The sequence below is a fragment of the Peromyscus maniculatus genome, chromosome 20, assembly GCF_049852395.1.
Source record: "Peromyscus maniculatus bairdii isolate BWxNUB_F1_BW_parent chromosome 20, HU_Pman_BW_mat_3.1, whole genome shotgun sequence".
NCBI classification, from domain to species: Eukaryota; Metazoa; Chordata; class Mammalia; order Rodentia; family Cricetidae; genus Peromyscus; species Peromyscus maniculatus.
In genome coordinates, this window is record NC_134871.1 from 19,370,694 (window position 1) to 19,514,872 (window position 144,179).

The following is a 144,179-nucleotide window of genomic DNA, read 5'->3' on the forward strand; positions in this document are numbered from 1 at the left end:
GTGAAATAGCTGACTGGTCCTTAGACATTTGGAACTAGCTTGTGAGGAAATAATTTTGAAGAGCTTGGCACTGAAGTCTAGAAACTTCTTACAATGTACAGAGAATTTGATGAGTACTTCTTAGGGGAGTTTGGAAGAGCAGACGGTTAATTTAATACAGGCCTCCAAGGCTTGCTTTGAGAGGTTTCAAAGCAGAACAAGGACGTCTATCAAGAACTGTGCTGGAGGATATTAATGTTACATTCTCACAAGGACTTGCTTCATTCCGGCCATGTCCTGGAGCACTTTAGTTGGATTGCATTTAAAAGTAATGGCATTCATTCTTTGGAGGAAATTCAAGATATCACAGCATTCAAGCAACAGCATGATTCTAGTTCTCTGACTTTCTCCAGGTCTAATAGTGAAAGAGAACAGCAAATGGAGAGGAGAGAAATGGAAATTGCGAAGTCTGGAGAAGACAGGAGTGTGAACAAGCTTAAAGCTGCAGACAAGGCATTCTTGGAGATGGCAGCTGTAATTGTTAAAAAGATCGGTATCATTCAAGAAAACCTATTCTTTACTGGTATGATAGGAAAAGCAACTTGAGAATAAGAGTCTACCTATCAAAGGCTCCAACTTGTAAAAGTACAAATTCATTTGAAAGGAATCTATACTAGAAAAAAAATGCCACTGAGGGTTTTTTCTGGTTTTTAAAAATTCCAATTGCTTAGAAAATTAAAAAAGAAAAAAAGAAAACAAACAAAGATTCAGCCATTTAAGTGCCCAGAGAGCACTACAATTTGGTTGAAAGGGGCCAGACTACATGTTGAGCTTGCTGAAGAACTTGGCAGCATGCTCTACACAGTACTCATATTACAGGCATACAAAATAGAAGAGTACAAGAGCGATGGAGATCTGAACCAAGGTTCCAGAAAGCTGCTGAGACCAGGCAATGTGAGACAAGGCCAGATTAATTCAAAGTAACCCAAGAGGCCATCGCCTTAAGCCAAGGAAGCCTGCAGTGGAGATCCCAGCATGTTGGAGATGGTAGGACAGTGAGGTGTGTGCTGGGGAAACTTCAAGCGTGAAGTGGAGCTGACTTTAGAAGTAGGTTAAGCATGCTCCAGACAGCAAAACTCCAGAGTCAGGGCTCCCCAAGCCTATGCTAGATGAGAGGCTACCATCAGAAGTCTCAGATGACCAACACAGAGCTGTAGAGTTTGGTGTTTGCCTTATTAGGGTTTTGTTCTTGCCTTGGTCCAGCCTCAAGTTGGAATGCTCCCATTCCTTCATTTAGGGTTGGCAATATTTATCCTGTGTCATACGTAGAAATTACATACCATTTTTATTTTCTGTTTTTTTTTTTTTCCCCTGGAGCTGAGGACTGAACCCAGGGCCTTGAGCTTGCTAGGCAAGAGCTCTACCACTGAGCTAAATCCCCAACCCCACCATTTTTATTTTCTAGGGGCTCACTGTTAAGAGTTTATCTGAGTCACGAACAAGATTCTGAACTTAAATTATGAATATTTTGAAACTAAAGAGATTTTGGAAGCTTTTAAAGATGGATAAAATGTATTTATTTTATTTTTGCATAATGAGATGAACATGGTACTTTCGGGAACAGAAGTGAAATGTTAGTGATATATTTGGGCTTTAGCTTGACTAAGGGATGGATTTAAGATTGCTAATCTTTACTATTGATTTGATTAGATATATCAGCCAGGAGAAAAATCTCTGCACATGGTATAAGGGTGCTTTCAGAAACATCTGACTGAGGTGGGAAGACCTCCCCTGTAACTTAAATGGCAAGAATGAAAATGCTCTAGCGAGCCAGCTGTGCTTCTCCAAGTATCAAACTATTAAAATAATGGACCCCAAGAAATTGGAATTTACAGAGGAAACTCATGCAGAAGGATGGCTTGTCTCTTAGAAGGAAATTTCATAGTTCTGACATCTTGTCAGAGCATTTTTGCCAGAGTCTGCAGCCCAGACCATGAATGTGGGTGGGACTGCACCTTGACCAGCACTGCTTAGTTATGCTCATGCCTTCTAGATATGACAGAACTGCTGTACCCCTGAACTCACAGAAGCTGTGTTTGCCTGCACAAGACCTGTGCAAGACCAAGTCAGCCAACATTCCAGCATGGGGGGTTGTTTCCCACCTTCCATTCCTAACTAAGGAGCTATGAACAGCTGGTGGCTTCCAGGGGAGGGAGAGTTAGCTCTCTTTAAGAGTAAGGGCCCAGGTAAGTTGGCCATGCTCCAAGATGGTGTCACACCCATGAGTACATGGGTGACACCAAAAAAATCCCATGGGTTGTATTAAAAAACAAAAACAAAACAAGACATGAAGTTAGGGGATAAGGAAGTGAGGAAGATCTAGGAGAACTTAGGGGGATTTAAGTAAGGCTGGAGGGCTTCTCTCCAGGTTCCCCAAGCCCCGCAGTCCCACAATCCACTTATAAAATAAGATGCTTATATTACTTATAAACTGTATGGCCGTGGCAGGCTTCTTGCTAACTGTTCTTATAGCTTAAATTAACCCATTTTTATAAATCTATACCTTGCCATGTGGCTGGTGGCTTACCGGCATCTTTACATGCTGCTTGGCCATACATGCTGCTTGTCCTGGCGGTGGCTGCAGTGTCTCTCTGCCTTAGCCTTCTGCTTCCCAGAATTCTCCTCTCTCCTTGTCCCACCTACTTCCTGCCTGGCCACTGGCCAATCGGTGTTTTATTTATTGACCAATCAGAGCAATTTGACATACAGACCATCCCACAGCATAAGGCAAATATGATAAACATAAATTCTATGAGTTTTTCAGAGAATTAATAAGAATAATATATTTTAAACAGAGCACATGAAGTTGGGAAAGAACAGTGATGGGAGATGGGGAAAACTGAAAGTGTCCCGGGAAAGTATATAATGTCTGGGGAGGGAAGCATTGTGCCTCCGTTATAGAATAACTCCATTTAAATTCATTTTATACATGCATATGAATATACATTAGGAAACTCCTGAGGTACTGTGCTTTCATGTGGCATTTCAACGGTTTGTAGTGTTAGTTCATCACATATTCCTACCTCCCCTCCATGTCCCACCCTATTTAACCCCTCCTGCTTATATTTTTAGTTTCTAGGAACTCTGAATTACTTTCAGTTTACATGATCTTCTCCTCTCTTGAGGCTATGAATACTTGTCAATCCTTATTCCCACTCCATAGCCTCTGCTTCATCAATACTTTGCACTGTTTTCCTTTTCTTTATCTCTTTTCCTCTATACTCATAGAGAAGGTCTTTTCTCTCTCACAAGTTCAGTAAGCTTGAATATCTGCTCATATTAAAAGGCAGAAATCATGCCATTAGTCCCAGGACTCAAGAGGCAGAGCCAGGCAGATCTCTGTGAGTTCGAGGCCAGCCTGGTCTACAGAGTGAGATCTAGGACAGGCACCAAAAACTACACAGAGAAACCCTGTCTCATGAAAACAAAACAAAACAACAACAACAAAAGGCAAATACCAACACTTGACAAGAAGATTTGAACATGAGGTATAATTAATTGTCTTCACAATAGAATAACATCACGATATTTTATTGCTGTGCTTCCGATTCCAGGATTTTACACACATTTTTGAAGACAACCATTTTCCAGAACTGCTTCTAGAGCCCTACTGTATTTTCCTTGTGAAACAATAAACCTCAGAGTTTTACTTATAGTGGACTGCTGCAGTCTTCCAGCTGCATAGAGAAGGGGCAGAGCCTCCCATTGCTTTTCATATAACCTTTTACCAATAATCTTCACGTTCAAGCTACTACTTCCAAACAGTTTGGGATTCTGTGAAGCAAATCAGGCTACTATATACTTTATTATTTCTGCTGCTGGCTTGAGATTTAGCATTTTCAGCTTTGCTAAATCACTACCACTTAATGAGCTACTTAACAGCTTCAAGAATCTTGTGCTAATTTTCTTCCTTCTCTGTTTTCTCTTATATGGGGTCTATCATTTAATACAAATTTATTTTCTAGGCTGGGTGGTGGTGGCGCATGCCTTTAATCCCAGCACTCAGGAGGCAGAGCCAGGAGGATCTTTGTGAGGTTGAGGCCAGCCTGGTCGACAGAGCGAGATTCAGGAAAGACACAAAGCTACACAGAGAAAACCTGTCTCGAAAAACCAAAAAACAAAAAATAAAAATAATTAAAGTGTATTTTCTAATCCTTTTCAGTGGATCTGGGGACAATATACAAGTGGATATGTGTATTCATTCATCTTCTTTTTAGCTGAAAGTAGTAACGTCATTCTTTGAGTTTGTCAGTCTGTCTGGATCCAATACAGATGGAGTTCCCTAAGCCCCTAGTTCTCAGAGTTGCTTCATTTAAAAAAAATGGAAATTTTAATAGATGTTTTTTAATCCCCCATATAATTTCTGTTTATTCAAATCATCTTATTCCCTAAACAATTTCATTCTTTGATCTTAGAAGATTAACCTTGGCACTTAAACCTTGTGTACCTAAGACACGAGGCACCTTTGTGAGTGGAAAGACAGAGCAGGTTACTCACCAGTAACTTACCTCCCTACTCCACATGGACCATTTGTTTTTTGGTGTTTTCTTTTGTAGTTGTTGATTTTACATAAACAAAGCAAAGGCTAAAGAGTCAGGGAAGAAAAATCAATTAAAAGCAGAGAAATGAACAGATTCCTGGTAGCAGTTCAATGTTTCCTTTATCCATGAATTACCTTTATATCCTCCTCTGCTACATATATCAATAATAAATTACCATTTTCCCCAAATCAGTTAAAGTGAATTTCTGTCTCAGTACTGAAAGCACTCTGATTAATTTCATAAACTACTAGCAGTGTTCTGGGACTTAGAGTAAGAGGATGATTGTCATCAGCTATTTAGAATGAATATTTTAATTGCCTAAGATATAAGGACATTTATATCTACCTTGGTGTTTCTCTTTGGTGAAAGCAGACTATTATGGTTTGGATACGAAGCACTCACTCCAAAGGCTCATGTGTTAATGTCTTGGTCCCCAAGTGATGAGTCCCGTCATGGAGAGGTGACTGGAAACTGAAAGTTCTGATCTAATAAGTGGCCTGGTGGCTTCCTAGGTTCAGGATATCATAGCATGATGAGGATCAGGGAAAAACTAGAAGTTGGATCCTTGTTGAAAGAAGTAGAGGTAAGTAAGATATGTCCTTAGGGAGTGTGTCTTATCCTCATCTCCTATCTACCCATGTCTGTGGTTGATATATTGTGCACCCTAACAAAGCTTTCCTGGGGATCAGAGAACAGAACAGCCACTAGATTAGACATAAAGGCCAGACAGTGGTGGCACACATGGCTTTAATCCAATCACTCAGGAGGCAGAGATCCATCTGGATCTCTGTGAGTTCAATGCCACACTGGGAACAGAGCCAGGTGTGGTGGCACACACCTTTAATTCCAGCACTTGAGATCTCATGTCTTTGCTTGGGAAAGGACACATGCCTTTAATCCCAGGAAGTGATGGCAGGAAGCAAAAAGGTATATATGGTGCGAGGACCAGGAACCTAGACACTTTTAAGCAATTCAGCTGAGATCCCTTCCAGTGAGGACTCAGAGGAAAACAGGATCAGCTGAGGAGTTGTAGAGGTGAGGCTGGCTGTGGCTTGTTCTGTCTCTCTGATCTTTCAGCTTTAACCCCAATCTGACTTTAGGATTTTTATTAATAAGACCGTTTAGCAATTTGTCTTACACATGTCTCTCTCTGAGTCATGGCTAATATGAATTAAAAGACTCTAACCACACACTTCTACCAAGTAATCTGCCTCAGATTGAAACTTCTGAAAATACGAGCCAAAGAAATCAAGAAACCTTCCTTTTGAAGATTATTTTGTCAGAGCCACAAAAACAAAAAACACTGTTTAATATAGTCCATAAATAAACCAAATAATTACTGGGCACATCTGTGGGATATATTTGCATTTAAAGACTGATTCTATTTCAATTTTCTTATATTCAAATTTCCATGAACTAAATGTAAAGAAAACAGTCTATTGAGATTAAAATTTTCAAGAACTCATTTTTAAGATAACAATGTCTGTTTTCTTATCTTTCTAGCAGATATCAAAATAATTTGTCAGGAAATTATTAAATTCAGAATTACATCTCAACAAGCAGTCTTAATCATCATAGTAAGTTGGAAATCTAGGTCTCTGTGGTGTGAGTGTGTGTGTGTGTGTGTGTGTGTGTGTGTGTGTGTGTGTGTGTGTGTGGTGTTGCCTTCCAAATATATCATTTTATTGGAAATTTTATGCAATTTTGAGATTTATAAATTTTCATACCTTTAACACAATGTCAATTTGATAATTAAAATGAACCTGGTCACATAATGACAATGTGTATCTACTTAGGGATCAATGGGCAGAGCACCAGAAGTTATTAAAAATAATTCTTGCAATCTCTATGTTTTCAGATTTCTAGAACCAACTAAGATCTCAACTACTAATATCTGAGTGTCTGCAGTATCTGTAACATATGTAATGCCCTATGTGGTGCTGTCTCAGCACTCACATCTTCACCTCTAGCTTCTCAGCACTCAAAATATAGACTATAACTTGGTACTTTTTTATGTAGTTCTCCTTCCTCTTCCTAGGTTCCTGGTCCTTAGGAAAATCTTTCTCTTTATAATTGGATGCAAGATTACTTAAGCACCAATTTTGACCACTCACTGCAAATTTTGACATTTTTAACATTTCCTTATATAGAAGAGAAATCTTAAGGAGGAAGACCAAATTTTCAGTGAAAACAAAATGAAATAGAAGGTATAAATAAATTACCAACTCAATTCATCCCTAATGGTGGGAAAATATAGTATTGCTCTAAGTGTAGATGAGAGCCTCCTGTGTTCACCTGGAAAAGTCGTAGAATTGGCTAACTATAAAACTTATTTTTTAAGCAGTCACCACCTTGGCTTCATTTAACCTCTAATATATCACATTTTTCATCTCATCTCGGTTTGTTCATGCTCTAGGCCCAAGTGTTCAATAGGTCAGAAAAGAGCCGTGATCCACATAAGCACAGCACAATGACTACTTGTATGGCACATACATAAATGTTTTCATTTAAAGTCAGGTACCCTGAGGTACTCTCATTCCCACCCCCTGTTATATTAAGTTATTCATCCTTTAAATAGATGATTTCTGTGTATTGCTCCTGTCCACTCCTGTGGCTGCCCCACGACATGTCTGCTAGCAAACTAAATTGGTCCGTTTTTAGATGGCATGAAGCTCAGTCTTCAGTTTCACAAGTTGATCTTCAAGATTATTTGGAAATCTATTCATGCATTCAACTTCAAGATCCCAAGAGTTATCACCAAATGGTAGTTAATAGATATATTTTGTCACTGACACATTAGTTTTCAGCAATGGAATAGAGCTGAATACACAGCAGTCTGTCCAGTAATGTTTCTATTGTATAAATACCATTTAACACAGGTTTAAAAAAAAACAGTTGTTGCTTTAGAAGGTCTTTGTTGTTGTTTTAACTTTACACTGGTTACATGGTTTTCGTTGTTGTTTTAACTTTACACTGGTTAAAAAAACTGACCTTTCTATCTCTGAAAGTATATAAATTAATAAAAACATACCCAGTGCTATCATTTGCCATTAAAGCAATTTGAAGAATGTGCATATGCAGAAAAATTTGTCCTTTCCACATGGTTTAAGTTACTGACAAAATAAAGCTAAACAACTGTTTTAAAACATGATGTGAGTGAGTGCCTTTAGGTTGGTTATTTATAGCTGTCCACAGCTATCAGTTTTTATTTTAAAATTATTGAAGTAATTATGAGCAGAAGGTGAATGCTCAACTTGAAAACATGACTCCCAAATGATTTATATAGTGAAAACTCTACACAAAAGTGGCTGCCTTGGATAAAAAGCATTCAGCATTTTGTTTTATTCTTAATATGATATGGTCCCTAGAAAACTTCCCCATTCACTTCCTTACATTTTGATGTTTTTCCTGTTTTTGAAAAAACATAATCAATAAAGAAAATGAAATAAAAAATAAAGTACTGTAAAACATGGAGGCAGTATTTTCAAATGGAATAGTTACCTATCTAGTAGACTCCAAAGAGGCAAATCAACAATGACAACTCAACTATTAGCTAAAAGATAAATAATAATAATAAATAGATCCCCTGTACATATTTAAATGTAGTGTAAATTTATACAAAGAAAAATGTAATTCTCAATAGAAGCTAAGAATTAGAGCCATACTTTTTTTAAAAAGCAAAAATATTAAACTCTGCTGAAAATACTCATATTTAGAAAAGCATGTTCTCCTTTCTAAAAAGATTAAATGTTATTTCATTTACCTCTAATCTATGAATTTCACTGTGATTCCAATTAAGAAATATAAAGAAATCAAATTTTTAATTGGTGTATCATTATATCTATTGTATTATCAAGAAAAGTGCAAATTAAAAATAAAAAGTATATAGCATTGCTTAATATGAAATACACTACAAAGTTACAGTAGTTAAAATAGCACATACTGAAACAAAAATAAGATCACTAGCACATGTCAGAAAGTATTGAGTAAGTTTGAGAATTCAGTATAAGCTGTTGAGGAAACACTGATTAGTCAATAAATTGTGTTTTGACGACTGGCTAGCCATTTGGAAACTAATTAAGCTAGATGCCTACCTAACTCATTATCCTAAAATAGATTCCATATGGATAAAATATTAAACTTAAACCATAAAAGTAGTCCAAAAGGAACTTGGATAACTGTCTTTAATAAACTTACAATAGAAAAGCTTTGAAAGGTGACACATAGCTAGAATTCCAAAGAGGAAAGCTTGATCATTCTAGCCACATAGAAATGAAAGTTTATTCTTTAAAGCTAATAAAGGTACAAAGTTAAAACGGACAAGACTAATATAGTATACAGAAGCCTAATTTTTTTAATGAAAAGTATAAAAACTCTTAAAGATACATTTTCTTTTAATTCCTGGAAACTCAGCACCATATGGACAAAGTACTCAAAGTTCCTGGCCTCAGGAGAAAATACTCATTATATAAACCTGTGAGAAGACAGCCATAGTTTTACAACTACAAAATTAAAGAGAACAATAACATTGTCTGTAAACATATAAGCAAAGATTAATATTTTGTACAATAAATTGCACACAGGAGATGAAAAGAACACATGATTTTTCTAGGAGAATAAAGTAGTGTGCTTTTTCGGAATGCAATTTACATATAATGATACAATGTAAATTACATTCAAATGTCATTTAAGTATAACAATATAAATATTTAAGTATAATAATATAAATTTTCACTGAAGTAGCAATTGCACTACAGCAATTTAAGCAACAGATAAATTCAGAAGTGCCCAAAGATTCATATACAAGCAGACATTAATTATACCCAGTTGGCAGAGCTGTAGCAAGTGAGCAATTAACACACTTCTATGCCCACTGAAACAGTTGCATGGGATGTGGCATAGTGGCCAGAGTACTTGCCTAGCATGAACGAAGCCCTGTGTTTGATTCCCAGCACCACATAAACTGGATATAGTTGTGGGTGGCAGTAATCCTGCCACTCTATAGATAGAGGCAAGACAGATGAGATTTCACAGTTCTTATCAGCGATGTAGCTCAAGGCTCTCCTAAGCTACATAAAACCCCATCTTCCAAAAAATATGTAATTAAAAAAAACAAGGTAAATCTGTGTGCAACCACATGGAGAAGTGTTTACAATGAATTGATAAAAGTTAAGTTGTAGAATTTTATGTGTGTTGTGTTTGTGTTTACCTGTGTCTATATATTTAAAATAGATTTATATGATAAAATTTTAAATATATCTAGAAAATCTCATAACAAAAGAACTGAGCTGTGAGGGATCTGTCCAAATAAATAATAGAAGACATTTGGTTTTTACTCAGATACATCTATATTATATTATTTTTTCTTTCCTATTAAAATGATCATGTGCTGCTTATAAAAAAAATCTACAAACATAAAAGTATTCCTTACAACAATAATATTTTAAGTCCCCTTAACTACTAACCTTAAACTTTTATGACTTTTTTTCAGATAGAAACAACTGAATTGCTGCTTCAAAATGCATTTTTGTATGTGTGAGAGAAAATACACAGTAGCACAAAGGAAGCCAATAATAATACAGATATAAAAATATTAACATGCAAATCCATGACGTGGTAATAGAGTTGTTTCTTGACACATTTCACAAAAATATGAAAAACAGATGTAGAAACTAATACAATGCCAGGGAAGTAGTAAGTGTAAATGGTAATGAGCAGTGTCTACCCAATTGTAGTTAGTTATGAAAATATGCATAACTTTAACCCATGACATGCTCCAAGTTTACTAGTGCAAATGTGCTTTGTTGTTCATAGCCATTTTGTGGGGAATCCTATGTTTGACTGGATGATAAGAAAAGTAAGGAAGTATAGGATCTTTCTCATCAGAGTGTACAGCTCTTCTAAATTCAATCCATTAGGAAGTATGGACTTGTACATGCAGAGAGACACACACAGTAAAGTGCTCACATGTTTTCCAGATTACTGCCTTTTAAAACAGGGCTTTACTTTGATAGTTCATATAAAGTTACCTCAACTTTTCAAAGTACAAGGCATCTACAATATTACATTTTTTTCAATCTCTCTACTTTCTTGTTCCTGTCATTCTCTATGTGGACACCACTTTTCCTTTTTACCTTTTGTTTTTTCTTTTTATACACTAGCATTTCTGTTCCTGCTGCCTTGCTCTCCAGTCTCTCCACATTGTTTCATTGTTCTTACTTTGGCTTCATGACTGTCTTGATCCTGACTTGGTGGTTGTGATTAACTGCCTTAATATCAAGATGTCAGCCCTTATCCAATACAAGACATTCCAGTAATGGAGATGGGTTTGCATTGATCCACTCACACTACAACAGGGTCCCTATTGTGAGTAATGACTCAAAGGATCAAGGTGACTGGAACTAGTGGAAGCACCAGTGGTTATACAATAGATCAAACTTAACGATTCTATATAAGAACTTTGGATTGACCTTGTACTTAATGTTTTCTAGCTTGAGACTTAAATGCTGTTGAAACTTGCTCTCTGTTCTGAAATACGCTTACATTAGCTTTTCTCTGCTAATATTGGGACTGTGTTTGGATGGAGACGTGAGTATGTATGCATTCATGTCTGTGATTTCAAAGTTAGCTATGGTCCAAATGTGTGTGTGTGTGTGTGTGTGTGTGTGTGTGTGTGTGTGTGTGTGTGTGTGTGGTGTGAATACATACATACATATATATATATATATATATATATATATATGAGATTACAAAGTAAGAATAATAGTCAGATGCAGTACATCTCAGTCATATTAGTGCTGAAATACTATACTAGGTCTGAATAATGGTAAAGTTTTATAATTATAATACAAAACTTCATGTTGCCAAGATCCTCAATGGTCTTATGTATTCAACCTTCATTGTGTAGATTTTCCTTGGCTGCTAGATGATATGTCAGTATCTTTTAGTAGGGCTAATTTCTATTTCAACACCAGGAATATATTTGGGATAAAATGAGTGCTGAGAAGATTCCTAGTTACAAGTTTCTTTTATGATGACTTTGTTTTCAAAAATTGATAAATTTGTTCAGACTTTTTGGATAGTCATATGTATATATTTATATATGTAGATATATGAATATGTATATCCCAAACATAAATATTAGGTACATAAAGAGATATGTTGAAATGCCTTCAAAAGGTAGGAATGAAGTCATCTTCTTGGACTGAAAAATGCAAGAATCAAAGGTAATCATAAAATTGTAAAAGTAATTTACTCTAGGAATATGGTTTGTAAACATGTGACTAAAGAAATTTTGGGAACACTCCAATAAAGAAAAATGACAATTCGCCAATTTAATCTAGCTAATAAGATGAGTGACAGCATGGAAGGTGACAGTTTAGCATGGAATGAATAACACATCAAAGTGAGATATTACTGTATTTTCTACCGCAGTCATGGATGGGATGTAGATGCCTCAGTCGGCAGAACTGGGTCACCTCAATAATCTCTCTCTCCACTGATTCATATTTGCAAGGAAGCAGCCTAGTGATTAACTGTATTTCCTATGGAGATTTTTTTGCTGAGGACAGTGTATGATGACGAGATGATAGCAGACACTTGACCATTATTCTTTCTTTCTTTCTTTCTTTCTTTCTTTCTTTCTTTCTTTCTTTCTTTCTTTCTTTCTTTCTTTCTTTCTTTCTTTCTTTTTTTCTCTCTCCCTTTCTCTCCCTCCCTCCCTCTCTCTCCCTCCTTCCCTTCTTCCCTCCCTCCCTCCCTTCCTTTTTTTTTTGAAAATAACATTTTATACAATATATTCTGATCATGGTTTCCCCTTCCCCAATGCCTCTCAGATCCTTCTCACCTCCTCCAGTACCCACCACCTCCCCTTTTTTTCTCTCTTCAGAAACCAGGCAAAAAGCAAAACAAACCAAAACCAAAACCAGAGCTTTTAAAAAGAAATAACAACACACACACACACACACACACACACACACACACACACACACACACACAAATCATAAAAACAAAGTGAGTTTCTTGTTTGTGAGTGAATCTTTTATGTGCATAGTTGGCAAGAGATTTGATGATTATTTTCAAATTTTACTTGCTATTTGCTAGGAATTACTCTGTAATATTTTCTTGGAAAGAACACATTACATTTTGTTTATATTTTACAAAGGCTTCTCTGTTATATGCATGCTTGCCTGAAAGCTCAGTTGGGTACAGAAGTTTCCACTGAATGTAATTCTCCTTTAGTGTTTGGGGAGCATGTTTGTGTGTTTTCCCTAAGAAAGCTAATGCCATTGTGATTCCTGACCCATTGGGTAACACCTGCTTTGTTTAATACTTTTCTGACTGGAAGCTTTTGGATCTTTTCTAGATACTGTGTGACCATTCTGTTATTCTTCATGGATATTTTATTTTTTATTTCATTTTTATTGATTAGGAAATGAAGAGAGAAATTAAACAGACTGCAGTGTAAGATGAATCTTAAAAGGTCTTATTAATAAAAACCCAGAGCCAGATATTGGGGTGAAAGCTGAGAGATCAGGGAACAGGACAAGCCACAGCCAACCTCACCTCACCAACTCCTCACCTTCCAAAGATACCTACTTCCTGTATACCCAAGCCTATATGCCATCTCATTTCCTGTCTCTGCCCAGCTATATCACTTCCTCTTTTTTCCCTCTTCCCATCACTTCCTGTCTGTCTGTACAGACCTCCAGACCTTTATGGTGAACTAGTGTTGGAATTTAAGGTGTGTACCACCACACCTCGCTCAGTTCCCAGTGTGGCCTTGAGCTCACAGAGATTCAGATGGATCTCTGCATCCCGAATGCTAGGATTAAAGGTGTGTGCTTCCATTGTCTGACTTCTATGTTTACTATAGTGGCTGGCTTTTTCCTCTGATCCTCAGATAAGCTTTATTAGTGTGCACAATATATTGGGGGACACAATATATCACTACACTGCAGTCAGACAGTTAACTACTGGAAGCAAAATTCAAACAAAATCTAATTCAAGATTGTGTGTGCTTTATATTATATCATATGACAGTTAATGTTTTAGGGGACTTTTATTGAACATTTAATCTGATTACTGTGATTATGCCAGTGATTCATTTTGGATTTTATCCCTCCACCAACTCCTAGGGCAGTTTCTTCTCTGAAGAATTACACCTGTGCATAAGAAAGGCATCAAATTTTCATTCTTATAGAAAATACTTCCACCTGATAACAGTTACTTGTTAATTCTTTACAAGCCAATGACAATGTGAACTAAGATAAATAAAACATTCTTAAAATACTCTACTATTTCAAATATCAATCATTCTATGTATTCTAACAGAATTCTCTTTTAAACAAAATGTCTGAATCACCATAGATGATTACTTTATGTTTGTATGTTCCATGTTCAATAATGTCTTAAAATTGGTTCCTAAAGCATTGCTAAATATAACTTATTTCTTATAAGGAGTGCTAAACCTCTCTTCTATTTCTTCCAGCTATTTATGTTAGACATGATATTAAATCACTAGAGATATTCCAAACAAAATCAGTAGTTCAGAATGGCTGCTACCTGAACATGTAAAGAGGATTTTATTTTAACAAGATGTAACACCATCCTTTTACAAATAGCAAAATAGTAAAATTAAACTTGATTATAATTGTGCTTAAATAATACTCTGACTGCTTTCACTAAAGACCAAAGTTATCAAGTAATTATATACCCTAATTTTTTATGTACATGATGTGTATTCCCATGAAAACAAATATGAAATGAAATAGTTTCCTGTATGGTTTTTTGCTGTGGAATAATGCTTTTGTATACTGGTTTAATAAAATGCTGATTGGCCAGTAGCCAGGCAGGAAGTATAGTTGGGATAAACAGACAAGGAGAATTCTGGGAAGAGAAGGCTGAGTGAGGAGATGCCAGTCTGCCATCCAGGGAGCAGCATGTAATGGCACACAGGTAAAGCCACAGAACACATGGTGACATATAGATTAACAAAAATGGCCTGAATTTAAGTGCAAGAGCTAGTCAATGGTAGGCCTGAGGTAATGGCTGAGCAGTTTTAATTAATATAAGCCCCTGTGTGTTTACTTGGGTCTGAGTGCTGTGGACTGAGTGGGACACAGAAAAACTTTCAGCTACAGTTTTTGGATTAAAAGATTCAGAAGTACAGACGTACTTAAGGGGAAGAGTTAAAGTACATATCTAAACCCAGAAAGTCATTAATCATGTTTCTTTTATTACTATGTTCTAGAATATTCACTTAATCTTATATTTGGTTCATTATGGTCAACAGATAGACTTATAAATCCATTATTAAAGAACTGGGGTTTTTATGCTATCCATTGTAGATTACTGTGTGCCTTTCCAACCTTCCTCCTCAAGAATATGGCATACAGTACCCATGCACACATGCTCACAGGCATGTGCACACACATACATACAAACACACTCAACCACACACAGACACACACAACCATAAAGTTAACCATTAACTCAGCTCTGATCTCCCAGTATTTCTAAAAATGTATTACTGAAAAAAATTTTAAGTCCGTGTCTCAAAGTGTGTTTCATGGGATGATTATTAATGTCAGAGGAAAATAAGTAAGGGAAGGACATAGCCCATTAACGTCTGGGTGGTTTTAATTGCAAAGTTTTAATGACTTTAATATGTTATAATATGTCATTACATTCTTTAGAATAAAAGTAAGCTACCACATAAAATATCCCAAGACTAATTATAATGGGAGCTTGTTTTAACAGAAGCCTATTTTTTTCTAGATACGAGTTAGAAATTAGGAGACATTGTTTTATAGTCTTATAGCACATCATTCTAGCTGTAACAAACATAAACAAACATGGGAATTTGAATAGGTGATTTCCATAAAAGCCTAGGTTTATATAGAAGGAGTTTATGTAGGAAAAGGTATAAAATTAAACTAGATTTTCTATACAGAAACCAGAAGAAAAATCTAAGATATGTTTTGTAATAAATTACTCCATCTCTTTAGTTTTCTCTGTGAACCATTTCTTAAAAATATATTTTTTTCTTTTCCTCAAATGAAGTATTGCTGTCTTCTCACTGTATGCCTATCCCAGTAGGAAGTAGAGGTTTCTTCTTGAGATGATTTAAAACCAGTGTAGTAAACTAACATTGCTTTTCAGTTAATCCATAAGCTTGGTGTCAATTAAGATATGGCTATGACAATTATCCTAATCTAATCATCGCACACATATTAAAATGTGACACTGTACTCCTAAATAGGTACAATTATTATGTATCAACCAAAGTTTTTAAAAATGTTTTTTAAAACTTGTAATTTAACATCAGTTGCTCATTTATTATTAGTGTTTAAAACAAACAAGCAAACAAGCAAACAAAAACATGTTCAATGATATATAACCTTTCCCAGTAAGATAGCACCCATAGTGCCATACCATGATTTAGCAGGAAGGCCTATCTATACCAGATGCAGGCTACTTCTCAGACTCCAGAAATAGGGTTAAACCAACCTTTATTATTTAAACACTCCCCCTTTACTGGATATTCTACTCCAGCATCACAAAACACACTAAGTTTATGGGAAGTGAAATGAAAGACATCAATGCCACCAAAGATGAGTGTCACTGATTGGGAATATTTTGTTATAAAGTATTTGTACATAAAAAATAGTATAGTGCTAAATCAAAGTAGTAGACGTAAAATAGCTAAACATGTATTTCATAAAGTCCCTGGTGACCATTACAAAAACTTTGAATTATAATTGAAATTGTAAGATAAAAAAAAATATGAACTCCTATAAAATTATATATAAAACCGGAGGTGGCAATTATAAAATTAAAGTCAAAGGAAACAATAACAACAAAAGGCCCCAAGGAAAACAAATACAAAATAATTACAAGAATGGCAAATTGTCAACTATATCCAAAGTCATTTCAGTTTGAATGATATAAATTCAGCAATTAAAAAAACATTCTGTTCAACTCAAAAATTAAAATATTCTACTAGGTCCAGAAGAAAGCCATTTTAAGTATAAAAACACAACTAGAATAAAAGTGAAGAGCTGGAGAAAGGCATAATATAAAAATCAGATTATTATTGTAACTGTACTGATTTCAGACAGCACATCTCCAAGTACAGATAACTATCATGTGTGATAAGAAACATTATTTAACAATTAAGGAATGAGTGCATGCTGGAAAGATGGCTGGCTCAGTAGTGTAGATGGATTTTTGGGGGAGTCTGTCAGCTCACTTATTATTAGTTGTAAAAGCTTGGCCTATAGCTTAGGCTTGTCCCATTAACCCTTATAACATAACTTAAATTACCCCATTTATATTAGTTTATGTTTTGCCACATGGCTTTTTACCTCTCTTCCATCTTTTATCTCCTGTTTATTCTCCATGTCCTCTGGAATCTCTCTCATGCTTAGATTCATCTCTTCTCCTTCTCTCTTTGCCCAGACATCCCGCCTCACCTCTTCTTGCCTACCTATTGGCCATTCAGCTCTTTATTAAGCCAATCAGAAGATGCCTTGGCAAAGACATATCTTCACAGTGTACAAAATGATTATTCCAAAACACAGTGGGTAAGAGTACCCCTAGCTCTTGAAGGGGCCCTAGGTTCAGTCCTCAGCACTCACATGATGGCTCACAAACATCTGTAACTTCAGTTCTATAACTTATGGTGCCTCTTCTGGCCTTCATAGACACTGCATACATGTTGTGCACAGATATGCATGCAGGTAAAAATCCATCTGTATAACCAAATAAATAAATAAATATTTTTTCTCTTTGGAAAAAACAGAGATGAATTCAACAAGAAGACATAACAATCCTTAATATGCATGTGCCTAATGATAGCAATAGTATATGAGGCAAATTTAGAGAACTGCATGAGGTAGATGGATCCACTACTGTAGTTAGAAGCAAACATAAAAACTCCCAGTAATTGTCAGGTCTAACATGTAGAAATCTAGTGATATTGGGGTTGAATGAATTGAATAAATTGAAGGTAATTGTCTTTTACAAATGTCTTTACTGAATAATGCTGTGGGATGTCTTTCTGTATGCTGTGAATATGTGTTGCTCTGATTGATTGATAAATAAAATGCTGATTGGCCAGTAGCCAGGCAGGAAGTATAGGCAGGGTGAGCAGACTTGGAGAATGCTGGGAAGAGGAAGGGTAGAGCTAGGAAACACCAGCATCACCAGGAAAAGCAAGATGTGAAAATGCCAGCAAGCTACGGCCATGTGGAAACTTATAGATTAATAAAAATAGGTTAAGTTATAAGATCTAGCTAGCAAGAATCATGAGCCATTAGGCCATACATTTTAAAAGTAATATAAGCCTCTGTGTGTTTACTTGTCCGAGTGACTGCAGGATGGTGGGGACACAGGAAAACTTCTGACTACAGAATAATCATCACAGAATATGCATTCTTCTCAGATTCATATTTGAAACAGATCTTTGCAGACATTCATCAAGATAGACATCCTTCTGGGCCACAAAAAAAATTAACACGTTTTTTAAAGTATAAATTACAGCAACTATGCTCTTATATTACAATGAAACTAACCTAAAAACCAATAGTAAAAATGTAGAGAATACCATGATATTCAGAAAGTAAGCAACATGCTTCTAAATGACACCTGGATCCGTAAACAAACAATAAAACTTTTAAAATATTTTGAACTAAGTGATAATGAAAACACAACTTAATAATATTTATGGAATTCAGAAAAAATACTTTCTAAGAAACTTATAGTCATATATGTATGTATTAAAGAAAGAAAATATAAAATCAATAATCTGAATTCCATATGACGAAAATAGGAAAAGCAAAGCAAATTAACCTTATACTAACAAGAAGGAAGGCAGAAATACTAATTAAAGTCCAATCAGGGATGGTACTACACATCTATAATACCAACTCTCAGGAAGTTGATGCAAGAGAATTATGAGTCTGATTCTATCTCTAAAAAGCATATATGAAAATGAAATAAATTTCAAATCACTGGCATTGCAAACAGGAAATGACAGAGAAAATTAACAATAACAAAAGCTAATACTTCGAAAAGAAAAATAAAAATCGCAAGCCTCTGTCTGGACAACTAAGAAAAATAGAGAGAAAATTCAAAATGCAAGACAGAGCATCATTATTGATTCAAACAATATTAAAAGTCTAATAGAGCAATAATGTTATTAAAAAATCGATACTCACTAATTTGGCAACCCACATTTTTAATTACCAAAATTAAACAAGGACAAATAATATGAATAAAGCTTCTCTTATCAATTAAAGAAATTGAATTAATAATCAATAACCTTCTAAATAGAAAACACCAAGCCCAGACAAATTCAATGATAAATTCCCCTAAGCAATAAAAAAGAAACTATAACAACTGTCTAAACACTCTTTTAACACTTAGAAGCAGTGGGAATATTTCATATATTTCTTCTTCCATATATAATCATAAAACCCTAACTATAAAGCCAGGCAAAGGCATTTTGAGAAAGAAAACTACAGACTAATCTCTTTCATCGAAACATGAAAAAATCATCAAAAATATCAGCAAAATAACCAATTGTGTGTCAAACAAATTATATACCATGAAAAAGTAATGGTTGCTCCAAGGCCAAAAAGGAGACAAAATATGATCCCAATAGGTAGAATAAAAACACTTGACAAAATCCATTATGCCTTTATGATAAAGCTCAACAAACTAAGGTTGTAGGGGCCCCTCAATTTAGTAAGAAGCATTTTCAGAGTTATTCTGCAGCTTACATGACACTTGGTGGCAAGACCTGATGTTTTTCCCTCTTAGATCAAAGACAAAGGACTCCTGTCTTCCCATTTCTACTCCACACTGTTCTTGAAATGATGGGTAATGAAATAAAGGACTTAAGGAAAGGCCTTACTATTGAGGAAGGAATACAGCTGTCTTGTCACAAATGGAATGACAACTCATGAGAATATCCCAAGAACTGACAAAAAAATATATCTTTCAAATGAGTTAGCAGGATGCCAGGGTAAAATATAAAAGTCAACATCTTCTTTTTAAATCTTTATTTTCCCATGTTTTGTTTGTTTGTTTGTTTACATCCCAACTGCAGTTTTTCCTCCCTCCTCTCCTCCCAGTCCTTCCCCTGCTAACTCCCCTCTGTACCCCCAACCACTCCTCCTCCATTTCTGTTCAGAAAAAGACAGGCCTCCCATGGATATAGACAAAACATGGCATATCAAGTTGCAGTAAGACTAAGCACCTTGTTGTATATTATTATATATACAAACACCCTTGTATTAAGGCTAAGACAGGCAACCCAGTATAAGGAATAGGGTCCCAAAGGCCAAGAAAAGAGTCAGAGACAGCCCCTGCTCCCACTGTTAGGAGTCCCATGAGAAGACCAAGATACACAACTGTCACGTATAAGCAGAGGGCCTAGGTCAGTCCCATGTAGGCTCCCTGGTTGTCATTTCAGTCTCTGTGAGCTCCTATGAGCCCAGGTTAGTTGATTCTATGGGTTTTCATGCAGTGTTCCTAATGCCTCTAGCTCCCATGATCCTTTCTCCTTCTCTTCAGCAGGATTCCCCAAGCTTGGGCTAATGTTTGACTGGGAGTCTCTGCCATCTGTTTTAAGCAGTCACGGGATGAAGCTGCTCTGATGACTATTGGGCTAGACAATTCTGCTATGAACATAGCAAAATATCATTAGGCATTATTACATTGAATTTTTTTCTCCAGTCATGTTTGGTTCTATCCTAAGTCTCTGGGCCATCTAACCTCTGAGTCCTAGGGTTCAGCAGTGTCAGGGGTAGGTTCAGCCTCATGGCATGAGTCTCAAGGTGGACCAGTAATTGGTTGGACATTCCCACAATCTCTTCACTACCCTTACCCTGGTACATCCCAGCAAGACAGACTAGGTCAAACATTATGTGGCTGGGTTGCTGTTCAAATCCTTCCACTGGTAGGCTTGCCTGGTCACAGAAGATGGCCAGTTCAGGCTACATATCCCCTATTGTTAGGAATCTTAGCTGGGGTCATCTTAGATTACTGGGAGCTTCCCTTGTACCAGGTTTCTACCTGACCCTGAAATGATTGTAACACAAATATTAAAAGGTCTTATAATAAAAAACCCAGAGCCAGATATTGGGGTGAAAGCTGAAAGATCAGAGAAATAGAACAAGCCAGCTACATTCTTTTCTCTACAAAATCCTCAGCCTCAAGAGAGTGAGTTCCTGTTTCTTCACGCCTTATATACCTTTTTCTGGCCTACCATCTTACTTCCTGGGATTAAAGGCATGTGTGCTTCCCAAGCAAATGCATGAGATCTCAAGTGTTGGGATTAAATATGTGTGCCACCATTCCTGGCTATGTTCCCAGTGTGGCTTTGAACTCACAAAGATCCAGGACACTGTCTCCTGAGAGATAGGTTTAAGGGTGTGTGCCATCACTGTCTGGCCTCTATTTCTAATCTAGTGGTGCTGGAGCTGAGAGTCCTTACACCTTGACAGTCAGCAACAGGAAGTTGACTGACTGACTGTCACACTGCATGATACTTGAGAAAAAGACCTCAAAGCCCACCCCCACAGTAGCACACTTCCAACAGAAGGTGTGGCCCAGATTGAAGGTGTGCCCCCCCCCCCCCCCCCCCGAGCCGTGAGATCTGGATTAAAAGCATGTGTCATCCAGCTTCCTGACAAGACTGCACTTCCTCTGATAAGGCCACACCTCCTAATAATGCCACTCCCTATGAGTTTATGGGGGCCAAATAAATCGAAACTACCACAATAGGTAAAGTGATATTCCACAACAGAGTGGGGAAAAAAAATCTGTTCGTTTTTATCATAAGCTCATTTCCATAGTATTCATAAGGACTCTGACAAGCTGCAATTGCAACTTGGAAAACTTGGATATTATACTTCCAGAACAAGAGCTTTGGGGGACACTCAGCAGTGCTGCAGTAGAATATCTGGGTGGCTTTGGATTTTAATTCTCATGTACAACATCAATGGCTTAAATTGGGACTTTCTTTAAAATGTTGCTATTGGAAGTGATGCTATTAGGAGATGAAAAGAAAAGCTATGGGCTGGAGTAAAATCTTTATTATTATTATTATTATTATTATTATTATTATTAACATAGTTTTTTGATTCTTTGGTAATTCGACATCATGCACCCAATCCCCATCATTTTCCAGTCCCTCCATATCCATCACTCACACTCCTAGTGAAAAATTTAAAAATATTAATTAAAAACAAACAAACAAAAAAGGCCACTTTACTCTTGTATCCTTCCCAAGTCTCCAACACCTCTTCATTCATCTTAGTAGTATTGGGATCTATGGTATGTCACACAGTATACCCTTTTAGCCACTCAGCTTTACTTACAAATGTTCTTTGCAAAGTGCTGTTGATCTGGTTCAAGACCTCTGGCTTCTGGTATACCATCAATACTGGACCCTCACGGAAACTCCTCTCTGATATCCTGCTCTTGGCCAAGTCATAGAGATCCTGCAGCTATGGTACATCAGGACCAGTCCCTTCACACACTCTAACATGCCATAGATGGGGTAGATGTTAGGGTGGGCCAACTCAAAGTCCTGGATATGGGTCTGGGTAGTAGCTGATTTGGTCAGTCTGGGCCACTGGGCCTGCCGCCCTCAGATGAAGGGCAGAGCCAGCTCTTCTACGCCCATGGTGAAGGGTGGAGCCAGCTCTTCTATGCCCATGGTGAAGGGTGGAGCCATCTCTCCTGAGTGTGGGGCCTTCTCACTCATGAGGGGCGGGGACAGCTCTTGTGCTCCAGTGGCCAGTGAGGGACGGGGCCAGCTCTCCCAGAACCAGTGAAGGGTGGTGCCCCCTCAGCATGGCCCTCAGATGTCAATACTCATGGTTTCTATGTCCCCCTGCAGTAACATAGACCACAAGGATCAACACAGACTCCAGCTACAGCAGGACGATGGATCCAGATACGGCTTTCAGCAGCAGTTTGGGCCCAGATGTCACCTTGGCCCCAGTGGCAGTGCAGGCTACCCAGAGCAGTATGGCCCCAGCAACAGCATGGCCCTAGGACACTAACATCATCTCAGGTGGCTGACGAGACCCCAGATATTCACATGGACCTTGATGGTAACAGGAGTCATGAACATCAACTCAGACCCTCTCTGCTGTAGGGACACAGACCCAGACATGGCCCTTGGCAGCAACCCGGGGTCCAGATGCCACCATCATCCCTGGTGGCAGCACAGGCCACTGGAGTGAAATCTTTGTAAACATATCTGATAAAACAATGGCTTGTAAACCATACAAAGAATCTTGAAGAAACTTAATAAGAAATAAAATAACATAATTAAAATTTTGGCAAAAGAAATGAATAGACCACTCACCAAAGAAGACATTCAGAAGGCAAATATGCTCAGCAACTTATGCCACTAAAATTGTAAATTAAAAAAAAAAAGATCATATTGTTTCATCATATTACTATATGAAAGACTAAAATCCAAATCCCAGATAATGTCAACTGCTGCCACTGGCATGGAGTGAGAGAAATTCTCTTTCATTGCTGGTGAGCATACAAAATGGTATAGCAACTTTGGAAGACAGTTTGGCAGTGATGTAAATAGACAGACTTCATACAACCCAGCAGTAACTCCCTGGTATACCAAAATGAGTTGGAAGCATGTCCACACAAAACTCTACACATAAATGCTTGTAAAACCTTACTTTGTGATTATCAAAGCTTTGATGCTACCAAGATGCTATTTAGTGAGAAAATAAACTGTACATCTGCTCAATGGGACATTATTCATCAATAAATAAAATTCAGCCATTAGGCCACAAGAAGGACGTGGTGGAAACTTAAGTGCGTAGTACTGATTAATTGGAAGGAAACCAGAGAAGATTATTCAAGGTACAATTACAATTATAAAATGCTCTCAAAAAATACAAAACTTAAGTAAAAAAAAAAATGAAATTCTCTGCCAGGCATGCCTTTAATCCCAGTACTCAGGAGGCAGGGGCAGAAAGATCTCTAAGTTTGAGGCCAACCTGGTCTACAGAGCAAATTCCAGGATAGCCAGGGCTACACAGAGAAACCCTGTCTCAAAAAAAAAAAAAAGAAAGAAAGAAAGAAAGAAAGAAAGAAAGAAAGAAAGAAAGAAAGAAAGAAAGAAAGAAAGAAAGAAAGAAGAAAGAAAGAAAGAAAGAAAGAAAGAAAGAAAGAAAGAAAGAAAGAAAGAAAGAAAGAAAGAAAGAAAGAAAGAAAGAAAGGAATTCTCAAAGAACTAAGAGAAAGTCAGAAAAAAATAACACCATGATTATCAGGTGACCAGAGTAAGACAGGAAAAATGGCAGGAAATGAGGGGGCAATGAAGGTATTGTGAATGACTGGTAGTGATAGATCTTCTAGAACTATACAGCATAAGGAATGAACCCCAATTTTTTCTTTGCAACTAGCTCCCAAATAAAGACATGGAGACTTATTATTAATTAGGAGTGCTCAGCCTTAGCTTAGGCTTGTCCCACTGGCTCTTTTAACTTAATTTAACCTGTTTCTCATCATCTACATTTTGCCTCAGGGCTTTTTACATTTCATTCTATATGTTCTACTTTCCTGCTTCCTCCATGTCTGGATATGTAGCCCCTGGGATCTCTTTGCCATCCCTTTTTCTCTCTCCTCTGAGCCTAAATTCCCCTTCTTGCTTAGTCTTCCTGTCTGGAGGTCCCACCTATACCTCCTCCCTCGATATTGGCTGTTTAGCTTTTTATCAGACCAATCGGGTGCCTTAGGCAGACAAGGTAAAACAGCAACACGTCTTTATATAATTAAGCAAATGCAACACATCTTTGCATAGTTAAACAAATATTCCACAATATCACAGAGGTAGAGGTGCAGCTATATCAGTATTGACTCATTAATTATAACTAAGATAATATTATGGGAAAGTGTTACAACCAGAAAAGGCTGTGTGTAGCATAGGGTTGGATGGATGGAATGTGGGCAGTCTATATACTTCATGCTCATGTTTTCAGGACATTACAAGCTACTCTGAAAAATAAATTTGGAAGACAAATTAACATTTAGAATTATATTTTGACCAGGAGCAGTATGTTTAGCTTTTTTTTTTTTTTTGCCAAAAGTAATGCTCTCATCCTGAATTAAGGTATAAGGTTCTGCAAGAAATAATAATAGCTCATGTCAGAAGATTGTCATAGTATAATATTTATATTCATTTACTATATGGATTTTTCATCCTGAGTGGATCCAGAATGCAACTGTGATATGGAATCATTGACTAAGTGCAGACTTTTAAAATACCTTTTCTTCCCACAGTTTCTTTTAAATCACTTCCAATCTAAATACAATTGGAAAGTATTTCAAGCTTTTATTTAAATTAATGAGTCCTGTGTCCCTCTTTCCATGGTCTTCAACTGTTGATTTAATTTATGGGAATGTACCCACTAGTTCTGGGATGTCTGCCTGGGAGATTAGGTAGTGGTTGACTTTTTACTATACATACTCTATCAATTAATGATTGGCCAGAAAATTTGACATTATTTTGCTCTGCACAAAAGCCAAATGGAAGAAAAAAATCCCCAAATAGCCCCAAATTGCTATCTCAAGTTTCCAAGAATAATTTCAAGAAACAGTCAAATTTGTCTAGTTTGGAGTAACCCTGTGGTTCCAGCTGACTCTAAACCTGTCTTTAATCTAGTAAATCTCAACACATAGGGAAGGGGTAGGCATTTGCTGTTAGGTAACTTCTTAGCAATCTAAAATGCTACTCAACTTCATAACTCTCCGCAGTACTTTTAGCAACACCAACTTCCTCTTTCCAAACATTGTCAACCTAAGTTATAATATATCTATTATTCAGGGGATCTACCATGAGAATGGAATTTTAAAATGAAAACACTTTCAAAATAACACAGAATTTATTTGAAAATGTGTATATATAGATTAAAAAACAGAAACACAGTTAACTAGATGCATAAGAACTCAGATCTTAAAAGATAATTGTTTTAGGGGTAGGCAGATCACTCAGCTAATAAGGTGCCTGCCATGTACTTGATTATTTCAGCTCAGATGATGAAGCCACGTATAGTGGACAATGCTTGTCACCCCAGCCATGGAGGGCAGACACAGAGACAGTCAACTCATCACTGAAGGTAGGACAACCAGCCTAGTTCAGTCAGTGAGACCCAGGTTCAATGAAAGACTTTCAAAAAATAAAGAATGATTTAGAAAGACATTGGATGCCAACCTTAGTCCCCCACATGCATGTTCACCTGAACACACACACATGCACACACATACAACATGCACACACACAACAAAAAAGTAGTTCTTCTGATGTTAAAATAGTATTGACAATGTTTTTTAGTGACACAGACTTCACTTCTGATTTTCTTTGTGCTGAATTTTAAGTGAACTGTTAAGAAATGGCAACTTATTGGGCTGGGGGGAAGGGGAGGGGGGCAGGAAGGGAGAGAACAAGGGAATCTGTGGCTATTATGTAGAACTGAATAGTATGGTAAAATAAAATATAAAAAATGGCAACTTATAATATCAGTCTTTTAAACAAGAACCAAGTATTAATAAATGCTAATATTCAGAAAGTACAATTCTTACCCTCATCTGAAGATGGCAAAGGATTCCCTATCAAGTAGCACTTATGAAAGAGCTACGGAGAAAACAAAAAGGAGGGAGTGGAAGAATAGGAAAGGAGGATGGATCCCTTCCCATCCGCACAAGACTGAGTTGTAAAATAAGGATTTCAAATGTCTCTTTTTAAATACCTGCATGAAACAATTCCTCACATACCACCCAGTTCAATTATTTGGGATCTGTTTTTTGAATATTCAATTTTAGGCACATTCAAAGCATTGGTTAGCCATGAACGTATGCTAACCTTGGAACATGTTCATGTTTCCTAAAAGAACCCCCTTGGGTTTTAAGAGTCAATCGTCTTTATCTATTTTCTTCTCTCCCATTATAAACAGTCACTAGTTAACTTTCTGTTTGTGTTTGCCTATTTTGAATATGTACATGTTTTTGTGGACAACATTTGTTATAATTTATCCTGGCTATATGCTCAGAATGGAGTCGCATTGTGCAGTTACCTGCTAACATCTGGATCTAGAATGTGTCTTGATGTCTCACGTGTTAGAAGCTTTTCCCCTAGAGTGGCATTATTAGAAATGGTGGAACCTTTAAGACATAGAGCCTAATAGGAAATGCTAGGTCACTGAGGTCATGTCTTTGAAGAGAAGAGTGATAACACCCCTTTCCCTTTAATTTTTTTAAAGAAAACGTGTGTGTGTGTGTGTGTGTGTGTGTGTGTGTGTGTGTGTGTGTGTGTGTGTGTGTGTACGTGCTCAAGTGCGTGTGCACACATGTGCACCCCAACACATACATGCAAAACAACTTAAGGGAGTGAGTTCTCCCCTTCCACCATCTTGGTCCCTGTATCAAATTCATGTCATCAGGCTTGGATTGCAAGGACCATTACCTACTGAGCCATGTTGCTGCTCCCCATCTCCCTTTTGAAATCTGCCCATGAGGCAGATGATTTTACCACCTGCTGTCACCACAATGTACTGCTATACCACAGGCCCACACCAATGGGGCCAATTGATCATTAACTGAATCCGTGAGAGCTTCAAAACAAGCCTTTCCTCTTTTCAAGTTTATTATCTCGGTTATTTTATTACAATGTCAAAAAGTTAACATATAATTCTGTGATTATTTTTATAAGGAACTGCCAAACTATTTCTTAAGGACCTGCACCAGGTTGTATCTTCAGCAGCAAAGTATGAAGATTCCAGTTTTCCCTCATTAAATCTTTTTTTTTACAAATTTACATCCTAAAAATAAAATAAATCCACATTCTAAAAAAAGCAGATGATAGGGGAGAGAGGTGAGAAGGAAGGAAGAAAGAAACAGAGGGAAGGATAGAGGAAGAGAGGGAGGTAGGGGGAAGGAGGGAGGGAAGGAGGGAGGGAGTCAACTTGCTTACAAGGTCATTCTACTGATGGATTAGACCATTTGTAGTGAAACATAAATATTAGATAAGTGATGTTGGACATTCTTCCTACAATTTTAACATTGCTCTCCATGGAATAATGATCCTAAATATTGTTATGATATATGAAGTGGAAAAATTGTAAGAAACAAAACAGTTTTATGCACACACATATTTTCACAAGCAAATGATCTGCAAGAAAATGCACCTAGGTAGTGACTCTTTATTTCTAACAATCATGATCACATGTCAGTTTTTGTTGTGCTAAATTTTGCTTATTTATAACTATATTCTTAAAATCAATGACTGTGTGTACTTTTTTTTCGAATTTTAAAGAGTATTATGCTCTTGCCCCTCAGCACTGCAACACCGATCCTCAATCTAACCAAACACAAGCCCCAAAGATGTTTTTAAAGCTACCAGTGCTTGAGCTCTACCTTCCTGAGAATGTCCTATTTAATTGCTTTGGGGTGATTCTAATGTGAATCTAGAGCACAGAACTCATGCTGCTATAACTTCCTTTTTGCAATCACTTACTGAGTTTTGTGAAGGGGGAAAAAGTCTTCCTACAGAATGACAGTCTCCTGACGTGAGCTTAGTAGAGGTCATTTTATTTATGGTTTTCAAGGTATTATCTTTACTGGGCTACATCTGGAGACGTTTCCTTAGTATCAAGAGGCTACTTCAAGAAACATGTGACGAGGTGTCCCAAACTTTCTCCTGGCAAGTGTCATGGGAAGATCAGCAACTTAATGTGGAAACGAAACCATCTGGCACTTAAGAAGCTCTGTACCCAGAGTAAGGTGTAGTTTAAGCCTCTCTTTAAAATAAAGCTGTCTTAGGCTTAATGGATAAAATATTTAGACAATGATTTGTCATGTAGCTCTCAACTGCATGGTAATGTGGAATTCACAGGACAGAACAATATAGGGCTGGAGGGGGAAGGAAGTAAACACAGAAGTCCTTACTAAAATGAGAGTCAGCACACCTTATCCAATGCCATTGCCTTCAGTGTGTGGAGAAAAATAAGACCCACTGAAGCATATGATTCTGGATATTACAGCAAAGAAACAAATGTCTTCAACAAGACCAAAGCAAACAACTTCTTCATAGTCCAGTCATGAAGCAATGCACCTTCTTTCAATGATACTTTCAAATTTAAGATATTGGACCCCAGGCAGGAAGGTCTATTCCTAAAGGATCTGAAGATTTTTTACCTTAAAACTGTGGAAGCATGTGTTCCTTCATAAATCTTAGAATTTCTTTTACTCTCCATTTATTGGGGAGAGAAATGAGATAGGGAGAATGATTCACTTTCTCTGTGACCAGGGGAAAACTATTAACGAATTTACATAGATCATCAACCAAATGCCAGCTATTTTTACAAAGATTTTCATTTGTTCGTCTACAAACCAACTTTAATGAACTGCAGTTGTATATGATGCAACATGGTAAGTACAAGGAAAAGCCAAAGGTGAATGATATTATTCAAGCTTTTGAATCTTATTTTCCAAGAAAATAAACATGCAAGTCTTCAAATGATTGCTAAGCAATGTGAAATAGGAAAATTATATGAAAGTATTGTGCATTTTTTAATTTGTAAAAGAAACTAGAAAAATTATGGTCTGTCTACCACAAAATAATAATACACTTGACTTGCATAAAAGATGCAAGGATATGATTCCACACTTTTCAGGGAAAATAATTTTCTACTTAATGTATAAGATATGCTTATACAAGACCACGAGGAACAGCAAAAACATTTTTCAAAGTAGAAATTTAATATTTTCCACCATTATCTTAAAGTTGAGTTTTCCCCATCATTTCAAAAGTGCTGTGCTTTGGGGCTGGAGGGTAGTTCACTCAGCAAAGTGTTTGCCGTGCAAGTAGGAGGGCCTGGGTTCAGATCCTCAGCATTCATCTGTAACCTCAGGATGAGGGAGGCAGAGACAGGCTGATTCCTAGGGCTCACTGGCCAACCAGCATAACGGAATCAGTAAGGTCCAGTTATAGTGAGAGCCTTTGCCTCACAAAATAAAGTTAAGGACAATAGTCATCAATGTCTGACCTCTACACACATGTAAGCACGTATTCACACCACCCTCATGAGCATGTCCATATATGTACACCAAACACACACACACACACACACACACACACACACACACACACACACACACACACACACTGTCTTGTTTAAAAAAGAAAAGATCTAAATATCTTTTATCTATCCCATCATATAGTTACATTTTATTCATTTTTTTTTAGAATTACACATATTACTTAGCATTTAAACCTACGTGTGTCTGTATGTGTTTCATTTGTTCACCATCGGTTCCCCACATGTTTCCTTCTATTTAAAATCCCCTCCTTGCTGAAGTATACATTATCCCAATATTTCTATACAAATTTGTAAATACAAACTGTCTTACTTAGTACTTCTGAATTTTTATTTTAATTTAGCCTTTGTTCTTGATTGTTTATTTAATAGAGCATATTAAAATGGGGACTTATTTTCCCTCAAAAGTATGGGATTGTATTCTGTCATCTTTTGTGCATGTTAAGGCTACTATCATTCCTTTGTAGGTAGACTATAATTTCTTTTATGAATATTAAAAATATATTTTTGCTCTTCTAAATTTTACTTCAACCTGTGTGGTATGTATTTTTTTTAATTAATCTATTAAGAACTGTCTATTTCTTGAAAACAGAGATTCTTGGTTTCCTTCTGTGATAGTTTGAATAAGAATAGCCCCCATAGGCTCCTATATTTGAACTATCAGTTATCAGGGAGTGATGGCAGGAATTAGGAGGTGTGGCCTTGTTGAAAGAAGGTGGAGGTCTTTGAGGTTTCAAAAGAACAAGCCAGACCCCATGACTCTCTTTCTTCCTGCTGCTTGTGGATCTGGATGTAGAACTCTCAGATACTACTCCAGCACCATGTCTGCCTAAGTGCCACCATGATGATAAAGGACTAAACTTCTGAAATTGTAAGCAAACCACAATTAAATGTTTTCTTTTATACCTTGGTCATGGTGTCTCCTCACAGCAATAGAGCACTGACTAAGACACCTTCCTTTTCCAGAGTTTTGCTTCTCTCCACCTATCATTCCAGAGAGAATGTTAATGCTAATAGACATCTCTTGGATTCTCATTCCATCCTCCACATCTTTCTACAGTACTGTTTGTGGGTTCATAGTGAACTAATAATTAACTAATTGGGAAATCACATGCATAAGTATATTAGATAATGTGTTATCAGCCTTTGCTAAATTACTAATTTTCTGTGTTACCCAGGATGTTTCTTAGTTTTTTTTTCAATTGCTTATCATTTCAAATAATGTTTCATTCTTCTTCAAAGATTACTCTTCTCTTTTAGATGTTGTCCTCATGATTTTTTAAAATTTACTTACACCTCTGAATGTTTAAAATGAACTTGTTTTCACATTACTGAAGCTAAAGTTTTCCTGCCTGGCCCACAGTCAGGACAAATCTCTCTCACCCACCAGTGAGACCACAGCCACTCAGACCCAAGCAAGTAAACACAGAGACTTATATTGCTTACAAACTGTATGGTACAAACTGTATGGCTGTGGCAAGCTTCTTGCTAACTGTTCTTATATCTTAAATTAACCCATTTCTATAAATCTATACCTTGCCACGTGGCTTGTGGATTACCAGCATCTTCACATGCTGCTTGTCCTGGCAGCGGCTGGCAGTGACTCCTCCTGCCTTCCTGTTCTTTCTTTTCTCCTCTCTGTTAGTCCTGCCTATACTTCCTGCCTAGGCACTGGCCAATCAGTGTTTTATTTATTGACCAATCAGAGCAACATATTTGCCATACAGAACATCCTACAGCACTCCCCCTCCCCCTTTTTTCCGAAACAGAAGGTTTTAACCTTAACAAAGTAAAATTACATATAATTTGGGAATTTGGGCATAGCTTCTCTTACTACTTCCTGCTGGAGGGGGGCGCTGTATCTTATGGGGACACAAAGTAAATTTTAGGATTATGGAATAGTCCATGAGGCTGTATGAGTTCTGAGCCAGTTGCCTTCAAACCATTCTGGATGTTGGATCATCTGGGCCATGGTGTCATTGGAGACCTTTCAGGGGGTCTTGGCTGGTCAAACCTGATGTATCTTAATCTGGAACAAATCCATAGCCTCTGGCTTTCTGTGGGAACAAAAGCAGAGTCTCCTTTCCAAAGCAACACATCCTTACATCCAAATTTTGAAGTCAAGGTATCTTTAAAATATACATATTGGTTTAACTCAACATCTTTTACGATCAAATGTTTTTCTACAGTTAAAAATCCCAAAGACAACACAATCCAGATTCTCTGTGTAATATTCATCTTTACGTGGCTTATTTTTTATATTAATTTTATTGTCTCTTTAAAGACTTTATTTTTTAAAACTATGTTTTTGTTTATATAACTGTATATATCACCTTTTTTGTTTCTTTCAAGCCTACATATATTTTACACACATTGTAAACTATTACATCTGAATCTGTCTTATTGTGAATCTATTGCTTTAAATTGCAGCATTTGTAAGACTAAAATGGTGCTATGGCTGCTGGCTCCGCCCACCTCAGCTTCCCAACATGGTGGTGGTACGTTTAACACCAGCTCTGGGAGCTATCATGGGTCTGTGCTTTTATCCAAGCAGCATGAAGCCCAGAAACCTCTTTTTTGTTTTGTACTAGCAAAGGCTAAATCTACCATGCAGCTTAATGTGCCACTTGCAGAGGCCTCATTCTCGCCATACTGCAGGTCAAGTACACAGGTTAGGAACCCACAAGTAGCTCAAACCAGCAAGCTGCTGTTCATTTGAGAGAGACAATTAGGAAACTGTTTTTAGCTCCATTTTAGAATCTTTTCTCAGGTTTTAGGTGGAAACTCTTGCCCCATGTTGAGTGCCATTTGTAGCTAGAGTTTTCCTGCCTGGCCCACAGTCAGGACAAATCTCTCTCAACTGCCAGTCCCACAGCCTCTCAGACCCAACCAAGTAAACACAGAGACTTATATTGCTTACAAACTGTATGACCATGGCAGGCTTCTTGCTAACTGTTCTTATAGCTTAAATTAATCCATTTCCATAACTCTATACCTTGCCACGTGGCTCGTGGCTTACCGGCATCTTCACACATTACCATCTTTTTTTATTGATTTAGTACTGAATTTCCTGTTTGTTGAGAGTCCATGCTCAAATTAAGGTCTGTTTGCTTTCAGTCTTAGGTGTAGACTAACTTTGGAAGAATCATTTCTGAAGGATGTGCCTGAGTTCCAGGTTATGACATTGTTATCATAGGTGAATTAATGTTTCTCTCCAACTTCTATGAGTCTTTCAACCCTATTTTTCAGTAGTTCCTTGACTCTAGTTTCTTCACCAAGTAACACATATGAATTCCATCCCATATTCCACATATTATTGACCTATAACAAGTAGCCCCCCTGCCTTTTGAATCACCAATGCAGTGTGAGAACTTTTCTCTGCAGGCTCTTGAATTTTTTGTTGTTGTTGTTGCTGTTGTGGTTTGGGGTTTTGCTTTGTTGTTGTTGTTGTAGTGGTGGTGGTGGTTTCTTTTGTTTGTTTATTTGTTTTAGCTGTGGCTAGCCAGAACTTACTATGTTGACCAAGCTGGTCTCAGATTCAAGAGATCCACCTGTCTGCCTTCGGAGTGATGGGATTAAAGTTGTGCACCACCACAGGCAGCCCCAGGCTCTCATCTTTAAGCTGATATTGTACCATTGCCTTTCTCCATAACCAAACCTATGACTCAACCTCTGCCTTATTAGCTTGAACCCCCACCACAGCACCCAGATAATATCCAGACCAGGCCATTAGACAGTAGTTTCCATTCTAGCTTCATTGACTCTTTTTCATTCCCAGTAATATATGGCTTCTGTTTTCTCAAACTTAGATAGGGGTATGCACATTTTGTGGTTATTGTATCTATTCAGAAATAACCAACGTTTGGAGTAATGAATAGGGGAGGCTAATCTACCATATTTTAATTAGAAACCTTGGTTTCACTGTGGAATTACATGGCTCTGTTGACTTCACCTGTTTTCTCAATTCGTTCCTTTTTATTTTTCAGTTAAATAGATCACCTTGGTTGTTTTTGAAAAATATACTCTTGGGTCTTATTGGTCTGTTTACACTTGCTCATTGTCTGCAGATACCAAATTCCTAAAGGAATATCACACTGTACACATATAGACACACACTAGCAACACTGGAAAGTGAAAATGCATGAGGCAGCATTTTTGGAGTCTCTGAATATCCCACTTATCTGGAAAATCATCTGTTTCTAAGTTGGCAGCTTTCTTTTTGGAAACATAATTTCATAGATTCAAACTTGATGCAGCTTTCTTGTTGACTTGGCAGTGGTGGTCCTTGGTGCCTTTATATTATAAAAGGACACTTTTGGAATAAATAAGAAATTATCCTACCTACCAAACTTGTTTTCTATGACCAACTCTCTAGAAATGGACATTCTTTCAGTACCAGACATTACCTGGTCAAATGTTACTTACAAGCTCAAATGTGATCAGAAACTTTTCTTTCCTCATTTTCCTCTTTTCTTTCCTTTCTGTCTGTCTGTCTTTCCTTATTTCCTTCTTTCCTTTCCATTCATGTGTGTGTGGGTATGTGTGTGTGAAGGGTAGAATTATGAACTATAAAACTGAGGTGACAGGAAGGTGCTAGGAGAAATGTTCAAAACATTGATGTGATTTATGAACATGTGGCAAACAGATGTGGTGGAGTAATGGGGACCCTCATCTCCTTTTATAAATTCGAGTCACATTTGTGTCTTTCTTACAACACCACCACCCTCAGGTTCATAATATGCTTTATTAAAATTCTCTGCAGGGCATATGGATGATTAATAATTGTTGATGACAGAAATTTGGTTTGGGTAAGCTGTGTAGTGAAAGATAAATACAACAGGGCTATTTTAACCTCTGTATATTATGCTTATTAGAGTGAGGCTTCTCTGTAAGATGGCCTGTGTTGAGATTGTGTGTGATTAATGGAAATGTCACCAATGACCCTGGTTCTGGAAAACCTCTTAAAATCTCTTTTGTTGTAATCATCACTTGAGTTTCATTTGTCACTAGGGAAAATCATTTTTAGTAAAAAAAAAAAAATACAATCAAGAGTAGTTAAAACAAAATTCATATTGACTAGCTATCTAGGAATAAAATACAAAGACATATATAGCTACTAGATATAAAAAGTTGATTGCAAACAATGCTAAATGTGCTATATATTTTTTTTAAAAAACCACAGACAGGAAAACATTGGAATATTTGGTTTTGATTCTCTTTAGATCAGCCATTCTTTTTTCCTTTTTCAGGAGAAAAAGTATTCTACAATTAGTAGAATAGAGTATAGCTTGGAAAAATTAATAAAACCACTTAAAAATGTTGCTTCTAACAGTACAAATGTGTATATAGTAAAGAACTGGTTTTTCTCTCATGTTTTCCAAGACCTCAGTATCACTAGTCTAGATGCAACTACTGTTATAAATGAATGTTCAAAGAGTTCATTGTTGTTCAAATGGGAATATTTAAGTTTACTGTAAATTACACTTAGCATTCTGTATTTCTCACAGTGAATTAGTAGTCATTTGTAACACTAATAGTTACAATATAATCATAAAATTCTCACTTCACTCAAGTAATCCATTTTAGACATTTTTAAAAATAAAAAATTAAAAGGAAAAAAACCAATCAAAATATTGCTGGCAGCATCACGTTTACTGATGTGGTATATCGTGCTGTGGCTGAGATTTTGTCAGGCAGACCTGAAGGAACATGTTTGAGACTCTTCAGTATCTAATCACCTCTATTTCTCCCAAGTAACAGTTTAGCTAGCAGTTGTCTGCAAGACACAAAGAATGATTGCTGGCTGGGGGCCTCCTACAAAGTGCGACAGAGATCAGCATGGGGCCATTCCATGCTTAATGTGTCAGGTTAAATGAGAAAAAGAGCCAGGGACAAGCTATACTTCATGGCCTCATGTTTCAACCAAACAGGGGAATTATAAAAACAGTAACAAAACTAGCTTTTAAAAAACTCACAGTGACAGCATCATAATGCTTTTGAAAAACAACACAGAAGTAGGATTAAGCACCTTTAGAATTTGGAGGTGACTATTTGGGGGTTCTTATATCTCAGACAACTTTCCTTCCCCTCTGTTCAGGTCATCAGCTTACCCCTCTAGCAGTAATGACTAGGAACTCAACATTATAATGTATTCTTAAAAAATGTTAAGAATGTTTCCCTTCAAGAAAAAAAGAAAAGGAAACACCCAGCCTCTCTTCTTTTCTTTCTTTCTTTGGAGTAGTTTTCCTCAGTCTGAAGCTGGGTTAAGGCATTTTGACTTGAGTAACTGGAAATTATCTTGATTTCTTTTTTTTTTTTTCCCCTAAATGGAAGTGCCTTGGTGGTTGAACAATTGAAGAAAGATTTACAGTTCCTGGAGTACTTTGTGGGTTTCATTTTAAAAGCCAGTCCTTAATATTCATGATGCTTGGAATTTGGAGCTTAAATAATAGGTAGTGATTTATAAAACATGGAATTTGTCCAGTTATAAGTAAATGCCCAGCCTGACATAGTTCCAGAAATGTAAATTGCCATATTCAATTGCCCTTACAACCAATGTAGAGGCAGGATTTTATTTTTCAAATTAGAAAGTAATTTGGTACTCTAAAGTAAAACACTAAGGAAAGCAGGCTTTCCTGCCCTGTGTAACGGTTCTCAGGTGCCCCTTATTGTCCAGCAGCTCCCTGCTGGTATTCTGCCAGGTCTTACCTACTAGGAGCCAGAGAGCCAGATCATCTTGTATATTTCTCTAGAACAAAAGATTGTGCTACCTTAATTTAGAATTTCAAAAATAATATCTTGCAACTCATCATCAATATGGCACTCTTGGTTTACCTGTTTATCTGATGCCGACTCTTAGCTAACACAAACAAAATGATGCCTGAAGCTTTTTATCTCTTTTACAACCAGTGAGTGTGAAAGATATAAGTAAGCTAAAATAGCGGGGTTTTTTTGTTTTTTTTTTTTTTGTTTTTTTTTTTTGTTTGTTTTTCAAGACAGGGTTTCTCTGTGTAGTTTTGGGCCTTTCCTGGAACTCATAGAGATCCGCTTGCCTCTGCCTTTCAAGTGCTGGAATTAAAGGCATGCACCACCACCACCGCTCAGCTAAAGTGGTATATGTAATGAAGGGAATGGAGCAACTAGATAGCTAAATATTGAAAGTAGGTCTCTATCTCATCTGATGCTACAGTCTTGTCATCTATTATATTACTAAAAATGTCACTTTTTTTCAGTTAGTGTATGAATAAGTTCTTGGTACTACCAGGTACAAAAAGAAGTAAATATTTATCTTAGTTAGGGTGTCTATTGCTGTGAAAAGGCACCACGACCAAGGCAACTCTTATAAAGGAAAATATTGAATTGGGAGTGGCTTGCGCTCAGAGGTTTAGTTCATTATCAAGGCAGGACATGGCACTATACAGCATGGTGTTTGAGAAAGAGCTGGGGGCTCTACATCTTGATCTGCAGGCAGCAGAAGGAGTCTGGGCCACTGGGTGTGACTTGAACATATATCAGACCTCAAAGCCCACCTCCACAGTGACCCACCTCCTCCAATAAGACCACACCTACTCCCACAAGATCACACCTCCTAATAGCACCACTCCCTACACCCAAGCATTCAAATACATAACTCCATGGGGGCCATACCCATTCAAACCACCACATTCTACCCCCTGGCCCCCATAGGCTTGTAGCCATAGCATAATGCAAAATGCATTCAGTCCAACTTTAAAAGTTCCCATAGTCTATCGCAGTCTCAACAACGTGTACAAATCCAAAGTTCTGCTGGGTGGTGGTGGTGTACGCCTTTAATTTCAGCACTAGGGAGGCAGAGCTAGGCAGATCTCTGTGAGTTTGAGGCCAGCCTGGTCTACAGAGCAAGATCCAGGACAGGCACCAAAACTACACAGAGAAACCCTGTCTCGAAAAAACAACAACAACAAAAATACAAAGTTCGAAATCTCTTCTGAGATTCATGCAATCTCTTAACTATAATCCCCTATAAAACCAAAATCAAAAAATATGTACTTCTAACATATAACGGCACAGGATATACATTACTGTTCCAAAATGGAGGAAAAGAAGGATAGTGAGGAAATACTAAACCAAAGCAAGACCGAAAAATCAGCTGAGAAAACTTCAAACTCTGCATCTCCATGCCTGATGTCAAGGCATTCTCAGCTCTCCAACTCCTTTCAGCTTTGTTCACTGCAGCACACTTCTTTCTCTTAGGCTGGTTCCACTTCCTGTTAGTGAGAAAGCCAGGTAACTATCATAACAGGCCCCTAATAACTCAGTTAAGAACTAGGCCTCAGTTCACAAAGGGCAATTCATCACCAATTAATGGACAAGGCATATACTCCTGGGCCAATTCCTCTCCCCAACAACAGGTAATAACCAATAAGGGCAAAGCCTAGGACTTGTAAAGACTTCCAGACTTGCCTAAGAATGGAAAAGCTGTAGCCCTAATCAACCCCTAACTAGCCCTGGTCAATTAGAATGTACTAATATAATTGCTTAAGCCAATCATATCAAATGTCCTATCTTCCCTAGGAACTCCTCTTAGCTGTATTAAAAAGAGCCCACACATCCCTCTCAAGGTCCTCAACATTTTGTACAGATTAGCAACTCCACATGCATGTGGTATATATAATAAATGCTCTTGCTAATTGCATCATGATTGGTGGTCTTTGGGGACTTCTTGTAGACCCTAACATAAACAGCTCTTCTCAACAGGTATTCCATAGCTCTGACATCTATAGAATTTTGGGGTCTCCAAGGCAATCCAGGGTTCACCTTTACAGCTTCACACAATGGCCTCTCTAGACCTTCATTCAAGGACACCCTTGACACATACCTGGCCCTAGCAGCTTACCTTAGTCGTGGACGAAGATTCCATAACCCCTTTCTTTAATCCCTGACTCTAAAGCCAAATGTGGCCAAAGCTGCCAAGTCCTGCTGCTTGCTGGGGCTGGAACATGGCCCCCTTGCTCAATTACATCTTCACCAGCTTTCTGTTTTCATTGGTTTCCTTCACTGCCTAAGCTTGGCTGTCCTGTAACTTGCTCTGTAGACCAGGCATCAAACTCAGAAGTCTGCCAGCCTCAGCTGTTGGAGTGCTAAGATTAAAGGTGTGCACCACCATTGCTGACCCTAAGCTTTTCTTTAATTCCTTTTCACAAGTTGGAAGCTTACCTAGGTGAAGTCTTGTCCTGAGGTCACCACTCCCTTTATCCCAACTCTTAATGTGTTAATCTCCTTAAACACAGGTTTAGCACAGAATCCACCAGCTCTGATTGGACCAAGAAGTGAGTGACTGTTCTCCCACCCAGAGAGTCCTGCCTCTAGGACCTAGGACCTGAGGCACAACCCATGCTCCCCCAAAACTACCCATTACTGCCCCAGTTGCAAGCCAGCAGAGAAGAGTCCTGCAGGCCAGCCTCCCACCAATAACCCCCATCTGACCCTGTAATCTACAACACCTACTCCCTCCCCCAAACTCATCTATTACACACACACACACACACACACACACACACACACACACACACACACACCGCCCAACCTCAGCAGCTCCCTGAGACAAAGAATCCACCAATTCTGATTGGGCCAAGAGTTCAGATTGGACCAAGAGTGGCCCACTGAGATACAGAGAGAACAAGCACAGATTGGACCAAGAGCAGCTCCCTCAGGCATAGACACCTCTTGTACCTATTAGAGGAAGAGATGGGTAGACTCTTAAATCCTAAAGCTTAAATTGCACATCAAACCCCACACACTAATAGTGGGAGACCTCAACATCCCACTCTCACCAATGGATAAATATGCCAGGCAGAAACTTAGCAGAGAAATGAGGTATTTAACAGATGTTATGACTCAAATGGACTTAATAGACATCTACAGAACATTCCACCCTAACACAAAAGGATATACCTCCTTCTCAGCACCTCATGGAACCTTCTCTAAAACTGACCACGTGCTCGGTCACAAAGCAAATCTCAACAGATACAAAAAAATGGAATAACCTCCTGTATTTTATTGGACCTCCATGGCTTAAAGTTAGATTTTAACAACAACAAAAATTATAGAAAGCCTACAATCTCATGATAACTTAATAATGCTCAACTGAATCACCAATGGGTCAAGTAAGAAATAAAGAAGGAAATTATACTTCCTAGAATTTAATGAAAATGAATATACAACATATCCAAACTTATGGGACACAATGAAATTGGTGCTAAGAGGAAAATTCATAGCACTAAATGCTATGTTAGAGAAATTAGAAGTAAGAGAAATCTCATGCTAGCAACTTAACAGCACACTTAAAAGCTCTAGAACAAAAGAAGCACGAGGAATAGATGCCATGAAATAATCAAATTGAGGGCTGAAATCAATAAAATAGAAACAAAGAGAACAATACAAAGAATCAATGAAACAATGAGTTCGTTCTTTGAGAAAATTAACAAGATAGACAAATCCTTATCTAAACTAACCAAAAGGCAGAGAGAAAACATCCAAATTAACAAAATCAAAAGTGAAAAGAGAGATATAACAACAGACAACAAGGAAATCCAGAGATTCATCAGATCATACTTCAAAAACCTGTACTCCACAAAATTGCAAAATCTAAAAGAAATGGACAATTTTCTGGATAGGTACCACATATCAAAATTAAATCAAGACCAGATAAACAATTTAAATAGACCTATAACCCCTAACAAAATAGAAACAACCATTAAAATCACCCAACCAAAAAAAAAAAAAAATCTCAGGACCAGATGGTTACAGTGCAGAATTCAATACCAGATTTTCAAATAAGAGCTAATACCAATACTCTTCAAATTGTTCCACACAGTAGAAACAAAAGGAACATTGCCAAACTTTTTTATGAGGCTACAGTTACCGTGACACCCAAACCACAAGATACAACAAAGAAAGAGAATTACAGATCAATCTCCCTCGTGAACATTGATGCAAAAATACTCAATAAAATACTGGCAAACTGAATCCACGAACATATAAAAAAATTATTCACCATGATCAAGAAGGCTTTGTCCCAGGAATGCAAGGATAGTTCAACATATGAAAATCTGTCAATGTAATACACCATATAAACAAACTGAAAGAAAAAAAAAAACATGATCATCTCATTAGATGCTGAAAAGCCTTTGACAAAATCCAACACCCCTTCATGATAAAGGTCTTAGAGAGATCAGTGATACAAGGGACATATCTAAACATAATAAAGGCAATTTATGGTAAGCCAACAGCCAACAGCCGACATCAAATTACATGGAGAGAAACTCAAAGCAATTTCACTAGAATCAGAAACAAAACAAGGCTGTCCACTCTCCTCATATCTATTCAATATAGTAATCAAATTCTAGCTAGAGCAGTAAGACAGCAAAGAGAGATCAAGGGGGTACAAATTGGGAAGAAAAAAGTCAAACTTTTGCTATTTGCAGATGATATGATAGTCTACATAAGGGACCTCAAAAATTCTACCAGGGAACTCCTACAGCTGATAAACACCTTTAGTGAAGTGTCAAGATAGAAGATTAACTAAAAAAATCAGTTGTCCTCTTATATACAAACGATAAATGGGTTGAGAAAGAAATCAGGAAAACAACACTCTTCACAGTAGCCACAAATAATATAGCACATCTTGGTGTAACTCTAAGCAAGCAAGTGAAAGACCTGTATGATAAGAACTTTGAGTCTTTGAAGAAAGAAATTGGAGAAGATATCAGAAGGTGGAAAGATCTCCCATGCTCATGGTCAATGGGATTAGCATAGTAAAAATGGCCATCTTATCAAAAGCAATCTACAGATTCAACACCATTCCCACACATCAAAATCCTAACACAATTATCCATGGATCTGGAAAGAACAATACTCAACTTCATATGGAAAAACAAAAAACCCAGGATAGCTAAAACAATCCTGTACAATAAGGCAACTTCTGTAGACATCGCCATCTCTGACTTCAAACTCTACTATAGAGCTATAGTAATAAAAACAGCTTGGTATTGGCATAAAAACAAACATGTCGACCAATGAAACTGAATTGAAGACCCTGACATTAATCCCCACATATATGAACACCTAATTTTTGACAAAGGAGCCAAAACTGTACAATGGAAAAAAGAAAGCATCTTCAACAAATAGTGCTGCCATAACTGAATGTTAACATGTAGATCCATATCTATCACCATGCACAAAACTCAAGCTCAAGTGAATCAAAGACCTAAACATAAATCAACATAAATCCAGTTACACTGAACCTGATAGAAGAGAAAGTAGGAAGTAGCCTTGAACGCATTGGCACAGGTGACCACTTCCTAAATATAATACCAGGAGCACAGACACTGAGAGCAACAATTAACAAATAGGACCTCCTATAACCCAGAAGCTTCTGTAAAGCAAAGGACACAGTAAATAAGACAAAATGACAGCCTACAGAATGGGAAAAAGTCTTCACCAACCCCACATCTGACAGAGGGCTGATCTCCAAAACATATAAAGACCTCAAGAAACTAGACATCAAATTACTAAGCAGGAGGGAGAACAAGGAAAAAGAGACCATGATAAATGAAGACCTCATGGAAATAGAGAGGTCTCAGAAATCCACAAAGATACCTCCACAATAGACTACTGGCAATGGTCCAGAGAAAGCCTGAACTGACCTACTCTGGTAATAGGATGGCCAAAAACATCCAACTGTCGTGCTAGAAAGCTCATCCAATGACTGAGGGAACTGGATGCAGAGATCCATGGCCAGGCCCCAGGTGGAGCTCCAGGAGTCCAATTGGTGAGAAAAAGGAGGGATTGTATGAGCGAGAATTGTTGAGACCAAGATTGGAAAAAGCACAAGGACAAATAGCCAAACTAGTAGAAACACATGAACTATGAACCAATAGCTGAGGAGCCCCCAACAGGATCAGGCCCTCTGGATAAGTGAGACAATTGATTAGCTTGAACTGTTTGGGAGGCACCCAGGCAGTGGGACTGAGGCCTGTCCTTAGTGCATGAGCTGGCTGTTTGGAACCAGGGACACTTTGCTCAGCCTGGGAGCAAATCCGCCTGGACTGAATCTACCAGGTTGAGCTGAATCCTCAAGGGAGTCCTAGCCCTGGAGGAGATGGGGATGGGGGGTTGGCTGGGGGGAGGGGGAAGCGGTGGGAGGAGGGAGGACAGAGGAATCTGAGGCTGATATGTAAAATTAAATTAAATTATAAAATTTAAAAAAAAGAATTTCAAAAGCAGTTTAGCTGAATCGGCTCAGGGTCTTAAAAAGCGGGAGACCAAAATAAATAAATAAATAAATAAATAAATAAATAAATAAATAAATAAATAAATAAATAAGTGAATAAATAAATAAATAAATAAATAAATAAATAAATAAATAAATAAATAAGTAAAAAAAAATGGGCTACAGAACTAAACAGAGAATTCTCAACAGAAGAATCTCAAATGGCCGAAAGACATTTAAGGAATTGCTCAACATCCTTACTTATCAGGAAAATGGATTTAAAAATGTGTGATACATATATACAATGAAGTACTACTCAGCAGTAAAAAACAATGACATTATGAAATTTGCAGACAAATAGCTAGAACTAGAAAATATCCTGGGTGAGGTAACCCAGACTAAGAAGGACAAACACAGTGTGTACTCATTCACAAGTAGATACTAGATGTAAAGCAAAGTATAACCATACTGCAACTCACAGCTCCAGAGAAGCTAGCTAACAAGGAGGACCCTAAGAGGGACTCATGGATTGCCCTGGGAAGGGGAAATAGATGAGATCTCCTGAGTAGACTGTGGGTTGGTAGGGGGTAATAGAGAGTAGGAGATGGAGGGTGAGAACATAAGGGAGTAGGATGGTCGAGCTGGAACAGGGACAGAGTGGAGAGCAATGAAAGAGATATCTTGATAGAGGGAGACATGTTGGGATTGGGAGAAACCTGATGCTATGGAAGTTACCAGGAATCCACAAGGATGACCCCATCTTAGACTACTAGCAATAGTGGAGAGGATGCCTGAGTTGACTTACCCCAGTAATCAGATTGGTGAATATCCTGTCATCATAGAGCCTTTCTCCAATAACTGATGGAAGCAGATTCATAGATCCACAGCCAAGCACCAGGCTGAGCTCTAGGAGTCCAGTCGAAAAGAGGGAAGAGGGATTCTATGAGCAAGGGGCATCAAGATCACGATGGGGAAACATACAGAGACAACTAAACCAAGCGAGTAGGAATTCATGAACTTTAGACCAATAGCTATGAAGCCTCCATGGGACTGGACTAGGCCCTCTGCATAATCGAGACAGTTGTGTAGCTTGGTCTGCTTAAGGGGCTCCCCGACAGTGGATCAGGATCCATCCCTAGTGCATGAGCTGGCTTTTTGGAGCCCATTACATATGGTGGGACACCTTGCACAGCCTTGGTGCAGGGGGAGGGGCTTGGACCTGCCTCAACTGAATGTACCAGGCTTTGATGACTCCCCAATTGAGGCCTTATCTTTTTGGAGGAGGGAAGGAGGGATGGGTTGCAAGGGGGAGGCTGGAGGTGAGCAGGAGGAGAAAAGAGAAGGGGAATCTGTGGTTGGCGTGTAAAGTGAATAAAAAATTTCCTAATAAAGAAAAATAAACAAATAAATAAATAAACCAAGAAAAACAAACAAAAAACCACAGGTTTAGTCAGATTTTTTTTGGGGGGGGGGGCACCAGCTCACGAATAATGATATGGAAATTTCTTATTAATTACAAAAGCTCGTCCTATAGCTTAGGCTTGTTCCTAACTGGCTCTTATAACTAATTAACCCACTTATATTAATCTATGTTTTGTCATGTGGTGTTACCTCTCTTTCATCTCGCACTTCGAGTTTCCTCTCTATGTCTCCTGGTATCTCCTGTGTGCCTCGATTCCTCCTTCTCTTCCTTTCTCTCCCAGAAAATCCCACCTGTACCTCCTGCCTACCTATCGACTGTTCATCTTTTTAATTAAACCAATCACAGTGTACAAATATCTCACACATAGGACTTAGCTCCGTTCCATTTCCTGGTGCCCCTTTTCTCCTCAATTTGTATAGTTTGTATTTTTACTTGCCCAGCTTGCTCCATTTCGTTATAACTCTCCATTAGAGTTACCACCAAAAACCACAAGACAAAGTTTATACCACACTGTTTTCAGATTTCCTCTGCCAAGGGAATTAATCCAAAACTCACTTCAGACTCATGCAGATTTTTTTAAATAAGGGCAAAAAGCAGCCACATTCTTAGCCAACTTATCACAAGAACAATTTCTAGGCAGCATACTAAATTTCTTCCCTGAAACCTCTTCATCCAGGCCCCCACAGTTCAAATCAGCCTCAGCACCACTGTCTTCCATGTTCCTATTAGGATAGCCCACTAAGCCCCACTTATAGCATTAACTACTTTTCTAATTCAAACTCCCAAAGTTTACATTCCTCCAAACAAAAGCATAGTCAGGCCTAACACAATAATGCCTCAATCCCTGGTACCAACGTTGGTCTTAGTAAGGGTTTCTATTGCTGTGAAATACACCAGGATCATGGCAACTCTTACAAAGGAAAACTTTTAATTAGGGGTGGTTTACAGTTTCAGAGGTTTAGTCCATTGTCATCAAGGCAGGACATGGCAGTGTGCAGGCAGATATAGAAGAAGCTGAGAGTTCAACATCTTGATCCTCAGACAGCAGAAGGAGTCTGTGCCACTGGGTGTGGCTTGAGCATATATCAGACCTCAAAGCCTGCCTCCACAGTAACACACTTCTTCCAATAAGATCTCATCTACTTCAACAAGGCCACACCTCCTGTTCTAATAGTGCCACTCACTATGGCCAAGCATTTAAACACATAAGTCTATGGGGGCCATATCTATTCAAACCACCACAATATTTATAAGAAAATAAATAACAATGTGAAGGAGCTACAATATCTCTGGATTTTAGTTGCTTATATTAAGAGGAAGAAGAATAGCTATGTAACAAAATAATATTCAATATGACTACAGCAGAGAGGGAAGAAGAGCTTGCCACCTCTAGAGGAACTAGAAGTCACATGAAGTGTGCTAGTGTGCTAGTGTGAACTGGCATTCACAAGTGTGAAAAGGGAGGAGTTTGAGAAAGAGCACAAAGCTGTGAATGCAAGTATTTGGAATGAGAAAGTATAGCCTGGCCTACACTGAAAAGTCTCTCTACATCATATTGAGAATCCTTGTTTTCACTTCAGCCAATGAAAAATTTTCTAGGATGTGCAAACAGAAAAATCAACATGATTAGATTTTTGTTGACACAAGACTCCAGCGAGGACAAGCAAACAGAGGCCACAAAGGAGATAAAACAGCATGTCAGTGGACATGCAGAGGAGAGGAGAGGAAATCAAGTCCCTCCATCCCTAGGCACTTCTGTGCCAGGCCCCATGCTCATTGCTCCCCCACAACAAGCTCCCTCTGAAACTGCTTGCACATTTTGCAAAGTTCCCATTTATCTCCTTTCAAAATTATAATGCGTTTAAAGACATGTAAAGACTCTAAAATTTGACATAATAAGCATCCCTGAGTCTGCTCTTTGTTCAAGAAATGAGACATTGGCACTGCTATGCCGCGGGATGTCTTTCTTTATGCTGTGAATATGTGTTGCTCTGATTGGCTGATAAATAAAGCTGCATTGGCCTATGACAGGGCAGGATAGAACCAGGTAGGAAAATTGAAGGACAAAAAAAGAGGAAAGACACCAGCCACTGCCAATAGAAGCAAGATGTGAAAGTACTGGTAAGCCATGACCATGTAGCAACATATAGAATAGAAATGGGTTAAGCTATAAGAACTAGCTAGCAAGAAACCCGCTGGGGGCCATACAATTAGTAACTAATATTAAGCCTCTGAATGATTATTTTACAAGCGACGGAGGGACTGGAGAAACCTTTCCGCTACACTAATGGAGCTACATTCAGCATGTGTGTGGAGGTCAGAGCACAGCTTTCAGGAGTCCATTCTCCTCTTCCGCCCTCCGGGCTCTGGAGATGTTAGCTCAGGTCATCAGGCTTGACAGCATGTGCTCTTACACACTGAGCCACCTCACCCACCCAGTTTCACTACTTAAACATACCAAGACTTATTTATCCATTTCATAAATAGATATATTAATTCTTGTAATTGATGTTTTGACTAAAAAATTGTCTATGTCATTATCTACTAATGAAGTTTTTAAGTACAGATATAAGAACAAAATTCCTGATACTACATTTTTTTTCAAGTTCATAGATAACTGAGATTGTTCTCCAAAGGGATAATAATAGCAAACTAAATTTTAAAGTAAATTGAAAAATAAAAATGAACAAGATAAAAGCTCTTAAACCTTATCAATACTCAATATTTTCAGATTTTAATGTTGCAGATGCCTTTTAAGCCATCTTTAGTTTTTTCTTTGGAGACAGGTCTATTCCTGGAAGATTTCAAATAGAAGGGTGAAATTTTATGGCATGGCAAGATCACTCCAGCCACTATGTTAAAAATAATGTGTGTGAGAACATGTGTGTCACTGTGTGTTTCTTGTGCTTTTCCTTTGGCTTTCTTTCTTCTGTTTGTTATATCCTTGTTTTATCTTATTTTACTTTATTTTTTATATGCCCTAGACACCTGTTTGTTGACTAAGGAAAGACAGAAAGAGTGTGGATCCAGACAGGAGCGGAAAGGGAGAGGAAATCAGAGAAACTGGGGAAGGAGAAACTATAATTAGGATGTATTGTATTGAAAAAAATCTATTTTCAATAAAGGAAAAATGGAAAGAGACTAGATGCTAAGAACACAAGAGACAGAAGCAATGTTGATACTTAAGTGGTTTCTGCAAAATCTACTCAGCTCCCAGGAAAATTCAGCTTCTCGGTTGCACAACAGGAGAAAAATCTTACAAGTCTAACCAGAGATAATCCTTGTCATTACTTTGTGACTATTGAAAATAATATTTCTGATGTGAGTCCCCCTTTCTCTTTGGCTGCCAGGTAGCTTAGAACCACATGAAAGCCTCTAGCTTTTGTTTGTTGTTTGTTTGTTTCTGTTTGGTTTGGCTTTGAGCATCTGGGATTGGCTAGTTCATGGCTGCTCCTTCCATTATCTAAAGCAGCAACCTACATGCTAGCTATATACAAAAGGGGGTCATGGATGACTAGTTGATGCAGGCCCATGCATCTGACTCTAAAAGAAAAAGCAAAGTTAAAATATATGAATACAAACACACACACACACACACACACACACACACACACACACACACACACAGCCATCTCCACTGCAGCAAATGTACAGAACTTTTCAAATGTGTTATGGGTAATGACCTCACATCTTGCTTAATTTCATTTATTCCACCACCCCAGTCTCCTAAACCTAATTGGATCTCCAATTTCATCATAATTTCATTTTGGCACAATACACTGGATATATTTTTAAATAAAGAAGTAATTATGTTATTTTCAAATAGTTTCCAGAGACCTGCAAATGTTCTATCATACTAATATGGAAGAGAAGGCCTACTCTGAAATGTTTTGTTTTGTAAACAGGTTTCATTAATGTTTTAGAAAAGCTTCTTCCTTCTTAGATAACCCTAAGTGACATTCCCATTTCAAGCCCATTTCTCCCAGAGATAATTCAGTAACCATTCTTTCAAACCATCTTTGCCCCTTGGAATCACCTCCAAATAATATATATTAGCATACAGCATCTCTCTTCCCACAGTCACCAGCATATATTTTCAGAGTTATTGAATGTAGGAAAAAAAAAAAAACAGACTTCTATATGAATAAAGACTTTGGGGACATCGAGGTTTCTGCCTTTTTCTTTGCTTCTTTGCCTCCCAGTGAGAAAAATAAAGCTTAGGCAGAAGGAAATGTGAGTGAGAAAGATCAAAAATAACCATTCATCTACCTCATACCTCATTCACAAATGATGCAGTGCATGTGTGTGTGCCTGTTTATATCCACATGGATGCTAGAACTGTTAGTGTCTTTCTCTTTAGCTCGGCAGCTTATGTTTTATGCATATCTCTCACAGAATCTGGAGCTCGGTAGACTGACTGGCCAGCAGCTCCATGGGTCTGCCTGTTTATGTCCCACCAGAGCTGGCATTACGGACACACGGAGCCATGTCAGCCTCTTTACATGGTTGTTGAGGATCAGAATTCAGGTCCTCATATTTTCATGGAGTCATTTTACATACTGAATCATCTCATCAGCCCCTTGTGCTTTGTTTTTCATATTGATTTCTTTACTCAACAGAATTCAGAATGACATAGGAGGATGACTGGACTCTAAAAATCTCTATCGTCCTCCTTCTAAGGTTTGGTACAGCAGAGACAACACAGTTGAACATGCTTCGAGTAACACATCAAAATAATTTAAAGAACCTATCCTCCCTCAATTACAAGGAAATAAAACTTCACCATACTTCAAACCACAGTTGACACATCATGTTGGTCAGTGCCTAGAGCTAGAAATTACTCAAGTTGCTTCCACCCCTCTTTTTATTATAAACAAAACAAAACAAAACAAAAAAACGGTCATTTGAAGAGTACAATAAAAGCAATAATTTTGCTTAGGGATTATTTGCCTCTCTTGTCATGCTGAAGTGACCCATTGAATCTGATTTAATAACAATGACTCCAACTCCTTAAGACTGTTGGGTCTGCCAATTGTTTTCTAAGGCGTGTAGGATGAACAGAATAGGGCTCGAACCTCAGGAAGCACCAGAAATCCCCAGAGAAGCACAGACCATGACAGAACAAGGAGCCTGGAGCCACGTTTTGATGCTAACCTTGTGAGGACATTGTTTTCCCTTGACCACCAGAATGCCAGTCTAGGAAAATTTTAAGTGTCAGTTTGAAAGTTATACAATGGAAATAATTAAGTGTGGTGTCAACATTTCATATTTTAAATGGCATTTTCACAAGAGGGACTTAATGACCACCGAATAGAAGCTGTCAAGATTTTGCCCTGCTTAGGTTCCCCACACTTTCTCCCACCAGTTTACTGAGTCAGTTGGCACTTTGAGAGTCCCAAAACCACTCCCTTTGCAAGTCCTGGTTTTTCTCAGAGTACCATTCATGTGACACTGAAGACAGACACTCATTAGACGTACTGAACTGTGAGAGAGAGTCACAGTTGTAAAACAAAAGGCACAGAACACAGAACAGTCTTGAGAAAAGAGGAAAAAAGGAGGTTGAAAAATATAGATGGTTTGCCTGCCTTAATCCTGCTCTTTCAATAAAACGCGTGTTGCAAACAGGAAGAGTAGGAAGAAGGAAGGGGAAAAGGAGTCTGAAAAGAATCAGAAAGGATAGTCTAATTATATTTCTCCGCACATAGAAGGTAACTGTACTGCCATCTTTAGGAGTTCCAAGCGACTATTGGAAAGGAGCAGGTTAGTGTTTGCCCTTGGCCTACCCCGTACACTTCTTCCTTCTCCTACTCATTGAGCCAAAGCTAGTAGCATTAGGAGAATTGATTTTTTAGTAACAAGAGACACTCTTTAACTGGCCCAGAAATATGTAAATTTTGTCTTCCTAGTTTTGTCCAGAAAGTTCATTTTCTTCCATGTTATAAAACATATAATGGTTATTACCCTCTGATATGATGATTGGCACCCTAGAGATATTGAAGTGATATAAATTTGATAAAACTTGCATGTTATGAGGCTGCGGAACATCCAATGCCTGAGGAGAATGCTTTCAACAAGTCAAAACTTTAATAAAATTTACCATTTCATCAAAGTCTCTCTCTCAGAAGCAAGTAATTGCCAAATGTTTGCCACACTTCACAATTTAAAAAATAAAATTAATTTTAGGGAGGAAAGTTTTAAAGGAATTGTGTTTGTCTTACAAATTGTCCAGGCATGGTGACACACATCTTTGATCCCATCATTGCAGAGGCATAGGTAGCCAGATCTCTGTGAGTTCCAGACAAACCTGGTATACATAGTGAGTTTCAATACAGCAGTGGTTATATAGTGAGAGTCTCTCAGTTTCTCTCTCTCTCTCTCTCTCTCCAAATATATATATATATGAAAAAAACACAAATAGAGCACTTACAGTGCTAGGTGATGATCTAAGAATTTAACATACATTAATTCAGTCCTGAGTCCAGTTCCTTAGCCTCTTGGCCATTCTGTCATCCCTTAATTCAATCATTTTAATAATTCCATTAAAAAGATAGTATTACTATCCTTATTTTAGCTATGAGGAAACTATGCCATTCCCAAGACCCCACAATCTGCAAATGGATTAAATATGACTTATATGTAAGGAGTCTGGTTCTAGAATCTGGACTTTTCTATTTGCAATAATACTCCAGTAAATTTATATTGGATGGATGGATGGATGAATGGACAGTTGTGAGTGAAATGAAGTATTAAAATGGTCAAATCTTGTATGTTTATTGGATAATGTTTCTTGTTATATTTTATATTGCTTGTGTATGTGTGGGTTTTTAATAATACTTAGATATTTAAAAATATAACCCACAAACCATCCCCCATACATATAGAGAGACTGTGTGTTGTTTTCTTTTTTTCTTTCATTTTTCTTTAATAAGAAATTTTCTACTCACTCTACATACCACCCACAGATTCCCCCCTCCTCCCTCCTCCCACCCCCAACCCTCCCTCCCAAGCCACCCCACATCCCCATAGCCCCCAAATCATGTCTCCCATGTGGAGTCAGGAGAGCCCAGCACACTGAGCCTAAGCAGGTCCAAGCCCCCTCCCCACTGCACTAAGGCTGAGCAAGGCATCACACCACAGGCACTGATTCCCAGAAGCCTACCCATTCACCAGGGACAGATCTCAATTCCCCTGTCTGGGTGCCCCCCAAACAGTTCAAGTCAAACAACCATCTTCCATATACAGAGGGCCTAGTTCAGTCCCATGAGGGTTCCATAGCCTCTAGTCTACAGTTCATGGACTTCTACTAGTGTGGCCAGTCATCTCTGCATGTCTTTCCATCATGATCTCGATGTTCCCTGGCTGCAAAATCCCTCCTCTGTCTCATTGATTGGATTCCCAGAGCTTATCCTGGTGCCTGGCCGTGGATCTCTGCATCTGCCTCCATCAGTCACTGGACAAAGGCTCTATTATGATGGTTAGGGTATTCACTAAACCTGTCACCACAGTAGATCAGTCCAGGCACCCTCTAGACCACTGCCAGCACTCCAAGGTGGGGTCATCCTTGTGGATTCCTGAGAGCCTCCCCAGCACCCTGCCTCTTCCTATTCCCATGATGTCCTCATCTATCATGGTATCTCCTTCCCTGCCCTCCCACTCTGTCCCTGTTCCAGCTCTACCCTCACATTGCCCTATGTTCTCATGCCCCACTCCTTGCCCTCCACCACCACCACCCATATTGTTTTCTAATACTGGAAACTTATACACTGCACGTTTTGGAAGTTATGGTGGTATTTTATTTGTACTGAAATGTGATTTTAATTGTATGTTAATAAATAAAGTTGCCCAGGGGTCAGAGCTATTAGAGCCATAGAAAGAGTGTGGCGGTGGTGGTGCATGCCTTTAATCCCATAGATCTCTGTGTATTCAAGGATACAGCCAGCATTGGAGACATATGCCTTTAAAACCTAGAGGACTGTACTTACAGGCAGTGACGAGGCAGTCATGTGTTTGGGTTTACAACCAATGAGAAGGCAAAACAGAAAGATTATTTAAAGACGTACACATAGGAAATAGGTCTCTTTCGGAGAGCTAGGACCACTGCAGGAGGAAGGGTGATATTTTAGCTCTGAGCTCTGACCTCTTGGCTTTCTCCTTTACATTGGTTCTGTGTTTCTTATTTAATAAAACGGTTGGTTACATCTACAGGACGTAGTTTGAGTTTGATACCATTAACATCTTTCAGGCATTCTTTTCATGAACTAGAAATAAAATATCAGTCATATTATAGTTTAGAGGAAAATACGTGCTGATAATTTAAATGATAAAGGAAATTCCAGAAAGCACACAGAGACTATGGATTAGAAATAAACTTTCTTTTACTTCAGTAAATGATTGACAATTTCAGGAAATGAAATTAGTAGATTTTCCCTGTTTGTCTTCTTATACCTAGCCTAAGAGACAGAGAGAGGATGATATGTAAATTGTTTAAAGTTTGGAGAGAAGGAATGCATCTGGTTCTGGAGAATCTGCACCTTGACACAAGGTTTCATTTTTGTTCATGGCTGTTCTGTCGAGACTTGTAGATCCATTTATACCAGGAAAAATAGTACATGGTACCACACTTAGTTTTTTGGCCTCTACTAGACAGCATCACTGTTATAATGGCTATGTGTGTGATCAATAAAAGTAATACACCTGATACTTTGAAAAATAAAAAAGCCAATTAGCCTTGTTCTTATTTTGTCCTTTAATTATTTTTTTATGATTTCTCTCTTTTTTTCTTTTTTATTAAGAGATATTCTATTCATTTTACATATCAACCATGGATTCCCCTGTCCTCCTTCCTCCCACCTCCCGGCCTCCCCCCACCAACCTACCCCCCCATTCCTACCTCCTCTAAGGCAAGGTCTCCCCTGAGGAGTCAGCAGAGCCTGGTACATTCATTTGAGGTAGGTCCAATCCCCTCCTCCCTGCACCAAGGCTGAGCAAAGTGTCTCAGCACAGGCACTAGGTTCCAAAAAGCCGGCTCATGCACTAAGGACAGGTCCCAGTCTCACTGCCTGGGGGCCCCCTAAACAGTTCAAGCTAAACAACTGTCTCACTTATCCAGAGGGCCTAGTCCAGTTCCATGGGGCCTCCTCAGCTATTTGATCACAGTTCATGTGTTTCCACTAGTTTGGCTAGTTGTCTCTGCACTTTTTCTCACCGTGGTCTCGATTTCTCTTGCTCATATAATCCCTCCTCTCTCGTACCGATTGGGCTCCTGGAGCTCCACCTGGGGTTTGGCCCTGGATCTCTGCATCTGTTTCCATCAGTTTTGTTCTTTAATTATTTAATTTAATTGTTTTTTAAAATTCCATGCATGTATACAATGTATCTTGGTCATTCCATCCTTTAATCCCTCCCTCCAGCTTCCTCTAGCTGTTCCCCACCATACCTCCCATCCCCCCCCAACTTCATGTCTTTTTATAAAATAACACAATAAGTGCAAACAATGATGCCCGCATACGCATGTATGTGGGGTCACTGGGATATAGGTAAACTACCAAAGGCTGCCCCTGAAGAAAAGTGACCCTCAGCAGTTGTCAAGTGCCATTAGCTCTTCAGCTAGGGAGGGTATCTCTCATCCATGCTGGAATTTTTACCACTCTTGATCTTGTGGAGGTCTTGTATGGACAACCACAGTTACTGTGAGTTTATATTCCTCAGCCATGTCATGCCCAGCAGTCAGCTTTTTACAGTATTCTTTGCTATCCTCCAGATCATCTGTTCTTTCTGCCTACCTTCTTCTGTAACATGTCCTGAGCCATACAGTTGCCAGTTATGAGTCTTTGCATTAACCAATACTCATGGCAATAAGAAACCTGTCTGACCAATGCTGAGAGTAGCACATATTACTGAATAGAATCATAAATATTTAGAAGGGAGTTTGACAACATGACCATTTAGCAAAACATCATCAGGTTCTCTCCTAGGGCCATGGCTTCCCTAACCATGGCTTTTAACCATGTTTACTGTACCAATCATGACTCCTGTCCTGTGGAGAGGGCCTCAAATCTAGTCAAGAGCATGGTTGACTACAACCATAAGCGGTCTTGCCATCATTATACCACTTGGCACATTATACCTGGTAGGTCATGATTGCAGCATTCAGGTCCAACACTGCATAAGATCACCAGTGACTTTTCTCCCTACATTGTTCTTTCCAGCATCGTGAAAAGTGGCCAGCCAGGAAAATGTTTCCTAGTCAGTTCAAGACTAATTTCTCTATGTCCTACAATAAAAGTGCATTGTCTTCAGCAACGTGATCTTATCATCTAGTTATGATACGCAATCAAGAGCAATGATGATAGTCTTGTTTTGTGTGCCTCTGAGGTCTTCCTATGCAGTAACTAGTATAGAGATACTTTGTGCCTGACACTGAGATTTTCATTTAATAAATCCATGTCTTCTGGGAGTAGCATTGTTTGTCCATGTAGAATATTTCTGTTCAAACTTTTAAAAAAAATTTATTATGTGTTGAGCCACTGGAGTTTTATAAGTCTTCTTCCTACACCCTTAGTTTTAGCTGCATATCTCCCTTCCCCATGCCCATGTAAACCTTTAGCTCCCAGTAGTCTCCCCCACCATTCTCCATATTGCATATGTTCTTTTGTCCTCTTTTTAAACACACACACACACACACACACACACACACACACACACACACACACGTATATATAAACAATGGGTTCAAAGTAAGCACATAAATCATTTAAAAATGCCCATTCCCACAAAGACAAATGCTGCATGTTCTTGCTCATATGTGGTTTCTAGCTTCAAATACTGTATTGTGTGTTTAGCCTCAAGTACATTTGCAATTCAGGAAACTCTAGTAATGGGCCAGTGGGTTGGCGGATGCTTTAGGGAGGGTAGTAGCAGATTCTAGGTGAGAAGAAGGTAGAGGTGAAATAATAGAGGAAGAAGGTTCAAACAGAGAGTAGAGTGACAGGGTTGGAGAAGCAAGAGGGCGAGGGAAAGCTTAAACTGTGTGTGTGTGTGTATGTGTGTGTGTGTGTGTGTGTGTGTGTGTGTGTGTGTGTATTTACTTTCAACCAAGTAAAAAATATGAAAAAAGAGGACAATAGAACAAATGTGTAGTTCGCATTAACAACTTGTTTTATGTTATTTGTATGGATGTTTGACCTGCATGTATGTCTGTGAACCACTTCCATGCCTTATGCCCGTGGCAGCCAGAAGAGGTAGGCCACTGGATTCCTTGAGACTGTATTTCAGAATGTTGTGAACAATTATATGGGTGCTGGGAATTAAGCTGTATCCTCTGGAAGAGCAGCAAGTGCTCTTAAGAGATGGCTCTACTAAGCTATCGATCCAGCCCCCATCCCTCCCTCCTTTTTTCCCCTGTGCAGCTGTTCTTTTTGCAGCTTCTTAGCTGAACCCTCTTCAATTAGTTGGTAGATATCCAGTAAGGCCTTTCCCTGATTTCTGTGAGCTAACCCAGCAAATTATCTAACGAGAAGTAGAGGAAGCTCATGGAAACATGATTTATAACCTATCACAGGGAAATAGAGGCCCAGACTTCACAATGACATCTAAAGTAAACAGGCTTATGGGACTGGGCTCTTAACGTGTGAGACCTGATACCAACATCAGACAATGTAAAAGCTGCACTAAATTACAAGGTATCTATTGTGCCCACTGGAGGACTGTTTGCTTTGTGTATCGAACCATGCATTCTCATGGCTTAGTTCAAGTTCTCCACTCCTAATACACTCCATTGCTTTCTTAGTTCATCCAAGAAAATTGCCTATTCTTTCTCAAGGAATGTTTTCCATGGAATTAAGTTTTTGTAAAACCATTTTTAAATTCATAACAGCATATGCATAATGCCTAACTCAACAGCTCCCTATCCACTTCTAACCCAGTGTGTTTGTGTATCTTACATTCTTCACTATAAAGTAGGTGACTTTTTTAAAAACTATATCTGGCTAAAGGAATCTTGTTTGTTTTAAATTTCAAATAGGAACCAGAATACAGCAATCACATAAACATTAAAACCAGAGAGCAAGGATATAGCTCCATAGTAGAGTGTTTATCTGACATATAAAGTCCTAGGTTTGATCTCCAAATTATAACAAATAAAATATTTATACATGATAAATTAATGACCTCACTTCAGTCTCACAAATTTGCATTACAAAGGATGTGTGCTATAAGTTATTTTATTAAAAATCTAATGCTATAATAAACCAACATTTGGAATCAATTGAAATGCATGAGTGCCATTTAGAGTGACTTTTGAACTCCTCTGATTTGTGGCACAGATAAGAATAAACGATGGGCTAATTAATTTGTGAACAGTTTTTAAAGTCTCCACATCTTGACAAGTTAACGAATATGGTAACTAGATGGCCATTTCAGCCTACCTTAAGTGCATCTAGCACTTTAAACTCTGTTCAAACTTGAGGACCTGTCATTGACACTTCAGGAGTGTTTTCATCTTCTTAGACTTCCTTGTGAGTGGATTTTGATTGTTCCACATCCTACAAACATTAACCCTTGCTTATGTCTCCTAATCTTGACTGTTTGCCACAATGTGGCCTTGTCTTCCTTTCTGATCAAGAGATCGAATCATGATTGCTAGAACAACTTGTAGGCACATGTAATTTTGTTTGTATTTCTTTTCTTTTCCATAAACTGTAGATAATTAAAATATATCACATGCTTTGTGTATGTGCTTCATGTTAGGTACATTATTTTCTTGAAATTTTATATTTGTGAACAAAAACTTGTTTTTATAACTTGTCTGATTAAAGCACATAATGAATTATGCAAGAGAAAATCAATAGGACAGAGGGTCTATGTAACTCACACAGAGTTATGCATAAAGACATGGAGCCAAATTTATACACAAACCTGCAAACTCTTTTCCCACCGTGTTTCTCAGTCTTCTTGCAGCAGAATCTCCTTGGACCATTGTTTTAAAATATACGTTTGCGGTTCCCTCTGTAGTCTCAAGGAGACTGTGAGGTACTGGTTCCAGAAGCACTGCTTTGGTACATCTGTAAAGCTCATAGAAATGATGGACTTTTCAAACATATTTGAGAAACTCGGCCATAAAGCAGTTGAACTGCAACATTCTTTTCTACTTGAATTCTAGGTAAGGAAAGTGTCCAGCACCTGAAAACAAGCATTTATAGTCACAAATGTTTTCTCTGGGATAATTATGGTTTTATGATAAGTTAGTACTAATAAATCTTCTCTACAAAGCCCAAGCTTTAGTTGAGGCTGGCAGTAAATCATCAACCTAGGCATCAAAACTTCAAACGGGAATCAAGTGAGGACAGTGTTACAAATGCCATTTCTCTGGCACCAGATTTCTAAGTTGTGCATTGGCACAACGTTTTTTTTTTTATCTTGAGTTGTTTTCAAATTAAGAATAGAAACGTATAGTTATTCTAACAATTGAAATTGGAAATGAGAAAATAAACAAGAGACTGATGTTCCCAAAATAAACCCATGTCCACATTTAATGGGTCTCTCTCTCTCTCTCTCTCTCTCTCTCTCTCTCTCTCTCTCTCTCTCTCTCTCTCTCTCTTCTTCCCTCCCTCTCCATAACCTAAAAATGTACCACATTAACTCTCAAGGAGAAATAAAACAACATTAGTTTGCAAAGAGGACTTCATTAACCTGCTAGTTAGCACTATTATTTATTTCTAAATTAGTTTTTTTCAAAAAGAGAAAATTGAACTTTCCTTTTATTTTACTATTTCAACTCAAATGTAGGAAAAGCTTAAGAAAATGATTCGGTACAGAGATGGTGCAGTAAGTAAAGTACTTGCAATGCAAGTGTAAGAAGAATCAGAGCTCAGACCCTCTGAATCCACATTAAGTAATCTGTGTCTGTAACTGCAATTCTCCTAATGTGGACTGGAAGGCAGAGACGGGAAAATGTTCAAAAGCTCACAGGCCAGGTAATGCAGCACATTCAGAAGCAAATAACAAAAGAAAGACCTTGAATGTAAAGGCTACCATCCAAAGCTGACCTATGTCCTCTATATGTGCACTGTGGCATGAGCGGTACATGCATGAATACATACACAGAGAGGGGGAGGGAGAGGGAGAGGGAGAGAGAGAAGAGGTGAGGAATGGACAGAAGGTGGGAGGGAGGAAGAAAGGAAAGAAAGAAAGAAAGAAAGAAAGAAAGAAAGAAAGAAAGAAAGAAAGAAAGAAAGAAAGAAAGAAAGAAAGAAAGGAAGGAAGGAAGGAAGGAAGGAAGGGAATGAAAGGAAGGAAGGAAGGAAGGAAGGAAGGAAGGAAGGAAGGAAGGAAGGAAGGAAGGAAGGGAATGAAAGAAAGGAAGGAAGGAAGGAAGGAAGGAAGGAAGGAAGGAAGGAAGGAAGGAAGGAAGGAAGGAAGGAAGGGAATGAAAGAAAGGAAGGAAGGAAGGAAGGAAGGAAGGAAGGAAGGAAGGAAGGAAGGAAGGAAGGAAGGAAGGAAGGAAGGAAGGAATCATACTGTCCTCAAAATCCCAATGTACTGTCAGTTCATCATTAAAAAAAATACTTTTCCAGATGCATTCAATTTGAAAGAAAAGGGAGATGAGAGAATGTAAGTGTATGTGTGTGTGTGTGTGTGTGTGTGTGTGTGTGTGTGTGTGTGTGTGTGTGTGAAGATCAATGATGCATAGTAGTGACTAGAACAGTTAATATCAACCATAAACAGTAGGGAGGAAATAACCCCTTGATCATAGAAAAGAAAAAAACATGGTTGTCTCGGGTCCTATTAATTTGAGGTAAAAGAGAGAGTTTGGTTTCAAGACTGATTTCACATGTCGAACAAAAGCATAATCATAGAATTTTGTGTGAGTCAGACACATGAGCATTTGACTGTTAATTAAAGCTTAAAAAGGAATAATCTCATTTACAGACTTTCCCAATCCCCTACTTACTAACGAAGAAGAATAAGGTTACAATATAATCGCTTCTTTCACTTTTCAAAAAAAAAATGATCTTTGAGGATGTGTAATGGGCTAATTTTACTAGAGCACACCCTGACAGGCTGGGAACTATTTGAGAAGGGAGCAGGTGTTCTATTTTGCCTCATCTGACTGGACATAGCCAGTTCAGACTGGAAAGGGCAGGAGACAATCTGGAAGAATAGAATATAAAGATTTATTTATGAAGAGGGGACAGCAAGGATGAACTCTCGAAGAATCTGCCTGGTTATAACAATTCCATTTCCAACAGGCACAGCAGAGTATGTGCATAAGCCAAAGACAGAGACACAAATGCAGCCTGTCTTCACAGCTGTGCTCACTATTGTGGGTGCCTAAAATATTGGTACCATGGTACCTGTATATTCACTCTTTGGGATAGCGTCTTGCATTACTTTTGGTGATGTAATACCTGTCACAGACATGGAACAAATATTTTTTCAAAGAAAATCCTATAATTTGCACTCAATATGAAGACTTTTCATAACAAAGGTTCTATTTAGAGGGTTAGCTTGCAGCTACATTATCACCAGGGCAGGACAGTAAAACTCCCCAAATAACAACTAACCTGCCTTTTTCACCTCTGACGTTTCAAAGGTGTTCCAGTGATGATCCTTTTAATATAACTTTATCTGCATAAAACACTATAATAAAGGGATATCGTGGAATGAGATACAGAGGTGGTGGTCTCTGGCCTTTATGGGAGGGATTGAAATGCAGAACAGAGAGGTACAACATCAAAGAACTAGTCACTGACATTTTTATGCCACAAGATTCTATTGGTTTAAATATTAAGGCAACTCTGCGTAGTTAAAAGGGAGGTTTATTTTGTGGGGTAACTTACAAATAAAGGGATAGGTTACAGGGTCTGGGAAAGGTGTAGTGCAGTCCAGCGGTGTTCTCTGGAGAACTCTGCTCGGTCTACCTCCAGCGTCCAGGATCCAGGAACCAAGAGAGCTGGCACATCTGGATCTCAGGTCTTAAGGGTTCCTGTCTTGGCCCTGCCTCATAGGCATAACAGTTACTGAAAGCCTCAATGGGGGTAGTACTTCCAGGACGAAGCTGGAACAGCTACCCACTACAAGACTCCTCACAGGTCTGGTTTGCTTAGAAGAAATGGAGATATGGTCATTTCTGTTAAAAAAAAATCCAGTGATTATTCTTTTCTGTAAGGTAAATTGGTAATTAATTAATTAATTAATTAATTAATCTCCTTTCCTTTATTTAAGCTGTTGTTGTTTATCCCTAAGAATTAAGGTACCTACAAAGATATTTTAATATTTAGACAAAGTACCTATAAGCAATCAGACTCACCCTGTTGGAATTTCCACATTTTCAGCTTGAGGAAAACATACTACTCCTGCTAGGGAGATGCTCAGAGCTTGAGAGCACTTGCTATACATGCATGAGGCCCTGAGCTCAAATCCCCAGCACCTACATAAAAGCAGGAATGGCTATGTGCACAGCTGTAATCCCACTGATGTCTGCGGTCAGGGAGGTGGGGGTGGGGTCGGGGCAGGGGATGCTAGCAGCAAGCCCAGCTCAAGATTGGGTGAGAATCCCTGCCTCAAGGGAATAAGTGATAGAATAGGAAACTGGCATCCTCCTCTGGTCTTCCCATGCAAGTGCCCAGGTACACCCATCTGCACACACATGTCTGCATATTGCCACCCACATACCACACACATGTGCCCACACACTCAAAATACTACTCACATACTTGATTTTCAGTAAGAAGTTGTCTAAAATACATAATTGAAGTATTTTTCAGCTTATTCAGCAATATTTTTTAGCATTTTTATTTTATTTTTAGATTTTATTTTATGTGGATGAGTGTTTTGCTTGCATGCATGTGTGCATAATGTGTACATCCCTGGTGCCTGCAGCGATCCTACGATGGCATCGGATCCCCTAGATCTGGAGTCATAGATGGTTGTCAGCCAACGTGGGTGCTGGGAACTGAACCAGGGTCCTCTGAAAAAGCAACAAATACTCAGCTTTTAGACCCATATCATTAGCTCCATGGCATTTATTTTAATGATAAACATTCTGATGACAATTTAGTATGGCTCCCTTATATCAAATAACTTGTTGAACTGTAACCAGTCATATTAAATATGTTCAATGTTGTTTTATGATTGATATTTGATTATTTTTGCTTTTGTTTTACACGAAACTTAACAAAATAGGCTCGTAAGTTTCATGGTAGATAAAAATTAGAAACGCTTGTGAATATGTGTATGGAAATGAATACCTAAACCCAGCACACTGGAGGCTGAGGAAAGAGAACAGGGAGAATGCAAAGCCAGCATGCTCAAAACAGTGTTTAGCACCCCCCTGGACTAATGCTATACTATTCTAAATAAAGTATAGAAATGCATAAAGGATATTTTAATGATTTTAATATGGTCTTTGGAGTATATTTGATCTTACTAGCTTTATTAAGCACTGTGAGTTCATAGGCCTTTAAATTTTTTTTATTTTATTTTGTACATATGTACAAATGCCTGCATATACATATGTGTACTATGTATGTGGTACCCACAGTGGACAGAAGTGAACATTTGATCCCTTTGAACTGGAGTTGCAGGTGGTTTTGAGCTGTCATGTGGGTGTTAGGAACTGAACCTGGGTCCTCTGCAAAACCAAGTGCTCTTAACCAATGAGCCATCTCTGCAGCCCCTCCCAGATCTTTTTTAAGCTTCCCTTTTCCTTGTCTGGAAAGCAAGGCAAATAAAACTACCTACCATCTCACGGTGCTTTCTACACATTATCTAAGAACTTACATAGTGCTTAATATATGGTGATAATACAACTAGGAGTTACTATATTTATATTTATGTGATACATTTTCGTTTTCCAAAGTAACAGTTTCAAATCTTCTGATATAATTTCCAAACTCAAGAAAGCCAGGTTTTTAATCAAACACAAGATCTCCTCATTAGGGAAGGTTAGACTTGAAAAATACTGTTGTTTGGAATCCAAAAGTTGTATTAGAATTACTTTAGGAGGAAATAACTTAGACTCATTTTTGTTTGTCTTCTGTTTAAGATGCAGGCTGGTCTTGTAGTCCAGGCTAGCCTTGAACTGACTATGTAGGACAGGCAGACCTCAAACTCAAGGTCTTCCTGCCCCTGGCTCTGGAATGGTGAGATTATGGATGTATATCTTCACACCCAACATTAAACTGTTTATTATGTAAGCACAGACTACAACTATGTTCCACATTGCATTCAAATTCTCCATGCATTTACCCCAGCATGCTAGGCTTCTTTATTTAATTTGGTGGTAGATGTTCAAGCTAATGACACCAGAATGATCCTTGAGTCCTTTTTATCCTTTACACTTATCCCATTCTTCCACAAATCTCCATGGCTCACCCTTCAAAACTACTTATCTCCTCCCCCTCCATTATACCATGTTAGACTGCTTTGAAATAAATAAAAATCAAATCTCATATGGATTTTTATCTTTATTAACATGAATAAATATTAAAATACCTATTACTTATTTTCCTAGTTTCAATTTTTACATGTTGAGCATAATCTTTGAAAACTACTATATAGGTGTTTTAAAAAACCTAAAAATAAAGAATGCTAATTATTTAGGAACAATGTAGCTAAAGCATGTAGCAGAACCATTACTCACATATTCAGTACAAAAATGTGAGGATGTAGAGACTTAAAAGCTGTCACTTAGTGATCAGTTCTTCTTACCCAGGCAGTCTGTGTTTCATTAAACTACCATTCCTCTGTGGTTAGGCATAGATAGGACGACTCCCTGCTTTGTTAGCATCGTTTCTATTTCTTTATGTTTCACTGCTTTCTGTCCTTCTTTTTGGGGATCTTGAGCCATGAACATGAAGCCTCTCAGAGAACGAAGACATGTGTTACTTGGCCTTTCAAACTGAACCTCACTAACCCATGTTTTCATGAGTACCAGATTCATTAGGTTTTCAAAGAGGAACAGCAAGTGTTTCATGATGCAGGAAGTTTGGATTTAATTTTCACTTTGAGACACATGGATGCCGTTGCCCAAGAAAACTCTGTTGTTCTGAAGATGTCCAATTTTTCTGTCTCCAAAAGCCACCAACAGTAACAATAGTGAGGTGCAGCACTGGTCCATCAGGAGCCATCAAGCAAAGTGTTAGCAGAGACCAGCAGCCCTTCTGAGATCAGCCAGTGGGGCTGCGGTCTCTCCTCACCTACTTCTGGGAGCAGAAACTTTAATGCAGAGTTTGCTTCTGCAGGGGAAAAATTATCCAAATGTTATGGCAAAATAACAGCAGCCCTAAGAAAAATAATTGGCTATGCCATTTACTGAACACTTTCCAGAGGCTTGGAACTATTTTGACCATAAATTATTAACTATTTACTTTCATCTCAACATTATAAATGTAGAAAATTGTGGCCTTCCCCACACAAATGCAAGAATGGTTATAAACAATACCCTAAATCTTTCAAAAATCCCTTTTCAGACAAACAGAGCAAAAGGCAGAAGTAACTCGAGTGCCTTTACAGCAGAGGGGTTTGTGTGTGTGTGTGTGTGTGTGTGTGTGTGTGTGTGTGTGTGTGTGTGTGTGTTATTAATATCTTGTTTCTTTTTAAAGGAAAAAAAAAGGTGAGAAGCCTTAGAATTGCAGTGAGTTTTAAAAAGCAAAGTCTTCCATGATAGTTCATATCAAGCCATTAAAACACTCTCAAAGAGGCTGGGGAGATGGCTCAGTGGTTAAGGTTCCTTGCTGCTCTTCCAGAGGACCTGAGTTCGGTGCCCAGCACCCACACCAATGCCTGCAACTCTAGCTCCATGGGATACAACCTTTTCTGACCTCCACAGGCACAAGCATGTACATGCATATACATACACACAGACTGGCACACATACTCATAAATAAATAATAGAATAAATCCTAATAACAAAACACTCTCTAGATATGACCCCAGAAGTAACAATAATCTTTAATTTAGCATTGTTAAATTATTAATATTTCTTAAACTTTATTAAGTATTTATCATGCCTTGGAGACTTAGATGTACCTTTTTTTAGAGTTCTTATATTTTGTTAACATCTGGTATTTCCTATTTCTAACATGCATATTTTGTTTTTTTAACCAGAAAATATTATGAACTTTTTTTACTCTAATACTATTAACAATGTTTTATTATCCCCACACACACACACCCGCCATCACTAGAATTGGAACAATATACACACAGGTAGCTCCAATTCAGGATGTCTGATATTCTTTCCAAGGAAATTAAAGGTTTAAGCTTGAGTAGCATCCTCTCTCCATGTCAGGTGATGGAAACAAAACACATCTGCCACTCAACATCCCTTCATCTTTCCTTATCACTCTGAAAATGTATTCTTTCCCATCTTTGGAGCCCTGTCCACAAGTAAGAAATTCAGCATGAGTAGAAAGTTCATCTTGTGAATGAGCCTTGCATTGCCCTCCTTTCCAGGACCAAACCAAACTACACTGTAAGCTTGAAATTAAAAATAAATGAATAAGTAAATAAATAAATAGATAGATTGATTAATTAATTAATTAATTAATTATATGAGGGCATGCTATTCTGTGTTGAATATTTGCTGGTTTTCTTTCCTTTCATCGCTTTCTTTTTCTTTTTTGTTTCTCTTTTCTTGTTGTCATTGTTGTTGTTGTTGTTGTTGTTGTTGCTGTTGTCTCCGATGGTCTTTGGACAGCCACCCAACTCATTACCGCTCCAGCTTCTGTGTTTCCAGGAACTCTAACCTCACTTCCATTCTGTAAGCGGCACACATGTGGCATAGGTTAGACTAGTGAAGCCTGAATTGTAACCAGTTCAGAAGTAGTTCAGGGGTAGTGGCATGACCTAATTTACTGAAAGGAGAATAAATCCTAAGACATTAAATCAAAGGTGAAGTGAATAGAAGTGCCATCATGCTGATGAGGAATGATGAAGGTAGCCTTGACGACTGCTGGCTGCAGCTTGGAAGCCAAGCAGAAGATTTTGAAGTTGGACCTAAATGTTTTTAGAGCTTGTTTGTTATCCAGGACAGTTGCAATGAAAACCTAGTTACTCCACCACGAAGGTAACAGGTACAACTCCAGATATTTACGATCTGTCTTCCTGACTTATTCTCATATTGTGTTATTTTCCGTGAAAAGTAACACCCACGCAGAATTGTGCGTTCATCATGCGAGAAGAAACAATTTTCCTTTTTGCTCAGGTTGCTAAGCCTGAAAGTCTCAAGCGTTATGCCCGTGGCTATCCTCCTGCCACAGTGGGCAGCTTGTCTGCAGAATGACACTGAGCAGAGACAAACTGTAATGAGAAACAGGTAGAGTTGGAGGGGGCAGGAGAACAAGCAGGGAAAACTGGGGGCATCCGTAGCGGAGGCAGCAGGAGGGAGTGAGCAAGTGAAGGGGGAAAGAAACATTGGGAGAATTATTAGCATACAGATAAAAAGGCAAGTTTTGCCAAGACGTATTTTAAGTTACACTGACCTTTTGGTGATCATTTTTCAAATACAAACTATAGACACAGAAGTTATATGCTTATTTATTCAGCATTTAATCAGTGCCAGACACTGCTAGATGCTCTCATTAAAAGTCTATACATTAGCATAGACTCTGGGAAATTATTAGTTTTTTTTAAGTAATATGTAAAAATGTAATGTAGTGTGTAGGAACTGTTATATGTGAAAAGATAAGTGCTATGAGAGTGCACGACAACGTGAAATTCATGTTTCCAAAGAATAAGAGCATTGAAGGGATTGGAAAAGAGTTCCCCTTAATGGCAGTTAGAAGGGTCAGGGTCTAGTTACTGCCCACCAGTTCCCAGCATGATCAAGAGAAAAATTTAAAGACACAGCTAGAAAATAAAGGATAAGTAAAGGTTGTTGCTAAAAGCTGTGAACGAGAGCCTGTGAAATCTTACAGTAACATCAGAGGCCAAATTCATATAAAATGAATTAATATATTAGCCTTTATCATTAACATCCTGTATGCCTTCTCGGGAAAATAAAAACATGTATTAAAATGCCAACCCTTAATGTAACTCGGTGATCTCTCTCGAGTCTTCATTCTTAATTAAACGTTAAAATTATACCAGATGCACTTTGGGTTGTGGTGCAGACTATATTTACTTAGTGGGATCTGTTTGCAGTCTTGCCCCCATTGTATCACTAGCTTTAAGAGCTTGCGAAAATTTGCCTTTGCATTGTCTGCATTTCCTCCTCTGTAAAAGGAAAGAAGCATACTTAATGTTATGTCAACTTGACACAAGCTGGAGTCATCAGAGAGGAGGAAAAAAATATTTCCATAAGATCCAACTAAAAGGCATTTTCTTAATTAATGGTCAATGTGGAAAAGCCCAGTCCATAGTAGGTGGTACCACCCCAGGCTGGAGGTCCTGGGTTCTATAAGAAAGCAGATAAGGAAGCCAGTAAGCAGCACCCCTCTGCACCAGCTCCTGCCTTCAGGTTCCTGACTGAGTTCCTGCCATCACTGTTCTTGATGATGAACTGTTATATGGAACTGTGAGTGAAATAAACCCTTTCCTCTCCAACTTGCTTTTAGTCATGGTGCTTCTTCACAGCAATAGAAATCCTAACGAAGAAACTTACCTTCTTTGGTTATGTGATATATACACATCAATTAACACAATACTCAATTCCTGGTCAAACAATCAAGTAGCTATTAGCTATTAATATCTATCAAGTAGCTACTAATAAGAAGGTAGCCACTTCTCTTCCTATGGCCAGTCCTGTGGTCACTTTACCAGAGGGGATAGCATTGCAATAGTACTTGAGGGAAGTCAACAGTGAATACTTTAAAATTCCTCGCCCTGGCAGGCCTGCTTTGAAAGGCACTTTTTAGCAGATCTTGTTCTGAGAGCAATTTATAGCTGATATTTAAAAGATTCATCGTTTTTTAAAATGCATTCTCAACAGTACAAATGTAGCCAGAAGTGTGGTTACTGTTTCATGCTTGTCATTACATGTTAACACTCCCAGCTGTCCATTTCACAGGGACAAAGGGGCCTGTCCATACCGTAAATGTGCTGCCAGGCAATATGATGGGCTAAGAGACAGAGTAGAGACGTTCTTCAGACTCCTTCACTCTGCTCACGTCAAACTCAAATCCAGGGCTCTAACAATCGATAGAGGAAAATTCCATTGTCATTCCTGCTCTCTCTCTAGTGTCTGCTTAATAAAGTTAATTGATGAAAATAACTGATCTGCTATGTAAGCTAAAAACAAATGAACAAGAACTTGAGTCAATTTCTCTCTCTAGTCCCAGTTTCCTCACCTTCGACAGGAAAATAACAACGCCAAGAGCATTTCATTCCACCTTTATTTTCTTTTTCTGTTTTTGAGACAGAGTTTCTCTATGTTGACTAAACTGGTCTCAAACTTGTGTGGAGACTCCTGTCTCTGCCTCTGAGTCAAGCCATAGCCCTGGTTTTGCTTCTGTTTTGAATACTGAAGATTTCTCCCACAAAGTATGATGACTGAAAGTGCCAGGCAAAAGGCAATTAGTCAAACTACATCTACCTCTGTATAAAAGTGTGAACACCCTACCAATATATATATTGTGGAATATTATTTTAAGATGTGTTACATTTGTTTATGCCATAGGGCATTTGTTTAATGATGCAAAGATGTGTTGTATTCTTTTTTTTCCTTTTATTTTATTTTACAATACCACTCAGTTCTATATATCAGCCACCGATTCCCTTATTCTCCCCCATCCCATCCACCCTCCCCTTCCCCCCCCCAGCCCACCCCCCATTCCCACCTACTCCAGGGCAATGCCTCCCTGGAGGACTGAGATCAACCTGGTAGACTCAGTCCAGGCAGGTCCAGTGCCCACCTCCCAGACTGAGCTAAGCGTCCCTGCATAAGCCCCAGGTTTCAAACAGCCAACTCATGCAATGAGCACAGGACCAGGTACCACTGCCTAGATGCCTCCCAAACAGATCAAGCCAATCAACTGTCTCACCTATTCACAGGGCCTAATCCAGTTGGGGGCTCCTTAGCCTTTGGTTCATAGTTCATGTGTTTCCATTCGTTTGGCTATTTGTCCCTGTGCTTTATCCAACCTTGGTTTCAACAATTCTCGTTCATATAAACCCTCCTCTTTCTCTCTAATTGGACTCCCGGCGCTCCATCCGGTGCCTAGCCATGGATCTCTGCATCCAGATCCCTCAGTCGTTGGATGGGGTTTCTGGCACGACTATTAGGGTGTTTGTCCATCCCATCACCAGAGTAGGTCAGTTCCGGCTGTCTCTCGACCATTGCCAGCAGTCTATTGTGGGGGTATCTTTGTGGATTTCTGTGGGCCTCTCTAGCACTTTGTTTCTTCCTTTTCTCAGGTGGTCTTCATTTACCATGGTCTCCTGACATTAATCCGCACACCTATGAACATATAATTTTTGACAAAGAAGCCAAAGTGTACAGTGTTGTATTCTTTTATATAGCATTTGTCTAGCTCTGTAAAGCTGTGTTACTTTGCCTGTCTGAAACACCTGATTGGTCTAATAAAGAGCTGAACAGCCAATAGAGAGGCAGGATAAAGGATAGGCAGGGCTGGCAGGCAGAGAGAATAAATAGGAGGAGAAATCTGGGAAGAGATATTGCAGAGCAAAAGGAGAAGGAGAGGATGCGGCGCGCTCCTCGGTCAGCGAGGAAGGACGACCACCATGTGAGGATTCTTCTCAGATCACACTTTATTGGAGCGCCTCTTGATTAAGGGAGAGCAGGAGGTGAGGGGCCCCAAGGACTAAACCGCTGCTTATAAAGGGAATCAGGCAAACGTGCCGTACTGTAATTGGGTCCCACCAGAATGCAAGCACGGGGAGCCACGGGATAGGCTGAGGACATAAGGCCAATTACCATACTCGTGCATCATAGCCAAATATGGAGTTGTTTACAGCTAGGCTACCAGGAAGCCAGCGCCATCTTTGAATAGCGGCTCCCTACAAGAGGAGAGGACTCCAGGGGCCAGCCATCTAGTTACACAGCAAGCCACAGAGTAAGAAGTAAAGAAAAGTATACAGAAATGTAAAAGCCTAGAGGCAAAAGATAGACAGGATAACTTAAGAAAAGCTGTCAAGAAACAAGCCAAGGTAAGGCTGGGCATTAATAAGTAAGAATACGTCTCCGTGTATTTATTTGAGAACTAGGTGGCAGGCCCCCAAAAGAGAAAAGAGTAAAACCACCAACTGCATCTGGGCTTTTCTACCTCCCATTCTCTGCTTTGTTTTTTCATTCCCTTTTCAGTGGACAGCAGTCTACTGCCATGACTCTGTTTATAGGACTTGTGACCTCTGGGTTTTAAGCCCAGCATTTATCTTCTGAATATGAGCTAGTCGAACCTAATTTTGTATATTTGGCAGGGCTGAACTCTGAGCTGCAAACACCCGGAAACATTTTGTTTTCCTGTGCTCCCTTGTGCTCACAGCAAGCTGCTGGAAAGAATCCCCCCTACCCAGCTCTGCTGTTCATCAGGGACTCAAGTCAGTCACTACTTGCTCCAGGCTGGTCCTAATGACTAAATTCTGAGCTGAGTATCCTTAAGCAAACTTGACCTTGTATTGCAATTCTCACTCTCAATTCCCCATCAGAGTGAATTTTCACATATCAGTTGGAGATACTACTTTGCTTACATCATTAGACGGAAGGGATGTTAATTGTGTTTTAATAACTATTTGCCAAAGGGAATTATTTTCTTTGTAGTTTTATTCATAGCTCCTCTTTTTCAATCCTGTCTGATGGTTACTATATGCTCCCTTTACCTGTTAAGTTTGGGTATGGCCATGTGGCTTTGATTGGCCAGTAGGATGTGAGGAGATATAACCTCCACCAGGTCAAGGCAGGAGCTTTAGATAGTCTTTCTCTTCTTCCTGCCTTCTGTCATCAGAAAGGCACTTTCCAAATAATGCCATATTCTCAGATTTGGTTCATACAGTGAAGACAAGATAAAAGCCAAAAGATCCCAGCAGAAACATGAGCAACAAACAGCTCTTCCATGTCCCTAAGATTTGATGATTGCTTGTCACCACAATAAAAATTAGCTAATGAGATTAGTAGCAAGAAAGGAGACTCTACCATTACTACTACAACTATTAAAATATATGGTAATTACACAATGTCTGTTTCATGAGCTCAATGTTACAAGAGGCTGAGAAAATGACACACATAGATAGATAGATAGATAGATAGATAGATAGATAGATAGATAGATAGACAGACAGACAGATGGAGGATGAAAATTTTTGGTAAGGAAAACTTGACACCAAAAATAACATGGGAGGCTGAAAATATACCTAATAATTTTGAGACTTTGGCAAAGAATTTTCAAGACAATGTTGGTAAACTCAAAATCGTTACAAAAAAAATCAATGTGTTAAAAAAATAATTGGTCTGTTTTCAAGAAAGAATGGAAAGGGGAAAAAGAATTCAGAGACAAGACAATGTTAGAAGAATGAGACTGAAGCTTCAATCCAGTGAGAGATGCTTTCAATGTGAGATGATCCTTCCGTGCCAATACCGAGACAAGGGCATAGTTAGTGGTCTACCATTTTCTGACATGGATTAACTATTTACTTTTCTGAATTCAAAACACAGATAAAGTTTAAAAACTTGAGCAAATTCTGAATATGAAAGTACTACAGTAATATGAGCAATTTTAAAAGCAACTTCAGAGGTTTGGGCATTTAAAAATCTAACCAAGTTATAAGGATACTAAAACCATTGGTTTCCCATTGAGTCAGGACTCCATACATCAGAGCAGCATACATACACAAGTACCTACAGACACAGAGGGGCATCCAGACCAAATCACAGAGCTGCTCTGACAGAAAAGACCAAGTCTGGCCAGGACTAAAATTATGTTTGTTATGTAACATTTTTCTAAATGAAACTCAGCTTTCTTCCAAGGAAGAGCCACAGTTCCTGAAATGTTTTACCCACAGCAGAACAACTGTTGAGAAGAAATGAGTAAATTTGACTTATTGTCAACAGAAAGGGACTAACAAAGGGCCTAGTTGTTAGACTCCACTAAGGAAGACTTTAAACTAATCATGACAAACATTTTAGAGCTATAGAGGAAAATGGTTATAAAATGCAAAGTAGGTAAACAGAGAAAAAGGATTGGAAACCATAGAAATGACACTGCCTTTTATTCAAAGACATGATTTCACACAAATTAAAAAAAAAAATAACCCTTCTTAGCTACAACAAGTGAACACAGCAAGTTCTATGGAACACACAACTGAAAATAACATTGAAAAGGAAATTTATTGATAGGCATAGTGGCCCATGCCTATACTCCTAGCTCTTGGGGCTGAGACAGGTAGACAGTGAGTTTGAAGCTCCTTATATATAAAGTTCTAAGCTTGTCTACAAAGTGAGCTACTACATTTGGCTGCCACCTTCAGATGGACCCTGGCCCCTTTATTCACATTAGCCTCAGTTTTCTTACTTGGTGCTAACTTTAGAGGTATGAATGATGCAAAAGTAAAGGGGTCATAGATTCTCCCTAAGAGGTTTCAGACAGTTTTTAAGGCCAGACAGGATGTGGAAGTAGAGTCCTTGTGTGAAAGTCCTGAGAGGCTTTCTGTGAAAATTGATGCCTCCAAAAAATAAATAAATTAATTAATTAATTAATTAAGCCGGGTGGTGGTGGTGCACACCTTTAATCCCAGCACTTGGGAGGCAAAGCCAAGTGGGTCTCTGTGAGTTCGAGGCCAGCCTGGGCTACAGAGTGAATTCCAGGAAAGGCACAAAGCTACACAGAGAAACCCTGTCTTGAAAAACCGAAAAAAGAAAAGAAAAAGAAAAGAAAGAAAGAGAGAGAGAGAGAGAGAGAGAGAGAGAGAGAGAGAGAGAGAGAGAGAAAGAAAGAAAGAAGGAAAATTGAAGCCTCAGTTGAACTAGAGGACCCCTGGAAATGCCAGACCTGTAGGATGTCTCACAAGAAGAACTGTATCTCAGAGCTGGAGCCAGCCAGGGTGGGGGTGTGGGTGTCGGGGGGTGGTGTTTATTGCAGTAGCAAAATTGAAAGGGTAGAGTCATCTAAATCTTTGAAATTAAAGTCCCAGACACCAGACACAGAGCTGCAGGATTTGCTGTTTGTCATGCTTTGATCCAATATTTCTCCACTAGGTTCTCATTCTCCCATTTGGAATTGTCATGTGTATTCTGTGCCAATAAATGTTGGGAGTATTTCATTTGAATTTTGATTTTATGGGGATTACAATTAAGTAATTGTCTTGAGGCTCAGAAGAGACTTTAGATTTGTAAACAGCATTGAGACTGTGAATGACATGAAGACTTTTGAAGACGAACTAAATGCATTTTGCATTACAATATGACCATGGGCCTATACTGGACAATTAGTGGAATGTGGTAGTTGTGTTGGTTGCTTTCTAGGAGTAAAAAATGCTTTATACTCCCTTTTACAGGTCAGAGCTTTAGCTGAGTGGGATCCTTCCCTGAGGGCACCTTCACTTTATTCCAGTGCAGAGAAGCCTGCTCTTAATTGTGCAAACCTCCTTAGCAATTACAGCCTCTCCTTTATCAGGCCTTGGCTGTAACATGAAACTTCCTAGTATTCTTCTCTCCTTCAATTTGTGTATTTCCTATTTTTTCAGCCCAATTTGTGCTTCTTCAATGTAGACCTGCATAAGCATTATCCAAAATAACCATTTTACAAACTCATTACAGTCTCAAAATTCCCTCTGCTACATAAACTAGTTCATTACTTTAAATTTAACCTTAAACAAGTTCTTAGAACAAGGACAGAAAGCAGAGAGATTGATTATTTGCCAAAATATCACATAGATGGCCTCTAGCCCAGTGGCTAATATTGTTCCCTTTTGAAATCTCTTAATGTGGGCCTCCACAGTCTACTTGGTCTAAGCATTGTTGTCACCCAGGCTTCTACAATGATGGATTGTGAAGCTCTGGTTACCTCATTTTCCTTTTCTTGTCCATAATTCTAAAGTCTTCCAACATTCTTCCAAAAGACATGGTCAGTTTTTTCACAGCAACAGCCTACTCTCTGGTACCAACTTCTGTATTAATTACATTTCTGTTGCTATAACAAAACACTATATCCAAGGCAACGTGTAGAAGAGTTTATTTTGCCTTATGGTTCTTGAGGGTCAAGAGTCTGTCTTGGCAAGAGAGCAAGGTAGCAAGTGGTAGCCATGGTGACAGGAGTAAGAAGCTGAAGGATGATGTCTTCAAACGTAAGCATGAAGCAGAGAGAAGGAACAGGAATTGAGCCAAGACTATAAACACCCAAAGCCCATCACAAGTGGCATTCTCTATCCAGCAAGGCACAGCCCCAAAAGTGCCACCAACTGGGAAGTGTTCAAATGTTCAAGACTGTGGGAGATATACCTCGTTCAAACCACCACAAACTCTATTGAGGAAGACACCAGATGTCAACCTCTGCCCTCTATATGTACATAAACATATAAGCAGATACATAAGTAACATACATGTGAACATACATACACATATGCACACACAACACATGAACATATACACAGAAAAAATTTTATCTTCTCATCGAGATACATCATTAAGAAAATGAAAAGATAAACCACACAGTTGTTACATTTCAAACTCGGGACAAATGGCTGAGGCACCTATTTAACAAATCAAAGTGGACATGGTCTCCAGGTTCTCCCAGCATCCCTCAGTCCCTACCTGTTACAGGGTATGTCTGGCATATCCTGCCCTCTATACTGAACTCTCCAGCCCAGGGACTGGGTTGAACTTCCCTGGAGGCTCTTCCCTACATACTCTAGATATTTTGGTTACCCACCCCTTTGTACCTTTGGCCTCCTAGCTGCTGCACCTGGTTCCCATCTCTCTCCTCTCCCTTCCCCTCCTTCTCTCCCCACATCAGTCTGGTCATGTCCACTCTGGCCTCTTCCAGATGTCCCTGCTGGTAACTGTGCTCTCCCACGTGTCTATAACAAACTTTCTCTTCCACCATATCTAGGAGCTCCCCTCTCCTCCGCTCCTCTCCTTTCCCCTCCCCTCCCCTCTCTTCTTCTTCCCTCTCCTCCCCCCTCCTTTCTCCTCTCCTCTCCTCTCTTCTCTTTTCCTTTCCTTTTATTTTTTTCATTCAATAGTCACTTCTAAAATCTAGGACAATTATATTACACAGATGTGCTCTATTTAAGATAATGGCTTCATATGGCCTCTTGATTTTGAACCCTGAAAGAACAAGAACAAACTAAAAGTAAACACCAACATTGTAAAAATAGGGAAATTGCTATTTTAAAACTGGCAGAAGAAATGGTGGTTAGAATACTTGTTACCATCATCTAACATGAAAAATGAAGACTTATCAGTTGATAATTTCAGATATTTAAAATTAGAAAGCTACCAATAGAAATGAAAGAATAATATGATAATTGAAACTGACAGAAAGAAAGAAAAAAGTAACACAAGGGTCTCTGGGTTTCTATGGCTGTGAAGAGACACTATGAGCTTGGCAACTCTTATAAACTCATTTAATTGGGGCTGGCTTACAGTTTCAGGGATTTACTGTATCATCATCATGACAGGAAGCATGGAGTCATGTAGGCAGACATCGTACTGAGAGTTCTTACAATTCATAGAAAACAGAAAGTGATCTGAGACACAGGGTGTGGAATAAGCATATACGAGACCTCAGAGCTCACCTCCACAGTGACACTCTTCCTCCAACAAAGCCACACCTCCTAAAAATGCCGCTCCCTTTGGGAGCCATTTTCTTTCAAATCACCATAAGTAAACTAAATTCTTCTTCCTTTGAGCTAGAAATCAACAGAAAATATCCAAAATTGACAAATTATAAAAATAGTGGTAAAAGCATGGATCATTAATTAAATAAGTAAAACACAGCATTTGATCTCAGGGAAGCTAGTTTAGGATTATTTTAAAATTAGAGAACTTTGCTTTTTCTTATGTCCACTTGTTAACATTTTGTTTTTTATGTGTGCATGTGCATTTTCATGTTATGTACATAGATGGGCAAATACTTGGGTAATAGGAAGAGAGAGAGGCCAGAGGGAGGCAGGTCTACACGAAGAGAGGTTATCATTGCATAGTACAATATCAGAAAATCTCTTTCTTTATTTCACCTCTCTGCATGACACAGATATATTCAATGAGTAGGCAACAATATTTATGATGCAAATTAAGGTGTTTTTTGTTTTTTGGTTTTTTTTTTTTGTTTTTTTTTTTGTTTTTTTTTTTGTTGTTTTTCAAGACAGGGTTTCTCTGTGTAGCTTTGCCCCTTTCCAGGAACTCTCTCTGTAGACCAGGCTGGCCTCGAACTCACAGAGATCTGTCTGTCTCTGCCTCCCAAGTGCTGGGATTAAAGGCTTGCATCACCACCACATGGCTGGTATTTCATCTTTGACCAAAATAAAATGTATTTTTTAAAAGTGGGGCCAGTTGTGGTGTGGCACACCTTTAATAGCAGCACTAGGGAAGCAGAAGTGGGTGGACCTCTGGGTAAGAACACCCAGGAGTTCAAGGGTGACCAGATAAACATGGTGAGTTTGAGACAAGCCAGGGCAACATAGTGAGACTCTGTCTCAAAACAAAAACAAACAAACAAACAAAAATGTGGCTAGGGATGTAACTCAGCTGGGACTCTTTACCTGGAACCCTGGGTTTCATCTCCAGCATGACATAAAACCATGAACTGTAATCCTGGAACTTGTCAGCAAGAAGATCAGGAGTTCAAGGTCATTCTCAGGTACATAGCAAGTTCAAATTAGCCTGGGCTGGTTGAGACCTTTCCCACCTCCCCAGCCAACCCACCGAACATTAGCTCTGCTGAATATTTTATTGCCTTATTGGAAAATAATGTTTAGTGACATTGGGAAAACACTATTGAAAATATCAAAGTATTACTAACTTCTTGATTTGCATCACTATGTTACACTGAAACAAACCACTGTTACTTCAGAGGATGAAGTCTGGAGACTCCTGAGCCAAAAATGGTCAGATAGGGCTAAAGAAAAGTTGCCTACAAGTCAAGTCCAAAGTTTTCACAATCTTTCAAGTGACTTTGGGGTTTTACAATTACAGTGGGGGGTAAAGAAATCCTAAAAATACTCCTATGGCAGCAGTGTCTTCATCATTTATGCTCACAGAAGCTCTTCGGGAATTCTTTTCTAAGATTAGGTCTACACCCATAATTATGTCATCATGTCCACAAAAGTGTCATTCTTTTGCTCGGTTCTTGTAAACTTGTTTATAAGCCTGGAAGGCCAATAGCCAGTGATGTCCAAAGCCATCTGCCACTTAGATACCACTAAGTGTTCCCACTAGTGCAGAGATATTGGTTAAACTATGCTTTAAATTAGGTGCATAAAGAGTAAGTTATGTGATGGAGGGATGCATTTTCTAGCAAATAGTATAATGTTCCAGAAAGCAGTCATCGGGTTATCTTGGCCGGTGTACATGCAGCACATCAGGAATTATTCTCAGGAAAACATTGAATGGAAGCTCTGAGTAGTGATTTGGCTATTATTTGGCTATTCCAAAGTCCAGAAAACAATAAGGCACATGCCAAACTATGGAGTATCATATGCCAAAGCTAACTCCTTGACATAAGATAGTGGAAACTCAGTTAAAAATTCTCATTGATTTTACAAACTATAAATGAGTTATAGCATATGCTTTCACAAATAACATCAAAAGGCCCCTATTTCTTTAATTCTTTCTTCACATTGGTGGGTCAAATGTTTGCAATAGAGAGTATACTCCTGTATTATATGGGACAGTTACAACCATGTACCTATGCTCTATTCAGGGGTTCATTTTTTAAAAAATTGAATTTGGGGATCTCTAAGAACTTGACTACAGCAAAGTCATTAAAAGTAGGATTTTGAAGTCAGACTAGCTTGAGTTTGGATTCTTTAGAATATTTTTCTCAGCATTCTCAAGATTAATGTTAGCTTTCTTGTCTATAACTCAGAGAATTGTATAATTAAGTAACACTTATATAAATCATTTAATGATTAGTTTATAAAGAGATTTAATTTTTTAAAAAATGGTCTTGTGTCTCTTCTAAAGACATTGTGATTTACTCAGTAAGGGCATAGTTTGAAATTTTTTGAAGATCCTTACATAATGCTGGTATGCAGATACATTTAGGAATCACTAGTACATTGAGTTCATGACTAAGCATAACTATACCTACAGACAGCTTAGTATTATAGTTTAATACTTTTATAAACATTATATAACTCCATATTTATAACATCCTAAGAGTCAGCCAACATATATTATTCCTAATTTTATAATTATAAGCAGAAGCCTGGAGACTATTAGTAACAAAATCAGAACCAGATAGCCAGTATATGATAGACTCAAGATACAAACCCATTTTGTCTGAATCCAAATCCATAGCTTTCAGTTATAATGTTCTCTGGTTCTGAATGAAGTTCCTATATATAAATCCTACAGATTCAGTTGACATATAGTATACTGAGAATTTCAGTTTTGTACAAATCAGAATGAAAAAAAAATTTCAAAGGCACCTGAGCTTATAATAGTACATACCTGATATGTTATAGGTATGTTTGATCACATCCCAGAATGGCTTAGAATACATGGTGAAAATGAAAGGGCGTTGTCTTAGTTACCTGTCTCCTTGCTTCCATACGTGATGACAAAGGCAACTTAAGGGAGACACGGTTGTTTCTGGCTCACAGTGTAAAGGTGCAGCCCATCATGGTGGGCAAGTCACAGTGGCTGGTCACATTCCATCAACAACCAGGAAGCAGAGAGTAATGAACGTGTGTGCTTAGGAGCTTCTTCCTTTTACGGAGACAGTACACAAGCACACAGAAAGGTGCTGGCCCTTCCTTCACAGTGGATCTTTCTATGTCAATTAACCCAGTCAAGATATCCTTTGTAGATGTAACCAACCGTCTTATTAAATAAGAAACACAGAGCTCAGAGCTAACATCTCACCCTTCCTCCTGCTGTCCCAGCTTCCCGAAAGAGAGCTACTTCCTTGTGTGTCAGTCGTTTCCAAGTCATTCTGCCTTCTCATTGGTTGTAAACCCAAACACGTGACTGCCTCGTCACTGTCTGTATGTACAGCCCTCTAGGTCTTAAAGGCATATGTCTCCAATGCTGGCTGTATCCCTGAACACACAGAGATCTATGGGGTTAAAGGCGTGCGCCACCACCGCCACGCTCTGTCTATGGCTCTAATAGCTCTGACCCCCGGGCAACTTTATTTATTAACATACAATCAAAATCACATTTCAGTACAATTAGAGTACTACCACAATCCTTCATAAGCATACCCAGAGACCAGTGCAATCTAAATTATCTCTCACAGGTGTGCCTGGAGATTTGCCACTTAATGATTTTGGATCCTGGCAAATGGACAGTCACCACTAAGCACCACAGACAGGAGAGACGACTGAGAGTTGTCTTAAAGAACTATGTTTTATTAAAATTATTTCTCATCTCTTGTAGATAGTGGTGCTCAATCCTGCAGAGCTTTTAATGGAATTTTATATGAAAATTCACTCATTTTTTTCTATATAAAATAAGAATTCAAGGGAAAGGATAGGTTTTGGAAATTATACTTAGCACTTGTTTGAAACTTACCTATGCTTTGAAAGTATTTGCCGAGATCTGAACTAAAATAGTTTTAGCCTTGATAATTGACACATACCCAATAATGATTAAAGCCCAAGATACGAATAGAAATATAAAACACCACTATATATCTACTGTGAGCACACCTCACATAAAACTACTTTGAATTGAAGTTTTACCTTTATCTTCTCAGAGTGAACTAGAATAACAGAGTGAGTTTTTGCATTTTATTTTTTACCATTAGATATATAATAACTAAATGGAAAAGAAGAAAAAGTTAGAGGGTAAATACTATTTGATTTCAAGACTGACATATTATAATACTATGTTAATTATGACTGCATCCTTGCCATAAAGATAGCCAATTTCTTAATGAAATAGACAGCTTAAAATAGATCCATGTGTAATAAAAAGAATTAATTTTTGACAATTTAAGGCAACTCAATGAAGAAAGAATTTTTAAGTAATTGCTGCTTAACTTGAAATATCCTTGGATTACACTTGATTTTACTCTTCCCTCCAAGTTCAACTTAAAACTGATCACAAATAGAGTATGAAAATCTAAAAGTATGGAATTTCTAGTAAACAGTATAGAAGAAAAGAGATGTTTACTTTATGTTAGACAAATATTAAATGTATATTCCTTAAAAATTAAAATAAGTGGAACTTTCTCTGATAAAATGACACTGATAAAATAAAATGGCAATCCAAAGGAAGACATAATTTTTGGAAATCATAAATCTTATATAGGACTAATATAAAGACCTGTCAAACTAATAAGGTAATGACATTAAAAAAGAGAAAGTGTTCAAACATATAATTTATCAAAGAGATATATTGATAATGAAAAGCATGAAAGCAATGCTTAACAATATCAGACCTTAATTAAATACAAATTAGAACTGCAATGAGATACCACTGGCTAAAATAATACATTGTACAAAGCATTGGCAAGAATGTAGAACAACTTGAATTCTCATTTATTACTGATGGAAATTTAAATTCCAAGTCACTCAAAAGTTTTATACAACTTTTTCAAAAGTTAAAAATACACCTACTATGTGATCCAGCCATTATACTTCTAGGTATTTAAATTAAAAAATGAAAGTTTCTGTATAAACAAAGATTTAAAGACAAATGTGCCTAGCAGGTTTATTTGTAATAACCCAAATACCTCATGAACACATGAGTGGATTAACAAATAGTGGTATATTTAAAACTTCATAATAAAAGTAATGATCTTTTAATACATGCAGCAACAGAGTTAAACTTTTAAATTGTTAAGCTGAATAAAAGGAGCCAAACAATTAAAGCAGTAAATGTTGTATGATTTTATTTACATGTAACTCTAGAAAATAAAATGAATATATAGTTATAATATGTAGCAGATCATCGGTTGCCTAGACAGGGACAAGAAAGAGAGGAAGAGAGGAGCTATGAATTAGTGCTGACATCAACTTATATCAGAGAAGTTTTTGCAGTGGGCAACATTACCACAGAGACTCAAAACTGTCCAGAGCATCGTGAACAGTTGGCTGTTAAGTGCTCAGCCTTAAATGAAGGCATCTATATAACCTCTCCAGGGTTCAGAGAACATCATCAAAGGGGGCGTGGGAAGAGTCACATAAGAGCCAAAAGATGAGAACAGTGTTTGGAACACTGTCTTTTGGGCAAGACATGGTCATTGCACTCTTCAGCTCTCAGGAGATTGAATTAGCGTCATGGAGAGGGAAGGGCACATGAGACCTCAGACTTTCCTGAGGAACTAAAGCCAATTAACGGTTCACCAGGAAGAGAAACACATTTTCTTCAGTGATGTAGTCACTAGCAAGCTGCCCATGCTCCTGTAAATAATCTCTCATTCACATAATTCTACACAATTAAACTAATTAAACAAACAGGGACACTAAAAAGAAGGGAGAGTAATTGGGGAGAAAAAATGGAATCAGCAGGAGTTGAAGGGACATAATGAATAATTATGTATAATATTGTGTATATTATACACAATAATTATGTATAATAATTGTGTATAATTAATATGTTCTAATAATATAGGCTAATAGAGACTTTTAAAAATGAACAATAGAAATGAAGTGACTAAGTAGATAGCTCAGAGGTCAACAGCACTGGCTGCTCTTCTAGGACTGGGGTTCTGTTCCTCACACCCATATAACCCCTCACAACCATCTCTCACTAAGTCCCTGGGAATCAGACTCCCTCTCTGGCCTCTGCATGTACTCATGGTGCACAGATATATATGCAGGTAAAACATCCATACATATAAAAATAAAAAATGAAAAGTAAAACTAAAAGAGAAAAATAAGCAATGAATGCAGTTATTATATAGCTTGTGGTGATCGTTTCAGAGAGTGGAGAGATCAAAGTTACAAACTTTTACATTTTTATAGTGGTAAAAAAAGACACCATGAGATTTACAATCTTAACACTTTTTAAGTGTGTAATAAATTACTACTGGGGATTATGATACACTTTGTTGTGGAGTTTGTTTTAAATCAACTCTAGCTCCATACCTGTCAAAAGTAACAATTACAAAATTTATTATCTCCTTGCATAAACATTTCATTATCTATAAGAGGTATTGAATGTTGTATTTTATATTCCTTTCTTTTGCTTATATGATCTGGTGAATTTCAAATGTGTGTGTGTGTGTGTGTGTGTGTGTGTGTGTGTGTGTGTCTGTGTCTGTGTCTGTGTCTGTCTGTGTGTATGCACACACTCATATGCATGCACACACACACATGTGTATGTCATGTGTATGCAGGTGCCAGTAAAGACTAGAAGAGGGCTTTGGATGCCATGAAGCCAGAGTTATGGAACATTGTAAGCTGTTGGATGTGGGTGCTGAGAACTGCACGTGAGTCTTCTAGACAAGTTAAGTTCTGTTACCTTCTGAGTTCTCTGCAGCACTCTGCAATCATTTTTAATGCAATTAGCTGTATCGTTTTTCAACAGTAAAAGATTACTTTGCCTAATGATTGCTTCATTATTCAAATAATCACAGATATTGTCAGTAGTGAGCTGAGGAAAACTAAAAACTTTTGCTTCAAAAAAAATTAGCAATATCATGTGATAAAGTTGTATAAAATTTTACACTGTCAACTGCTTTCAAAGATCAATATTGAAAAGCATTTCCAACATTTTGCAAATTTAATATCTTTCCAAACTTTCATCTTAAAACAAACAACTATAAAATCCCACTCATGATGAAATGTAGTTGGCATTTTCTTTGGACCACCAACTAGCTCGCAAATAAAGACATGAAGACTTATTATTAATTATGAATGCTCGGCTTTAGCTTACGCTGGCCGACCAGCTCTTTTAACTTCATTTAACCTGTTTCTATTTATCCACTTTTTGTCTCAGGGCTTTTTAACTTTCTTCCATTCTGTATGTCTTACTTTTCTGCTTCCTCCATGTCTGTCTGTCTGGCCCCTGGCATCTCTTTTCTTTCTTTCCGGAGCCTGAATTCCTCCTCCTATTTATTCTCCCTTCCCAGAAGTCCCACCTATACCTCCTTCCTTGCTTTGGCTATTCAGCTTTTTATTAGACCAATCAGGTGCCTTAACCAGACAAGGTAAAACAGCAACATATCTTTATATAATTAAACAATCTTTACATAGACAAATATTTTGCAACATAAACAAACACAGCACATCTTTACATAGTTAATCAAATGCAACACATCTTTGCATACTTAAAGAAATATTTTGCAACAGTGAAATACGCATTCTTGTGACTAAAGATACATACTGTACACTGCAGTACCTTTTCCTGGTGCATTTTTTTTTAATCTTTCTTGGCCTTTCTTCTCCAAAAGTAAATGGCACAGTAGGTTCTTAAAAGACAAAGCAGCATTTCAGTGAGCTGGTCTTGGCATTTGTTCATGTCCATTACTTGGTTGTTAATAACTTTATGAAGTTATAGGTAGGCAAACATGGCTAACAGATCATCTCACAGAAAACCTCCACTTGTTCAATATATTAAAAGTGATGGCATTTAAAATTCTTCTAACAGATAAACAGCTTAAATGTTTTTGACCAGAAATATTCATGACATATCTAAATTGGAATAAATGTTTTACAAATACTTACAGAGAAGATTCCATAAAATGCTTTTTAAGCTAGGCAGTGGTGGCACATGCATTTAATCCCAGCACCCGGGAGGCAGAGCCAGGTGAATCTCTGTGAGTTCAAGGCCAGCCTGGTCTACAGAGTGAAATCCAGGACAGACATCAAAGCTACACAGAGAAACCCTGTCTCAAAAATAAATAAATAAATAAACAAATAAATAAATAATAAATAAATAAATTCTTTTTAAATTTACCTTATGGCAATTCTGCCTTAAGACTAAAAGCTAAAAAATTATGTAATTACTTTAATTTTGAGGAAAAAATATTAATAATTAACAATACTCTGGCTGTTGTATTTGCCTTTCTTGTTGTTCTGATAAAATAACTTGGCAAAAGATCTTAAGGGAGAAAGGCCTATTTGAGCTCAAAGTCAGAAGGTGCAGTCCCTCAACACCAAGGAATGTGAGGAGCTTGTCATGCTGCACCCAGTGAGGAAGCACAATCGTTAGTGCTCAGCTTGCTTCTTCATTTCTAATATAGTCCAGACCACAGCCCACAACACAGTGCCTCAATGTGTTAGGCTGCTCCTCTCACCTCAGTTAATCTAAGATAGATAATCCCTCACAGGCTTGAGCAGAGGCTAAGCTAATCTAGACCATTCCTCATGTTGTGCCTGGAGGCATATCTCCTGGGAGATTCAAGATCCTGTCGCCTTGACAATATTAACCATCACACTGTGTAGCCAGTTGTTATATTATGTACTCAACATACGTTATATAGCAACACTCCTCGCTTTTCGCAGGAGTGAGTATTTTTAAGAGCTGAAATGAGACCCTAGGATACTTAAAACAATACTGAAAAGGAAGAAAGTGTAAGGAAGTCACCCAGTCACCATGTTAAGACAGTAGTGACCAAAGCTGGTACATTCGCAAATGATGAAAGAAACTAATGTCAGTGGAATAAAGAAAAAAACTCAGATATAGACTACACTATGCCAAGAGCTATATTGTGGTTCATATACTGTTTTTCCACAAGATGCTACCTACCATTGGATATGGACACACGTTAAAACATTTGCCTGAGATCATTTGACACTATATGAACAATTATTTCAAAACAAAATATTATAATGAATATTACACATGTAAAGTTTATTTTATTGTGTTCTGTTTCTATGCTAAACTGTGGTATTAGCTGTGTTTTATGAGACATCACTGAAATTAAGCATGATAATATATCCTTGTATTTTCTACCCAGGGCTCTGAGGTAGGAGGATTGCTTCAAGCCAGCCTTGATACCATGGTGCAAGTCCATCTCAAAAAATAAGATTATTTAAAAGTTAATAATTAAGTTATTATTCTGGCTTTAGAATACTACATATTATATACCTGGACTTCTAACTTCTATATTATTATGATGATAATGACTGGTAAAAATGCAGTAAATTTTGAATTACATAAAAACTTTTCTAACATAATCTCAAATTTTTAAAACTTTAGAAGAATACAGGTCATTACAAATGTTTTGGGGGAATGTGTTTTCAAAGTGAAGCAGTTTAAACAAAATTTCAAAAAAATTCTTTACTTCATGTGATTTGCCAAAACAATTTTGTAACTTAGTTGTTTCAATGCCTCTGATCATTCTCACTGCCCAACCCTACATCATACAACCTCTGACCTGTTCCCAGAGTCTTTCCATTGAGCAATGTGCCTTCTCATGCTCTGGTGAAAAAACAATGGTTGCTTTTGATTTCCTAAAATATAAAGGCTAATTCTTACTGCATGTTGAAAGCCTCTAGAATCTCTACCAAACCTACCTCACCTGTCTTCACTCCACTCCACCATTCCAAAATACACATCCAGTGCTCCCTGTAAGCCATACTTCTCTGTCCTTTTAGAACATAGCAGAGGATTTTTAAGGGTCTTTCTGTCTAGAAGAGCCATCATTGTCTCTGCCTGGTTGATTATTCCATTTCCTCCCTGAACCTGTCCTCAACATCCTCAGCAGTTCATCAGTCTCTCTTTTTATTCTCATGGGATTTCATGTGGAATAAGCAACTGCTATTTATTGAGTGCTTACTGGGTACCAGGCACTGTGCCTAACTAAGCATTTTACAGACACGACCTCATTTAATCTACCCAGCAGTCCTGTGAGGTAATTGTGGCACTCTTCATGGGGCCTTCCCACTCATTGTTTTCATGTCTATCTTTTCATTGCAAAAGACCAGTCTTGGTCATCTTAACACAATCATCTAATACTAAAATGTGATTTAATGGAGTTCAATCAGGGCTTACTGGGTGAATGAAAGATGGAGTGGGGTGAAATAAATAAGCCTAATGAGGTACTTTTAAAAAGCAACATGGTAGAAAAGATTGGTTTTTACCACACTTTTGCAGCAGGAACACTGGGGTTGTGTAACATGCTAATTCACATTTCTCTCTTCTTCGGTCTTCTGTCTGGCATCCCCATGGCTCTCAAGATGATTTCTCTTTGTTCTTGTTATCCCCAGGAAAGATTAGATCCTTTCAGATTTTCTCCCCTTTGTTTTAAAACTATGTACTCTGGGAAAAAATTCATCTTTCTAAAATTCTGGTCTGTTCATATATTTATGCAGTTCAAAAACTCTAAAAGGTTTTTTTTTTCTAGAAAGAATATCTATTCCTGAGACTGAATTTCAAAAGTCTCCAAAATCTTTTCCCAAATCAGTCTTCTGACTTCTCATTTACAGCCCAGTCAGTCTAACATCATCGCCTTTCTCAACTACATGTCTTTGTTCTTTTAATACCTCCATCTTTCTGTTGTCTTTTTCTTTTCACTTTTATAAAATGCATTCTCTTCCATGCTGATTGCCAAAACTGCACCAGTCAAATGCACTACTTTCTCTCTGCATACTTACTCTACTGACGTAAAATGCATGAGAAACTGCCTAAGTGTGAAACTTAACTCGCATATTCAGTAGCGTTAATTCTTGAGGTCTTTTCCTAACTTCCCACCTTTTAAGTGCTCCTGTTGTTATTTCTCCTTCTCCATGAAGCAACAAGTCACCTGCTACTGTGCTTCTGCCCTCTTGGCCTCTTCTGTGCACACACTTAGATGAGTAGTGAGCAGCTGACCATACCAAGGGTATAGACTGTCTCCAGAGACTGTATCCTGGTAGCATTAAAGCTTCTTAACCTGGATGTGACTCATCAACAGAGACATTTGGAATCAGGGAATGGTTGTCCATAATCAGTCCTCATATACTTCTGAGGTTGTCCCTATGGAGGGAGCTCTTTGTTTATATTAAAAAGAAGAAGGGAAATAGTGGAGTACTGGTAATATTCAAGTCATCAATGGTCTTACACAATGCTGGATCTGCATGCTATAATAATGGCCTGCTAAGTATTGGCGCAATGGTGGCATAGATGTGCTGGGGTAACCAACACTGTCAGATTGGATCTGAGGTCTGTTCCAAGGGAAGAAATTCATTCCTGGTACTGTAAAACAGGTCAAAGGTCCATGGCTGGTGAGGTCAGAGACCCTATTATTATCATCCTAAATGGCATGCTGTCAAATTGCCTTCTAAATATTTATGTTTTTACCCATAAACCTGGGTTATTTCCAACCTTGGTGAGAGAAACTTCTTTTGCAGTGGGCAGCAGTCAATTCAGAGATTCATAACTGGTTAACATGCTGAGAATAAATGATTGTGAGTGCTCATCCTTAAATGGGACAAATGTATCAACCCTTCCCTCAAGGACCAGGAACATTTTGAAGAAGAAATGAAAAGAGTTTAGGAGTTGGGAGATGGAAAGGAATGCTATGAAATGCTGTCTTCTGACATGGTGAGATTATTGCACTCCTGAACACATAATATCTGTGGTTTTCTGTGCAAGATCTACACAAGATAAAGCCAGCCAAATTGTCAGCATGTATAGGGAGGAACCTACAGGTTCCAACTGAAGAGCTGTTGTTTCTAATTGCTGTGGGGATATAAAATCATTCTTTTGGGTGTGGCCATTATTAGTTTTTCCATGTTCCAGAGGGTGGTTCCACACCATTACCTATAAACAGACAAAGTGAAGAAGGTGACATAAACTTGAGAGGGTGAACAGCTAAAGGGGTAATGGGGATGAATATGATCATTTTTCATAACATACATGTACGAAATTCTCAAATAATAAACTTAACAAAAAATAAATAACTTATATGTAATTGGTATCAACTCTTTATTAAACATTTGAGAGAATTCATCAACAACAGAGAAAGAAAAGATAAAAAGAAACCAGCTCTCCAGCTTGGTGCATTTGCAGAAGTGGGGTACAAATGCACATCTCAATTCGAGCAGCATTCCAGCAAGGCAATGAGATCAAGGTTACACAAAGAGAGAACCAAGAATAGACCTAAAATCGGCGGTGTGTGTGTGTGTGTGTGTGTGTGTGTGTGTGTGTGAGAGAGAGAGAGAGAGAGAGAGAGAGAGAGAGAGAGAGAGAGAGAGAGAGAGAGAGAGAGAGAGAGAACATCTTGGTTTCCATTAGCTTGACTGATACCCTGATTCGGGTAGAATCGCTATTCACTAAGTGTTTCCTCAAAAACCTCCAGTTCTCTTTAAATAAACCTCCTCAGATTAAGACAAAAACATTTTTTTAATCATCTAGTACCTCAAAGCCAAGAATAGAATAGAGACTTGAAATATTTGGCTCCTGATTGATATAGATTTAGTGGTCATTTATAGCACTGCTTGGTAAACTTTTCCTCACACTGACAGCCACTGAGATGCTTCTCAATCTCCATCTGCATGCAAGCTACTGCAAGCCAGTTACATTCAAGTGGTGTTCGATGGAAGGGCTTAGGCTCTGTTATCTTACGACATTTCCGTGGTAATTCTAACATAGGATGAGTTTACTATAATTAGGGAAGATGTTTAATGTACAAGTATCAAAGGAGAGAGCATGTTAAATCACTTTTTTTTTTTTTTTTTTTTTTTTGGTTTTTCGAGACAGGGTTTCTCTGTGTAGCTTTGCGCCTTTTCTGGAACTCACTTGGTAGTCCAAGCTGGGCTCGAACTCACAGAGATCCACCTGGCTCTGCCTCCCAAGTGCTAGGATTAAAGGCATGCGCCACCACCGCCCGGCTGCTAAATCACTTTTGTTCAGGAATTCATTCATGTCAAAATTTTTTAGCAGGATACACCAGCTGGTTATGGGGCACTTGGAGCAGCGTAGGACAGTCTGTGGAGGGGAAAGGAGGCTACAACTCAGTTTAGAACATGTTCTGATAAAACAACAATGTATGATGGTCCTGGAATAACTGTATAAGAGAGTAGCTAATCTATGAGGAAGAAATAGATGATTACAGTCAATTTCGGTTCAAAAAAAAGATGAAACTTTAATTAGAAGGACATTTTGTTAAAGAGTTTTCCAGAATTTCAGTACCAGATGCCAGCTAGACAACTAGAACATCCTAGTGAGAGGAACATAACAGACCAACATAATCAAGCAAGTGCTTTTAACCCAATTTCTGATTGCTAATTTTTTATTAATAGTTTAATTAATAATAATGACATTATTAGGAGGCAGAATAAACCTCTATCAGTTATGAGATATAACTTCCCCATTTATTTATTTGACATCAAATATGATTGCACCCTGGTCCTGTCCATATTATACATTCTCTTCATGTATTCTGTTATGCAATGTGGCTAATACAGTGTGTATCTCTTACCTTTTGTTTATTGTAAGTTCTTTGAGATAGCAGATGTGCTATTTATCCTCTCATAACCATTCTTCAGTTCAAGCAATTTAGTGTTGCTTTTGTATCAATCAGATACAAGCTTGGCTGCAAAGAATGGTAAACCTTACAATAGTGGCTTAAAGAGTACATTTTTCTCATAGAATAAAAGATTCAATTATAGGCAGTCTGTGGTTGGTGCAACTTTTCAAGAAAGCCAGTGAGGATCTCTGCCCTTTCCATTATTCTACCTCTACCATCTTTTGTATTTAGGTGGTCAGCCCATTGGTTATGCACCTCTCTAGGCATTGAAAACTTTTGCAATCAAGAATGAAACAGGCTGGGTGGTGATGGCACACGCCTTTAATCCCAGCACTCAGGAGGCAGAGGCAGGCAGATCTTTGTAAGTTCGAGGCCAGCCTGGTCTACAAAGCTACACAGAGAAACCCTGTCTCAAAAAAACAAACAAACAAACAAAAGAATGAAACAGATTCTACAGTCCCAAGAGACCATCCTGTCCCTGTAGATCATTATTAAGTGCTGCCCTGAAATCACTGCCTGCCCTGCACTTGAAAATCTGAAGCAGGAAGATGGCAAGTTCAAGGCCATTGTGGGCTACATGACAAAGCCCTGTTTCAAGAGAAAGAAGGAAAGGGAGGAAAGGCTGGTCTCCAAAGGAAAACAGAACAAAAAGTAATGCTGTAGACCCTCTGTCCCTAAGCCAGTAGCAGCTCATTGATGGGAAATGGACACATATTTGCCCCAAGACCAATACTTGGAACTAGCTCAGGAGAGAAGAACTGGAAAAGATATTTGTGTCTGCCAGACACATTGTACCACAACTTTTGATACTAATTAGAATCGAAAGGAACATTAAAAATTATTTGGCACCCCCTACTGAGATCTGACAGATGAGAAAACCATGGTCCAGCAATGTCTGATATACTCAGCCAGATAATGGCAGAACAGAGTCTAGACTAAGATCCAGCTTTTTGAATTTCTAGGATATTGCATATTTCATATATCTGTGCACGCATCATTTGAAAAATCTGTTTCAACAGCTACACCCCCTTTCCAAAGACAGAATTTTGAATTCTGTCTTTGGAAAGGGGGTGTTTCAACTGTCTCTAAAATAACTTTAGGAGCAGACAATGGGGAAACAGACCAAGAAGTAGGAAAGCTATGACAAGATAATCCGTTCAAAATTTCCATGGGACGTGTCTTTCATCAGTTGTTCCCCTACTCTATGTACCACAAAAGATTGTAGGTTTTAGTGTGGGTTTTTTAAACCCTAACTCAGGATGAATCCAGCAGGCAGTGAAAGTCCCGTTGTGCTCCAGTACATTCCCAATTCGCTCTTCTGGCTGGAGCTGGAACTCTGTGATGGGTGCTTTACTAACACAGGCAAAGTCCTGAGTGTAAGAGAGGTCTGTGTCTCTCTGTGTGTTTCTCTCTCTTTCTGCCTCTATCTTTCTGTGTGTCTCTATCTCTGTGTCTCTGTATCTGTGTCTGTGTCTGTCTGCCTCTCTCTCTCTCTCTCTCTCTCTCTCTCTCTCTCTCTCTCTCTCTCTCTCTCTCTCTCTCTCTCTTCCTCTTTTAGCTTAGCATGTACTACCATCAGTTTTCCTAGGAAGTTTAAAAACAATTAATTGTTGCTTGTGGTCAAGTTACTTTAACTACTAGCATAAATAAATAATATAAATGCATATAAATTAAAGAATTATCTTTCCATACTTTTTCAGGTTCTCCAAATAACCAGTTTTACTTACCTGGACATGACAGTCACATTTGTGGAGGGCATACATTTTTACTTATCTATAAGAATATTATCTTTGGCCGGGCGGTGGTGGCGCACGCCTTTAATCCTAGCACTCGGGAGGCAGAGCCAGGTGGATCTCTGTGAGTTCGAGGCCAGCCTGGGCTACCAAGTGAGTTCCAGGAGAGGTACAAAGCTACACAGAGAAACCCTGTCTCGAAAAACAAAACAAAACAAAAAAAAAAGAATATTATCTTTGCTTCTTCATAGCTCTGATTTTGAGTTTTCATCACATAACACTTAACCCTTAATTAAGAACTACAGAAGTTTTAATTCCTATATCCTAAGAATTCACAGTGTGATTTGTTAAGAAATCCAGTGTTAGCTGGGTTCAGTAGGAACTATTAATAGTTGTACCATTGGAAATTCTGCTGAGACTTGTACAAATGTGCTTTTATCAAAGCAGTAGAAGTGAGAATCCAGTGGGGTTCACACGGCTCCCACCTAAAGTTCCTCAGACAAAGACTAAAATCTCAAAATATGTCCTATCATATTTCATCTCCCAAGGGTTCAGCTCTCTTCAACACTGGTGATGAAAATAAAAAGGTCCAATTCCTAGACAATGGCAAGAATTAAATGAGATAAATTAACATAGCTTCCCATTAGTGATAAATGCTGTGATAAATTAGTGAAAATGTAGCTACTATTACATTTAGGCCAATTCAGTAGTTAAACAAAACATAGGTAAATATGCTTGAAATAAAAGTATCATTTGGGGTTGGGGATTTAGCTCAGTGGTAGGGCACTTGCCTAGTGAGCACAAGGCCCTGGGTTCGATCCTCAGCTCAAAAAAAAAAGTATCATTTGTACTGTTAGTGCATTTACATACATTTAGGCATGCATTTTAGGAACTTACAGTTTCTCATAAATATGTCATTTATGTTCAACATCTCTGTTTTTATAGTGTTCATAAGTTGTTGTGATGTAAAACTATATTACACCAGACTTAGAATTTATTCATCAGTAATCTTGATGCCACCAAGACACTGTTCTAGAGAAGGGATTCTATGCATTTCCTAAGCTATCACTTAACTTTGGAAAGTGGTAGTAAACAGATAATTTAATCATAAATTTTATAACAACCTTATGTAATTTTCCTAAGTCAGTTTTGATCTGTTTGGGGTGTATAGTTTATCGGTTATATTTTGGTTTCCATGGCAACAAATGCAATCATAGCATACACATTTTGCAGCTGGGTAGACAGGGAGTCTCCTCTGAGCTGTCGACTTGCAAATAAGGCCGAGAGCATGAGTAGGAGGAGAGCATTCTTGTCCATAAGACAAAGCACGTTTCACTTTTAGGACAGCAGCCTCAGGTGATAGCCAAAACACAGCTTCCAAAGAAACACTTTGTCCAGGTTTCTCATGGAAAAACTTAGGCTTCTTTGCTGAAGGCACAGACACTTCCACTTCTGCACGTAGAATCTGGAACTTGGGTTAAATGAAACACAGTGGAAAATGCACACAAAGTTCTGGTTCTCTTCCATGACTTAACATTGCCTGTCTCCTGGAGTGGAAATTGTATGGTTTGTATGTTTTGAAACTAAAATATAGACAAAGATAAGAAATTAAGTTGTAGAAGTTGCTGTGAAAGAGAAGAGCCAAGGAGAATTCTGTGACAAAATTCACTAAGCTCCATGATTTCCTGAAAACAAGGATGTGCTATGAGTTGAGCTACATCTTTTAGACATATTTGGCTCAGTTAATGAAAAGATGCTTCAGTCTTTTGTTATGGAAAATTCAAATACATAAAAAGAGAATAACACAACAGGTCTTTCTGTACTCATCTAATAGATTCTTCAAATATTTTGACATGCTTTAGGTTATTGGATCCCTAGTCATTGGGCATCCTCCACTGATGTAATACGCCAATCAAGCCAAATTAGTAAGTCCAGGTTTAATTAAACAGAGCAGTGCGACTCCTAGGTGACTCTCGCGAAGGCAGGAGAGAGAGCATATGGCAGGTCTGTCAACTAGAACTTAAACAACCTGTAGGCACAATCTTGAGCAGCTTCAGAGGAGGAGCTGACCCTTTCAGGGCTTTCTGAGGGGCGGGGTCTGGAATGGGAGGACAGCTCCAGGGGAGGGGCCACTGCTTGGCAGGCTTTCTTTGGGGCGGGGTCTAGAGAGAGAGGTGGGGCTAGGTGGGGCTTCCATCTAAACAATTTTGTCTACATATTCCACACTACATTTGTCAAGTTACATTAAAGTAAATCATAATTTAACTACTAAATACACAGCATATCTCCAGTTGATAGAATATTTTAAATATAACAATTATATTCTCATATTAAGAAATTAACAGGTCTTACTATTATAAATGTGTTTTCATTAATTTTTATAAAAGAAATTGATATTAACAGCTATATATTATGTAAATGTCTTATAAGTAATCATATTTATGTAAAATTTCAGATGTGTTTTCCTGTGAAAACAAAATGCTTTTTAAAACTCATTTTTTATTAACTCCCCTCTTCCTCTTTGTGAAAGAGGCACACACTTGCAGTTTGTCCTTATTGTTTCATAGTAACATCAGGAACACCACTGAAAAGTGAGTATTAATTAGTAACATAATTTGAAGCCTGTAAGCTGGGCCAAAAATTCCCATTTGACCCAAAATAGTACCAAGAGATTGTTATTCTATAGGTGTCTGTCATTACTTAACCCTGGGGTAATCATGAAATCTTCCTATTCATGAAAGGCCATTGATCCAGATGTTTTCCATGCAAACCATCCCTTAGAATGTGACTTGTAGCCCTCTGCAGGGTCCTCATCTTTATTTGCTTTGCCACTTAACTTCTAGGAGGTCCTTCTGAAGATATTTCCCCTTGTCCATCTGTTTGTTCTCAGCTTCTTTGCCTATTTATGTGGCTCTGTGAATGTCTTTATCTGTTTTGTTTTTATTTGGTTTATTCTGTATCAGTGCTCTTCCTTGTAAACTGTTAAATTTGTTGCATGTAATGGATAGTTCCTTAGTATGGATTGTAAATACAGTGAAAGAACTCACTTGATTGGCCATGAGCCCATTCCTAGCACTTCCAGTTAGAGAAGCACTCACCACCTGGTCTCTCCCCATGGACACAGTCTGCAGCATCTAGACTCCTGTCTAGATGAGAAAGAATAGCAGGGGCTGAGAAAGGATGGTGGGGCCAAAGGTCATATGAGACATGAAAATGGAAACAAGGCTACTGGAGAAAGAGAGGGAAGATGGGGAAGAGGGTGACAGAAAAACAACCACAAAATTTTGTGTTTAAAAGTCCCATAATACACTAATTCTTTGTAAGCCAGTAAGAATTTTTTAGAAATTAAAATAGTTGAGAAAGCATCATATGACTATGTAAAACAATAAAATTCCTAAGAGATAAAATAAGAGAAAAACTCAGGCAAGCTGGGGTGTGGTGAGGACTTTTTAGACAACACAAAAATCATGGTCCTTGAGAAAATTGCTAAGTAGGTCCTCATTAAAATGAACTGTGAAAGAAAGAATTATAAGGCTGTTAAGTGAAAAGTAATGTCATGGAAATAAGACAAGCTACAGAATAGGAGGAAGTATTTGCAAATGACATATTTGATAAAGACTTGCTTTCCTACATTTACAAAGAACTCTTCAAATCCAGCAATAAATGTCACTAGGTAGCCCTGACTGGTGGGACTTACATAGTCAATATTGGACTACAATGCTAATAATCCTCCTGCTTCAGCCTCCCAAATGCTGAGATAATAACATGCTTGTGCAACCACACTTGGTTTAAAGAAATATGGAATCAATCCAATTAAAAAGAAATCAAAGCCCTTAGCAGACAGCTTACCAATGATGGTATACTATTCACAAACAGGCATATAGAAATATGCTCTGCGTATTTTATCACAACTTTGAACAAGTAGCTATTGCTACACATCAACTTTTGCCTGGAATACTGATTCCTGATATCAAACCAATAAGAGTTCTCTTTTGTTGCTGTCAGGAGTGCAAAATGGTGCTGATAGTTTGGAAAGCAGCTGGTGGTTTCTTCAAAATAGAATTCTTATTATAGAACCTGGCTGTAGTTATCTGTGATCTGTGATACTTATTCCAAAAGGCTGAAGAAAAAAAGAATGTGTGCCCATGAGTATCATTTGATCTTAGCCAAAGGATGAGAAGTGGCATACATGGATGTCTGTAGCAGCTTCATGCACACCTGCTCAAACTGGGAAGCAATAAAGATGCCCTTCTCCAAGTGGATGGATAAATAATTCATGATGAATCAAAATAATTGAAGCACTAAAGGAAATGAGCTTCCAAGGATGAATGTCCTTTCAATGTCGTCAAGAGAGTAAACTTCAATGCACACTCTTAAGCAAAACCATTTATAGAAAGTTGCATGCTTTGTAATTCTAACTATGACATCCTGGAAAGGATGAAACTGTAAAGAAAGTAGAAATATTAGTGGTTGGGGTAGGAGAGAAATAAACAATCGGAGAGTTCAGGGACCTTTATAGTAATCGACAACACCCTGTAAGATTCTATGTTTATGGATATGTCTCATCATACGTGTGCCCAAATCCACAAAATGTACAAAACTATGAGCATATACAAATGTAAACTGTAGTTTTGGCGATTACAATGTCAATGTAGGTTTATAAGTTGTGGCACTGTACCAATGTGGTGAGAGGATGTTGATAACTAGGAGGCTATCTAATAATGAAGAGAGAAAATGGGGCCATAATTACGGCAAATATCTTAACTTTTCTCTTAACTTTACTGTGAATCTAAAACTGCTCTTAAAATAATCTCAAAAATAAAAAATAAAGTCTTCAAAAACAAGGTCAAAACAGACAAAATGCCATCACTGGGAAGAAGAAGTAGACACAGAGTCCCACACGTATCCAAGAAGCTATTTGCAGTTGATACCTGCAATTATAAAAGAAAATTAATTTTCTCCAGGAAGTAATAGTGATATATTAACCACATTCCAGGACAAGTCTCATGCCCAGGAGTAGTTGGCAGATATAAAATGGACTCCATATCTGTTTTTTTTTTGTTTTTGTTTTTGTTTTTATATAGGGGAGCATTTTGTTTTATGTTGTTTTAGTATTTTTTCTTATTGGTTTTATTGTTTATTTGTTTTTATTTTCATTTTTCTGGTTTGGGTGGTTATAGAGAGAGCAGGAGAGAGAGAATATAAAGTTGGGTAGGTAAGGAAGTAGAGAGGATCTGGGATGATTGTGGGGACAGGAAAACATGATTAAACACAATGTATGAAAAAAATTAAGGAAAAAAAAACAAGAATAACATTAGAAGCTTTTCTAAAATAAATACAATTGCTTTTAACTTTTTTTTTCTTCCTTTCATGTTATAACTCTCTTGGATCATTGGAAAAGTTGATTGGCTGTTCTATTAGGTGGCTAGCTATACACTGAAGGTTTATAGATGATTGGCAAAGAATTCTAACCATTTAATAAACAGGAAATTCACTCATTCTCAGAATCCATGCTAACAGAATACAGGTTCTATCATTCTCAGAATCCATGCTAACAGGATACAGGTTGTATTCTTGCTCTTATATAGGTAAATGTCACTTGGAAGAAGAGTACAGATTCATTGCTGGCACTCAGCATTTTATTTGCAGAGTTTGTAGTTATTCTAATGTAATTAAATACAGATTTTGTGAGCCTTGTTTAAGGCTTAAATCTGAAAGATGTCTGTCTTAGAGACAACACAGCTTAAAAGCTTTTCATTTTGCCTTTGGGGAAACTGAGACCAAGGAAGCCAAGTTCTGCTTAGGAAGTTACACATGGAGTTTAAACTAGGCAGTTTACTGACTGTATGCCCAGTGCTGGTCCTACGTTTCAATAAATAAGGAACATACTGAGGATGAGGGTGCCGTGGTGGATAAAATGTCTGCTGCACAATCAGGAAGAACTGAGTCTGAATCCCCAGCATCCATGTGAAAAGGTGGGGGTGGGGGTGGGGGCAGGTAACAGAGATGGGTGAACATGATTGAAATCTAAGCAGCGGCGATTGGAAACAGATGCATTTCAAGGGCTTCCTGTCCAACCAGTCTCACTGAAACAGCTGAAAGCTCTAGGTTCAATGAGAGACTCTATCTCAGAAAACAATATGGGAAAGTCACAGGACATCGTGGTCACAATTTATACACACACACACACACACACACACACACACACACACACACACACTGATACATGTGCATATTACACTCACATGTACACACAAATGAGTATACTATAAAGAGCAGTGGTTCTCAACCTTCCTGTTATGACCCTTTAATACAGTTCCTCATGTTGTAGTGACCCCAACCATAAAATTACTTTCCTTGCTACTTTATAACTGTAATTTTGCTACTGTTATGAATTGTAATGTAAATATCTGTGTTTTCCAATGGTCTTAAGCGACCCCTATGGAAGGGTCATTTGACCAAGGGGTTGTGACCCACAGGTTGAGAACCACTGATACTGAGTAAGAAGACTGCTCACTCACACTGGTTTCACACATGCCATGACTATTTTCCCAGGGTGACTAATCCTCCTATACTCTTTGATCTAATGGGTAGAGAACAGTAGAGCACATAGGACAGTGGCTGAAGAGTACAGAGGAAGATGAATTTATATTCTTTCATTGTTACCATGCTGGCTTGCAGCCCATAATAATGTGTTAATAAGTCAGGATACTACTGAAAGGGATTTTTTATTAGTTACTTAAGAATTTTGAACTATGTTTAGATCATACCTCCCTCCCAACTCAACTCATTCACCCCCTTTCCCCTACCCATTCAACTTTGTGCTCTACATTTTTGTTTTCAAGTATGAAGTCCAAATTGCGCTGCCCATATCTACATAGATATGTGGCCTTTCTCTGGAGCATAGTCGACCCACCTGTAGTAACACATTTAACGGAAACTTATTCTTCCTCTCCTAGCAACAATCGATTGCTGATAAATAGTTCCTCCTCTGTGGGTGGGAATAACTCGCCCACCTCTCCTCTAAAAATAGTAAATATCTCTCTCAATGGAGCAGGAAATACTGGAATCATGTTGTGATAAAACATTCTAGTTTGTGTACCTAAAAGGGAAAGAATGATTGTGTCTTCCACCTGCAATAGTCCCGTGTTTCTTGGCTGTCGTTATTGACATATTTCCCCAAGAGTGAAGTATTAGAGTTGACAATTAGATGATGTGTAAATCAGCACATGTGACACATTCTTTCTGTGAATACAGTGCCTTGCTAATGATGACGGGAAAGAGAATGCCAAATGTATCCTAAATACTTGTGTAAGGGATTTCTTCATGGTACCTTTTACTCTCCCAAAGAAATTTTGGAAATGTGTTTTAGTTTTTCAATTCTAAATGGATGATCTATGTTTTAAGGCATTAAATAAACCTTTTTTGTACTCATCATTTCTCTCATGTATCTTGAGATTTATTAACTTTTTTCCCCAACAGAACTTGATTGGGAGAGCCTATTGCTGAAGACACCACACTTGGTCACAGGACATGGAGAAATAAAGTTGGTATTAAGCAGGACACTTCCTCCCTGCTAGCTAGCTTCATAGTACTAGAAAACACTTTATAGGCTTTTTTTGAGGGGGGGAGGAGTAATCAATGATCTTTCCTGGCTATAAGCCCTTTAAGCTACAATAATGACTAGCTGGGCCATATATGTCCATTGATGCAATAGAAATATGAATATTATGGAGTAATTGACTACTTTCTGTTTAGATTTAAAGCCCACTCCACATGTGTGGTGCAATAAATCTGACCAAAAACTCATGGCTGGGGATCTCATGGGCTTTATGAATGAACATACTATGATTTCACCAAGAGGACATGGTATCAAACTGTCCTATAAACATGTGTCTCTTTATGTATAGATTAGACCATTCTTAGAACTCACCAGAGAAGTTTCTTTGTGTGGTAGAGAGTGCCCAGCCATGACCCACAACTGGTCAAAGTAGAGAGAACAAATGACTATGGGGTGCTCAGCTACAAATGGGGCATTTATATCACATTCCCTCTCCCTGGGGCTCAGGGAACATTGCAGAAATGGGAGCGGAAGGGTTCTAAAAGCTAAAGGTTGGAGAAGACTGGGGTAAAACAATATCTTCTGGATGTGACATGACCACTGAACTCATGAACACACAGCAGCTGTCACTGCCTGTACAAGATCAATCTGGTCAAACTTCCAGCATAGAGGTGCGAGAGTCTTACGAACCCACACCCTTAGCTGAGGAGCTATGGACAGTTGATGGCAGCTAGTAGAGGGAGAGTCTATTTTCTTTAGGGGTGTGGTTCCTGGCAAGTCAATCACTCTTCTGTGCATGGCCCCACACCCATGTGTATATAAGCAGCAACTACTGGACTCAGTGCTTTATGAAAAGAAGGATGAGAAGGAGGAAGAGGAGGAGGAGACAGGATTTATGAAGTGACGCAAGGATGGGATATGAATGGGGGAAGTTAAGTGGTAAAGATGACCAAAATACATGGTATGTACAAACAAATTCTCAATGAGTTAATAAAGAATATGTATTTAAAAGACCATTAGCTTTTTATATGTATTTGTAAGTAACTCCCTCTGTAATATAATTTCATTGAGAGAGTACATAATCACCTTTCATTACAACTTTGCAGTGGGTTGGAGTTAGAACTGTTGAAAGCCACTGCCCTTCCTTCAGTGTTTCCGATGAGGAAAATAAATAAATATTAGAAATGTCACTTTGGTGAGGTTATTAACAACCTTAAATTGTAGGGAGGTGCCTCTGAAGGGAGAAAGGAGATGATAAAACATGTCTCCATGAAATGGCTTCATAGTGTAAGCAAACAACATGACCAAAAATATCCCACCCAACAGGAAGTGCTTAGAACAGTTTTTTTTAAATATTCCAGAGAAATAAGATTCTTGCAAAGAAAAGTTAAAGGGAAAAAATACCAACCCACTGTGACACATCAGTTGAATTTTCATTGACAAGGAGCAATGTCACAATGTAGCCAGTTTATACCAGTGTAATTAAAACATGCTAATTAGGATCTTTATGCTTCATAGCTGACCCATCCTATGAACTCTTAAAAATATCATTAAAGACACCCAGAATCCTGGAAAGTGTTTGTGACTTGTAACAGTTTTTTGCCCATTGCAGTATCAAACAATAAGCAAAAGCAAGACAGAGAAATTGATATAATAGAAAGAACTGGGTATTTCAAAAACAGTGTGAATATTTACATCCTAGTTATCAGTCAATGTTAATTAGCTTCTCTGAAGCCTCAGTTTTCCTTTGTCCATGAAGTGGAATGTTTACTCTTTAAGCCTCCTTTACCACTTCCAAGATTATGTATATTTTAAGTTGGTGCCTGGTAGATTTTTACCTTTTTCACTTTATGATTAAGATTAACTATAATTTGAATTTATTAAATAAAGACCAGTGGTTTTCCCATAGATGACACAGTTTTAAATAAGATGGAGGCTACTGTGAAAAGTCTAGGAAATAAAGATGTATCTAAATGAAAAGAAGCCTTATTTCCATAAAGTTAGATGGACAACTGGGTAAACAAGAGCCCAAACATATACTGAAGAAATGATGCTACAGCCCCCTGAATGTCTGACACTAGTGTATCATGGGAACTTTGGCAAGTACACAGTGTTTTAATACACTGTTGGGTTTAGCATCGATTTTGAAGATTTTGTTTTGTCTAATCTTGAATTTTCCTAATGAAGCCTGATAACTTTTTTCTAGTCCTTAGTAATTAGATTTTCAATATATTGTTGCAACACTTATTTTACATAAGGAAAATAAATTTACATATTTACATAGTTAAATGACTGGTGGGCACTTCTGTAGAATATCATTGCCTTTTGGTTGGATTTTAAGGAGAAAGGCATATGCTTTCATTGCTCTGTCTGAAAATAAATATTTTTTTTTATAAAACTCAGAGGATAGATTATGAAAAAGCTAACTGAACTGTATTTTTGTTTAACACATCCATTAGTTTTTAGAGAGGGGTATCTAGTCAAGTCACAACAATTTTCTCTCCTATGTTCTGCTTTCCTGTTTTATGAAAGATATTCCATGACTGTCACCTTTTTTTCCCAATAGCTAGATGAGTTTAAATGCTCAGGCCCTGTCCTGTGACCTGGAGGACCATTACCACTGAAGATGGCCACTTCTGTTGTGGGATGTCCTGTATGTTGTAAATATATGTTGCTATGATTGATTGATAAATAAAACACTGACTGGATACCAGTAGCCAGGTAGGAAGTATAGGATAGGCAGGACAAACAGAGAGGAGAGGCTGGGAGGTGGAAGCAGGAAGAGACGCCAGCCTGTCCAGGGAGCAACATGTAAAGACAGCAGGTAAAGCCATGGAACACGTGGCGACATATAGATTAACAGAAATGGGCTGAGTTAAAATGCAAGAGCTAGTCAGTGGTAGGCCTGAGCTAATGGCCCAGCAGTTTAATTAATATAAGTTTCTGAGTGATTATTTTATAAGTGGTTTCAGGGTCTGTGGTGCTGGGCAGGAATGGAGAAAACTCCAGCTATAAATGGCACCCAATGGGTTGGCAAGAGTTTCCACCTAAAACCTGAGAAAGAAGTTTCTAAAACAGAGCTAAAAACAACTTCTTAGTTATCTCTCTCAAGTTAGCAGCAGCCTATGGGTTTGAGCTACTATGGCAGGTTCCTGGAATGCACACTTGACCTGCAGTATGGTGGGAATGAGGTGTCTGCAAGGGGCACATTACACTGCTGCTACACACTTCTGCTTGAAAGATCATGCTTTGGGGAAACAAATATTTAAACAGCAAACTAAAGCTTCACCATACATATTATATTTTATTAAATATCACTCCCATATGTGTGGTGGTATTGTGTTCACCAAAATATTGTGTACCTTAATAAATTTATCTGGGGTCAGAGAACAGACAGCCACTAGATACAAAGGCTAGAAAATGGTGGCACTCATACCTTTAATCCTAGCATTCCAGAGATAGAAATCCCTCTGGATCTCTGTGAGTTCAAGGCCACATTGGAAACAGCCAAGCATGGTGACATGCCTTTAATCCCAGAAAGCCAGCCTTTAATCCCAGGGAGTGGTGGTAGAAAGTAGAAAGATATATAAGGCGTGAGGACCAGAAACTAGGGGCATTTGGCTGGTTAAGCATTTGGCTGGTTAAGCATGTGGCTGGTTAAGCTTCAGGCTTTGGAGCAGCAGTTCAGCTGAGATTCATTCTGGATGAGGACACAGAGGCCTCCAGTCTGAGGAAACAGGACCAACTGAGGAACTGGTGAGGTGAGATAGCTGTGGCTTATTCTGTCTCTCTGATCTACCAGCATTGACCCCAATAACCCGCCTCAGGTTTGATTTTATTAATAAGAACTTTTAAGATTCATGCAACACATATGAGTTTTGTGAAGCTTTTAATATTTAGTTTTGTTTATTCAGTGTTAGTCCTCTCTGTCTCTGTGTGTGTGCATATACGTGTGTGTGTGTGTGTGTGTGTGTGTGTGTGTGTGTGTGTGTGTGTGTGTACATACGTACGTATGTATGTGTGTGTGTGTAAGTCAGAGGATAACTTCTCAGGAATCAGTTGTCTCCCTCCACCTTGTTTTTGAGGTAGGCTCTCTCTTGTTATTTCTGCTATTGCCCCATCTCCACTTCCCATCTCCCCTAGGAGGACTGGACTGGGATGACAGACATAAGTCATCACATCTGGCATTTTTATGTTTTGAGAATCAAACTCAGGTTATCAGGACTGCACAGTGGCAGGTGCTTTTATGCACTGGGCCATCTTATCAGCCCAAGTTTTGTATTTTAATTTCTGGACCTTAGGAGTTAGCTTCACATTAGTTATCAATACTTTACAGATAATGAAAACTCAGCTTAGAAAGTTTAAACACATATAAAAGTTGCAAGCCCAGTAGGCTGTTAGATACTTCTAGAACTCATGTTCATAAGACCTGTGTCACATTCCTGTAATGAACTTAAGTGTTTCTGCTTTTTTCCCTTAACGCCGGCTCACCTCCTAGAAAACAAGAACAGCCATGCAAATCAGCAGGACACTGTCTCTTCCCTCTACCCTTTCTTCATTTACCCAGCCTTGGAAATTCTACATGCTCTAATGACTTCCATCTTCCCATTTATTCATCATGAGGCCTTACCTGGACCTCTATCTGGCACACAAATTCCAAACCACATTGCTGACTTCTGGCTAGATGTCTTCTCCTTAATGTTATATCATCACAAGATTACACATGACCAAATTGGGCTGCCTCTTCTTCTGAAATATTTTTCCTTTCCATACGTCATCAAAGTTGCTGTGGATTCTTTTTCTCTCTCTTCCTCCACATCCTGTCAGTTATATATTCCTAATCACTGGTTAATTAATGTAGTCCTTAAATATTTATGGGGTATTCTCTATGCTTCCAACGCTAGATCTGGCAGTTAGGAATATCCAAATAAGTCTTGCCTCTTAGTCTCACTGTGACTGGATTTCAGATTCTTATTTACTGTCTTTCACATCTAATACTTTCCATTCCCACTTCCAATATATTCATTTTATTGTCCTGTCAAACAGAAGTCCCAATCTGGTGGCCTGCCTCTTCTTCCTCTCTGCTCACACCAGGCCTGTCCCAATTCTGAGGCCCTACCTAACCTTCCTATTCACCACCAACAATGGGTCCTTCCAAGTTTTACTCTGCCATGTTGGTCTTTGTTCATGTGACTTTAATGTTGCCTGGTGCTAGAGGCACCATGTTCAGACCCATTAGTTTATATTTGAAGGAGTTATTATTGATGGAGGAACCATGTTCAGACCTATTAGTTTATATTTGAAGGAGTGATTATTGCTGGAGGAACCGTGTTCAGACCTATTAGACTCTATAATCTATGTCTCCTTTTGCAGCCTTGTTTCCTGCATAGTCATGCCTCTCAAGCATTCCTTCAGATTCCTTCACTGGGAGTCAATAGGTATCTTATTAGAGATAAGAATCTCTGGTCTGCCAGTGAATAAGCATGAAGCATGCATCTGAGAACCTGGAAAACAGGCCTGGACACCCAAGAGCTGACCTGGCACTCATAGCTAGGCTGTGGTATTCTCCTGTTAAGTACAAGCAATCCCACAAAAGGCCTACATCAGTCACACAGAGGTTGTGATAGCCAATCTACAATCAAGTATAAATGTGTAAGTCTAGGACCATACCACTAGAAATGTCATATAGCTTCCATTCTTGGCAGTATGATTCTCCTTTGTCAGTTACAGTTTTAATATTACTGTGTTCTTCCACTTACTAGATATTAAGGGACCCATTCATAGAATTACCCCTGGTTCCTGGCAACGTCTAATCCAGGGGACAGCCCTGTTTCCTTAGACTCTCACCAAGCCATGTAATACAAATTTAAGTCCTTTATAGAATTCTTTTAGTGAGATACTTCATTGTTCCCCAATAGTGTGTAGTTTCTCTCTTTGAAGTTAGTAAAAAAAATCAGACTTCAACAACTTTGGGTGGAGGGCATTTGAGAAATCACATAAAACTGCATTTTACTGAACCCCTTGTTTTAGGGTTTCTGTTGCTGTGAAGAGACTCTATGACCATGGCAACTCTTATAAAGAAAGACATTTAATTGGGGTTGGCTTACAGTTAAGGGGTTCAGTCCATTATTATCATGGTGGGAAGCATGATGGCATGGAGGTAGATGTGGTGCTGGAGAAGGAGCTGGATCTATAGGCAGCAGGGACAGACTCAGACATCTTGAGCTTCTGAGACCTCAAAGCCCACTGCAAATGCCACACCTCCTCCCACAAAGCCACACCTACTTCAGCAAGGTCATACTGCCCTATAGTGCCAGTCCCTATGAACCTATAGGGCCATTTTCATTCAAACTACCAAACCCTCAAATCTGAACTCAAGATTGAGAACCACTGCTACAGCCATTTTGCATTTCTCAATAAGAAGCATCTTCTTGAACCTTGCTTAGGAAGTTGATTCCTTTCTTATATGCCTTTTATGACAAGAACTGCTACATGAAATAAAGTTCAGACATTTTGACCTGTTGTGATTGAGCAAGATAGATTGTTTAACATCAGACTCTGTAGAGCAAAATATAAGAAAAAGAGTCCCAGGACTAGGACTCTCTTCCAGGACCAATCTGAAAAAGAGTTCTCAGGACAAGTGCCAGAGGCTTAAGAGAGAGAGAGAGAGAGGAAAAATCTTGCTTCAATGAGTGTCAAAGTTATTAATAAACTATTAAATGACTGAAAAATAGTTATGAATGCTTGTGGTCCTAGAAATATCAACAGAGATTCTTGAACATCCATTTATGTCGGCTGTATTTCTTGCAATTACGTGGTTTTAAGAATGCATGTATATAATTACCAGATTTTAAAAAGTATAGAGACAAAAGAACCAGGCTGATACAGGCCTGGCTGCGGTCCGCAGAGGTAGAAGAGCCCAGCAGCAGCGACAAGCAGAGGCAGGTAGGCCCGCCACATCAGCCAGCAGAGACATACAGGCCTGGCGGCGGCCCACAGAGGTAGACGGGGCCGGCAGTTGCAGCCGACAGGGTCATACAGGCCCGGAGGCAGCCAGGAGAGACATACAGGCCCGGCAGCGGCCTGCAGAGGTAGACGGGCCCAGCCGCAGTGACAAGCAGAGGCAGGGACGCCTCTAACCCCAACACCCGGGGAAGAAGCTATCTCTATGGGACGGAACCAGAATGAATCTGAACACTCCGTCTGAGGACAATCCAGGGCCCAGCTGCTGATCCTGCAAAACCCAACAACTTGGAGGTGTTGGTGAGACTACCTCGCTCAGCTGAAATCCACCCAGGAGAGGATTCAGATCCCTAGAGTTTGAAGTCTGAAGAAACAAGATCAGCTGAGGAGTTGACAAATGAACAAAACTGTGACCTGGGAACACAGAAGAAGGCGCTGCCCAGTCACCAAACCAGATCACCAGAATAAGTATATACTTCACCGACTGAGATCAGCTGCCCCTGAAGAAACAGCCCAATAGTACCAATTTAACCAAGAACTCCTACTGAACCAAGACTAAAAATTAGAACAAGGGAAGCACTCTCAGACACAGACACCACCTGCACCAAACAGAGGAAGAGATGAGTAGACGCCAGTGCAAAAATACAGGCAACAGCATAAAGACCTATATGGCAACATCAGAACCTAGTGATTCTACACCTGCAAGACCTGAACATAACAAGACAGAAGAAACAGAAGAAATCAACCCTAAAAACGACTTTAATAAGATGATATAGGCTCTTAAAGAAGAAATAAAACATTACCTTAAAGAAGAAATAAAAAATTCCCTTAAAGAGGTAATGAAAAACTACATTAAAGAGGAAATAAAAAAACTCCCTTAAAGAAATGGAAGAAAAAACGAACAAAAAATGGGAAGAAATCAAAGAAAGCCAAGAAAAAGCAATTAAACAGATGAAAGAAACATTCCAAGATCTGAAAAATGAATTTGAGACAATAAAGAAAACACATGCTGAGGGATGCTGGAAATAGAAATCCCAACTAAACGAACAGGAACTACAGAAACAAGCATAACCAACCGATTGCAAGAGATGCAACAGAGAATCTCTGACACTGAAGACACAATAGAGAAAATAGATTTGTCAGTCAAAGAAAACACTAAAGACAAAAAAGTCATAACACAAAACATCCAGGAAATTTGGGACACCATGAAAAGACCAAACCTAAGAATAATAGGGATAGAAGAAGGAGAAGAATACCAACTCAAAGGCACAGAAAATATATTCAACAAAATCATAGAACAAAACTTTCCTAACCTAAAGAAAGAAATGCCTATAAAGATACAAGAAGCTTACAGAACACTGAATAGGCTGGATCCAAAAAAAAAAAAAAATCCCCTCGCCACATAATAATCAAAACAGTAAACACACAGAACAAAGAAAAAATATTAAGAGCCACAAAGGAAAAAGACCAAGTAACATATAAAGGCAAACCCATCAGAATAACACCAGACTTCTCAATAGAGACTATGAAAGCTAGAAGATCATGAACAAATCTTATGCAGACACTAAGAGACCACGGATGCCAACCCAGACTATTATACCCAGCAAAACTCTCAATCACCATAGGCAGAGTAAACAAAATATTCCAGGATAAAACCAAATTTAATCAATACCTGTCCACAAACCCAGCCCTACAGAAAGCACTAGAAGGGAAAAATCCAACCCAAAGAAGCTAAACACATCCATGAAAAATCAAGCAATAGATAATCCCACACAAACATACACCAAAGAAGGACAACACAACACAACCACAAAAAATAACAGGAATTAACAATCACTGGTATTAATATCCATCAATATCAATTGTCTCAACTCACCTATAAAAAGACACAGGCTAACAGAATGGATAAGAAAACAGGACCCATCCATCTGCTGCATACAAGAAACACACCTTAACTTCAAAGACAGACACTACCTCTGAGTAAAGGGCTGGGAAAAGGCTTTCCAAGCAAATGGACCTAAGAAACAAGCTGGTGTAGCTATCCTAATATCTAATAAAATAGATTTCAAACTAAAATCAATCAAAAGAGATCAGGATGGACATTACATATTTATCACGGGAAAAATCCACCAAGATGAAATCTCGATTCTAAACATTTATGCTCCAAATACAAAAGCACCCACATTCATAAAAGAAACACTACTAAAGTTTAAAACGCACATCAAATCCCACACATTAGTAGTGAGAGATTTTAACACACCACTCTTACCAAAAGACAGATCTACCAGACTGAAACTTAACAAAGAAATAAAGGACTTAACAGATGTTATGATTCAAATGGACTTAATAGATATCTACAGAACATTCCATCCTAACACAAAAGAATATACCTTCTTTTCAGCACCCCATGGAACCTTCCCAAAAATTGACCACATGCTTGGCCACAAAACAAATCTCAACAGATACAAAAAAAAAAAATGGAATAACCTCCTGTATCTTATCAGACCACCATGCCTTAAAGTTAGACCTCAACAACAACAAAAATTATAGAAAACCCACAAACTCATGGAAACTGAATAATGCCCACCTGAAACATCAATGGGTCAAGGAAGAAATAAAGAAAGAAATTAAAGATTTCCTAGAATTCAATGAAAATGAAAGTACAACATACCCAAACTTATGGGACACTATGAAAGCAGTGCTAAGAGGAAAATTCATAACTCTAAATGCACACATAAAGAAGATGGAGCAATCCCATACCAATGAATTAACAGCACAACTGAAAGCTCTAGAACAAAAAGAAACAAACTCACCCAGGAGAAATAGATGCCAGGAAATAATCAAATTGAGGGCTGAAATCAACGAAATAGAAAGCAAGAGAAAAATACAAAAACATCAATGAAACAAAGAGTTGGTTCTTTGAAAAAATCAACAAGATAGACAAACCCCTAGCCAAATTAACCAAAAGGCAAAGAGAGAGCACCCAAATTAACAAAATCAGAAATGAGAAGGGAGACATAACAACAGACAATGAGGAAATCCAAGGAATCTTCAGATCATACTTCAAAAACCTGTACTCCACAAAAATGGAAAACCAGGAAGAAATGGACAATTTTCTGGATAAACACCACCTACCAAAATTAAATCAAGACCAGATAAACCATTTAAATAAACCAATAACCCCTAAAGAAATAGAAACAGTCATCAAAAGTCTCCCAACCAAAAAAAGCCCAGGACCAGATGGTTTCAGTGCAGAATTCTACCAGACTTTCAAAGAAGAACTAATACCAATACTCTTCAAAGTGTTCCACACAATAGAAACAGAAGGAACACTACCAAACTCTTTTTATGAGGCTACAATTACCCTGATACCCAAACCACACAAAGATGCAACAAAGAAAGAGAACTATAGACCAATCTCCCTCATGAACATTGATGCAAAAATACTCAACAAAATATTGGCAAACCGAATCCAAGAATACATCAAAACAATTATCCATCACGACAAAGTAGGATTCATCCCAGGGATGCAAAGATGGTTCAACATATGAAAATCAGTCAATGTAATACACCATATAAACAAACTGAAAGAAAAAAACCATATGATCATCTCCTTAGATGCTGAAAAAGCCTTTGACAAAATCCAACACCCCTTCATGATAAAGGTCTTAGAAAGATCAGCAATATAAGGAACATTTCTAAACATAATAAAAGCAATTTATAGCAAGCCAACAGCAAACATCAAATTAAACGGAGAGAAACTCAAAGCGATACCACTAAATCCAGGAACAAGACAAGGCTGTCTACTCTCGCCATATTTATTCAATATAGTACTAGAAGTTCTAGCTAGAGCAATAAGACAACAAAAGGAGATCAAAGGGATACAAATTGGCAAGGAAGAAGTCAAACTTTCACTATTTGCAGATGATATGATAGTATACATAAGTGACCCCCAAAAACTCTACCAGGGAACTCCTACAGCTGATAAACTCCTTCAGTAAAGTGGCAGGATACAAGATCAACTCAAAAAAAATCAGTAGCCCTCCTATACACAAATGATAAAAGGGCTGAGAAAGAAGTCAGAGAAATATCACCCTTTACAATAGCCACAAATAATATAAAATACCTTGGGATAACACTAACTAAACAAGTGAAGGACCTTTTTGACAAGAACTTTAAATCCCTAAAGAAAGAAATTGAAGAAGATATCAGAAAATGGAGGGATCTCCCATGCTCATGGATAGGTAGGATTAACATAGTAAAAATGGCAATCTTACCAAAAGTAATCTACAGATTCAATGCAATCCCCATCAAAATACCAACACAATTCTTCACAGACTTGGAAAGAAAAATACTCAACTTCATATGGAAAAACAAAAGACCCAGGATAGCTAAAAGAATCCTATACGATCAAGCAACCTTTGGAGGCATCACCATCCCTGACCTCAAACTCTACTATAGAGCTATAGTAATAAAAACAGCTTGGTACTGGTATAAAAACCGACATACGGACCAATGGAATCGAAATGAAGACCCTGACATTAATCCATGTATATATGAACACCTGGTTTTTGACAAAGGAGCCAAAATTATACAATGGAAAAAAGAAAGTATCTTCAACAAATGGTGCTGGCATAACTGGATGTCAATATGTAAAAGATTACAAATAGATCCATATCTGTCACCATGCACAAAACTCAAGTCCAAGTGGATCAAAGACCTGAACATAAATCCAGTTACACTAAACTTAATAGAAAAGAAAGTAGGAAGCACTCTTGAATGCATTGGCACCGGAGACCATTTCCTATATAAAACACCAACAGCACAGACCCTGAGCACAACAATTAATAAATGGGACCTCTCAAAACTGAGAAGCTTTTGCAGGGCAAAAGACACAGTCAATAAGAACTCAAGAAACTAGACATCAAAATACTGAACAGTCCAATTAAAAAATGGGCTAAAGAGCTAAACAGAGAATTCACAAAACAAGAAATACAAATGGCTGAAAGACATTTAAAGAAATGCTCAACATCCTTAATCATCAGAGAAATGCAAATCAAAAGGACTCTAAGATACCACCTTACACCTGTCAGAATGGCTTCGATCAAAAACACCAATGACAGTCAATGTTGGAGAGGATGAGGAGCAAAGGGAACACTCCTCCACTGTTGGTGGGAATGTAAACTTGTACAACCACTGTGGAAATCAGTATGGCGGTTTCTCAGAAAATTAGGAATCGAACTACCTCAAGACCCAGCCATCCCACTCTTGGGCATATACCCAAGGAATGCTCAGCTATGTTCATAGCAGCACTATTTGTAATAGCCAGAACCTGGAAACAACCTAGATGCCCGTCAATGGAAGAATGGAAGAAAAAAATGTGGTACATATATACAATGGAGTACTATTCAGCAGAGAAAAACAATGAAAGCATGAAATTTGCAGGCAAATGGATGGAACTAGAAAAAATCATCCTGAGTGAGGTAACCCAAACCCAGAAAGACAGTCATGGTATGTACTCACTCATAAGTGGATTCTAGATATAAAATAAAGAACAATCAGACCACAACCCATAGAACCATGAAGGCTATATATATAGCATGGAGGTCCCTAGGACGACTGTTGCTTATAATAAATTTCGGTTTTACTCAATTATTGAAAAAAAATAGCCAACTGAATGGAAACACATGAACTATGAACCAAAGGCTGAGGGGCCCCCAGCTGGATCAGGCCCTCTGAATAGGTGTGACAGTTGATTGGCTTGATCAGTTTGGGAGGCAACTAGGCAGTGGGACCAAGTCCTGTGCTCATTGCATGAGTTGGCTGTTTGAAACCTGGAGCTTATGCAAGGATACTTGGCTCAGGCTGGGAGGAAGGGACTGGACCTGCCTGGACTGAGTCTACCAGGTTGATTGCAGTCCTCGGGGGAGGACTTGTCCTGGAGAAGGTGGGAATGGGGAGTGGGCTGGGGGTAAGGGAAGGGGATGGGAGGGGGGACAATAGGGGAACCCGTGGCTGATATGTAGAACTGAATGGTATTGTAAAATAAAATAAATAAAATTAAAAAAAAGAAGTATAGAATGTTTTACTGATATTGTATTTCCTCTACTCACTCAACAAATACTCTTATACCACTTTTTATGTGCTGGGTATAGGCAGTACAAAGAAAGATCTCTGTTTTTATTAAAAGCCAGAATTTATTAGTGGAAACAAATAATTACATATAAAGGGACTTCAAATTGTACTAAGATCCAAACAAGATGCCATCTGACTATACAGTAGGAATTTCTAGAAGTAAATTTAAATAGGTACCTATTAAATTCAAAATTAGTTCTTTTATATAATCATTTAATATGCATTATAACAAGGTCTCTGAAAAACATTTTTTATTTTTAATAATAAACCCACTTGTTCAAATTTAAAGCTTTATATCTCAAAGTTTTAGGAACTATTTTCTTTACTTTTCATACATGTGTGTATGTGTTTGTACAGATGACATATGTGTGCATGGATGTGGAGGCCAAAAGATAACCTCAGCTATCATTTCTCATATGTTATCCACTTTGTTCTTGAGGCTGAGTCATTTGTGGGCCTTTAGCTTACTTAATAGGACAGTTGGGCTGATGAGACAGTCCCTGGGATCCTCCTGTTTCTGCCTTCCTGCTCTGAGATTATAAACACACACCACCATACCTAACTTTTAAAAATGTGGTTTCTAGAGGATCAAACTCAGGTCCTTGTATCTGCAAGGCAGACTTTACTGATTGATCTATAGCTCCAGCCCTTAGGAGTCTTCTCTAAAGCCTTCCTTCCCTCTAATGCACTCTGACAACTGCCAGCTGCTGTCATTAAGGATATTGCATTTTCCTGTCTTCCCAGCGTCCATGTGCTTTGTATTCTTTAATTCAAGTGAACTTTTCCATCCTAAAAATTCTTCTTTGGAAGGAAGTATCACTTAGTGGATAGGGTTAGATCTAAATCTGGATATTCAGTTGTGGAATATCACAACACATCATAGGCACTGACTGCAAGTGTTCCTAGGACCTGCCACAGCATAAATACGTTACTGTTTAATTACCTTTTCTGTAACAGGCAAATTTCATGGGAAGTAAATGACAGGATTGTGGAGTCCAGTCTACCTTGTCCAGTGACACATGTCCTTTCAACACCTAGCACCATTCTTTGCTCTATGTGGGAATGACTCATACAAAAGAAATAACAAGGAGTCTTTAAATAACAAAGGTAATAAAATAGGCAGAATGTGATGGAAGTAAATAACCCAAAGGACCCTGGATCTCACTAGAGATAAAAACAGTGGCAACTTGAAATGATTGCTATACAGAGTTCCAAGATTCTAATGGCTGAAGAGAAGGTATACAGAAGTAAATCCACATGTAATCACATTTGAGAAGAGAAGAACTTCTGGTTGGAAGGGGATTATTGAAGGAGACATGCCCCTTTTTGTAAGCAGCCTACAGTCTTGCTGAGGAGGCAAGACTAAGGAACAGGAAAAAACCTGACAGGAATTAAGTACTAGTTATTAAGGACTCAAAGCTTAAACTGTGATGGTAGAAGAATGAATGAGATGGAAAATAACATCCATTTAGAATCTGTAGTTACATTCTTTTATGTGCTTTCCAATTTCGATTTATCCACTAAAACACAAATTTGCAATGACTAAAAACTATGCCTGTTTAATTGGTTAAAGTGTTAATTCTGACAACGTACACGAAATGTCTTAAGACTTGCACAAATCTGGGCGGTGGTGGCGCACGCCTTTAATCCCAGCACTCGGGAGGCAGAGCCAGGCGGATCTCTGTGAGTTCAAGGCCAGCCTGGGCTACCAAGTGAGTTCCAGGAAAGGCACAAAACTACACAGAGAAACCCTGTCTCGAAAAACAAAAACAAACAAAGACTTGCACAATTCTGTGAGGTAATTATAACATCTTTCCAGCTGTGTCCATTAAGGTCCAATTCACTTTGCATCCTCTACTAACCTTCAGGATTAAATAGTTAGGTACCAACTTGGCTACAGTGTGCCAGTTCCTGACCGTTTGATCAACACATTAACAGACCTCCCTTGCCACAGTACTGTTCATGTTTCTCCTCCCAGAGAAATGAATTCTTAGCCATATTTTCCAGACTAAACTAGCATGTTGTGAGGTTCATGCCTTTGTATTAGTTTTGTATTGCAGCACATTAAATCTCCCTGAAATCCCCAATAATTATTTTCTTACATAGTTTCTCAGGATCAATAGTCTGAGAAGATTGTAGCTGTGTTCTTTCAGTTCAGTCTCTCAGGAGACTGTAGGCAGACAATGAGCTGGTGTTGTAGTCATCCAAAAAGTATAAATGGGACTGGAGGACCCACTTCTGAGCTTATTTACATGGGTATTAGCTAGTCAACTCAGTTTCTCACCACATGAGTCTCTGCATGTGATCTAGCCACTGGATTCCCCAAGAATGACACATTTTGCCACCCCTGATCTGCCATATGGTGGCATGGGTGTGGGAGAGATGCCTGCCATACCCACACCCATAAATATCTGAGGCAGGTGGGAGAGCTGGCCCTGGGGTCCTAAGAGTAGGAGAGCTGTCCCTGTGCCCAACTAACTGCAACACGTGGAAGAGCAGGCCCTGCACCTCTCCTGGGCAGCACAACAACCCTGTTGGTGGAGGTGGAGGTGAGCCAACCCCGAAGTTGTGAGTGTAGGAGAGCTGTCTCCATTATTTGTCTGTATGTGGCAGTGTGGGTCGGGGAGAGATACCCATCCTTACCCCTCACGCCTTACCTACAACAACAGCTGACCCTCCCCCTTACCAGCTGCAGCACTCAGGAAACCAGGCCCTGTTCCTCACCTAGGCAGCACAGTAGAGCTGATCCTGTTGACAGAGGCATGGGTGGTAAGACAGTCCTGAGGGTGTGAACGTGGGATAGCTGGCCACCCTCTCCTTATCTGCCATGTGGTGGTGAGGGCAAGGGAAAGATGCTCCCCTCCCCTTGACCCTACCACCTGTGGTGGGTGAGGGAGCTGATCTCCCTTACCAGGTGTAACACTTGGGAAAGTGGACCCTGCACCTCACCTGGGCAGCACAGTACAGCTGACCTGTTGGTGGAGGTGTGGGTAAGCCAGCCCTGATGTTGTGAGCATGGAAGACCTGTTCCCATTACTCATCTGTCATGTAATGACATGAGTTGGGGAGAGATGTCCTCCCTGCCCATCAATGCCTGAGGTCATAAGAGCGGGAGAGCTGTCCCTGCCCCTCATCAGCTGCAGCACTTGGGAGAGTGGCCCTTACATCTCACCTGGGCAGCATAGTAGAGCTGGCCCCCGAAGGTGTAGGTGTGGGAGAGCTGACCCTGAGGATGTGAAAGCTGGAGAGCTGGCCCCACCCCTTGCTCATCTCTGCAAGGGTAAACTAGCCAATGCAAGGCTGGAGAGCTCACCCTGTTGGCAAAGACGGGGGAGAACTGGCAGGCTGACCAACCCTGCAACTACCCAGGCCTAGAACCAGGGCTATATGTTGGCCCATCCCAATATCCACACCTACTGGAGCACGGCAACTCAGACCCTGGGCTTAGGATCTCCACAACAGTAATGGACAGTAATGGGATGTCCAGGAAGAGTCCCAGTGAGGACCCAATATTGATGGTGTAGCAGAGACCAGAGGCTTTGGACCAGACCAATGATTTTTTTGCGATGAACACCTGCATGAAAATATGTATGGATAAAGGGAAATGCTGCATGACTTACTGTGTCACATTACAGCTTTCATGATAAGATATCTCCCCCTTTTTTCTCTTAAATTTTATTTTGAGGGGTTTTTTTTTTGGTGGGGGGAGGTTGCAGGGGCAGAGGGCAGATGCAAGAGGAGGGGAGATAGGTGGGATGGGGTGCATGATGTGAGAGACACAAAGAATAAATTTTAAAAGTTTAAAACAAGAATGACACACTTTGGAGAAGGAGAAAAGACGGGCCAAGGGGTGGGTCAGGAGACAAGAAAGGAGAGGGAAGTGGGAATGTAGGAGGAGTAGAGGGACAAAGGAGAATACGTTATCTTTTGTATATTACACACCATGTCTTCAGCCTTATTCTACTCCGTTAACTAAGTCTAGCCCATAGGCAGTGAAGTGGCTCACACAAGGACTACAGCAGCAGCAGTCTCGGTCCATTGGGGCTGTTCTAGACGTTGCATCCAAAACACTGCTTTGCACAATACTTCCTTGATTATTAATCGGAGTAGTCGCCTTCATTTTCACATGTAGTCAGTGACTCCCTCGTGAAATTTACATTAATTCCAAACTGCCTGGGAAAGTATGTGAAGCTTGTACTTCAGCCTAAAAATAACAGGCTTCTGTCCTTTGACAGATTTCAGACTTTTGAGAATGAAAATATATTCATCATTTCCCACTTTGTCTTCCACGGAAAGTAGCAAGTTACAATTTCTTCTTTGTTTTGATTTCTAAGGCTGTCAGCATAACAGCACAAAAACTCCTTAAACTTATAATGTCAAAGAAAAAATGGAAAACCTTCTCCTCCCTGCAGCCAACTGAAAATATTCATGTCCAAATCCTTTGCCACATAGTCAGCAAGCCAAACCCAGTTTCACTGTAGAAATGAGCAATTGTCAAATATCAAGTAAATAAAGAACTGTATTAACATGGGCATTGGTTTATTTCATGCATGACGGAAGTAATTTGGGGGCTTCAATATTTGCCTTAGAGAAAGCAAAAATTCCCCCAAACAAAACCTAACCTACTACTGTGGCTTGGCTTTAGGGTAACATTCATTTAAGGCAGGTATAAAGAGGATATTAAAAGCCCAGATCATGACCTCTGCTCTTCAGGAGTTTACAGTGAGCAAGTTATCACTTGGCTCCTGGAGTCTCTGTCAATGCCAGCAAGAACAAACATTGGTTTGATAATCCCCTTCATGCCTTTCAGAAAGCAGCCATGATGTGGTCGTTTCGAGAATGCACGCCTTCTTTGGCAGCACTCAAAGAATTGTCGGGGGAAGGAATGATACCAAAGTTCTTGCTGTTGGACAGCCTTCTGCATTTATACTAGACACGAGCACCAGACACGTGTATAATAGACCCAAGACTGGACTGTGTTCCATTCTCAATTCCATCACCAGCTGTGTTAACTTTAATACCTTCTCTGAGTCTATCTTCTTTAAAAGTATCATGACAGTAAGACATACCTATACTGGCAGATAAATTTTAATGGTTAAATGGATCAAAATACTACCCAGGTTAGCATCAAGAAATGTTCTCTTCTTGTTTTTGTGTAATGTCACAAGGGTCTGGAAAGAGTTCTGCCAGCAAGCTAGTGTGTGTGTGTGTGTGTGTGTGTGTGTGTGTGTGTGTGTGTGTGTGTGTGTGTGTTGTGTGTGTACACATTTATATATGTGTATGTGTGGTGTGTGTGTGTGTGTGTGTGTGTGTGTGTGTTGTGTGTGTACACATTTATATATGTGTATGTGGTGTGTGTGTGTGTGTGTGTGTGTGTGTACACATTGCTTTATTTTCTGTCTCTGCTGGAAAAATCTGTGTGTGGAAGCTTTTCTACCTTCACATGCAGGACATTATGTTGTTAAGTGTGTTCTGGACACTCTGAGAGAAGTGAGCTGAATATTTAAGTACTCCCCAAAGTCAATGTGTGATTTAGGAAACTATGTATATTAGAATGCTGTGCTGCAATCTGATACGTTAGGTCTCAGTGAAGCCACGGGTCTTAATTCAGACAGTATTAAGTTTCTCTGCTTAAATTTTATTACGGTGTAGATCATCGATAGCAAGTGAATCAACCCAAACATGGAACCCTAGCTAATAAGAAAAAAACATTTTAATGTATCAAGAAACCCTTCTATGAGGTTTCACACAAAACACATCACTTACTTCAGAGACATTGGCTGAAGTTTTTATTAATTTATGTTTACCAAATGCGTTTGTGATCTCCTTTGTCTCCAGTCTCTGAAGGGTCCTCCCACTGGAGGGGTGGTTTAACTGAAGAAGGACACACAGCTTCACCATGTTAGAATCAAAAGTTAATCATTTGGCTTTCAACCCTTTCGAGAGTCACTTCTGCTCTCAAACTAGCCAAGCTATGGTACTGAACCTTTTTACAAACACTTTTTTTCTTCTACTAATTAAAAACTATATTGCTTCTCAAACCTCCTTCTTCTTATCCACAGAGCCAAGAAGAACCAGCCCCTCTGCTCCTTCCAAGCCATTTGGTATTCCACTAGAACTTTTTGCTGAAAAGCTTTTCATACTAGAACTTACTATGATTATTTTCTTGTTATACAATCTTGGCTTCCCTGTCACATCCATCCTTGATACATTGCTTTTTATTAATTGAATTTGTTCTCTGACAGTTTCATACAAGCATATAACACTGGCTACTCGTATCCCCACCTTTCTCATCCCCTCCTATCCTTGTCAAACCATGCTCCTCACTACAACATGAACTTCCAATGGTCATGTCTTTTTATTCATGTATTTTAAAATACAGTTCTTATTTATGGGAGTGAGGAGAGGCATGCATGCCATGGAGTCTATAAGGAGAACAGAGGGCAGTTTGTGGGAGACATTTCTCTCCTTATACCATGTGGATACCACTGATAAAACTTAGGCTTAGCAGCAAGTGCTTTTATGCACGGGGACATCTTATTAGCCTGGATTTTTGTTTAGTTTTGTGACCCACTGAGTTTAACCAAAGCCATCTGTGTAATCAAGGTTTTGGAACTATCCAGTGGAGCCTAGTATACTCACCAGTGGGTACACAACTAAAGATAATGATGATACCACTGCAAAAATTCATCAATAGCCAGTATTTCAGTAGGGAAGAGTAAGGCCCCCCGTGAGCCTTGCCTCCATCCATGACTGCTAACAGGACCAATTTTGTTGGAGGCCAGTGTGAGCAGCAGCATCTCTGGTGATTTTCTTATTACAGTAGCTATGTCATGCCCAGAAGATAACATTTCACACCACATCTCCCTACCACCTCCCAGCCCTTACATTCTTTCTGCCGCTCTATCACTGTGTTATCTGAGACTTAGAGAAGGTGGTATAAATGTCTTATTTACAGCTAGGCAAACAACAATCATGTATTCCCAGCACCTTGAGCAACCATACATCTCCTCATTCACCACCGTTCATTGCCAAGAAAAGCATCTCTGATGTATGGTAGATACTCATTATATTCTTAAAGAATTTGCCCAAAAGCCTGTAGCCAGTCTTTAACACTACCAAGATTAGCTATAGCCTAGCTTTTCTTCACTCCAACACAGTACCATTCATTGGAGTTAGCCAATCTTAGGGTCACTTTGACACATTGTAAGTATTCTTGTATCACCTTAGCGGTCTATTTGCAGGTAACCACATCTATTCATCATGTCATGTTTTCTTTTCCTAAACATCATAAGACTGTGGTTAGGCACCTCTATTCCGTAGTTCTAGCCCAGTTGTTGCTCTGACAACCAGCTGTGCAAATGTGTAACGTGACAGGACTTGTTTCCATGACAATGAAGTTTTGTTTTCTACATTAGGGAATTTTTGCTACAACACTTTCGGGAACCAGCTCAGCTATTTTTGAGTTACATATAAATCTGGAAGTGTATAGTTAACACAATGAGAGACAAGAGAGTCAGCCGTCTCTCAATAGGATAACTCTAAGGTATATTCTGTATAGCTACTCAAACTGTTCTCACGTAATACAAATCACATTGGTTTATACTTCACTGGATATAAATGACGTTTTTGTCTCAATGGAAAAGTGTAGAGTTTAGGGTAGTGGTTCTCAAACTTCCTAATGATGTGACCCTTTAATACAGTTCCTTATGTTGTAGTGACTCCCAAACATAAAGTTATTTTCAGTGCTAATTCATAACTGTAATTTTGGTACTGTTGTGAGTTGTAATGTAAATATCTGTGTTTTCCGATGGTCTTAAGCCACCCCTGTGAAAGGATCATTTGACCCCAAAGGGTCATGACCCACTGGTTGAGAACTACTGGTTTAGGAATATTTTGGCTATGCCTATTCTCACACTGGCAAATGTACATTCAATTTTGAGTTTCAGAAGCATTTTAGCGGTTCCCAAATCAGCATGCATAGTTTCCAGAATATTGAAGCCATTCTAAAGTATTTGGACAATTTAAAAATAAACATCTTTAGAAAAAATACTGAAAAAAAAAACAAAGTAAATCAAATGTTAAATTGTATATACAAGTCTGTTCTGCTCAATGTCTTAGCTTAAAAAAATGAAAAGCTAGATTTACCCTTTTAAGTTAAATATTTTCTCTCTTAGTTTATAGAAATATATTGTGGAAACTAGTCATAGTCAAAAATTAAATCATCCCATTACAAATATAAAACATAAAAAGTCCTGTTTTCTGACATGGTCTTTAAATTCGCCTAAAGATGATTTCCAGCTTAATACTCTCCTTTAAATACTGGTAGAAAATCAGAGGTCAGCCAAACGTCTTGACAATGTTAAATTATGTTTTAAATGAAGTCCTGAAAACTCTCATTTTCATTTTCTAATCTTAATTCAGAGAAGATGGAAAACACAAGGTTTCAGTCCCCAAAGCAACATCAGCTCCTCAAGCGGCTGATTTGGGATAAATGGTCCTCCATGTGTGCCCCGTGAGCTGAGTTAATGTCGATGTGAGTACTGCACTTCACCTTCCCTGATTTGTTCTAGCGTAATAGTTTAGTATGTTAAAGGAGTGTTGGAAGATGGCTCTTGAGATTGTAAAGGCAGAGGGCTGCCATTTGTCTAGAAGGAAAACTCCAACATCTGACAATAATTCCCTATCATCTTTTACTTGGATGGCTGATATAACTGGTTGTAGCCAAGACTTGCCTTCACACACAAACTGAACAGTTTCGTAAGAAGTTGACTTGGTTATTCTTTATGCAAGAAAGTAAAAGTTATGCATGATGCCATTCTTTGTTTGTTTTAGACTCAATAATATGCCCGGTCTTGGCAACTGGACCCATTATCTAGTCATCAGAATTATTTTTAAACCAGAAAAGTTTTACTCTGAGTAATCAAATCTGTTTAATGGTCTACAACAATCCTATTAACATTATCCTCTCTTTGAGCAGTTCGTGTGTGTGTGTGTGTGTGTGTGTGTGTGTGTGTGTGTGTGTGTGTGTGTGTTTATGTTCACATGTGTGTGAGAGCACTTTCATGTCATAGTATATGGGTGGAAGTCAGAAGACAATATCTGGGAATTGGATTTTGCCTTCCTTCTGCTTTGGGATCCAAATCAGACTGAGGTTTTTTGGTTTGTGTGGCAAATGCTTTTAACTACTGAGCCATCCTGCTGGTCTTTGACCTGATTCTTTCCCTCTGTGTAGGCATTGTCTATGGACAAAAGTCTGCTCAAATAATAATCTGTGTTATACTTCTATATTATTTGTGAGGAATACCAAGTATAGTTTAAGATTTACAGACTACCCTCCATATTCCCTCCCTCTAAAAATAATTTTAATTTTATTCTCACATGTTTTAAGAAATGCTTAATTTTTGTGTTTATTATTTTTCACAATCATGTATTCTAAAGGTCTGACCAACCCACACTCATCTTCAAAGATGCAGCTAAAGTTTTATCACTTCCTTCCAGACTTTCTCTGGCCCCATTAATTATCAGCAACATGTCTTTCCTCGGAATACTGCATAGATTGCACCAGTACATAGTGACAAATTTGCTTGCCTAAAAAAGACTGAAATTTCCTTAAGAATAAAATTATTTCCATTGTTTACCTTTGTATCTCTAATGCTAATATAGGATATCTTACATGGCCAGCAATCAACAAACATCATTAAAATAAATGAGTGGCACAGACATGGGTTTTATGGGTATATCACAGGTTAATGTTTATGAGGCAAACAATGAAAAATAGCAGATTTGGAACTCACACTACAGTGGAATATATTCTATATTTTATAAAAAAAGCTTTGTGCAATGATCTTGGGCAAATGGCTTAACCACTCCAAGCTTCTTTTCCCCTGGCCATAAAATTGAGTGGTAATAACATCAGTCTTGCAATGCTGTTATAAGGAGCAATCATAACATCAAGTTGTCTTATTCTATGAATATATTTAAAAAGTTGTTATTTTAAAAAATCATTCTCACTCATTACAGCTTACCAAACAGAAGAATGCTGTGCGATGTTCTGTATTGCAAATGTCTTGCTCTGATTGGTCAATAAATAAAACACTGATTGGCCAGTGGCCAGGCAGGAAGTATAGGCAGGACTAACAGAGAGGAGAAAAGAAAGAACAGGAAGGCAGAAGGAGTCACTGCCAGCCGCTGCGAGGACAAACAGCATGTGAAGATGCCGGTAAGCCACGAGCCATGTGGCAAGGTATAGATTTATGGAAATGGATTAATTTAAGCTATATGAACAGTTAGCAAGAAGCCTGCCATGGCCAAAAATTTTTTAAGCAATATATGTCTGTGTATTTACTTTGTTGCGTCTGAGCGGCTGTGGGACTGGCAAGTGACAAAGATTTGTCCTGACTGTGGGCAAGGCAGGAAAACTCTAGCTACAAACGGTGCCCAATGAGTTGGCAAGAGTTTCGACCTAAAACCTGAGAAAAGATTCTAAAATGGAGCCAAAATCAGCTTCCTAATTGTCTGTCTCAAATGAGCAGCAGCTGCCGGTTTGAGCTACTTGTTGGTCCCTGGCGTGCAGGCTCGACCTGCAGTATGGCGGGAATGAGGCCTCTGCAAGTGGCACATTAAGCTGCATGGTGGATTTAGCCTTTGCTAGTACAAAACAAAAAAAGAGGTTTCTGAGCTACATGCTGCTTGGATAAAAGCATAGACCCACAATAGCTCCCAGAGCTGGCGGTAAACATACCACCACCATGTTGGGAAGCCGAGGTGGGCAGAGCCAGCAGCCGTAGCGCCATTTCAGTCTTAAAAATGCTGCAGTTTAAAGCAATTGATTCACAATAAGACAGATTCAGATGTAATAGTTTACAATGTGTGTAAAATAGACGTAGGCTTGAAAGAGACAAAAAGGTGATATATACAGTTATATAAATAAATACATAGTTTTAAAAAATAAAGTCTTTAAAGAGACAATAAAATTAATATAAAAAATAAGCCATGTAAAGATGAATATTACACAGAGAATCTGGATTGTGTTGTCTTTGGGATTTTTAACTGCAGAAAAACATTTGATCATAAAAGATGTTGAGTTAAACCAATATGTATATATTAAAGATACCTTGACTTCAAAATTTGGATGTAAGGATGTGTTGCTTTGGAAAAGAGACTACTTTTGTTCCCACAGAGAGCCAGAGGCTATGGATTTGTTCCAGATTAAGATACATCAGGTTTGACCAGCCAAGACCCCCTGAAAGGTCTCCAATGACACCATGGCCCAGATGATCCAACATCCAGAATGGTTTGAAGGCAACTGGCTCAGACAATACAGCCTCATGGACTATTCCATAATCCTAAAATTTTCTTTGTGTCCCCATAAGATACAGTGCCCCCCTCCAGCAGGAAGTAGTAAGAGAAGGTACGCCCAAATTCCCAAATTATATGTAATTTTACTTTATTAAAGTTAAAACCTTCCTTTTTGAAAAAAAAAAAAAGGAGGGGTTGCTGTGGGATGTTCTGTATGGCAAATGTCTTGCTCTGATTGGTCAACAAATAAAACACTGATTGGCCAGAGGCAGGCAGGAAGTATAGGCAGGACTAACAGAGAGGAGAAAAGAAAGAACAGGAAGGCAGAAGGAGTCACTGCCAGCCGCTGCGAGGACAAACAGCATGTGAAGATGCCGGTAAGCCACGAGCCATGTGGCAAGGTGTAGATTTATGGAAATGGATTAATTTAAGCTATATGAACAGTTAGCAAGAAGCCTGCCATGGCCATACAGTTTGTAAGCAATATAAGTCTGTGTGTTTACTTGGTTGGGTCTGAGCGGCTGTGGGACTGGCAGGTGACAAAGATTTGTCCTGACTGTGGGCAAGGCAGGAAAACTCTAGCTACAGAAGAAAGATGATAAAAATGTTCACCTATGATTCTCATTTAGCCATCCAAGTAATTCCATTAAATTGTTGGCAATTCTACAATGCTTAAGTAACAACAAACTTAATTATTTAACAAGCTAGAAATTATTTAAGTTATCTAAGAGTAATAGCTATGTTAAGTAGGATATATTATGCCTAGCTATAATAACTAACCAATTCTAAAACTTCAGAATAAGGTAAATTTGTTTCTCAAACATCCAAACTATGCTCTTGAGGCAATGGTTATCTTATAAACCTTCATTCCAACATTACTTGTGGATTCCAAAGATATCTATACCATGCTCCTCATCTATACATCATTCTAGTTTACTGTAGAAGAATGAGGGATCGGAGGTGTTGTGTTTTGGTTATTAAGTCCTGCAATTATCTGATACATGACACTTATAAAACCATAGCACATTAGCTAATGTGACTCATATTCTTTAGCCCAACTTCAAGGAAACTATAAAATATGGAGAACCTATGAGGCTATTTGTGGACAGTAAATATTCTGCTATAACTGACGAATATGCAGTGTTCAAAATGGTCATATGTATGTCTCAGATGCTCCAGTTTATGTTTCTCAGGTAGAACACAGTATACTAAATTACAAAATAATTTTAAATAATAACTTTAATGTGAGTATATCACATACAGTGTTTGGATTATCTTAGAGTTAAAAACAATAAAGTGTTGTTTATCTGAAATTGAAACTGATTTGTCAAATTTGCCAACATAACTCAAAAGCTATATGTTCAGACATGGCTAAAATATTATTTGTAGTGGATTATTATTAACTTTGCCTAAAAGCATTTGAAATCATATTTAAAGTTTTCTAGCCCATGTAGGAGACCTATAACAAATTTGAACTTTGCCAGTCATTTGCCAACTTATAATTCAACTCTAGTTTTTTCCCAAAGCCCTAAAATCCCCATCACCAATCATATCGGTAAAAAGCCTTCTGCAACTTACTAAGATTATCTAAATTTCTCCTTTCCTTATTTGTAAAATTAGGATGTTCCATTTTAAAAACTCAAAGGTAGCTTCCTCATAAAATACACTATACTATGACTCTGTTGTGCTATTTCTATAGTAATATGGCAGAATATTAATGAAAACATGCTGCAAATAATACCTCTGAGTATTCTCTTGCCCAGGATCCCCCAGGAAGCTGTAAACTGATTCTGATAATGCTATTGCTTAAATCACTTTTAGAAAATAAAGCAATATGTTCTTTTTGTCTATACGCCTCTTCTGGCAAATTACTATTTTCATCAAGGTAGATTAGGTTTTTGGAACCAAATGAAAGTTATTCTGAGCCAAGTATTATGTATGGTCAAACTAAAAAAATAAATAAATAAATGGACATTTTGGACTAAAATTGAGTGGGCTTTTCAAATACCTGAAAATAATCTGTTTTCAAGAATTCTGAAAAACTACTTAAAAGAAGTTCACTTTGAGAGAGGAGTTTTAAAGGTGAATTCTCTAAGTCGGTAACAAAAAGTCACCCTCTATCAAGCTGCTAGTGACTCATGGTGATTCATGATAAAGTACTGAAAATTCAATTCCATATGATTTATTACTCAAATGCTCTTGAAAATAACTTTTCTCCCAGGGCAGGGTTCCTTTTTAGTGAACTTTTCAACTATGTTTAAGAAAAGAAATATCTAATGCTTTGGTTTTCTATCTCCAGCAGAAATACATGTATATGAGATGTATTATGTATATAAATATATGACCATATCTTATTCATAAAATTATTTTAAAAGTCTAAATATTTATACTTTGCATTTTAAAGATTATATTACAGATGAAAATAGGACAAAGAAATATTTTAGTAGACAAATTGATTACATCAAATATTGTTTAACATTAAAATGTAAAGATTTGAAAAACAATTTCCAATTAAAAAAACAGAAATAAACAAATGTTTAAGCCAGTCAAGTACAGATGTATTTCCAGGCCTAGACAGGCAATGTATAAAACAAGAAGTTGAAGAAAGTAAGGGTTAATTTTGTCTCATGGTTTGAGGGTACAGCCACTATGGCCCCGAAGGCAGAGCAGCAAGAGTGTGAAGCAGCTGGCCACATTGCATCCACAGTCAGAAAGTGGACAGGCAGGAGTGTTTATCTCTCTTTCCTTTTCCTTCTTTTAAGTTTTTATTTATTTTGTGTACATGAATATTTTACTTTCATGTATGTTTGTGCACCACGTGCGTGCTTCGTGTGGAGGGAGGCCAGAAGACATTGGATCCCCTGGGACTGGAGTTACAGACAGTTGTGAGCCACCATGTGAGTATTAGGAACTGAAACAGGGCCCTCTGAAGAGCAGCCACTACTCTTAACCATTGAGCCATCTCTCTAGCCTTCCTCTCTAGTCAGTCTGGAATCCACATGTGGTGGTACTATGTCTTCTCCCTCAGTTAAACATCTCTGGAAGTGCCTTGATAAGTACTCACAGAGGTTTGTCTCGCAGGTGACTCTAAACCTAGTCAGATTATCATCTCCCTTATCTCCAACTTTTTCTTTTCTCCATTGTTTTTTTTTGTTTTGATTCCCCTTTCCTTTTTATTTTATAGGGTACACAGTATATTTACATGGAAAATATGTATGTGCATATAAGACATGTTTAAGAACATCAAAAATTCATTTTGTAAATATTTATCAAAAAATGTTTAAACTTTATATACCCTGACTTAGTAACTCTAATTTTAGTAATTCATCTAAAACAAAAACTGTAGTGGGCAAAACTACTGCTTTTTCTCCTTAATAAAACCATATTCACATGTTAACCTCTGGAAGTTGTGCTACATTATAAGGTACAAAGGTATTTTAGGATGTAAAGTTAAGGATCTTGAGATAGGACAATCAATCTATTGGTCCTTAAATACAGTGACAAGTGTCCTTATAATACTGACGCAGTGGGAGAGAAGACAATCAGAAGAGGAGGAAGAAAGGTCAGTGAGGTTGTAAATACTGCAGCAATGTGGCCACAAGGCAGAGTGTCATCGGCCACAAGGCAGAGTGTCATCGGCCACCAAGCTTGAAAATACAAAAGACTGTCTATTCTCTTGAGTTCTCAGATGAGTGTGGCCCTCCCAGATTTTCAGATTTCAGTATCCAAAACTATAGGAAAACACATTTTTTTATTTCTATCCATAACATTTGCAGTATTTTTTTTACAGAGGTCTCAGCAAAGTAACATGATTTTTGTCATAAAATCAATAAATATAATGAGCCCAGTTTTACCAAAAAACTCAAAGCAATATGTTTGTGAGAGAGAGATCATTACCAATTATAACACTATGAGAGGATATAAATCTTCAGCAAGATGAATATTCAAAATCTATTAAATGAAAAGACATTCTACAAAACATAATTCCATATTTTAAAATAGAGAGAGAGAAGGTTAGTATCCAGGAAATACACAACCCAACAACACCAGTATAACCTGAATATAAAATTAGCTGCCATGAAAATGGTATAACAGGTCAAGAAACGACTAGAAAGTAACTGCAGTGGTACACAACTATAATCCCATCACCAGGAAGGCTGTATTCATGGAGTCTCAGAGATGGGTCAAGACAAAAAAGCTACATGTGCTGTGGGAGACCCGCTCCCACCTTTACCCTAGGGTACTCTTGAGAAGGGAAAAGTAAGAAATATTTAGATAGAAATATAGAGGGGAAAGAGGTAGAAACACATGATAGCTCGGGAGGGCCTGGATCCTTATCCACCTGCCCCTTCTGTCTCTTCTAAAGGGCTTTTTAAAAAGAATACCAAGGGGTGGAACAAAAGACCTCCCCCAACACAGCCAAGTTCAGACCCTTCCAAACACCTGGTAACCACACATGGTCAAGCAATCCTTTAATGCAGCTCTGCTGGGTAAAGCAAGCTCAGATGTCACTAGGAAACCTTTGTGGACTTCCACAATGTGCTGCAATCAGCTGAGCTGGAGATGCAGAGCTACCTAAGACCTCTGGAGGTTGAATGATTCCACCACCAATCTCTAATGCCTGACAGGGACCTGCAAGATTTGAAGTTTCCAGGAATGATGTGGTGCAAACATCCCTCCTTATGTCCCCACTCCTTTATGGAACGGGAATGTTTACTGTGTGGTATTGCATGGAGTTGTGAAACTTGGTTTTTGATTTTTTATCAGTTCACTGAGAAGAGACTTCCTTGAGTCTCAGAAGAGATTCTCAACTTTTAAACGATGTGAATACTGTTTGAATAAAAAGATGAGGACATGACTGCTCCTAAGTATAGTGGAGGAGAAGGCTTACTGTAGATAATAGGGAGAAAACAGCCAGAGACATCTTGAAGGATCCAGACTGAACTAGGCCATGAGAGGGGTGAGGGGTGTAGTGGAAATCTGTTCTATGACCATGAAGCACTGTCCCTAGAGAAGCAGCAGGTAACTTTCCTACCCAGCCCATGGAACAGAGAGGTCTAGGGTAGAGAGCAGGGTGAGAAGTGCTTAGAGGAGCCACAGATACTGAGTGAAACTTGGACCGGATTTCCTTTCTACCATTCCAGTCTTTTAGTTGATAAGGAGCAACATAATCTCTTCTATAAATACTTCCTGCTGAAGTTGGGGTGTCATTGTTGGGGGCTGGAATGATGGCCAAAGAACAGGAATGGAGACCTACTGGCTGGGGGACATCTGTTTCTATCACTGCTCATGTTCTACAGGACCACCTGTGGCCGGGGAACTGCAGGCTGCTTTGGGGCCATTTGGTACTTTGGAGGCAATTTTGGAGCAGTCTACAGTTGATTGGAAACCTAATACTGTTAATGACCTTGGGGACTTTGGAAGTTGGAATGAATACATTTGACAACATGAGTTGGCCATTAGCCTGGCAGGAGGCAGGCAGAGATGGAAATGTTGTGATTTGAATGTGAACCCCAGCCCTAAAAGTGTAGAATCTCTTTTGAGACTCAAAACAGTCTCTTTGCAGTGAGCTTCTTTAAAATCCCAAACCAAGTTTCACGACTCCAACATGTAATACCACATAGTAAACACACCCATACCATAAGGGAGTGGGGGCTTAGGGAGGGATGCTTGTACCAAAGCATGGCTGGAAACTCAAAATGTTGGAGGTCCCTGTCTGGCATTAGGGACAGGTGGTGAAATAATTTTGTTAACATTCAGGTCATTTTGTTGTTATTGGGCTGTATGTTTCCTGGATATTAACCTCAAAGATACACGTGTTTGAATACCTGGTCCCCAATGGTATTAGTGTTTGGAAATGCTGTGGAAGCCTTAGGAGATAAAAGTGCATCACTGATGGTGGGACTTGAGTTTAACAGCCTGGCCCTGCCCCCGCTTTCTTGTGCATTCTTTGCTTACTGACCGCTGATGCAATGTGACCAGCCAGTTTCCAGCTCCTGCCACTATACTTTCTCCTCCATGATGGACGGTATTATCTGGAACTGTAGATCCAGACAAATCTCTCCTTCCCTAAACTGATTTGGTCAGGTATTTTAGCACCTCAAGAAAAGTAAACAGTGAGATTGTGAGTTTGAGAGTAGCTTAGGCTGCATATGAGGCCTTGTCTAAAATGTCATCTAATTAAAGTAAATTAAAAATAGAACTATCATACAGGCTAACCCTCCCGCTTTTGGTTATATGCTTCCAAGAATTGTAAGCTGGATCTTCAAGAGCTATTTGCACACACTTGTTCGCTGAAGCATTATTAACAACAGTGAAAGGTGGAAGCATGCTTAACATGCATAAAGCCTTGGGTTCAACCTCCAGCATAGAAAAATATGTAGAAACAGTCCATTGGTCATTGACAGATGAATGGATCAACAAAACGTCGTATATACATACAACTGAATATTATCCAGTCTTTAAAAGAAATTCTGGCACATGTTATAATATGATGAATCTTGAGGACAGTACTCTAATTGAAACAAGACAGCCACAAAAACCAAAGACAAATGACAAACGATTCTACTTAGATGAAATATCTAAAGCAGTCAAATCCACAGCTTCATAAAGTAGAATGATGGTTGCCAGAGACTGTGGAGGAGGAGAGGTGGGACATGTTATCTAATAGGTATAGAGATTTGATTCTGTAAAGTGTGCAAAGCTCTGGAAATCTGCTACATGATAGTTTGAATATAGGATACTCTACTAAACTATACACTTTAAATGATTTTTAAAAACTTGATAAACTTTGTGTGTGTGTGTGTGTGTGTGTGTGTGTGTACCACAATAAAGCTGTTGAAAAATATTTTCTTATCTGTGAGTTTACCAAGTAATTAAGAAATTTCCAGGCCAGACTTCCTAACTGTGCTGTCTTCTAGTTTTGTGACCTTGGACATGTTATGTAAATCTATTCATCAGTCTTTTCCTCTGTAAAATAGAGTTTCTAGTGGTATTGTCTGGTTGAGCTAATATTCAAACAGCAAGGTTTAGTTATTGCTCTAAATAAATGAAATGTCTGCTCAGTCTCACTACTGATGAATCTTTTCACATGTATGGCACCAAATTGACCTGTAAGTAGCTGTTCCACCAAAGATTTTAATTGTTTTCTTCAAATTTATTTTTATTATGCATATTTATGGTTTTGATGATAAAAGTAATAGGGACTTTTAAATGTATATGAAGCAATTCAGACACACAGTTTTGGCAATGCTAAAGTTTTGAGTAAATGTGGGCCATTCATTATATTTCAGAAGCCCTAATGTTATTAACCTTAGTGTTGAAAAAGAAAAATACTATCATGTGTATATAAGAAAAATAGTTTATAATAATAATTTGAAACTGTTTTATGAAAATTATGGCTTGTAAGCTCCTGAAATTTTTATAGCAATTTAATTAATTATTGGAAACATTTTGTATATAGTGCAAATATATGTAGTTATGGAAAAGGCTAGGTGACAATAACACACATTAGATGCAAGACTGCAGAAGTATTTCCTAGAGCTGCATTATTGGCCCATTATGTCTGCAACAGTGCAAAGAGCTGCAGTAGATTTGGTGTTGGTCCTGCTATTCCCCCCTGGAAAGAATCAGATCTGGCCTGCTCTATCTCTCATTACTGCGATGACGGCTGTATCCAGATGCCGAAGACTCCAGGGGCACCCCAATGCGGTGTTAAAGACTCTGAAGGAACACTTCATCCCCCAAGAATGTAACATTCCAAAAGAAAACAGCCCTCCTTCTGACACTAGTAAAATTGTGAAGGTGTGTGATAAATCAGAGATCAAAATAAAAGGCCAGAAATTTTTAAAGGTGTATTGCCCCTCACAGGGAGTTTCTGCTTTTCTCCTTCCAATATATAAAGTCCCACATAACTGTAATAACAATGCTTATGGATACATGAGCAGAAACAATGATAAAGTGTTTAAACATAAATCACACAATTTCTATAATGCCCTTAAGACAGGCATCCTATTCCTTCCTTATTTTCTCCCTCCCTATTTCCTTCCTCCTCCCTCTCTCCCTCCCTCCCTGCCTCCTTCTTTCCTTTCTTCCTTTCCTTTTGCTGGTGCTCAGGAACAAACCTAGGGGGTTTACACCTAGTTTACCACTAAGCTATGTCCTGGGTTCCAACAAAGCTACCCTAATTGAAAGCCAAGAAATAAATAGCTAGAGATATATCTACCTAAGGATCACATTCTGAAATGGGCAGAAATACTTCCTCCTTTGTACAATGGTTTCTTCTACTTTCTTTTTCTACTGTTTCTTCTTCCTTTCCTCTTTACAGAATTTTTTGTGTCTTCCTATTCACAAAATGTAGACTATAGCATTTGATGGTTCCATTTGCCTGAATCAACTTTCTAAAGAAATGAAAAAAAAAACTAAAGAAAAACAAAAACCAAATTTTATTTATATGAAAGATAAAATAGCAGCAAATAGATTCGCCTATAATCTATTTTTCCCCACCAAATGGTCAGACTAATTTATCCAAAAGTATGCCAAAGGTGCTTTCTAAAACGCCCATGTCCAAGTTTGCTAAAAAAAAAAAAAAAGTGAAATAGTGTACTTCATTATAATATATATGTATATATATGATGCCTATCAGTGTAAATTAAAATATACTAAATACATGTACTTATTTTGCTAAAATGTGTAATTCCTAACATTTTTCTTTTTACTTAAAATAGTGTATGTGTATATGTATGTGTACTTGTATGTATGAGTGTATGCTACATGCAGATGCTCATGGAGGCCAGGGGAGAACATTAGATCCCCTGAAACTGAAATCACAGGTGGTGGAGAGGTGCCTGATGTAGAGGCAGGAATTGAACCTGGATCCTCTGCAAGAGCACCAAGTGTTCTTAACTGCTGAGTCATCTCTCCAGCCCCTTCTCTTTGCTTTTCAATGAGGTAGAAATAACATAAAGTAAACACATGTGTGTCTTTCTTTGCTTTTTGTTTGACACTGACCTCCCTACATAGCACAGACTGACCTTGATTTGCTATCCTCCTGGCTCAGCCTCTTGAATGCTCGGTTAACAGAGGTTTGCCACCTCATCTAGACCTAAGTAAATATATTGATGAATATTTACAGATTTGACACCACCAAACAGATTGCAATACAGTGAACCACCATGTGAGAGATTCCCTTGAGTGGTTGTTTAAAATGTGCCATAAAAATGCCTAATTTGACTCATGGCTCCAGAAGTCTATCAATCTTCAATTTAAAAATAATACTAGTAAATCTAGGTACTTTCCCACTGAGCACTGATATATATGATATTTAATATTTTGCATAATTTTATATTTTATGGTTCATTTTTTTATTTCTTTGAGCCAAAGTCTCACAAATGAAGTTTCCAACAATCCATGGAAAATACAAATTGAAAAGACCATAGTAAGTTATATGTATATCAAATGCATCTTAAAGTATTAACACTTATTTTGAGATTATATCAGCAAAAAATTAATTTTAATGATAAAGTTAAAGACTTAAAATAACTCATGGGAAGACAAATTTATTTTGGCTCACAGGTCAGTCCATAATGGACAGAGAAGGTATGAAAGAATTCATGTTGGGTCTACAAGGCAGAGACTCACTACATCTTGGAGGATCAAGATACAGAGACTGCAATTAGAAGTAGGGTGGGGTGCTAATCCTCCGGGCCTGCCCCTAGGAGCCCACAGCTGCCCTCTAGACACAGCCTTCCAAAACTGTCCCATCACCTGGGGACCATGAGTTCAAACACACCAGCCTATTGGGGTCAATTCATAAGCAAGCCATAAGATACCACAATGAATAATTTTGTATACATTTTAAATGACTTCAAAAATATTTTTAAATATCTGGGTGATGGTGGTGGTGGTGCTGGCGCTTGCCTTTAATCCCAGCACTCAAAAGGCAGAGCCAGGTGGATCTCTGTGAGTTTGAGGCTAGCCTGGGCTACAGAGTAAGTTCCAGGAAAGGCTCCAAAGCTACACAGAGAAACCCTGTCTCAAAAAAAAATTATGTGTGTGTGAATATATATGTATGTGTATGTGTGTGTGTGTGTGTGTGTGTGTGCGTGTGTGTGTGTATGCATGTATTTTTAAATAGATTGTAGGAAGAAATAAACTTAGGATTTTAATAAATTGTGTTCCAGTTTTTTATTGCTACATAATAAAGTCCCTACAACTTCAGTAGCTTAAAAACAATTTATTATTTTTCTACATCGTCATGACTAGCATCACATGTACAATTGCTTTGAAATGAAAGCTCCACTTGGACTGGGATGCCTAGGGTGAATCACTCATGTGGCTGGCACTTAAACAGAGATGGTTGAAATAGCTTGGGGCTGACTTAGCCTCTGCCGGTCTACAAAGCCTTTTTCATCACTAACTCGAACCTCTTTATATAGTTATGGATTTCACCAGCCCAAATGTGAAGGTGAAGATTTTTTGTTTGTTTGTTTGTTTGTTTTTTAAGAACTTGACCTAAAAGTCAAAGCAAATCATCAGGACAGCCCACATTTAGTAAGGAGAGAAATGGTCATCATTTTTAAATGGAGAAGTTGCTATACAAAGTCACATTTGCATTAGGTGGGAGTTTTGTAGACATCCTTGGATCAGACAGCAAGTTTGCTTTTTTATTTTTCTTTGGAGGGATAGGATCAGATCCAAGACCTCGTGCATTACAGGCAAGCGTACTGACACTGGTCTATAACCTTATAATAGTTTCCCCATATTACTATTATGAAACATCAATTTATTAAAAAGCAGATAAAAGATACTTTACATCTGCATGAATTAAAAAGTTGCAGGTTACAGCAAAATAATAATTCCACACACTTTTACTGGTTGTTTGTGATAGTTTGGATCTTAAATGTTGCCCAGTGACCCATAGATTAAAAGTTTAATAATCAGCCTGTGGCTCCATTGAGAGGTGACAGAACCTTGAAGAGCTGGAACCTTGCAAAGGGAAGTTAAGCCAGTAGAGGTATATTCTTGAGGAGGATTGTGAAGCCTGGCACATTTCCCTTTCCCTCTCTGTCTCCCTGTCTCCCTGTTTATCTGTCTCTCTCTCCCTCACCACCCGACCCCCCACCTTCCTGCAAGCAACTCTATTCTGTAGATGTAACTAACCGTCTTATTAAATAAGAAACACAGAAACAATGTAAAAGAGAAAGCCAAGAGGTCAGAGCTCAGAGCTAAAATCTCACCCTTCTGCCTGCAGTGTCCCAGCTTCCCGAAAGAGGGCTACTTCCTGTCTGTTCATTTTTTTTATAGTATGTTGTTCTGCCTTCTCATTGGTTGTAAACCCAAACACATGACTGCCTCGTCACTGTCTGTATGTACAGCCCCCTAGGTCTTAAAGGCATATGTCTCCAATGCTGGCTGTATCCCTGAACACACAGAGATCTATGGGATTAAAGGCGTGTGCCACCACCGGGCCATACTCTTGCTATGGCTCTAATAGCTCTGACCCCCGGGCAACTTTATTAACATACAATCAAAATCACATTTCAGTACAATTAGATTACCACCACACTATTCTATCATGTGCTCCTTACCATCATGTCTACCCTTACCCCAGGACTCACGCTGTCTTCCCTCCTTTTAAGCTGTTTATTTCAAATACTTTGTCATTGTGATAGAAAGTTGACTAATACAATATAATCTTGAATTCTAGTTTTTAATTAGTTAGGGTTCTCTAGAGAAAAAGAACCAGTATAATTTATATGGTTTATCAGTTTGGTTTATACGATTGGAAGTCACCTAGTCCAACACAGCCATCTCCATGGGATGGATCCAGAAAAGAAAGTAAGCATGCTGGTTCACCCACAAGGGTGAGGCAGAAAGATTGATACAAGTTTCAGGCCACCTTTGGCTCCAGAGAGAGGCTCTTCATTAAGAAAAAGAAAATGAAATTACAATAAAAGAAATAATAATAAAATAAGAAGAGGACGGCTGGAGAGATAGCTCAGTGGTTAAGAACATGGATTGCTCTTCCAGAGGACCCAGGTTCAATTCCTAGCACCCACACAGCAGCTTACAGCTGTCTGTAACTTCAATTCCAGGGGACCTGATGCCCTCACACAAACATGCACACAGGGAAAACACCAATGCACATAAAACAAAACAAAACAAAACAAAAATAACATTTTTAAAAAATAAGCAATTTTTTTCACTATTAGGGTGAGTGAACTGGGAGGTGTCTCATTCTGGAAACTGTTTGCTATACAAGCATAAGGACCCAAGTTTGGATTCCCAGAACCTATACTTAATAAAGAAACAAAAACAAAAAACAAACAAACAAAAAAAAAAAAACTGGGCCTAGTGGAACAAATCTGTAATCCCAGTGCTGGGTAGGAGGAACCCTGGGTCTTGTTGGCTGGCTAGTATTCTGTAATCAACAAACTCTAAGTTCAATGAGAGGTTCTGTCTCAAAAAAAAATTAATTCTATGAAAAAAATCTATTTTCAGTAAAAGAAAAATGAGGGGAAAAAGACAAAAACAGTGGAAGAATAATTGAGGAAGACATCAGACCTCTATGTTGACGTATCTCTGACACTGACACACACACACACACACACACACACACACACACACACACACACACACATGAGTTTGACCTAGTAAGAGGGGATGAGGTTGAAGAGATGGGGAAACAGGGTGATGGGAAAGAGCTAGTTGAATCTGGGGAGTTTAGCAGAATCAAGAGCAAAAGGAAGAACAGGCCCTTCCAGGTCCACTTGAGGATTTTCAGATTTCATGCTAAGAACAATAAAGGCCATGGACAGTTTAAGCGGAGGGAACTCAAGGTTTCATTGTCAAGTGTTATTTTGTTAGTCGTTCTATAGATAATTGAGCGGATACAGGAATGTGCCTAAAACGTGTTTTTCCATGGCTGCAGGTGAGAGATGAGTTGTGTATTAGGTAGGCTTCAAAGGTGCAGCCCGGGGACTCAGGAGAAGGCTCAGTGGGTGAAGTATCTGCGACGCAAACAAGAGGACTGAGATCCAAAGCTCTCCCGCCCAGTCAAAAAGCCATTGGAAGCAGTGCTCACCTACAACCTCAGCACTGGAGAGCTGAAGGGATACCGATCCCAGAAGCCTGACTGGCTAGCCAGGCTCCGCAAATGGCAGGCGATGGGGTCAGTGAGAGATGCTACCTCAAAGTAAATAGGAGGCAGAGAATGATCAAGGAAGACACTCATCACTGACCTCTGGCCTCTGCAAGTGCACTCATGAGTGCACATACAGACACACAGGAACACACACACACCACCAACACACACACACACACACACACACACACACACACACACACACACACCCCTCCCCTTCAAGATAAAATTAAGTACAAAATGTTATGGGAGTCTTAGAGACGGGCACTTAATTCTGGAAATTTCAAGAGTCAGCCAGAGAAAGGAAAAGAGGAATAGAATACGAGGCAGATAAAAAAGTGCTAAGGTTGGGAAACATGCTGGATACCTGCCTGGCACACACAGGTACAATTAGTCCACTGAGTTTAAAGGCAAAAAGGAAGGAGGTCAAACCAGAGAAGAAAGGTCCCAGTCACCAGGTGTCTTACAAGCCCTGCTAAGGGGGTTATGGTTTTTTCCCCAGATTACAAGTGATGGAGTAATGTTTGTACATTAGATGATCTATATTAGGAGGAAAGCAGATAGGTAATGGAGAACACAGCTGACCTGGTTAGCACAGAAGCAGGCAGCTGAGTAGGAGGTGGTAATAGAGATACAAAATACAAAAAAATAAAAAAAAAATACACTTGACAACAACTCTTTAATGAACATGTCTGGAATGTACTACATATGACTAGTCCCAAAACTTGTTTCAGCTTCAAATGCAGTTTGCTGGTGACTGGCAGTGAGCAGGAGTCAGCATGCACCAGCTCAGGCTATCAATTTTAGAATTCTGGGAGTCGGTCCCTAAATTGTTTGAGGTAGTCTATCTGTTAATTTGCAAATTGCTAAAATTTATCTACAATTGAGAGAGAGCATGAGAGAGAGATCCAAATCACTTCTCATTTACATCAAAGCAAAGAGGTCCCCAAAATTCAAGCCCATAAGGGCACCCCCTTAACAGTGACAGACTGACTGACTGGGTCTGTGTGGAAAGCAGCTAGCAGGTGGAAGTCCCACTGAAGCTTATACCTGGATAGCCCAGGCAGATACTGGTGCAGGCACGAAGAGGTGAGTGTGGCTGTGATGAGTGCTTCGGTGGTTACTTTTGTGTCCTGGACCCAGCACTCGGTCCCCATGAGAGCAGGCACTCTCTGCACTTAGGCAGGGCAGCTCCCCAGCCAGCAGGAGTGCAGAAAGGACCTTAGTCAAGCTGCTGCCCTGTGACTCCAGGATCTGCTAGGATCTGACACTTGATCTCACACTGAGGAGGAGAGGCTGCTGGGTGGAAGGAGAGTGGGAGCAATGCCATCAGTACAGGGGGGGGGGGGAGGGGGACAAGTGGTGTCAATGGAAAGAAAGGTTGCCACGGGCCTGGGAATAGGGGTGAAACAGGTCGAGGATATCACAGACGCAGTCCGCCAAGTGGTTTAAACCGCGACATAAAACAACATCACAGGGAGCTTATTGCAGTCTAAAAGATTTCCTTTGCTTTGCGTTACTGTAAAAAAAAATCAGGACAAAGTAATTTCCCAGGAGCAAGCTTACATCCCTACAAAGGAAACAAACAACAGAGGTGTACCCACAAAAGTAAATAAACACACCATGACCTGAGCTACAGGAACAAGCCTAAAACATGACTTGTTTCCTGATATGGAAGATGACTCAAAATTAGAGAAACACAGCTTTGAGGTGAAAGAACTCAATGTAGAGAAATAACACATTTCAGGAACATAGTAGCAGATAAGTGTTGTTGGTTTTTGCTCTTTTGAGGGGCCCAACACCCAGCTCCTAAATAAATCACACATGGAGGTTTATTCTCAAATATAAGTGCCTGGCCTTAGCTTGGCCTGTTGCTAGCCAGCTTTACTTAAACCATCTCGCTTAGTTTTTGCCTTTGAGCTTTTCCCTTTCTCTATTTCTATAATTTTACTTTCACTCTGACTCCATGGCTCGCTGTGGAGCTGGGTGGCTGAGTGGATGACCCAGAAGTCCTCCTCCTCCCTCTCTTGTTCCTTGATCTTTTCCTCCAAGATTTCTCCTTTTATATTTTCTCTCTGCCTGCCATCCCTGCCTATCCTTTCTCCTGCCTTGCTATTGACTATTCAGCTCTTTAGACCATCAGATGTGCTAGACAGGCACAGTAACACAGCTCCACAGAGGTAAACAAATGCAACATAAACAAAAGTAACATACCTTAAAATAATATAGCACAGATAGCACAACAGACTATGAAAAAAAAAAAAAACAGGGAATGGTCACTTTTAATGTTTATAATGAGATTATTTGGGAAAGCAAGAAGAGATGAGAGGAGTTAAAGAAGTCAGTACACAGATCATTCCCAGCAGCAGCAGGCTGTGAGCCCTGCTTTCTGCCTATTGCTACCTCATAATGTTGCCTAAGACAACTTTGTGTTTGGCCTGACTTAGACCAGGTGCAGGATACTTCTGTTAACCACAGAGCCTACTTCTTCCTGACAGCTCCTCTGTCCTCTGCCTCCTGCACTCAAGGAAGCCGTCCAGACAAGAACACTGTGAGTGACCTAGTTCACACCCTTGCCTGCCATGCAGTAAATCTCCATGGAACCTGAAGACAGTGCAAGGAGAGGTTTCCCTTTCAGAGACAAGTACCAGGACTCAAGGCATTTGTTGTTTGTGACTCTCCCCCACCCCCATCGTTCTCATTCTTTTCTACCCACTGATTTCAGGAATGTTACTAGTCTTTATGTCATCTAAGGGATCTTCAGGGCACAAATATGCTTATTCAAACTAAACCACTTAATAATTAACTTGACAGATAGCTATGGTAACAAATAAGCATTGTGTAGTAATGAGCAAGGCCACAGACTAATTACCGGTCTTTTCAGAATTACTATATTACTCAGGGTTCTCTGAAGGAACAGAACTTATAAAAATGCATATTTGCATGTCTACAGGAGATTTATTAAAGTGTAACACAGGCTGTGGTCCAGATACTGCAACTATGGCTGTCTCCCATAATAGAAAGGCCAAGGACCCAATAGTTGTTCAGTCCATAGACTAAATGTCTCGTCAATCGCAGTCTGATGCTGGAGTTCCAGAGGATTCTGAGAGAGCTACTTCAGTAACAGGATAGATGAACTTGCCAGCAAAAGTGGGGGCAACCAGGCAAAAAGCAAAAACTTCCATGTTCAGTGTCCTTTTATTTAGACTGCCACCAGAAGGTGTGGCCCAGATTTAAGGTGGTTCTTCTGACCTCAACTGATCCAATCAAGAAAATTTCTCACAGGTACTCCCACTTACTTGGGTTCTAGTTGATTCCAGATGTAGCCAAGTTGACAATAAAGATTAACCGTCCCAATTACCTTGAACCAAACTCAGTAACCAAATAAAAAAGAAGCTAAGAGACACCTCCCTTAATAGGCATGTCAAGGAAGACTTCTCTAGCCATGCATAGAGCCTCATGTTGTCAGCTTATTTTGGTGTAGTAATAAGAAGCTCAGGAACTGTACTGTTCATCTTTGGAAACACCTACAGGCCTTCCTCCACAGGTACATGGAATATAGACAGAAAAATACACTTCATTCCTGATAGAACTAAGAATACTGGCTCCAGAAGTACCATATTATTCCCATATCTAAGTTAATCTATCACAGTGTTCAGGCAGGCAGTATTTACTTGTTTTGTGGAAGCTTTCAAGATAAGTAACACAAACATAGAATATTTTATAAAAGACACAGAGAAATAGAAATACTTAACAGATAAAGAGGTATTCTGAATTGATTAGTGTTTATTTAGATTATCACATCTTAAAGACTCATCACAAATCTGAGATTCCTTTAGATACTCCAAAGTAGTGTGGATCAAAAGTAGTACTTTCCTCCCAAATAATTGAGCAGTTATATTTCAGGTCCTACTGTTGGGGACAGATGAGGAAGAACAGTGACAGCTCCATGTCTTTACATCCTTCTAGTTACATACTAGAGGGCCACAGAACTTGAGGGGGATTAGCTGTCAATTTTAGCTTTGTATGAGGTGATTAGTGAAGATAATAGGTTAAAGGCCTCCAAAGGGGCCTTTTCTCTGTGTGATTCTTCAGCGAAGATGACAGCAGGACAGAGTGAGGCTTCTGGAAATTCTCACACAGGCATTGGGTATAATCAGTACATGGGGAGTTCAAAAAGCACTCCCCGGAGCAAGAGAATGAGGTCAAGAAAAAGTCATCTTCCAAAGACAATTCAAGAAACAGCACGTACTTTGCCATAAGAACCCAACAAATGAAACATACGTGTTAGCTGTGTGTATACTTTCACTCTAGTCAAATCAGTGTGTGATAATGCATTCTCATAGATATCGTTGCTTATACTACTGTAGTATAATTCTTGTTTTACATACCTGTCCTTCTGCCCTGCTGTGAATTCTTTTTTCAAGGAAACAGTACTTCAGTAGGTTTTACTCTATGAGTCTAGCAGTGACCAACACTGACTAAGAACTAAAAATTCATTGACAAAATGAAATGCAAATATAACTAAAGAAGGCAGATGTATCAAAATGCAATAGGCATCTTCAGGTAGTACATAAAAGGGTAGTCTGGTTAAGGTAGTATCATTGCTATGTAGAAATATATAAAAGATACATTGATTGTTAACAAACATTATGATTGTTAAAATTGTGTCCATAGTAGATATTCATTAGAGAAGATAAAATACAGATATTCTTTAAGACCACATAGTTCTGGATACTTGATCTTTATATACCTTCATTCTTTTCTAGAACATTTATTATTTGTTATGCACAAGGTACTAAGACAGGAACCAGAATTATATTATCAGATAGTTATCATATTCAAATTTGTTAAGTGTGATAGTTTGAATGTAATTAGCCCATGCAAGCTCATAGGAAATGGCACAGTTAGGAGGTTTGTTGGAATAAGTGTGGTCTCCTTACAGGAACTATGTCACTGTGGGCAAGCAGGCTTTAAGGTCCCCTATGTTCAATCTATGCTCAGTGACACAGTTTATTTCCTGTTTCCTGTAGATCAAGATGTAGAACACTCAGCCCCTTCTCCAGCACATGTCTGCCTATTGTGGGGTTCCCTGAACCTAAGTCCATGTTCAGGGCACCATCTGTGAGAGCCCAGCTCATACCTTTTAAAGGGTTCCTATGAGGAAGAGAGAAGAATAAGAAACTTTTAGATAGAAAGATAGCAAAGAGTATTTAGGTGGTCAGCCCATTGTCATGAAATGGTTGTTGTACCTCTCTAGGCACTGAAAACTTTTGCAATCAAGAATGAAACAGGCCAGGTGGGTGGTGGCGCACACCTTTAATCCCAGCACTCGGGAGGCAGAGGCAGGCAGATCTCTGTGAGTTTGAAGCCAGCCTGGGCTACAGAGTGAGTTTCAGGAAAGGCACAAAGCTACACAGAGAAACCCTGTCTCAAACAAAACAAAACAAAACAAAACAAAACAAAAACAAAAAGAAAGAAAGAAAGAAAGAAAAGAACAGAAAAGAAAGAAAGAAAGAAAGATAGTAGAGAGGAGACAGACAGAAACACAGGATAGCTTTGGGAGGACCTGATTCAAAATCCACCAGCCCCTTCTGTCTTTCTAAAAGGGTTTTTTATAACAATGCCAAGGGGTGGGGCAAAAGACCTCTCACTTGCTAGATCAAAGCATACTGTACAGCCAAGTGCAGACCCTTCCAAACACCTGGTAACCACACCATAATCAAATCATCCCCTTATGTAGTTCTGATGGATAAAGCAAGCTCAGATTCTTGGACCCTGAGTAAGTTTTCACTAGGAAACCTCTGTGGGTCTCTACAGCTTATATGCTGCCATGTCCCACCATGAAGATAAGGGACTAACCCTCTGAAACTGTAAGCTACCCCAATTAAATGTTTTCTTTTATAAAAGTTGCTGTGGTCATGGTGTCTCTTCACAGCAATAGAAACCCTAACTAAGACAGAAGTTGGTACCAGAAGTGGATTATTGCTGTGAGAGACCTGACCATGTTTTTGTTTGGAGGAATTTGGACTTTGATACTTTGGGTTAGGAAAGCAGTAGAATACTTTAAGCACCAATTAATGAACTATCATAGTAGAATCATAAGAGATTTGAACTGTGAGGGCCCGGCTCAAAAAGTTTCAGAGGAGAAGAAGTTTGGTACGTTGCCTAGAGGTCATACTTATATTTTGGTGAAGAATGTGGCTGATTTTTACCTTTGTCCAAAGAGTCTGCCTAAGGCTGAAGTGAAGAGATTTGCATTAACTCTGTTGGCAAAAGAAATTTAAAAACAGTTAGTATTGACTTTGTCATGTGGTTATTAGTGTTAACTCTAGTGAAGATTTATGATGAAAAGGAGCAAACTGAACAAGGAAAAGTATGTACTATTTGAGGAGAAAAAGAGAACCAGAAGAGAAACAGAGCTAGTTCCTATTTTCAAGGAGATAAACAGATTAAGAAATGAAATAAAGGGAGTGGTGACCTCAGGGCAAGATCCTACCCAGCTCAATTTCCAACTTATGAAGTTAGAACCAGGTGTGGTAGTGCACACCTTTAATCTCAACAATTCAAAAGCAGAGGCAGGAAGATCTCTGAGTTTGAGGCCAACCTGGTCTACAGATTCAATTTCAGGACAGGCAAGCTTAGGAAACCATCAAAAACAGAAAGCTGGTGAAGACATCATTGAATGAGGGGACCATGTTGCTGTCCCAGTGAGCAGCAGAACTTGGCAATTTTGGCCATGTAGCTCTGGCTTTAGAGCCAAAGATAGAAGAATCTCCCTCTATGACTAAGGAAAGTTGTTGAGGTTAGGCATATGTTGGAGTGTCCCTGAATGGAGGCCTAGAGAGGCCATTGTGTAAAACTGTGAAGATGAAGCTGGATTGCCTTGGAGACCCTAGGATGTTAGAGATGCCAGAGTCATGGGATACCTGTCAAGAAAAGCTGCCAACAGGGAGTAGAACAAGACCAAGAGAAAGAAGTGTGTTGTAGTCAACAAAGCTGAAGGGAGTTGAAGATCTGAAGAGTGGTTTGACATCAGACAGGGAGATGCAGAATTTAGAGTTTGCCCAGCTGTATTTCGGTCTTGCTTCAGTCCAATATTCTCTCACTCCCTTCCCTTTGTTTTGGAATGGTAATGTATATCTTGTGCCATTATGTGTTGGAAGTATGTGATCTGTTTTGGGGTTTTGATTTTATAGTGTTTTACAGTTAAGAGATTGCATGAATCTCAGAAGAGACATTGAACTTTGGACTTTTAAACATTATTGAGACTGTGATAGACTATGAGGAATTTTGAAGATGGATTAATAAATTTTGCATTATGATATGGTTATAGGCTCAAGGGGGCCTGATAGTGGAACCGTACCTGTTTAAATGTAATTGGTCCCCATAAGCTCATAGAGAATGGCACTATTAGGAGATGTGGCTTTGTTAATGTAGGTATGGCCTTGTTAGAGGAAGTGTGCCACTGTGGGGGTGGGCTTTGAGGTCTCCTATGCTCAAGCTATGCCCAGTGACACACTTGCTGTTGTCTGTAGATTGACATGCTGCTCTCTGCTCCTTCTCTAGCACCATGTCTGCCTGTGTGCCACCGTGTCCTGCCATGATGATAATGGCCTAAACTTCTGAAACTGTAAACCACCCCAAATAAATGTTTTCTTTTATAAGAGTTGTTGTGGTCATGGTGTCTCTTCACAGCAATAGAAACCCTAACTAAGATAGCAAGGTATATAGTCTGTCTTCATTTGCTCCCTGTTGTTGTCTTATTATTATTATCATTATCATTATTATTATCATTATCATTATCTGCAGTGGCTCTCCCTTAAGTGATGGGCATCCTAGTCAGAGGTTACAACTCTACCCTATGAGCAGTGTTTCAGCTGCAAGGGCCACAGCCTAGAGGGATTCTGTCCCCTTAGGCAAGCTGCTAAGGGAAACTTTATCTGAATCTAAAGAACTCATGACTCAACAGTTGAGGTGGAATTCTGCTCACTCAGAGAGACTGTATAGCAAGTAACCAGCATTCTCCCTTTGCTGGCGTCTTCCAAAAAACCAAGCATCCTTCTCCCATCCCCCACTTCAAGAACCCTTGCTATACATGGTTCCTCCTTACCACTTCCTTTCAGCTGACTCAACCTCCTGATCACAGGTTAATTCTTTTTAATCAAACGCATCTTTGAGTTGTTGACAAAAGCCGTGTGGAAAAAAATGCAACACACTTTAAAATAATATACTCTAACACTTCCCCCTTTTTTTCCCTAATTCTGGGAAGACAAGCTATAACTTTTGTTCATAGATATCACCTGTCAAGGATCAGGGGGTCTCTCCTGATCAAACCTGATCTATAGCGTTCCTGAAGGAATCCACAGCCTCTTGTCTCCTGTGGGAACAAAACTTGAAAGCATTTTTTATTTCGATTTGACGAGTATATTTTTTGACTTCTTTTTTAAAGTTAAGGCATTCCTAAAGTATCGAAA